Source organism: Rhinichthys klamathensis, unplaced genomic scaffold (genome assembly GCF_029890125.1).
Source record: "Rhinichthys klamathensis goyatoka isolate OS25496 unplaced genomic scaffold, OSU_Roscu_1.1 h1tg000108l_1, whole genome shotgun sequence".
NCBI lineage: Eukaryota > Metazoa > Chordata > Actinopteri > Cypriniformes > Leuciscidae > Rhinichthys > Rhinichthys klamathensis.
Genome location: NW_026606646.1, coordinates 1,305,357 through 1,421,974, shown reverse-complemented (window position 1 = coordinate 1,421,974; position 116,618 = coordinate 1,305,357). Strand labels below are relative to the sequence as shown.

General features: G+C 37.6%; 2 protein-coding genes across 2 annotated transcripts; one reads left to right on the top strand and one right to left on the bottom strand.

The window, feature by feature from the left end:
* Positions 1-19,026: 19,026 nt before the first annotated feature.
* On the top strand, positions 19,027-30,213 carry ppp1r16a (protein phosphatase 1, regulatory subunit 16A). Its single transcript, XM_056253666.1, has 10 exons — positions 19,027-19,503; positions 20,941-21,011; positions 21,603-21,748; positions 21,849-21,952; positions 23,443-23,567; positions 23,645-23,770; positions 25,423-25,498; positions 25,575-25,704; positions 26,092-26,254; positions 29,305-30,213. The coding sequence occupies exons 1-10, from the start codon at positions 19,269-19,271 to the stop codon at positions 29,788-29,790; spliced, it is 1,662 nt and encodes a 553-aa protein (XP_056109641.1). The 5' UTR covers positions 19,027-19,268; the 3' UTR covers positions 29,791-30,213.
* Positions 30,214-49,211: 18,998 nt separating this feature from the next.
* Positions 49,212-116,005, bottom strand: adam11 (ADAM metallopeptidase domain 11). The gene is made up of 27 exons (XM_056253663.1): positions 115,680-116,005; positions 115,224-115,393; positions 103,816-103,892; positions 103,639-103,705; positions 102,250-102,332; positions 100,841-100,904; positions 96,923-96,983; positions 96,345-96,451; positions 84,366-84,440; positions 84,197-84,268; positions 83,922-84,088; positions 83,357-83,441; positions 80,524-80,614; positions 80,363-80,414; positions 79,046-79,145; positions 76,541-76,612; positions 76,249-76,341; positions 73,198-73,278; positions 73,053-73,103; positions 72,327-72,390; positions 66,548-66,653; positions 66,309-66,428; positions 63,292-63,460; positions 61,478-61,592; positions 52,376-52,466; positions 50,290-50,307; positions 49,212-49,514 (listed from the first exon to the last, which is right to left on the bottom strand). The coding sequence occupies exons 1-27, from the start codon at positions 115,738-115,740 to the stop codon at positions 49,499-49,501; spliced, it is 2,328 nt and encodes a 775-aa protein (XP_056109638.1). The 5' UTR covers positions 115,741-116,005; the 3' UTR covers positions 49,212-49,498.
* Between the last annotated feature and the right edge of the window lie 613 nt (positions 116,006-116,618).

Below are 116,618 nucleotides of genomic sequence, written 5' to 3'. Positions count from 1 at the left end.
TTGACATTGCTCTTTGAAATAAAGGTTTTTGATTTTGAAGTTTGTATTGCTTATTTTGCATAATATTCACAATAATGCATATCTTAAGAAACTAACTAAATGTATTAATTTATTCAATATTGATTGCAATGAACTTCATTATTCTCAGACCTATAGACATTGTATTATCTATTGTGCCTGTCTACAGTATACTGTGAGAAGTTAAAGTAACAACCTAAACAATATTATTGTAATTTCCAAATAATCACAGAAATATGCTGCATTTATTTTTTTACTGTATTAGACTGTGAAATCATTTAACAGTGTGACTACAGAAATATACTGTAATTCTGGTTTACAGACTACTACTGTAAAATTACTGTATATTGCTGGCGTCTTTGCTGCCAGCTCTTTACTGTAAATTATAGAAATACAGAAATATACAGTTTTTCTGGTTTACAGACTACTACCGTAAAGTCATTTTACGTGTGAATACCGTAAAAATAACGGTATACTGCTGGCGTCTCTGCTGCCAGCTCTTTACTGTTATTTTACAGGAAAATTTTTTACAGTGCATGCTTAAAATTAGTAGATTATTGTTGACGAAAGATTTATGCTTGAGAGAGATTCACACTAATTCACTTTAATGAAGATGCTTACATGCATGCAATTCTTGCCATGGAAGTGCAATAACATTTGATTGATTGAACTTCCTTAGATGAGAAAAAACAGTTCTCAGATTTTTTTTTTTTCCCCACAGTAAAAATCCATGATGAGCTAACAGCATTAAAAAGACGATTAAAAACTCCTTCACCCTCGACATGGTGCTAATTAAAAGTGAACAGTTAACAGGTGCTATGTGATTTGATGATTTGAACAACAACACGCTCTGCTCCCGCCTAAAGTGGGATGCGGCCGAGCCTAATTTGCATACAGATATCTGCAACTTCATTTCGCCTAGTCAAAACTCTAATTCAAGATATCTGTAATTACATTTTGACTAGGCAGAATGAAAGTTACAGATATCTCAAATTTCAGATATCTCTAATCAAAATTCATTTTAAGATATCTATAACTTGATAATAGATATCTACAATTAAATTATGACTATCCCTAACTCCAGTTTGAGATATCTACAATGCCATTTTGACTAGTTATAATTCCAGTAACAGATATCTACAACATACTTTCGCCTAGTCCAAACTTAATTTAAGATATCTGAAAAGGAACATGTAGATATCTTGAATTGAGGTGAATTAAAGATATCTTGAATTGGAGTTAGTACTAGTCATAATCAAATTGTAGATATCTTAAACTAGAATTACAGATATCTACAATTCAGTTGCAGATATCCGTAATTCACATAGTGGATATCTGCAACTGAATTGTAGATATCTGTAATGACAAACCCCATACAAATGAATGGCAAAAGTGATGTCATTTGTCCTAGGAAGAATGTCTTTGTGGATATCTGAAATGATAATTATGGATAGGAAGAATGTAATTGCGGATATCTGAAATGTTCTTTTTGACTAGGCAAAACTGAATTACAGATATCTGCAACACATATCCAGTCTAGCTGTTAAATGTTAAAATGGCTTGCCATAGGGTAGGGTTAGGATTAGATAGCGTCATCTAACTGACGTTAAAGGTAAAGCGTCAGCAAGATGACGCCCTAGGAACGCGTCATGTAACTGACGCTAAAGGGTGCCTAAAGCGTCGAATATTGAAGCATGGTCAAAATGATTAATGTGCCAATAGTAAGGTATAGGAATAAGAAACAGTCAATTTCTACAATTACAAGTCACCATAATGTATGATAACCTGACTCCGCCAGATGGATTTGCTCCGCATATCCATCTGGAAACCTTCCGTTGAAGTAGTTTTGGTAAGGGGCGAAAATACTGGTTAGCTGATTGGCCTATGTTGGTGATAAACGGGCCAAATCAACCAATCAGATCAACGAAGCATATGACGTACTAACAGAGCGTATCTTTTCCTCTGAGAAAAGCCTCCAGAGCAGTGTTTTGCTCTTCTTTCAGTGAAGAAATACTCTGTAATTCCGATAAAACTTGCTCGATAGCCACGCTGATGCTAGTTTCATCCGCTGAAGCCGACATGTTCTTTAGACTGAACTGACGCGCTTCTCGTTGCGTCACACCTCAACCCGCCTCAAAGCCAACGCTGATTGGACGTTCGTTTGGTGAACTGCTCCCAAATTTTCTTTAACGGAAAGTATCCAGACTGATCTGCGAGTGAAACCTTGAAAGCTCGCGAGATCAGGATGGTCTCACGAGGCTAAATGTATGACACAATCCTTTTGCATGTGATTAACATGGGTCCTATTCCAAATTGCCAGAGTAAATATTAGGTGTGCTGATATTTACAGAGGTAATTAACTTTTCTATGTAAGCTTTCTACAGGTCTTTAAATTGACTAAATATTATATCTTTGAGCATTTTGTTGAATTTGGTTGGTTGCAACTGCTACAGTATACAGACTTCATATTAAGAGTCATGACACTAGATCTCTCTTGCAGAAAATGGTCATTCTTTTCCTCAAAGATCTCAAAATTGGAGAAATATTACAAGATTTTTGAGCATCGTGTTGACAATGGAGGATGCTTGCAACTCCAAGTTGCTACTGTAAAATGTCTTTAGGAAAAGGCTATTTGCAACGACACAACACAAAACGATATTTCTCCCCGTTCTCTGCATAGTCATTTCACGGTAACGCCCCCAGTACACGTTGTAAACAAAGGCCCAAAATGAAAATTCCAATAGTATCTCCAAAATTCTGTATTTTTAACTCACCCTAAGTTGTTCCAACCCTCTATGAGTTTATTTCTTTTGTTGAACACAAAATAATATATTTTAAAGAATGCTGCTAACCAGACAGTTGATGGCTATATGCCTAATTGACTTCCATAGTAAGAAAAAGAATACTATGGGTGGAAAAAAAGAAACTCATTAAGGTTTGGAACAACTGGGTGAGTAGTGATGATGACAAAAGTTTCATTTTTGGGAGAAATGTCCCTTTAATAAACAAGCAGGGGGCGCTTGACTGCTCAGAAGGCATTGTTCCCAATGAGAGGACGTCTTTTGAATAATTAGGAATATTTGTAGGCTACACACAAAAAATATATACACTTGTTAAAACACTGTGAATGGAAAGGATTGCTGTCCGACATGAATAAAATTCTGCCCAGCGATCTCTATAAAATATTTCAACAAAAATCGCCATGATAATCACAACGCATGTGATTGGTTCAACTTGACCTGCGCTGAAAAAAGTAACAGGTATCACGGAATAACGCCGTCTATTGCAACATCGGGGATCTGGACAAGAAGTTACACCTGAACAATATATAATAACACTGGCACAGACATTTAATTAAAAATATACATCGAAGCGATAAAATAGAATAATTATTATTCAGATCAACCCGTCCATTTCTTAAAACCTTAAAGACTTTTGCCAGCTTGAGCACATTCCCTTTCTGTGCAAACTCACAGTGTGTGTGTGTGTATGTGTGTGTTAGTTAGTGTAGCGCCGACTGTCGGGATGCGGTGAGCGAGTAGACTAGTCGGACCGAAGGGCGCAACGGCTGTTATGGAGTGTCATGTTTTATTTTATTTACCCCAAAAGCTGACGAAAAGGACTTAAACGTGATCAGACGGAGATGAATTTACCGATTGAGTTCAGCTGAAGCAACAGGTGAGTCAGAAGCGTTGTGACATGACAAGGTGGTCAAATGACAGGTGTGTGTTCAGGTGCGTTCACAGGCCACTGACACTAACACACACACATTAAAATTAACGCTAAAATGGCTTTATTACTGAATGACTGATTTAATACAATGATATGTTCAAGTATTCTTGTATCGTTTTTATTTTCGTATGAGGGATGAGGTTGGAATGAACTCTGGTCTTCAGACAGGTTAGCATTATGCTAGTAAACAGGAAATAGAACATTTCAAATAATGTTTTTTTTAACACGTTCCTTCGTGTCACCACGTTTTTGACATGGTACGATAGTGTTGCCATGTTTTTTTTTTTTTTTTAACATAGTAGGCCTACCATTCTTGCCCCTTGAAGTAGCATGGTAATGTCGGTACATGAATGTGTGGTTGCCTTCATTACCATGGTATACATCAAAGTACCATGCTTCTGGCATAACCAAGCATTACATTGGCTTGTAATGGTTGGTTATACTCATATTCATAGGTTTTCGATTAAATCCAAAAGCAGTTATTGCAAATTCATAACGATCCACTTCGATTCGTAATGAAATTAGATAAGAATATATATAAAAAATTATCTTTAAATACTTTGTAATGTGTTTTAAGCAAGAAAAAGAAGGAAGGCGAATTACTGCCCCGACAAACAGTCATCTGAAAGGAAACATTCTATGTGGATACTTGGAATAGGCTAAGCCTATCTGTGCACTGTGCCAATCACATTTTTGCAGCTCAGCTTAACCAGAACAAATACCACATTTCACTAGGAAATTCCATGATTTTTTGAAGGATTCATTTCCTTTTTTTGGGTGGTGGGGGTTCTATATGGCATCGCTGTGAAAACCTATATTCGTTTTTAAGAGTGCAGGACTTGGGCCTATATTGTCCATAGGTTTCTGTAAAGTCTATTGATCTTTCAGAAATATACAAAACCGTAATTATTTGAGATTGAGTCCCATTTTTCAAAGGGTAGAATACTTTTTTTTTCATCGGCTATGTAGCTACACTGGAGTGTTGTGTTGCATTTTATTATAGAATTATTTTGTGTCTTCATGTGTGTAACCCGGAAATATGCAAATAGGGGACAGTCCGTCAGTGGTCGTGGGCAGAGCATGGGCAATATGACATCATATTGCTCAGAAAATCCAAACGGCTTGATTATTGAAAGTGTTCAGACTTTTTGAGGATAAAAAAAGAGGAGTGAATGGATTTTTTTTTATTGTATATGGTGGTTGTGTCCACACACTGCAAAGACACATTTATATGCAAACACCATATAAAAGTGAATTTTGCATCCGATGACCCCTTTAAAGAATCCAGAGCAAATCAAATGCCAATATGACATATTTCTTGCACATGCAATTTCCAGCTAATTTACCTAAATACCCATTACAAATAAGAAAATAGATTCTTAGTGAAAAAGTTAACAGATTAAAGATTAGAATGCTTCTCTGGAAGTACAGACCTGACCCTATTATAATTTTGATTTAGATTGAGTTAGCACATGGACAGCCCTCACAGCAGGCAGGTTACACACGGCTTATCTGTTTATTCACTCGCAGGGCTCGTAAAAGGGTCATCATGACCACTAGTCAGCAATAATAGCGGAACATTGGGTCATATAAACCAGAATCAGGCAAAAGTGAAATGATGAAAAAATGTGTTCTAAATATGCTGAACTGTTGAACTGAAAGTGGAAAAACTATTTAAGGAGAAAGATTCAAATGGAGGTTTCTGTAAAGTCTATTGATCTTTCAGAAATATACAAAACCGTAATTATTTGAGATTGAGGTTGTGTCCCGTTTTTCAAAGGGTAGAATACTTTTTTTTTCATCGGCTATGTAGCTACACTGGAGTGTTGTGTTGCATTTTATTATAGCATTATTTTGTGTCTGCATGTGTGTAACCCGGAAATATGCTAATAGGGGACAGTCCGTCAGTGGTCGTGGGCAGAGCATGGGCAATATGACATCATATTGCTCAGAAAATCCAAACGGCTTGATTATTGAGAGTGTTCAGACTTTTTGAGGATAATAAAAGAATTTGTCAATGTAAGGTTTTGTATTAGGTCTCCTACATGACTAGCCTGGTTAAAACCTGACCATTCTCAGTTGTAACTGAGTTATGGTCTGGCAAAGCGTCATAGACAAATCATTTCCAGAGGGGCGTCACCAACGGACATCGCGGACAGACCTAAAACCAATCAGAGCGATGAAGGAGATGACGTATGCAGAGCGGCAGAAACATCTCAGAGTGTTTTGCTCGGTTTTTAACAAAAAGGAAACGTTCAAATCACTTAAAACAGACGCGATAGCTGATTCGAACGAGTGATGTTCGACGGATGCGGCATCCATCTTTGTAATGTAGGCTACAAAATCTGCTTCAAAATCCCAGCGCTGTTGTCATCGTGTAAAGCCCGCCCCAACGTTTCTGATTGGTGCCTCGATTTCGGCGGATTGGAAATGGGCTTGAATGAGCTCTTTGCCAGACTAACTTTCAGAGCAAATCTAAATTTGCCGGAAGTTGTCTGGGTTTTCCCAGGCTACTACATGACAAGAAATCTAAAATGATCTTGCCTTTACACATTTAACAGACATTTTATACAGCAATGTATCATATCCAGCAATATGCGCCTGTCTTAGGCTTAGTGCCATGATACTGAATTTTTAGTTGTTTATCTACCTATTTTGATACCAAAAAGTGCTATTGAACAAATGCCTTTGAACTTTTTAAAGGTAAATATTAATGTAAATAAATTAATATTAGTAAAGAATACATAACTTCGTGGCATGAAAAAAGACAGATGGATGGCAGTAATTGCACAAAGAAACAATTAAAAAGCAATGGAACAAATAGTGCCTGCTAGAGCTGCATAATTCTGAATAAATTGAGAATCACAATTTGTTTCTAAAATATTTAATTAATTTGAATAACTTCTCTTTTTTTTAAAAATTGGTTTGAATGTTTCAGTTCACTCATAAAGACACTTGTTTCATTACTGGATTAATCAATGTTTTTGAACTTATCTTTGAATGAATGATTCAATGACACGTACATTTTTTAACAATCACTTGTCGCCACCTACTGGTGTAACGATGTAATTGATACAGTCTTTATTTGAAGCATCGGGTTACTTTCAAAAGGTGATTTAGTATTTTGATTGCTACTGTAGGCATCAGTGTTTATATCCAAACTATAAAGTTTTATCACAGCACTTAATTAATTTGAAATTTGATAATTTGAATAACTGAAACAGAAATAATGATACTATGTGGTTTAAAAGACTGATTGGGAAGCTGTTAAATACCTATTTGAAACAACTGCTCTCTGGGTCAATGTTGGCTGTGATCGTACTTGTCAAAGGAATTAATAGACAGTCGAATCGTTGTCATGTGAGATCGCGTGGGCGTTTGAATCGAGATTGCGATCTTTTAACGATTAATCGTGCAACTCTAGTGCCCGCCATCTTTCACTATCAGTATTCAGAGATGCAGTGAGAAATTTTCCTTTCCTTGTCAATATTTTCTTACCTTGACGTCTTTATTGTTTACAGACCCTTAAAGGGGCATTCGGTAACTCTAGCCACTTATTCGCTGATTTTCACTTTTCTTGTCGCATGTTTTCTCAACGAGTTCCCCCTACAGCTGTGGTGTGAATATTTCACAACACTGTCGTAAATTCACTTGCGGCGTCCTCCTCCCCTTTCTACCGTAGACGCGCTCATGTGCTTTTGTTATTGTCGGATCCGGTGTGTTGAACAAATGAGTCCCAGACACTCCAACTTCATCGTGTGGAGCTATGTCTACCGAGATGGAGGTGTGTGTGTTTCTAATTGCCGTAAAGCAGTTTGTGTTACTCGCTCTTTCTCGCTCGTTCTCGCTTCTCACGAGACTTCCTATTTCCAACTTACCGGGACGGTAGTCCCTATGTTGCAAGGCTGGTTTTCCGCCTGGGAACGCTGGGGGGAAAGTCGCCATTCTCACCAGAACAGGTTATTTAAACATCCAAATGATTTCTAAATGGATTTATTAAGTTGAAAAAGTTGCCAAGTGCTGCTTTAAGATACATTAACATCTTTCCAAGCCCAAGACAAGCATTTTGAATAAGATTCAAGAGGTTTTTGTCTGCTCACATGCAGCCACCACAGCTGCATATAGGCCTATATTGTAGAAGTTCCCAGAAATATATTGTCCAGTTTGTCCCAAATCAGCCCAGGGGTAAGTCTGGAAACCTTCTCTTCTAAGGCAGTTTGCTGTCTAAACTGTTTTGAGTCATTATCTTGCTGTACAATGAACCGTCGAGCAGCTAGTCTTGGAAAGTGCCTTTGTACCTGGTTGCAAAAGAAACACCAGGTGCTGCTCCCTCTCTGACAGATAGTGGGAGTGGGAGATAATATATGCTTATGAGTGTGTTGAGATAGGGTGCAGATCTAGTGGCAGCATGATGGAAGATCAGACATGCTGCTCTGGTCTGGATCATCTACAGAGGCACCTTGAAGGCTGTCCAACAGAGCATTACAGCAGGTCAGAGTTGAAATGAGAAGCACTTGGACATATTCAGTCAGGAACAGAGGTGGGACATAAAAAAATGGATGTGCAAGATCAATGGGCCATCCTTGCGCCTGTTTCACACATACTCAGTTTGCAGTGCATATTTCACGTGCCCATGTTAACAGAACAGCATTCTGTTATTGCAGTACATTCATCTGTTCAAAAAATATGATCTGTAAAGCTGTTTAAATCAGCATTTTTACAGTCAGAGTTGTTTTGGCTATGTTGTTATGCTGAGAGAGTTGAAAATCAAATACAAGTCCCATTCACTATTTTAAATGCCTTACTATATAATTTTTGCTCTTTTTAAAAATAAGAGAAAATAATGGATATACAAATTTTTGTGGCAATCAACATGATAATATGTCACAAGTTCTGTCGATTGAGCTTGTACTGAACCCAGAATATTTCTTTAGCTGTTGAAAATATATGCTGTATGTGGGCGTTATCATAATGCTGTTCTCAATAAAGTGACAGGCTGTGTTTGACATTGAATTCTTCAAAATATTTACTGTACGTACTATATAATGTATACTACTTCCTGATGTTTTTAAAACGAATAGTAGGTGTCAATGTGATGCAGTATGCAATGATAAATGTTTCAAACAATGTGCTGCATTGTCACTTGATCTCAAATCGTTGGTATTGAGTCATCTCAAAATGTTTTTTAATTCAGTTTTATGTTGAAATTTTTGTATTTGTAGCAGGCAGATCAAACTATTTAAAGCGATCAAGAGATTAAAAATCATGGATGACATAACGCTTTCAGTTGATTAGCAAAAAGAAGTAAAAGCAGTAAAAAAACAACAAAGAATTTGGAATATTTGTTCTATACTAATCTAGAAATATATTTTTTTAATTACAACACCTGTACTATTATGACTTATAGTGCACTTCTGTTATTGTCATTAAACTGATATTCCTGTATCACGCTATCACAGTGAGTGAGATCTGTATGGTCAGATGGCAAGTGTCTGGCATTAAAGCACGTGACATGCTGAATGAGTCTTTATACTGCTGTGCTGATCCTGTCCAGAACATTTGGATTAGGAGACCTTCTCACTCTCGCTGTTCCGCCTCTAAATCTGCTTAGTGCCTATGAATAATGAATCTCTTTTCTTGGCGGTTTACTCTTGTATTAAAACGGGGCTAAAAAGGAGCTGGCTTATCACGTGCATACTTACTGTGCTTTTTTTTTCACTAGTCAACAATACAACCTCTGAAAACTTTTTAAATTAGGGCAACTACACCTGTAAAAATGCTTCTTCTAGAGGAGCCTTCTTTAAGACAAAGTTAAAGAAAAAAATATTTCTGCAGTTATCAGAGATAACTTTTTATAGATGTTAGCATGCTGTTATAAGTTTTAGATTAGTTACTTTTATGATCCTTTTGATTACTTGAAATGACATGCTTTCCACTAGTGTTGTCAAAAAACTCGGTACTTAAATTTACATATATTAAAGTGTTTATCACGGTTACAAATATGGAAACTGTACATCTGTATTAAAAACACTTTACAATAAGATTAGATAAAATGACCTAACAATAAACAATAGTTTATTATGTATAATATAATGTATTTATAATATACTGGAGCAATTATTCTTCTTGGGCTTAATTTTAAAATGTACTAACACATTTTTAAAATCAAAAATGTTAATCCGTTAACATTATTTAATGCACAATGAATGAAGTGAACAACAAACATGAACAATCAAGTGTTTGTATTATATAACATTCACAAACATGAATTAATGTTGTAAAAATATATTGTTCACTCAATGTGTTGATGTTAGATATGTTAATGAATGGTATCTTATTGTAGTGTTACCAAACTATACAGGAGATAAAACGTGTTTTATTTGACTTGACTGTACTTTTATTTAATCCAAAACTGCATTCATATTTAATTTTAAAAGGGCTTTTTAAACCTGCTAAGAGTTATCCAGGCAAGAATAAGCCTAGAACTGGGACTGATATTAATGACATAAAAAAATAGGGATGCACCGATACTGATAACAGTACCTTAATAATAGGTGTTCATGTTTGTTCACTTCATTCATTGTGCATTAAATAATGTTAACGGATTAAAATTTTTGATTTTAAAAATGTGTTAGTACATTTTTAAATTAACCCCAAGGAGAATAATTGCTACAGTATATTATAAATACATTATATTATACATAATAAACTATTGTTTATTGTTAGGTCATTTTATCTAATCTTATTGTGGAAAATAGTAAAAATACAGCAGCCGCACACTCAAACACTGTGCAAGATCAATTTATTAGCAAGCTTTCGGTCTTCCGACCTTAAGGTCGAAAGACCGAAAGCTTGCTAATAAATTGATCTTGCACAGTGTTTGAGTGTGCGGCTGCTGTATTTTTACTATTTTCCATGATGATTTAATGTAGCAGCACCTCTCTACAAGACTTTTTGGACGGATGAGCGGTGGTTCTTTTCTATTTTATCTAATCTTATTGTAAAGTGTTTTTAATACAGATGTACAGTTTCCATATTTGTAACCGTGATAAACACTTTAATATATGTAAATTTAATCTAAATTAAGCTTTGGTACCGAAATTGGTACCGAGAACCGTGAATTTTTACTGGTATTGGTACCGAATACTGAAATTTTGGTACCGTGACAACACTACTTTCCACTATATAAAACACCCAGAGAGCATAATTTGATGGAAAGCAGATGAATTTTAAAGAAAATTCATGTGTAGGCCATACTATAGCCTAGCCGACAAAAAATAATGGAAATATGTGATATGACGTAGATTTAACAGATTATGTTTTGCTTCTGTTGTAGTTTTGTCTGGCTGTTATCAGCACCGACTTGTGCCATCTCAGATTCACACCTTACACACGTAATTATTAGTGCAGAAAAAGCCTTGCTGATTTCAAAGTTCAACATGTTTTTGATAATAATTGACCTATGAATGCCAAAGAATCTTGAACAAATGATCTTTATGTTTGTTATATCGTCACCAAGTGGCCAAGCCTCTCCAGATCCGTTGAGTGTTTAGATTTGAGTGTTGAGTGTTCTCTCCAGATCCGTTGAGTGTTAAGATTGAATATATACCAAAGAATGGGTATCAAATGGGGACAGAATTTCATTGCATTTTCATTTTGACTGTAAATTATTGTATAACTGTAGTTACAGTACATTTTGATAACTTTTAATAACTTTAAGTTTAAAGAATTTTTTTGCACAAGCTTTGATCCAATGGTGTGAACTGGCTATCACTAGTTTGCAAATGTAGGTTTACAAAAACAAAACAAAAATCCATAATGACAAACGAATTTAAGACTAAAGAATTTGATTGATAGTAATTAATGAGGGAAAGTTGTTCAGGTTGTTCAAGTTGTCCGTGTTTCTGAAAAGTCAGAATTGTGAGAGGTAAAGTCACAATTATCTTTTTTAATCTTTAGTGGAATCAGGCTTCCATCCATGCAATGGCCTTTGTTTGCATGAATAATATGATGGATAAAAACCCTGTGGCCTTGTTTTCAACCATTTTTACATACGCCTTTGGGGCTTACCGTCTATGTAGTCACACCAAGTTTAGTCCTGATTATGTTACATCAGTGAATGGATATTTGATTAACAATGAATGCATGCAAAATTTCAATTTCATTGGAAGAGCAGCCACACATTCAGAGACATTTTAATATTTGTTATTGTTTTAGTGCTATCCACTGGCCATACATTTGTTGTGTGTCCTCAGATTGAGACCTTACATAAATGTAATGCAAGGCAAGTTTATACATGGCACAATTGGTAATTCAAAGTGCTTTACATAAAATAATTTAAGAATAATCATACAATAGTCATACCAGATGCTTAAGAAACAAAATGAACAATAAAAAGAAAAAGAAATACTTTTTTTCTAATGTGGCTATTACTTCTAGAAGTTGGTTCCAACTAGGCCTGTGTGGCATAATAGCTAAAAATGGACTCACTTTGTGTTTTAGTGAACCCTTGGTATTTCTAACTGACTTGATCCTATAATGATCTGAGTGGTCTGATAGGTTATATTTAATGAGCATATCTGCAAAGGTCCTATAGCATTGAGTTATTTATAATAGTACTTTTAACTGAAGATAGCATTGTGCTGAAACGTTTGCTCCTGCTCAATTGTTTTTAATTCACTTTCACTTTGCACTTTTTGCACGATGCAATCCATAAAATAAAATAAAATAAAATAAATGTTTTGATAGACTTCTGTAGTCTGTACTGAATCCAGTGTGTGGCCAGTCACCTTCTTTCTCGGTTTCCATATTCCCTTGGCTCTACACACCTGAAGAAAAATGATTTTTTTTGGTCAATTTAGAGTGCAACAATTTCTTCTAGTTTTTATAATAGTAGTCAAGTCACCTTCATTTATATAGCGCTTTTAACAATCTGTTTCAAAGCAGCTTTACAGTGATAATAGGAAATTAAAGTAACAGAGATTGTTTAGGCTTTACAGCATCTCTAGAATAAAGTTATTGTCCAGCTTAAGTTAGTTTTGATCGATTCACTTCCGTTGCAAAGATCACACACACACACACACATATATATATATATATATAATTATTGTTATTATTTATTTATTTATTATTTTATTTTATCTCTGCACAAGGTTTATAAACGCAAACCTGTGAAAACACTGACGGCGTGCACATGCGTATTACGTGTTCAGTCTATAGGTATGTGCGTTTGAATATATATGTGCGCAGGCGTGTAGTCTTTCTTTACAAATTGACCTCAACAAATTACTTGTCTGGCCTTAAAAATGTATAATACAGAATTATTTATCGCTTCCGAGTAGCCATGTGAACTATAACTATTTTGACAATGTTCTATCTGTACAGAGGTAAAGGGAAGGGAAGGAGGCCTTTACAGGGGAGAGATTAGTTGACGCTTCAGGACTGCGTTGTCGTCGTGTCTAGGCGCAGGTCCTTCATCAGATCTGCATAAACTTCGGGATAAACAGAGAGACTAATATTTGCGTAGACGGCATTCTTCTTATGATGTAACGAGTACATCATGATTCATGGGGAGTGTCGCCGGTTCTGGCTGACCTAATCTATGGAGCCTAACATTGAATTATAGAAGTTTATAATGTGTATACTAGATCAAAGAGATGTGTTTTTAGTCTAGATTTGAACTGACAGAGTGTGTCTGCTTCCCGGACAATGTAAGGAAGACTGTTCCAGAGTTTTGCTGCAAAATAGGTAAAGGATCTACCGCCAGTATGTCAGTATGAACTGTGAAGGACTATAATGCGTTAAGAGCTCGCTCAAGTACTGGGGAGCTAAACCATTTAGTGCTTTGTAAGTAATCAGCAATATTTAAAAATGTATACAATGTTTAATAGGGAGCCAATGCAGTGTTCATTGAACCGGGCTGATATGGTCATACTTTCTGGTTCTAGTAAGAACTCTAGCTGCTGAGTTTTGGACCAGCTGTACTTTATTTAAGTGTGCAGGGCAACCACCCATAAGAGCATTACAATAATCTAGCCTTGATGTCATGAACGCATTAAATAATTGTTCCGCATTTGTCATTGAGAGCATATGACGCAATTTAGATATATTTTTAAGATGGAAGAATGCGGTTTTACAGATACTAGAAAAATGACTTTCAAATGAAAGATTGGTATTAAAGAGCACACTCAGATTCCTAACCGACGACGAAGACTTGACAGAGCAGCCATCAAGTGTTAGACTGTTTTTATATCGGCTATGCATTCCATTAATTTTGTGAATTGGTAGGTTTCGTCAGGGCGTGAAGAAATATAGAGCTGAGTATCATCAGCATAACGGTGAAAACTAATGCCATGCTTCCTAATGATAGCTCCCATGGGTAGCATACAGAGTGAACAGCAACGGTCCTAGTACTGAGCCTTGTGGTACTCCATACTGAACTTGTGATCGATAAGACATCCCTTCATTTACTGCTACAAACTGATAACGGTCAGATAAGTATGATTTAAACCATGCTAATGCAATTCCACTAATGCCAACATAATTTTTGAGTCTATTTAAAAGAATGTTGTGGTCAATAGTATCAAATGCAGCACTAAGATCGAGTAACACTAATACAGAGATACAACCACGATCGGATGATAAGAGCAAATCATTTGACTCTAATGAGTGCTGTCTAAGTACTATGATACGGTCTAAATCCTGACTGAAAATCCTTGCAGATATAATTTTTTTCTAAAAAGGAACATGGTTCCTGAGGATACTGGCTTTTCTAGTATCTTTGACAGAAAAGGTAGATTCAAGAGGATCAAGTTGTGGTTTTTTAACAAGCGGTTTAATCGTAATCAAAGTTTAAGGTACTTATCCTAATGACAAAGATGAATTAATGATATTAAGAAGAGGATCTATGACCTCTGGAAGCATCTCTTTTAATAGCTTAGTCGGTATAGGGTCTAACATACATGTTGTCGATTTAGATGATTTAACGAGTTTAGAAAATTCTTCCTCTCCTATAGCAATGAATGAATCGAATTTTTCCTCAGGGAGACTACAATGCACTGCCTGATGCGATACTGTAGTAGACGGTTGCATAGTTATAATTTTCTCGCAGATCTAGCAGTTTTTAAGCCTCTCTGTACTTTCAAATCAATTCTAATTGTAACTGGAAGCCAGTGTAAAGACCTGAGGACTGGTGTGATTTGGTGGTGTTCTGTTCAGAATCCGGGCAGCAGCGTTCTGTATAAGCTGGGCTATAGCTATGGTAATCAGACTGTTATTGCTGTGGGCCCTCCTTAGTTGAAATTACAAAATGTTAGATTTTGGATTTTTGGAATTTGGCATTAACAAGTGCATTACATGGTGCGTGTGTGAGGCAGAGTGAACGCGGGTTATGCAGATGTTTTTGGAGGTTATATGTTTTGGTATTGGCCCTCAACATTTTTGACCTACGCTTCAAAATCATTCTCACTGTTTGGTGCTTGTTTGAAGAGAGTGTATATACCTGACAAATTATTCTATTAAAAATAAATTATCCAACTTATTTTTAATAGAAATGTCTAAAAGACAAGCAAGCATATTTTCATTTTTCATATAGGCGTGTAAAGCTAATGGTGTTTCTGATCAAAAGAGATCCCGAGAAGATGGAACTGCAACACTGGACCGTTCTACTATTCAGGACAGCGGGTGACACGAACAACGGGAGTAAGATCAGTCAGAAATATGATAGAGCTAATCAAGTCGTCTAGTGAAATTGTTTTTATATCGCTATATCGCAGAAAAACTAAATATCGCAATGTCAGTTTTTTTCCAATATCGTGCAGACCTAGTTGTGACTTATTTATATTGTTTTTAAAGTGATTGATGCCCTAAAATATTTGTTTGCCTTATTTATGTTTGGCTGAATTTATTCTGGACTTAGGGACCGTCTTTAAAGTGAATTATGGCCTTAAATCTTCTTTTTTTTATAAAGAGTAACCGGTTCAAAAATAAGATTTAGTTGCAGTCTTAATTGCTTACTGTATACTCTACTCTTGACCCAGTGGCCACCTAAACCAGCAACATTTACATGTGCAAAAATGGATTTGCCAACTAAGTGATGCGCCTCACCACTGGTGATACTTCACCACCACAGTGGGACAGTTGTTACGGTTTCTGGCACATTCCGGTTTTACCATATCATTTCTTCTTGTTGACATTGGAAATACTAGTCATTTACATTATATATTCTTTGCACATGTATCTTTTTCTTTTTTTTTTCTTTTTTTTTACAAAGGCTACGTTCAAATTACTGTCATATTAATTAGTTTTAGATAACTAATTATTTTATTTTATTGTAGACTATATCTGGAGCGGAAAACAAAATGATTTAATTTTACCTCAGAGCTCAGAGTTTGCATGCATTTGTTTTCTCTGTGTCAGTCATGACAGGCTCAGATAAATGTCCACTCACAAGACAAGCAAGGTGAGGGAGTGTTTCGACTCAACATTCTTTTTTTGTCATGTCAAACTGGCATATAATAATTAGGCTTGTTATAATACCGGTTTTGAGGGAAAATAGCCTACTAATATGAATTTTATAACAATTTTAAGAGGAACCATTACAATATAAACTTACTTTACAACAACAGATCCCATATCAATATCCTAACGAATAGAATACTCTTAATTAATGTATAGTTGCCAGTACTATCAAGCTTTTCTTCTATTTGTCCACCTGCCATGTTTAAAGATATTTTTCATACCTGTATTTTCAAGATATTAATCCTGCACTGCATTGATTCAGTGGATTTTATTAAATATGTCTATGTACTTATTTTGCAGTTATTAGAGACTCGGTCTCTTTTCCTCATTTTTTGCTTTGTTGAGGCATCATTGAATGAAATTCCATCCAATAACTTTTCTGTTGCTTGCTTTGATCATTCATTTCACCTAAATTTGATTTCTTTTTATTTGAGCACAGCACAGACCTAAGGTAGTGTTTCTTAACTTTTTTTAAAATATCTTTGGTACACCCACAGCCCCACCAATACTTACCCCTTCATTGACAACAAACCAACAAGAAATGTGTGCCTTTTTAGGGATGCATGATATATCGGCACCTTATCAGTTATCGGTTGGCAATTTGTCATTTGTATGTATTTCATTTCACATGAGAGACTGACATAATGAACAAGTAATCTAATGTATCTGTCATTAACTTTCACCCAAATATATTAAAGACCCCCTGTGGTGAAAATCAAGTTTGTAATGTTGTTTATATGTCTATGTGGTGTTTTAATATGCTAGACAAACCATGGACAAAATCATAAGTCAACACCATTGCTGAGTATTTTCTCCTTAAAACTGCAGTGAACCAAAGACTGTCTCAAAAATGTGGTTGTTGAAATCGTCGAGGGTGTTTCTTACATCACAAACTACCTTGTGCGGGCGGGCGGGCGGGCGGGCGGGCTTTAGCTTATTAAGTAGAAGCCAGGTTATCTCAGTATATTTTTCTGTTGATATGAAACATCATATACATTTAGCAATATAGCCGGTGAATTATGTAGGCTATAACATGCATATCACGATGTTATGATGAACTATATGCCTTTCTCCACTGACGTTCTGAGTTGTTAAGTGTTTCTAAGGATACTGATTTTTAGAAGGCAGCTGTCTGACTCTGAGATAAGATTGTGAATGGGAAAATGGTTTGTGTAATAACATTAGCAACACATTATTAGCTGTTTGATAATGTAGTCAAGCCAAAGGCTAATCATATTAATTACGTTACGTGTCCGACGTTGTAAAGAGCGATACAATGGTGCAGTGTTTACTACAGTAAAGTTGACAGGAGTGTGACTGAGTGGAGGCGGGGCTAATTTGCATAATCATGGTTTGCATGTACTAAATGAAGCAAGGGTGTAGAGTTACATTCACGCTATTTTAAGGCATGAAGAATTTTTTTCACAGGAAAAATGTTTAAATGTATAATTTTGGTGATCAAAGATGAGTTTAAGGGATACAATTATTGATTACATGGGAACTTTAAATATAAGTAAAGATAATTGTATGCTTAAAAGCATGTATTCTCAGTTCCTGGAAGGCCAGCAGAGTCCTGCAGAATTAAGGTTCAACCCTAATTAACCGCACCTGATCCAGCTAATCAAGACCTTTAGGCTTATTTAAAAAACTACAGTTGGATCAGGGTTGGAGCTAAAGGTGCGTTCACATCATGTCATAATTACTGCAATTACGTGTTTAACTTGTAAAAATAAAATGTTCATGTCCTTTTAGAGCTTGTAATTGCAGCTTGTAACATGACCGCTGACCGCTGATTCATTTAGGCGTTGATAGTAGTGCTATAGAAACACATAATGCCCATTCCGAGCATGTGAACAGCTCAGAATACAACATCACGTGTTGTCATCTTGAGACTACTGTAAGTACGACATGGCGTGAACACAGTGTAAACTCTGCAGGGCTGTGGACAGGACAGTGGACAGTAGGCCCTTTTTAGGGGACACTTTAGCCCCTAAATTTCTACCAAACCCCCCTTAAATATGTGTGATTAAATCTGTACATGAACTTGCGATCACCTCAGTCCCATTTAAAACACAGAAAACGGCAGGCTTCAGCTCTTCCCCTTCTTTTAGTCAGCGTTATTCAGCATGAGCGTATTCCTTAATGCGGGAGCAACACAAGCCGGTTTCCCATCGCCTTTAGAAAGTTTTTGCTAAGTTCACCACTCATCACTCTACAGTTGTTTTCCTCCAGTGAATATTGAGAACTTAACACCCATGAAGACATGCTTGGAGAGCAATTCTAAGCTAAAGCCTGTATATAGGAAATATTAAATATTGTTATTTGGGTTTAATAGGAGTTATCGTCCCTTATCTTGAAGATGGCAAACCTTGGGATAGATGATGACAAAGGGAAAGCACTGTTCAGGAGATGGGCTTAATCTCTAAGAACGCATGTTGGCTGAGCAGAGATGTGTTTTTGCATACAAATTTGTTATGTTAAACATGCACTTTATTAATGTTACTTAAAATGTATAGTAAACTCTGTTTCAGATACACAAACCCTTGTATCATTCAGATTCATTGGTTTATATCTCTTAAGATTTGTTCTCGTCCTCTCCTTCCTCTAGTATTATGAGTGGTAAATATGATCTCACTAGTTTTATCTATAACACAGTTCAAAAAGAATATTTAACCATCTTTCATTCTGTAATTTTGGTGTGTAAATTCACTTAAAATGCAAGACATCAGAACTTTTCGCTCTTTCTTTGCAGAACTTGTCCTCGTGGTCCACATTAGGAAAAGTTATCAAGAATATGGTCCGTCTTTGGTTGTCACCTGCTTCTCTTCATTATCCCATTGGATCTCGAGTTTGTATGCAGCTCTCATCAGGCACTTGGACATCAGAACTGCAGGTGTGAGAGAGTCGAATGTCTATTATAGGAGACAGCAGAAGGTCCAAGCAGTCTTCGTGGTGTCAGAAGGGACTGTGAAGACGTAGAGAGTCTTGACTTGGAAGATATGGCAGAGCATGGAGAGCTGCTATCAGAAATGGCAACTATCGGCCGTCTTTCGGCCACTGAGCGCCTGAAGCAGGCGCAGAAGAGACGCGCGCAGCAGCTGAAAGGCTGGGATCAGATGGACAAGGACAGTGCCCGTGGTCACAAGGGAGATGGGGTGAAGAAAAGCAGAAGGGTGACCTTCCACACCAACGTGACGTTACTGGAGGCTTCAGCCAGGAATGACATAGAGGAGGGTAAGAGTAGAGTAGCAATACTGCAAATCTCTTTCCCTTATTACAGTGGCTGTAGAAAGTCTACACACGTCCCTGTTAAAACTGCAGGTTTTTGAATGTATAAACGAATCCAATATAAATATTGCTAGATCTTTTTTCTTTTGCTAGATCTTTTCTGTAATGTGATTATTAAAAGCAGTTATAAATTTAGTTTTTTAATGACCATTAAAAATTACCCTCCTCTTCCTCTCTCACTCAATGAAACGGTTTCATCAGCTGTTAAATTTGGTGTTTTGAACTTGTTAAAATGTATAATCTTATACATTTTAACACAAGTTCAAAACACCAAATCATTAGTAAATAAAATCCTATTATATTTGCAACAGAAGTTGATTGGTATGCTATGAAGGCATTGTCCACACTAATACATTTTCATTTAAAAACGCATCTTTTTCTCTCCATTTTGACCGCACTTGTTCTGCGAAAACTGAGCTTTTTGAAAAGTCTTTCCCAAGTGGATAAATTTGAAAATGCCATTTTTGCTTTGTAGTGTGGACTGTGAAAAGAGAGGTATTTGAAAATGATGACGCATGTTTAGTCATGTGATATCACAGATATCTATGTTTATACCGGTATTGTGCCAGTTATTGTGCTATTCACTTTCACACTGTTACATATGTCTAAACATTATGTTACTTTGTACAATCTTCATATCGCAGTTCTGAAAAGATGACAAAATTTACTCGAAATTGCTGTCCTGCGGCAAAACATGAGAGCAGTTTAGACTAAACATATAAAGAGTGTGACCTTGGACGCATGGTGAGATATTTTGCTAAACAAAATGATTCAGCAGAAGAATAGCATGAGAACTTTAGTATGTCTGTTCTGTCTGTATCATCTCAGTGAGATTTTATAAGGTTTTATGCATGCGGAGTAAGGTGAATTTAGCGTTTTCAGATGTTTCAGTGTGGATGAGAGACTTTTAGAAAACGTTTAAAGATTGGACAGAGAGCGTTTTGAAATGTAAATGCCGTTTTAAAATTTTATCCGGATTAATGTAGACAGCCAAAAATGTGAACATTTTAGTTTAATATTTAATTATTTTTTAGAATGTCAAAATAATTTCACACACTGGGCACATTTTTGAAAATATGTTTTCATGTTTTTTTAATATGTATATTTACAATTTGGTTTATAAACCATATTTACAAATTTGTAAATAGGTCCAAACAACCCTCTTGACTTCCTTTTGTATGGAAAAAAAAAAAAAACTTTTTAAGAAAAGACGGTGCAAGTAAAAATGAAAATTCTGTCATTTACTCACATGAGGGTGAGTCAATTATAACAGAATTTTAATTTTTTTTTGTTGGATGAACTTTCCTTTTTATATCATCATTTGTTCCAAATGTTTAGAGTTTGTAGGTTTGGTGACTTTAGAGCTTTTGTGTCTGTTGGCAGTACGAGAGTTGCTGAATAATGGAGTCAGTCCAGACCTGTACAATGAGGACGGGCTCACTGCTCTACATCAGGTACACCCTCATCGACACAAACAACACACATATACATCATCTGTGTGTATGTGACCATTAAGGAATTGCTGTGACTAAGCATTATTTAAATTTAGGAGCACAAGCAAAAATGTAGAAGTCAGAAACGAAATTTGGTGTAAGTCATCATGACAAAAGAGTTTACCTTCCCAGAAGTAATATTTTCAGTTAATTTGACAGGCTGCAGACTGTTTCATCTTATTTTCAATATAATTTTCACACAGTGCAGTATCTGCATTCAAACTGATGCACTAATACTGCTATTATATTATTAATTAATTAAATTCATTGGCGTGTCTGTGCAAAGAAAGAGATTTCAGTTTTGCTGTTATTTGCGAATTTTTGTCAAAACAAAAGTCTTGGTCGCCATTAAAATTAAAGTCGGCTTCGGAATGACCAAACAGAAAATCAATGATTAAAAAATGCCAAATGTCTGCCGGTATATCAGCCTTGGCAACCACTACACAAATCAACTAGTTGGTTGTTGGAGGACTTAGCCGACTGTCTTGGCACATCCCTACTATTGAATCATGTTTTCTACAGCCAAGAATTCAGATAACTGTTTCTCCGCAGAGCTGCATAGATGATTTTTTGGATGTAGCTCGCTGTCTTCTGGACGCGGGCGCAAACGTGAATGCGTGTGACAGTGAGCTGTGGACCCCTTTACATGCAGCGGCCACCTGCGGGCACACTGACCTCGTCCAGATGCTGATAGAAGCGTAAGTCAGTTTATTTGTCATGCAGATCTTACTGCGTTTTGTCATACACAACTTTTATTCTTTAAAACTGTGATACAGACTGTCTTGTTCATGTGTTTAGGGGTGCAGATCTGTTGGCGGTGAATGCAGATGGAAACATGCCGTATGATCTGTGTGAGGACGAGGCTACGCTAGAGCTCATAGAGATGATCATGGCAGAGCAGGGTGAGGGTTGCCTATAATTTACCTAATATTGAGCTAAATCAAACCTCTCATGTGCAGTGTTGATGAACATTACCTTTAAAAGATAAAAGCTCATAAACTAGTTATGTTTTTCAATGTTACTTGGACAGGAATGCATTTAGAGTTGTCAAAAAGTACTGACTTTGGTACCAAGTCTGTACTGAAATTTAAAAATGTGACGATAGCAGCATTTTCCTCTAGCATTTTCAGCGCTGTTAAACGGATTCTTAAACACCTCTGATTGGCCATTGTGTTGACGCGCTCAATTATGTCTGTGATTGGCTACAATGATCAACAATGACATCTTTGACGCTTTTCATCGAATGTTTACAGAGATACACACGGGACCGTTTGAAAGCGGCGTCTATAAGTGGATCCGTCTATCAGCGGATATATTAGGGATCCGCTGATAGACGCCTGCTTTAAAACGCTCCCGTGTGTATCTGTGTAAGCGCTCAATGAAGAACGTCAAAGATGTCATTGTTGATCATTGTAGCCAATCATAGACACATGTTGAGCGCGTCAACACAATGGCCAATCAGAGGTGTTTAAGAATCCATTCAACAGCACTTAAAATGCTAGAGGGAATTTCAGTACCGACTTGGTACCGAAGTCAGTAGGCCTACTTTTGACAACTCTAAATGCATTAGATACTTTTGTGTTGCATTTGCTTTTAAAGAACATGTGAGTACAGCAGGCAGTTTCTCTGAAGCAGGGGTTCTCAAAATCTTTCATGCTGTTACACACTCTCTAAACCTATTTAGTGAAATACGAGAAAAAAACTGCATTTGTTTTCTTTAAATAAACTTTTTTTGTTTCTTTTCATAACATTCAACCCTCTATGCCCACGTTGGCAATAGAATGCCTAGTCAATTTTTTTTTGCTTACTCACCAGACCCTGTATATGTTTCTTGGAGTGTGTTGCAGCCATCAAAATCAAAATGTACTAATACAATTAATTTGGCCAGTGAAAACATTGGATAACTTACATAAAGTCAGTTAAATAAAGGTTAAAGAGAATGAACAAATGACAGATTTTTCATTTTATTGCATTTTACAAAAGGTCCCTTTTTTTCTGGAATTGGGGTTGTATTAAAACTAAAGATACGTCTGTGTTGAGTGCACAGGTGGCAGAAAACAAGACAGACTCATGACACAAGCTAAATTTAATACCAATCTACACTGAGAACGAGAGGTTTGACACAGCAAAACTAGATTTAGCAACAGGTTACTTATTTGAAAAAGTAACTCTTTACGGTATGTTACAGATTTACAGCAAAATTCGATTGTATAACACTTGCTACCTACTTATAACTATAAGAGCACAGACCCAACTAAATCATAATGGCTGTAACTGTTTAGTAGCTGATTTAGAAACTGATTCTGTAGATTAGTTATTGCAGTCCAACACATTTAAACAGTGATTTCCTAAACATCTCGCATAAGTCTATTATCCATATGTTTGTAATTAGGGATTACTCAGGAGAGAATTGACGAATGTCGCGGAGCCAAGGAGAAAGCGATGCTGTCTGACCTACGAGAGCTGGTGGCGAGCGGAGCTGATCTGAATGTGAAGGACGAGCAGGGGGCCGCTCTGGTGAGAGACCGCAGTACATACAGACAGGACGATAATTTATAATATTACAAAAACTAAAGATCCAGTTCTCTGTGTAGCTGCATATAGCCGCTGCTAATGGATACATGTCAGTGGGGGAGCTGTTGCTGGAGCACAGGATGTCTCCTGACGACCGGGACGCTGACGGGTGGACGCCGCTCCATGCTGCCGCCTGCTGGGGACAGGTGAATACTGACACTCATGAGGGTTTATAGGCTGCAGCCTCTATAAAATCAAAAATGTACAGCATTTATTTTCTTTATGCATGTTACTGGTCTTATTGTACTTTTAAAATATTTTTTTGTACAGACCTTTATGCAAATTCTAAATATCGAGTCCATTTCATGCCGACTTTAATATACACCAATAGAAAGCAACGTTTCATAGGGAATAGTAAAGAGTTTTTGTGTTAACAGATACAGTTGTTACCGTGATGTAGAGGAATTACACAGTTATAACATCACATCTGAAATGTAAGAGAGGTATAAACTAAAAAAGGACTACTGTGAAGTCATGCTTGCGAAGGTGGTTTGGGTCGATCAGCTTTTTCTCTTGTTCTCTGACTGTCATTATCAGACTAGGGCTTGAATTGATACTGCAAAACTGATGGCATAGTTAGCGTAGTTACAGTAGTATTTACAGTGCCTCAGCCTCCAGTGCTGAAACGAGCCGATTATGGTAAGGGGCTTTACATTTCTGATATGCTCTCTAAGCAGTTGATGAATTACAACAGACTGGGACCCGGCTGGCCAATCAGAACAGACTACGTTTTTTTTTTTTGGAAGGCGGGTTAAAAAAAAACTGGTAAACACTCTCTGCTCCAACACACCTCTCTGTAATTTATGAAATGTTCCTTAATTTGCTGATACAGATGTGTTTGATTAGGGTAAGAGCTAAAATTTGTTGTAAGGTAGATACCCAGGAACAGGATTGAGCGCCCCTGCCTTAATACAACCTGCCATTAAAGGAAGGGTAGGCAATTTCAAACAGGCTAGCAATAGCAAGCTAGCTAGCTTTGAAAGCATAAGATCCCACCGTCCCTTCAGAGCGCTCTCCAAAGCCACGCTTCCTTTAAAACACAGCATCCGTAAAGTCTCATGAAATGAGAGACGGCGTTAAATTACCTCATGTCTCAAAGCACATAACATTACAATAATAATGAACGTAAACTACTTACAGAGCTCTAGTTGTACCACCTGACTGCTGTAGATTAATTTTGCCATTGATAGTGTTGACATAGAAACGCATAAGTCTGAGGACGTGAACCACTGTGAGTAGAACGTCACGGGTTGCCGTCATGTAACGATTACGACAGAGTGAACGCAGCATTAGCTCGTTGTTTTGGTTCAGGAAGAACAGTAAAAGGCGGCTGCTGTTTGTGGCGCTCAGTCTGCATAGCCTTTCTGAACGCGCTGATGATGTGTGATGTCTGGGCGAGGTATAGAAATACAAATGTTGACAGACAGGAAGGTAGGTTTTTGTTCCTGTGACTTCCACAGAAGATATATGTACATGTTTTAGCATTTCGACCACTTCTATTATTGATTGCTATCAGGATGTGAAGAGAGTTTCAACCAGTATAAAAAAAATTGTCTACCTTTTAATTGGCAATAACAACTAACCAATACTAGTTCATGACTGAGAAATTAAGGAAAGTTAAAAATGTTTAAATGTCCTGCCCCACCTTCTGTTTAGTAAGTAATAAATGGTAAACTTAGCAATTTCAAACATGTAATGGACTTTTAAATCATAAAGCTGTTAGTTGGAATGATTATACTGACTTTAATGGCAAAATTGATGTTTATTCTTTCGTGATTGTGTCTTTCTGCTCTTATAGATCCATATGGTGGAGTTGCTGGTGGCTAATGGTGCGAGTTTAAACGCCAAGTCTGAGCTGGACGAGACTCCTCTGGGTATACGACATCCCACATGTTTGATCAGGACCGACTTGGCAGGAGGCTTCACGATACTACTTGTGTTGTTTTGCAGATGTGTGCACTGATGAGGAGGTCCGGGCCAAAATGATGGAGTTGAAACACAAGCATGATGCCATCATGAAGGGTCAGGACAAACACAAGAACACATTGCAGAGACGAGTGTCCAGCACGGGCAGCAGAGGGTGAGAACTAACAGCAAAACAAAAGCCCGGCAAAGCTGCACTCGACAGCTTGTGACCGTGACAGTTGTATTAAAAATCGAATTGATTCCCCCTTTATATTTAAGAAGAAACTGTTACTACAGTATACAAATGATCATTTGCACCAAAGCATGCATAAAAACCATGGAAACAGCCTCGCTGACTGTGATTGGAATGCTGTATTTTTTTTTTTGCAACGCTCAGTTGCTGTATCGTTTACACTGGAATGCTGTAGTTGGCATTTTTCATGATTAGATAATAGTGTTATCATGACAATTGTGATCTTAAAATACGATTAATAATGATAATATAAAGAACCCCTCTGAAACAGTGCGTGTGAGCTCTACTTTGTGTGGATTGTGTTTACAGTAAAGTAGTGAGGCGCAGCAGTGTGAATGAGCGCAGCAGTCTTTACCGCAGAGAACATCAGAAGGAAGCCATGGTGTGGAAAGAGAGAGGAAGACAGACAGATGCCCTGGATGATGATGAAGACAGACAGACAGATGCAGAACTGAACCTGCACGCTGCACTGGTGAGAAACGGGCTTATTCAGTGTTTAAAACCTTCTGAAATATGAAATATGACAGTTTGGGAACACGCTAAGCTTCCAGTGATGAAGATCATGCTTATTAAAAAAATAAGACATTATCCTTTTTGGTTATTTTGGTCTTATTACTATTAAGACAAAATTTCAAAATACAGCTTAAAAGAAAGCAAGATTTTGACCAGATTTCAAAATGATATAAATCTGTTTGTCGTCTACATAAAAATGTTGATTGGGGCCAAGTGATGAAATTGAAGACAAACGAAAAGAGCTTTATCAAAATATTACAGAGGGGTACAATGAAAGAAGCATATACAGATGTACAGATGTTTTAAATATTTATCTCTTAGGTCCCCTTTAGTCCTAATCTAATAATAATAAAATGTATTATGTTTATTCTAATAACTCCTACACCTTCTATGGACCGTTTTCACAGTTGCCAACTTTGCAAATCTAGTAAAGTTTTTTTTATATATATATATTTTTTAAATGTTGACATCTTTCTCTCTTATGACCAACGTAATCAAATTATAAATTGTAATAATATTTCACAATATTACTTTTGCTTCACTTGCCTCGATTCTTCACAATCCACACGATTCGATTACGATTCAGAGGGTAACGATTTGATTACGAAACAATTCTCAATTCATCTTTTCTTTCAATTCTTTTATTAATAATAATTACTAATAATTCAGAATACTATTAATAATCACAATGTAATTATATATTTCTTATTAAAAATAAGAAAAAAGATGCAGGATTAAAGAAGGATAAAAGAACAGGATTATGAATTATGTTTGCAGATATTTAGGAAATATGATTTGCTAAATTCACATACTCTTTCCTCTGAAAAACAATGCTACAGCCAGTTATTCTACTTTGAAATGTGCGTTCGGTGTTGGAATGTCTGTTTTTGTTTGGGTCTGTGTGATCCCGCCCACTGCCAATTTACCCAGTAGTATTTCGACACACCGATAATAAGACCTAATGCACGAATCTAATATAATGTTGAAATGTGCGTTCGGTGTTGGAATGTCTGTTTTTGTTTGGGTCTGTGTGATCCCGCCCACTGCCAATTTACCCAGTAGTATTTCGACACACCGATAATAAGACCTAATGCACGAATCTAATATAATGTTAGACATCTTTTTTCCCCCAATTGGTTACGTTCACTTTAGACATTTACATTTAATCATTTAGCAGACGCTTTTATCCAAAGCGACTTCCAAATATGGAGAGCAATAGAAGCAATTAAACTAACAGTAGGACAACAATATGCAAGTGCTGTGACCCTTCTCACTTTAGTCTAACGCAGTATACGTAATTTTTATAAATAGATATAGATTTGAAGAGAAAAGAAAAGAAAGTGTTAGTATTAATGGATCAAGTGTTTCTGAAAAATGTGCATCTTCAGCCGTTTCTTGAAAATGGCTACGGACTCAGCAGCTCGGGTTGAGTCGGGCAGGTTATTCCACCAGCAGGGAACAGTCCAGGTGAAGGTCCTTGAAAGTGATTTTTAGATGGCACCCCAAGGCGACGCTCACTTGCAGAACGCAAGTTTCTGGATCGAAATTCCAAATTTCATTAACTTCCATTGCTAGAAGGTGCTATAATAACTAAAAAAAAAAAAAACTATGTGAACTGTTTCTCCATTCACCAGCAATATATACAACTACACTCACCTAAAGGATTATTAGGAACACCTGTTCAATTTCTCATTAATGCAATTATCTAATCAACCAATCACATGGCAGTTGCTTCAATGCATTTAGGGGTGTGGTCCTGGTCAAGACAATCTCCTGAACTCCAAACTGAATGTCAGAATGGGAAAGAAAGGTGATTTAAACAATTTTGAGCGTGGCATGGTTTTTGGTGCCAGACGGGCCGGTCTGAGTATTTCACAATCTGCTCAGTTACTGGGATTTTCACGCACAACCATTTCTAGGGTTTACAAAGAATGGTGTGAAAAGGGAAAAACATCCAGTATGCGGCAGTCCTGTGGGCGAAAATGCCTTGTTGATGCTAGAGGTCAGAGGAGAATGGGCCGACTGATTCAAGCTGATAGAAGAGCAACCACTCGTTACAACCGAGGTATGCAGCAAAGCAATTTGCAAGAGCTCACCAAAATTGGACAGTTGAAGACTGGAAAAATGTTGCCTGGTCTGATGAATCTCGATTTCTGTTGAGACATTCAGATGGTAGAGTCAGAATTTGGCGTAAACAGAATGAGAACATGGATCCATCATGCCTTTGTTACCACTGTGCAGCCTGGTGGTGGTGGTGTAATGGTGTGGGGGATGTTTTCTTGGCACACTTTAGGCCCCTTAGTGCCAATTGGGCATCGTTTAAATGCCACGGCCTACCTGAGCATTTTTACTGACCATGTCCATCCCTTTATGGCCACCATGTACCATGTCCTCTGATGGCTACTTCCAGCAGGATAATGCACCATGTCACAAAGCTCGAATCATTTCAAATTGGTTTCTTGAACATGACAATGAGTTCACTGTACTAAAATGGCCCCCACAGTCACCAGATCTCAACCCAATAGAGCATCTTTGGGATGTGGTGGAACGGGAGCTTCATACCCTGGATGTGCATCCCACAAATCTCCATCAACTGCAAGATGCTATCCTATCAATATGGGCCAACATTTCTAAAGAATGCTTTCAGCACCTTGTTAAATCAATGCCATATAGAATTAAGGCAGTTCTGAAGGCGAAAGGGGGTCAAACACAGTATTAGTATGGTGGTCCTAATAATCCTTTAGGTGAGTGTATGTACACAGTAATATAAGCATCTGTCCTTTTAAATTAGTCAGTTCTGATAATATTTTCCATGTTTTCCAACTGCTTTGGCAATGACTGTTTATGGCTATTTTGAATTTAATGATTGCATGAAAAATAGAATGATTGTGTAAATAGCGAACTGATCTTGTGTTTGAGAGCCTCTATTGAGCTCAGTGATGTGTTTGTGTCTTACATATAGATATATAGATTTGACCAATCCTTGTACTTTCCCCTCCTTCACTTTAGGTGTCCGGCACTAATGCCACCCCTGTTCCTCCATTAGAGGTTGTCGAGGTGGAAAACGGAGCTCAGGTTTTGGGAAACGGCAGCACAGTGTCCTTTTCCTCCTCACTTCCTGGAGAACTCCAGGGCGGGGGCCGCAGGGATCGCAGCGCCTCCTATCAGCTCACTCCGGATTCGGATGCTACCGGCGGGGACAGCATGAGCAGAGAGAGATCTCACCACACGCTCGCAGATCTCAAGCGGCAGAGAGCCGCAGCTAAACTACAGAAACACCCAGCACCTCCTTTACCCCTGTCTGCAGGCCCTCAGGATGAGCTCGTCCCTGAAGGACCCCAAGGGCCACTGGAACCCACTGAATCGGTACAGCAGGATGCGGCCCCCAGTGCAGTGTACTTTACCCAAGCTAGTGGAGATCCACCTCTACTGAAGCTGAGAGCACCAGAAGAGGACACGACTAACACAAAAGAGCCATGCTGTGGACTCATGTAGAAGCAGCAAATGAACACGTTTGGCTTCATATGATCGCGCAGTTCTTATGTGCTACATGGACGAACGTAAAATATCAGGCAGGTATGTGGAAATGAGTTTTTATGTCCAAGTCAAGCTTTCTCTCATTGACTGAGTGAACTCACATTTTCAACACTAATATAAATAATAGCACCGGATAATGACGGACTACACAGCTTCTGGATTGAATAACACATGAAGAAATAAGAAGAAAAAAAGAGCCCACGTTTTCAAAACTTCCATTATTTGCAGTATTTTACACTATTATGCTAATCCTTTTCTTTTATTTAGTTGTTATGGTCATTAAAGTTTCAAAGGCTCTGTTCAATACAGAAAAAAACCCGACACAGCACTTTACTTGACCAAACTTTCAGCAATCTTCATAACTTCAATGGATATATGTACTATGTAAAAGTAAATTGTATAAATAAGCTCATTTGAATTGCACTGATCAAAGTAAAATCGCATTTCATTAACAGTTCTTGCATTTTTAAGGGCTGCAATCTAACAACTTGTACGCTTGCACTCCAACACCTGGTTGCACCATTTCACACTGCTTACTGCTCCAAAAGCCTCGTATCCAAGCTTCTTGATGTTTATTGCCTTTGAGACTGAAGTTCTTAAGCTAATTTTATATTAATGTAAAAAAAAAAATTGAAATAAAAAGATGCACTAAGGTCAGTGTACCTTCAAGGTCACTGTTTACTTCAAACCTTCTCATGAACCATCTCATCTTTTTTTCTCTCTTTGTTTTAATGCATCAAATGAAAAAAAAAAAAAAAAAAAATCCAATTATGAAGTTAAGACTTTTTGGTCTGAATATCTTCTAGCCATTTAATTTTCCATGTAAAAAAAATACAATTATAATTCGGCTCGATTTTGAGTTTTTTGTTTGTTCATCAGTGAATGCATGAGTTTACAGCTTGAATATTTTTGTTCACACATGTGGACGGCACTGAAACACTGCTTTCTTCTCAATGGTCGCCCGCTTCATCTCGCTTTACAAAGATCATTTTAACAAACTTAAAAATGGTTGTAAACAGCCTAGCTGAATCGTGTAGTTAGAACTTGGATCTGGCGCTTTCATGTTTTTTGTCTCATATGTCATGTTCAAGGGGTCATAAAAACACTGGCAGAAAAAAAATCAAAACCATTATGACTGTTTGTGAATAGCCGGTGTTAAATTTAACACATGCCTGAACATAACCAAGCACAACTATGAAAAGCTCCCAAAATGGCAGGAAGCTCTCATTCTGTATTTTTCCATGTGTCATAAACGCATATATTCCCATGTGAATTTATGACCCATGTTTCATTTATATTTTAACCCTAAACATGGAAATTTATATTTAAAATGATTATTGCTTATATATTATATATTATTATATTGCTTATATTTACATATATATTTAATATATATTACATATATAAAAAAAAATTGTTTATAATTTCTATGATTTTGAATAAAGAAAGAATTTTGTATAAGGAAAATGAGCGTATCTGCATATTCTATTCATCATTGTTTTAAACCAGAAATGAAATATTAATAATCTTTATGGTGTAAGTGACTGGTTTAAGTTGTTTAGTTAGTTTTTATTTTTTCATCACAGTGCAGGTTTAATTAGTTTGTACTCAAATGTTTAGTGAGATTTGAATAGAATGAGTGAGAGAAACACTAAGTTTGTTATGACTGGCAGAAATGGATGGATGATTTTCAAAATATCTTTAGCTTTTGCACTTTGAGGCTTATGACTGTATTTCACATGAAACAGTTCTATAGTACTGCTTTATTTACAAGCAGATTTAACATCTAATAGTTTTGTGTAAATGACAGCCAGTCTTTTCTTCAGGAACACACCTCCAAAGTCTCGCACCTTTTTGCACTTTGTTTACCTGTTCTGATCACACCAAGTGCTCTTGTTCTTTGCTGATGCTCCAGTCTTAAAATGTAAAGAATATGTGTCCGTGTCCTAAATGCAACTACAGAAGAGTTTTGTTTTATGCAGTTTGGCTTTCCAATGTGTTTTACTAAAAAATAATGCAACAATTTAACAATTTTCTCTTTGTCTTACATGCACATGCATTACTTGTAAATCTCTGTTTTTCAAATTATGAACTGTAAAAATGGTTTCATGGATTTAATTGATTTTTGATTTATTTTTATTTAATGAACTTTGAACCGTTTGTGTGATATGTTTTAGATGTGTTAGGATATAGAGACTCAATGAAGAGCAGATGCTTCATGACATTATTGAAAGATTACATGAACTCCATGAATGTCAAACATTTCACATTTATCAAATATCTCGAAGCTTATCATGATAATTGGGGAATTACCTGAGCTTTATATTCTAGAAAACTGTATAAAATTGATATTCTAGAATGTGACGTTAACGTGGCACTAACTGGGTAACAAGTAACTGTAGGTCTCTGAGGTGCAATGATCAATTTGGATGCAGAGGTCTGTATTTAAACTCATAAACACTTTTTCAGGGATATTTTATTTGGCAATTTTTATATATTTGAAATTGAAATATCTCTGGACTACGTAATCTGAACTCTACCACGAAACACGTGCAAACATTTAATCTTGACATGCAGTGTTTACTACTGGACAGCACTTTTCACATTGTGAAATGCCTTAAATGTAAAATGTCATAAAATTCCATGGGGTTTTTTTGGCATCCGTTTTATACATGTTCCTTTTCTATGTCATCTACTTGCTCTGTTAAATTTAACACTGGTGTCTGTAAATATATTCAGAGACATAAAGTTTGAATAAATTATACATGCATATTGAAAGTTTATGAATAATTCAGTTCTTGAGAATTGTTGGCTTTGTGTCCTGAACTGGATAAAAGTTTGTTAGGAAAGTATTACTGAATTTCTTGCCAATTTCTGCATATTTGTGGCTTTAAAAGGGGTGGAAGTCATATAAACCCTAGAGTAGCAGAATATAGTAGTAGTAGTAGTAATAGAATATAAAAACAGAGATACCAACCACCATAGTCAAATGTCAAATCAAAAGTCAAACAAATTGAAATAACCAGTTAAACATGAAAGTATTATGCAGTCATTTAAAGGGATACTCCACTTTTTTGGAAATAGGCTCATTTTACAACTCCCCCAGAGTTAAACTGTTGAGTTTGACCGTTTTTGAATCCATTCAGCCGATCTCCGGTTCTGGCGGTACCACTTTTAGCATAGCTTAGCATACATCATTGAAGTGTACAAGACCATTAGCATTTCTAAAAAAAAAAATGACCAAAGAGTTTAAATATTTTTCCTATTTAAATCTTCTGTAGTTACATCGTGCACTAAGACCGACGGAAAATGTAAAGTTGCGATTTTCTAGGCTGATATGGCTAGGAACTATACTCTCATTCCTGCGTAAGAAACTTTACTGCCGTACCATGAGTGCAGCAGGCGTAATGATATGACGCAGCGCCTGAAAATAGGCCACCTTCCATCAACACAACGGAACTATTTATCCATGTCGACACTAATGATGTCAAACTACGTCAGTTAGATATCACTCGAATTAACATTAAAGTGGTGTGTGAACTTGCAAGTATGAACAGACTGAGGGGAAATATAATACAAATTAACAATTTATAAAGCTTAGCTTGATTAATTTTAGATCTATTTCTACTAAAGCACTTATCGTTAATGACATGATCATCACCGATCACAACCTAGATGTGCTCTGTTGACAAACCTGGCTAACCAGACGATTGCAATTTAAATGTCTCTACACCCCAAAGAAAGGTCTAGATTTCAAGTATAGTTCTTTTGAGGTGATGATGCTTTATATAACATTGAGTAGTGTAAATGATTTTGGCGTATTTGTACTGGTTGGGTAACTGTACATTGATGACATTGAAATTCTCAACAAAAGTGCTCTGGGTTCGAGCCAAATTCCGAGCTCCGAGTCCTCTCCTTGGACAGCACGTCAAATATGCATATTTTACACTATATCTGATTATATGCAAGTGTGAACTCGTGAAATGGTCTCTGTGCTGAATTCCAGTTGGGATTTAGACCATTTAATCTCTCTATTGGTTTTACTGGACTGTGCAGCCTTTGATACTATCGAACCACAACAGACTCTAGTGGAACTTAAGCAGGGGCGATTCTAGGATTTTTTCAACTGGGGGGCACAAGAGGGGCCACAATTATTACAGAGGGGCCATTCTTATGTTGTGTATTTATGTAGAACTGTAGATATCCAAATCATTTCAAGTTCAGTAAGCTTTAAAATCAGCAATAAACAGTGATACCCTATTATCTTTTAATAGCAGTTATTCACTGCTCAAAATCAAAACAATAAAATACAATTTATATTAACTTTTCACTTTACAAAAGTGAAAGAAAAACTGTAATAAATAAAATAATCCAATGTATTAGTGTACAACTCACAAATAATAATAGAACAGCCTTATTTATATAAATGCATAATTATATTAATCATTCATATAATAAATACACAATTAATGAATTCATATAACTGTAATAAACAAAATTTAACCAAATATCAACGTCTTATGACGTTGTGTGCCTGCTGGGAATAATCTGTTATGTCTCATTTAACAGACGCTTTTATCCAAAGCAACAAGTAGGAGAGCATTTAACACACACTCGGCACAATCCGGCGCGACGAGGTCCATACGGGTTCTGTTGTCTTACACGTCTTACAGCGTTACAGTAGGTTAAATCATAACAAGGAAACTTTACGTGTGATTCATGTCATCGCGACATACTGTAACACATTATACTTACAGTGTGTGTAAAAAAAATGATGTAATCGTCCTCTGCTTTTTTTCTGGGGTGCATGCATGGAATACATTAGACGGCCAAACTGCAACTAAACGAACACGAAAATTCGCAAGAGCAACAAGAGATTTGAAGCACATGGCAGACGCGCCCAATAGATGCTGCGCGCTGTGATTGGCTGAATGTTAGTTCACTCAAGTCTAAGTAACAAATCAGAGAACACGGGCGGAAATATTGGCGCTGGGTCAAAAAAAATGAAAAAGAAATAGAAAAAACTCTAGCTCGCTATTCTTGCTCCTCGTTGAGAAGCATCGCGACGCGGAATCATTAATTATTCTACTTAGTTAGGGGCCTTAAGCACATAAAAAGGGTGATTTCGCGCAAATTCATCTAAAAGCGCCTAATTTGGCACAGATGTAGCTCAGGTCATACCGAGATGATTTAGCTAGGGCGCCGGTGTGGTGAATAATCCGGTCACTCGGTGTGAATAGTCCGGGCGTAGGACCCAAGCAATCCGATTGGTTCAAAGCATGTTTTCTAGGTAATCGCTTTGGTGCCTGGTTACAAATCATACAAAATCACTTTATTATAGAAGACGTTTGTACTACGGTATAACGAGTCATTAATGTATTTAATGTATTTTAAATTATACGTTTCATATACTAGTATTTAACCGAAGCTATAGATTGTGAAATTAAACATTTCTCGTTGTTAGTGTGTTTTTTAGTTAGCTTAGATAGTAGCATAGCATACAGCTAACGTTATCCGATGATCGTGCTATGAGCTTTACCTGAGCTTATACTACTGCCCTACCGTATTCACAGCAGTTAGTAGTGCAATTATAATTATGTCATCATTTTTTATCGCAATAATCGGCACAATATGTTACAGGTACACTTTTATTTATTAAAAGAGCCATAACATAATGTTTATTTGTGTATATTACTATTTTCTTAATAACAGTTTAGACATTTAAATAAATTACAGAATGCAAGCTATGTTTTGTGGGTATAAATATTTAATTGGTTGTCAAGCCTTGACTAAAGAACAGTATAATAACATTATGGAATCACAAATCTTAATGTAATCAAACCCCTTAATTCATATAATAATCTTTTATTTTAAAGAAATACCATTTTTAAGTGTGTTTTGTGACAAAGTTATTTTTTATTAAGCAATAGGGCATAATATGCTTTTTTTTATTTCAAGCATGTCATTTGTGTACTAATGCATTATGATTTATGGCATAATTTAATCTTAATACAGAACATCATACAATACAATACCATTTAATGTAATAAAATTAGTGAACCAAAACTTGTATAAAAATGTAATTAAATTTCACAATACATAATGAATTCAACTGAATTATGAGATGTAATATATTACCCTATATAGACCATAAGCAATCATCGAACATAATAAACATCACTCTATATATGGATAGCACAGCATATCAGATTGCAATCGCTCGTTTGGTATAAACAGCTCAAAACATCAAATCCACATCCCAAAAGAATCGTCAAAAAACCCAAATAGTGATATACATCTCAATAAAGAAGAAATAATCACAAATGGAACTACGTTATTAAACTAAACTAACAGAAACAATAGCTGAGGGCATGTCTGGACATGCCTGCATGACGCAATTATAAATAACTAAATACCAGTCCCTATAAACACAAACATAAGGCAAACATGCTTACTTGTAGGTCAATGACTAACACCTCAGGGTAACTTCTGCAGCAAATATCACAGATAACAAACAATAAGGCCCTGTCCCAAATGGCACACTCCGGAGTTGTGGACTTCCTCAGAGTCCACACTTCGGTGACGTCATGTAGTGCAGACCTATAGGGCCCTTAGCGCGAGTCTGCGAGGGCGCATTGATTGGTATTTTTGGGACAGACTCGATCGTCACGCCGGAAACAGGAAGACGGTCTGATTGTTGTTATGGACAGGAGCTGCAGGTTCAGGGAAATATCCTGCCTATTGTTGTTGTGTTTACATATGACTCAGTAAAGCCCTGACATTCTGTTCTATTTATTTAATGAATCATAATGCGATCGTATTATTCAGCTCGCTATTATTAGCCTATGTTTGAGACATCATCAACCACTGGTCGATGAACAATGTTTGTATAAACTTGTCATAAAAACCGTAATCATAATTACACTTAAATATTTTCTTCCCAGCCATGTTAATAATTGTCCATGAGCAAAATCTCCTCCCATCCGTTGTCTGATTGGCCTTTGGCAAGGATTCCTGGGTAGTTAAAGTGCGTGGAGCCTGCATCTATACGGGCTTCGCGGAAGACCGGTTCAAGGGTACACACTAGGGGGCGCTGCTGAGCACACTTCAGAGCGTTACAATGCTAAATGGGACGGCCTACGGACTCGTAGACTCGGCGAGCACGCGCAATTTAAGTCCACGAGACCGAAAGTCCGCATGAAGTGCGCCATTTGGGACAGGGCCTAAATGTCCTTTCAGCAATCGTCGCACCATAGCAGTTCAGCAGACAACAGCAGTTTCACTCACGAGCGCGCGCGGTCCGAAAACGATGCACTATGTCAGAATAAAAGTCCTCTCTTAAAGGAGCCTTTACAACAGTATGAAAAGTCAAATCAATTAGTTTTGATTAATTAGTTTTGAAAAATTAGTTTGAAGTAAATTCATGTTGTATATGCAGTCAATTCTTTGTGGAACCATCCTAAGGCCTAGATGATGCAGTCAGTCAATTTCCCCTTTAGATGGTGGGGTCGTGACCTGGTAGGCGAGGAGGTGTCATGGACTGGCTTGAGGGAACTCTGCAAAAAACCACGTTAAAAACTGGTGTCAATGTTTTTACTTGGATCTGCAAGCCCAAAGGTGCAACGCAGCAGAACGTAGTTGGCTCGTTGAACCTGGGGTGTCATGGATGGACAGGCTTGAGGGAACAGCATATGCTGCCATTGATGATGCGTGATATCTTCTCAGATGCCACAGATCGTCTCCCTGTATCACCTCGTTTTTCATAGAGGTCCATTTGTCCCTCACCTCCATTTCTGCCATCTAATGCAATAAACACAGTTGTTAAAGTAATGTAGATAAAAATAAAATAAATAAATAAAAGCATTTGTTTAACTTACTGTACAAACCAAAACCCCACAGTTGTTAGAGTCAGCCAGCCTCCACTGTTCTGGGTACTCAACAGTCCATTTTCCCAAGTATTTCGGAAGGCATTGCTTTTGTACAAAAGAAAAAAGAAATTAATAAATGTACATTAGTAAATAAAGATAACAATTTTGACATTTACAAAGCACATAATACCATAGTATAGCCAGGTCCATCGCAGAAATTGACTTGTAGTTGCCAGTGGGGTTGTAAACGCGAATACGATTCAGCAAACCATCCAAGACCTTTACAACATAAACAGAAACCGCTGTAACCAGAGTAACAACTGTTGAGCAAAAATGTAATTGTTTTTTTATCCATACATACCCACAAAATGAAGTGGTTTCCCTTTTTGGGGCTCTGTCCACCAACAATTCTTGGAATAAGGACCGTCTCATTCTCATCAAGGTCCTTTAAAATATTTTTAAGTAAATAAGTAAGTAAATGTGTCCCCTGCCCCTGAAATGTATTTGATAGATTTTAATTTACCTTCAGACAAGAAATGTGACTGTCATCCACATGTTTCTTGATAGTGAAGGATCGCCACCAGAGAACGAACGTGTGCACCTGTAAACCAGTTCCACCATGTGCTTTACAGAGCTGTGAAATCCTTGTGTCAAGAATCTAAAAGAAATAGTAGATATCAATAAAAATTTTGTTGAATAATATAAGAAGTACAAATAGGAGGTTTGAATCCACGGTTTCGAGAATATCCAAGAAACTTTATTTTTCTACCCAAAAAAACTATAAGGTGTACGTACGTTATAGATATTTTGGGTCTAAAAAAAAAGTTTCTTGGATATTCTCGAAATCTTGTATTCTGTTAGAAGGTGCCGAGACATGAATGCATGTCTATGCCTTCCAGAGCTGAGATGGAGATCCCACAAAGCATTTATTCCATTGGGGCAAATAGAGACTCGCATACTTGTGAAATTTTGGGATGAAATTTGGCCCTTTTGCAGCTTTTTGTTAGGTAATCATTTACTAATCACGTGTAATGGAAATTGCAAAAAACATACATAAAATGTTAGTATATCACTTGTTAATCATTTATGCATGTTTTGTAAATGATTAGTTCATCATTAACTAACCACTTATTAATGGCCTATAACTGAACATTATTATTAAGTGTTACCCAAGTCTCTATACATTTTTACTATATTTTATCATTTAATCACTTCACATTTAATCTCCAGATTAATGTAGAAAAACATAAAATAACTAAATATATTTATTTTATATAGAGACAATATATTTTAACTACTTGTTTAATGACATATTTTTTGAAGGCCAGTATCACTGATACTAATAAGGCTACTGATGTCTTGATAAATATGGGAAATAAAAAGAAATTGAATAAAGCGTACAACACTCTGCACTGCATAATGTATAAATTAGATATAAATGAATCCTTTTTAAAGCTACAAAAGTTCTTTAGTTAGGAGCAGTGAGTAATGTTCTCTGTTCCAACGTTACATTCTAATAATACAAATACATTTATTTACATAATATAATACTTACATAAATGTCACTGCAGATTAAGTATTTTCAAAAACAATATTCACAGTATAAGTATGAACTGTAGCTGAAATATAGCCATGGCATTGATGCATGAGGTCCACTACAGTGGACAGATGATTAATCAGATTTTTCTCCCAATCTAAAATCAAAACTTGGAAAATTGAACTGTGATATGATTAATTAGATATTGCTTGATGCTGCAATATGTTTTTATCTTCAAGAGTCTCCTAGGAAAGAAGGAATGGTTGGACTAGCCGAGGTGGGCTGGTCCAGGCGGTGTACTTCAGCGCTGATCCCTTAGATCTCACATCTCCGAAAACGTCAGATCATAATTTTAAATAGGCGCTATCTGTATAAACAAACAACATATTTGAGATTGAAAACAACTTCATTGTCGACTGAAAAACTCTTAAAACTACATTTCATACACAATAACAGTAGTATTTTTAAATTTCGCGGTGTTTCTCCTCTGCTATTGACGCAACTTGAGATTTTAAATATTAGATATAGAATATACACAATTTACATATACAATATGCAATTTAAATTAATCTTACCTTGCATATAGCAACGGGAGTTAGCATTATACATAAAGCTACCACATAATAACACTAAAACAGCTCACGTTAGCTACAAGTTATCGCGAGAACAGATTCAGATCAGGCATACTACTGGCATACTAATGGGGTCCTACGCCCGGACTATTCACACCGAGTAACCCGATTATTCACCACACCGGAGCCAGCGACCCTTGGGGCCAAGATGGCAGCCAAATCCAATATGGCCGCTGCCCGAAAAGGGTTCCCGGCTATAACTTTTGAACCACATGAGTTACAAATACAAACTTGATATGTTTTTCAGCTTAATTGATCATGGGAAACGCATAGGAATGTTTATATTTATGACCCAGTATATCTGGACTCCTTGATCCTCCAATTCCAATATGGCTGCTGTCCAAAGCAGCAGTTTGGGCTGTAGTATGGGGCCTTACAACCCATTGTTCGCACAAATTCATCTTCAAGCACCAAATTTGGCACAGATGTAGCTGAGGGCATACTGAAATGATTCAGCCAGGGCGCCCGAGCCAATGGTTCCTGAAACCAAGATGGCGGCCAAATCCAATATGGCCGCCGCCTGAAAGGGATTCGGCTATAGCTTTTGAGCCAGATAAGATACAAATACAAACTTGATGTCTATTTTACCTTTTCTGACCATGGGAAACCCATAGGAATACTTATATTTATGATTGGGTATATCAAGACCCCCCAAATTCCCTAAATCCAATATGGCCGCCGCCTGAAAAGGGATTTGGCTATAGCTTTTGAGCCAGATGAGATAAATACAAACTTGATGTCTATTTTACCTTTTTTGACCATGGGAAACCCATAGGAATACTAACATTTATGATTGGGTATATCAAGACCCCCCAATTTCCCTAAATTCAATATGGCCGCTTTTCCGAAAAAGGGTTTTGACAACTTTTGAACCAAATGGAAACTTAATGTATATATATTTTTTTTACCATGACAATGACTATGTTTATACCCCACATTTGCATTTACAAGAAAGCATCTACCTGATCATTCATCCTTTCCAAATATTCCCACCAATTTTCTAATTGATAATGTAGGAAAGGCATATATGAGGGAGAGTCAGAATTTTTTATTTTTTGTTTGTTTTTGTATTATGTTTTCTGTTATTACTTGTGTATTGTTTTAAGCAAGGATTATGTTTAGAATAAGATGTCTGTCAACGAGAGCTGCATGTTTTGTTCATCGAATTTAAGAGTTCAAGGAACAATTCTAAATTCTAAATGTATATTTGACACTAAGGACAGTGATGTATTCAGTCAACTGTCGAAGCTGGGGGTAATCATTAACAATACGCCGCTGCAGTCGTTTCGGATCTGCCGCAAATGCTGTACAGTGATCATCGTGCACGCCGAGCTGCCCAGCACCAACTCCTAACCTTTCTGCCTCCCTCACTTGGTCCTCCATTAGTGCAACAAGAGGAGACGACAACAACTATCGGCTTTGCATCCTATCGTTCGCCTTAGCTAACTCATTCACCACTAGCGGAGTGAGCTGGAAAATTAAACTTTTCCCGAACCCCGTGGGGAGGAGGGCCACAACATCATGGCCACCAACAACACTTAGCAAACATTGATCTTGCTCCGGCTTTAACTTCTGGATATTCGGCAGTTTTGCAACAACGGACCGAATAGATTTTCTCACGTCTTTCTCCGCTGCCATTACTGAACTCCAACTCAAACTGACGCGCTACATCAACGTCATCGTTCTCAGCCACTCCCTCTGTTCGCTGATTGAACCGGTAAAAAAATTATTTCTGGAAACCAAAGTCTACAGCACAATCCCAGACGTAGTACTGAAGGAAAATAAAATTGAGCGGAAGTGCGTAGGAGGGCGGAGCCAGGCTACCATACTACAGCCCAAACTGCTGTTTTGGACAGCGGCCATATTGGAATTGGAGGATCAAGGGGTCCAGATATACTGGGTCATAAATATAAACATTCCTATGTGTTTCCCATGATCAATTAAACTGAAAAACATATCAAGTTTGTATTTGTAACTCATGTGGTTCAAAAGTTATAGCCGGAACCCTTTTCGGGCAGCGGCCATATTGGATTTGGCCGCCATCTTGGCCCCAAGGGTCGCTGGCTCCGGCGCCCTAGCTAAATCATTTCAGTATGACGTGAGCTACATCTGTGCCAAATTTGGCGCTTTTTAGATGAATTTGCGCGAAAATGTGCTTAAGGCCCCTAACTAACTACAAACTGAAAGATTATGATTTGAATTTTTGAGTGACAGACAAGTAGAAGGGTGGGGGCACACTGGGGGGCCAATCAGTTTTCAGGAGGGGCCAGTGCCCCCATGGCCCCTCCCCTGTCTACGCCACTGAGTGGAAGTCTAGTGGAATTGCATTTAGGATGGTTCAAGTCGTTTTTATTTGACCATTATCAATTTGTGGCAGTAAACAAAGAGGTATCATATCAATCAAAAGTTCAGTCAAGTCACCTTTATATATATAGCGCTTGTTACAATACAGATTGTTTCAAATCAGCTTTACAGTGATAACAGGAAAATAATACAACAGAGTTTGTTTCTGCTGTACAGCAGATTTAGAAAATATGTCATAGTCCAACTTAAGTAAGTTCAGTTATGGTTCATTTTTGTTGTAAAAAAGTTCTTCATTTAGTTCATTTATATATATAGCCACTCTGGAGAAAACCGTGATGTCATCGTCCAGCTCAGTTCAGTTCTCATATAATGGTGTCAATGCAGGCAGATCAATATTAGTGTTGAATATTTAGTGTCCCCAACTAAGCAAGACAAAAGCCAAAGGTGACAGTGGCAAGGAACCAAAACTCCATCAGGTGACAGAATAAAAAAACTAAAAAAAAACTTGGTAGAAAACAGGCTCAGTCGGTGGGCCAGTTCTCCTCTGGCCAATGAATGAACAGTGTATGATTATGATTCAGGCAGCATTATAGGTCAGAAGTCAGATTGGATCAGAATATTGATCCAGTTCCATCTCGTTGAAGATCGGAGTTCAGTGTGGAGTACCACAAGGCTCAGTACTAGAACTGTTGCTTTTCACCCTGTACATGCTACAGACTACATGCTACTCGTCCCATCAAATGCCAGCGTGATGTATCCCGATCTTCAAGCAAAAGGAGCTGGATGACCATTTGAATGTTATTAATCCACAGTCTGACTTGTGATGCAGCCAGGAATCATAATTCACACCGTGTTCGTTCTTTTGTCAAGAGGAGAACTGGCCTCCTTACTGAGTCTGATTTCTCTCAAGGTTTTTTTTCTCTCCACCTGATGGAGTTTGGGTTCCTTGCCACTGTCGCCTTTGGCTTGCTTAATTGGGGTTTCAAAGACACTTAATTCAGTAATACTGCATTATCACTTGTCTGCACTGACACTATTAAATAAGAACAAAAACTTGAACTGAAACGAGTTTATGACACCACTGTCTCCCACAGAGCTGCTTAATATCTAAATCGAATTTGTTTCATAATTGATGAATCCTGCAACATCAACACTGTTATTAAACTGAATTACATCAACATTGAACTGACTTATGAACTATTGTCTTCTGTAGAGCTTCTTAGCTGAATTGAACTCATCTGATAATTGATTAACTGAATCAACACTGAACTGACTTGAGCTGAATAATAATACAATTGTCTTCTGCACAGCTGCTTTATAGCAGAATTTGAATTAGTTTCATTTTATACAGTATGGCAATGACAGATTTATTGTGTCTCCATATACAATACCTGGAAGTTCCCAAAACATATTTTTCCCACTGGCATTTTCTTTATAGTAGAAAATAAGCTCTGTGACCAACAATACACATTTTGTTTATCATGGTGATCGTCAAAATTGAACACAATTCTTATGTTTTGAAGGCTAAATGCAGTCTCTATATATATTTTGTCCTCTTTAGGAAAGTTAAGGGAATGGAATACTGGATTTGTTTTAATTTGCTTTTTCAGTTACAGCAAATGGAATGTAAAAATATTTGCTTTGGTCTCCCATGTGCCTCTATACAGTAGAATATTTCCTTGCTTAAATTCTACTTTTTTTCTAAAACTGAAACTGTAAAAAGGTATTTATGTAAATTTACATAGACTATATGAGTTCTTTCTCCCAAAATTGAACAAAAAAAATCACCCAGTTCAGTTAAACACACAAGTTATAGGCTAATAATACCACATAGATCATATCTGTAAAGCTGCCTTGGAATATGTATGTATTGTTACGCCTGTGGATTATATTTATATTTATTATATTTTTTTCCTCTCTCGCATCATCATTATCTCTCAGGTGCCTGGCTAACCGAATTTTTCCTTCTCTAATTCAGGAGATCCTCCCACTAATTATCATAAGTCTTCTGTGATTGGCTCGCACAGGAACGTTGGATAAAGGAGAGACTAAAGAAAGGTGGCGTTTTCATACACTTGAGATAGTTTATTAAAAACAATGCAAGAAATGTTCAAGTCTTTATTTATTTTAGCTTCGTAACTTGCAAGTCTTGTCAACATTGCCAGTGTTTTTTGAAGATTGAAAAAAAAAATAATTACATTGCATCTCCTCTGAGAAAAAGAACAGAAATGAGTTGTTTTCAACATTTCACTCACAGGCATGCTGAGTAGATTCTTTTGTTTCTTTTTACAAAATGTACACACAGACTCACACCCCGGAAGACATTTCTCCAGGAATTCTTGTTTTTTATGGCAGTTGTTATACACAAATATACAATAAAACATTGCTACTCTTGAATGCTTTCGAAGTTTTTTTTTTTTAACTACATATTGATACACAGTAGATACTTGTATTTGTGAAATTTGACAAATCATGACAAAAAATTGTCTAGTACATTTGTGTTTTCTGTGTTACAAATACATTTAGACCTTTGCATACAGACAATAATAATATACATAAAAGAAACATTGTTCTGCTCTCTTGCTGTTGGCATTAATGTCGTCATTTATACATTCTGAAAAAAATGATCTTCCGAAACATCAGTGACAGAAACAATTAAAAAAAAAACAAGCATTAATTTGCTGGCAGCCTATTCTTGGCAATACAACAAATCATCAAGTCGTGGAAAGAAGAACATTTTTCTGGGATGTTTTTTTTTTCTCTACCACAGTGCTAATCGATGTTGAGATGTTTATTACAAACCGCTTGAAACGAGATAGTGTCGCATCATTGAGGAAAATTCTTATTTGCAGTGAGCTTTAGCTGAACCTGATATTACCTAGATGTCATTCAATCTATCAATCAAATTGTCTAAAATGTATTACAAAGTATAATATTTCCATAATAACCCTAGACATAGAAATCTATAAGAAGTTTTAAAAAAATCACACTCAAAGAGAAAACTTCTAAAACACTGGAAATCAGTGAATGAAAGACACAGTGATTTTAATGAAATGTTGGAATGTGACTGAAGGCAATATATTAAAAACACGTTATTGGCTACGTTAATAGATTGTCCTTAAAAATTCCTCTCAGCATCTATCAAGTTGATGTATTTGTCACAGATGTTCTTTAGTGGTCCAACAACATGCAACCTAAACTATCAGTTGGATGAAAACGTGGCTCAAGATGTAGGGTGGACTGCACTAGAACTTTTAACCCCAAAATCAATCAATCAATAAATTAAAAAAAAAAAAAAAAAAAAACATTCTTTGGAATCTTGCACATGCTCTATATTTGGTGTAGATGTGTGATTGTGTTTTTAAAGGACCCAATATATTTACATTATCAGATCATTAAAGACATATATAAATGTATACATGTCTTTAATTTAATACTGTATGTTCAGATCTGATTTTTGGCTGTACTGTATTTGATAACATTACACATGACCACATGTACCTCTATAGTAACTTTTGGAACAGGCTGATCATTGGCGAATGTAACTTTGATTATGAAGTATTTTTGAAGGCACAGGAAAATACGACCAAACATTTAGTCTGAAGAAATAAATATTGCTAATTAATCGTTACTTGATTCTACTAAAACAAAAGGCTGCATGGATACTTTTTAAGGCGAGACACGGCAGGCAAAAACATAGTTTTTTTTTCACTGGTCAATTTTGAGATTTCGGGATATTTGTCTTCAAAAACATGTCTTGTTTCATACTTGTGGTGAAAAAAAGTCAGAAATACACATTTAGGTCTCTATTTTACTACACTTTGTCTTTGCATCTGTAGATTTCTCATAAATTCATCAAAAGTTGGCGTTGTAAATCATCCGTTGCTCCACGATCGCGATCTGCACCGTCATCACACACACCGTTAGAAACATAGACATAATAAATGTATTTATTATGTCTATGGTTAGAAAGCTCTCTCTCTCCTGTACAATGTTGTTGGATCCAAATATGGTCATTTCCTTTTTATCAGCAACCAATCGTGAAAGTAAAAGGGCGCAAATGCGCAATCTCATTGGCCGATGCTAAATCTTTAAAGCCCGTTTTCTTAAAAATGAATTTTCTCTCATACTCCAAGTTCACAATCTCGACTTCAGTAGCACCTACGTATACACACCAAACTTTCCAGTCTTGTACCTAGTTATATTATGAAGACATTTACAGAGGGATTTGTAAATATATTATTGCTAGCCCGATTTATATAACATTTCATTCAAAAAAACATGGCAAAAATCATTTTCAAGGCTATTGACAGTATATTCTGATTTATAGGATAACAAAAGTAGAGATCCATAATTTTTTTCCCATCTAATATGTGAACACAACGGAAAAATAATTTTGAACCTGGCTTTATCCAATACTCAGATTTCATTTTTTGAAATATATGCAAATTAGCGCATATTTAATTAGATAATGCATAATTTGCATATTTAAACATTAAATTACAGAAAACTTGTAATACATTTTTTTCTCATCTTAATGTAGGTAATCAATTGGGAAAGTTTCATGGTGATATCTGCTAGTTAAAAAAATTACCCTATTCACCTGTAGTGTCTCGCCTTAAATGATTAAGATGAGACGGTATTTGCAAGCATGTTTCTATGGAAAAGCACCCACATTCCTGTGATCACTATAAAGTATCCACTGTGTATTATTCAGTAACTGGCTCATACCTCTTCTACAGTACTTTTATTCATTTTTAAAACTTGAAAAGGTTAAAAATGCTTAAGTTGTCATTTAAGGAAGTAGTTCTATAATAAAGTATATTAGACTCTTCTACAAATATGTTCTGATCCGTCTCAGTCTCTTAAACATTATTCAGCACAGCTTGATTATTTACACAATGAACAGGTCTCCATGATGCCTAACAAGTTAGAAATAAAGTTAAAGTTAAAGTTCTTGACAAAGCTGAGAGACACTGTGGGTTAGCTTATAAGAGGGTTTTAAAAAGTTAGTTATACTGCATATACTAAATTGTTATATTATCATACAGATTTTCAGAATGAAACTGTGAGTTACAGTAACACACTCTTAGAAGAAAGGGTTCTGTCAGTCGCTTCATTTATAGACCCGTCATGGGATCATTTTATGGATTTAGTTTTAATTTAGTTTTAATTCACTTTCATGAATTAAGCAGCTTGTAAACCCTTTTAATGAAAAATGAAAAAGATGAAATAACTTGTTAAACATGAAAGTATTAAGACATTTGTCCTTGTATAGAACCTTTTTGGCATAAAGCGTTCGGTAACACTTTATTTGACAGTGTCCCTGTTACACATCTTGTAATAACATAGTAATAACATTATATTATATATAATTACGAGCAACTAACCCTAATTACATAGTAAGTACATGTTAATTACTATTACTCAGTACTTATTTGTAATTACACTAAGGGCACCTTAAAATAAAGTGTAACCGAGCATTCTTTAAAATTCTAGAACCCCACGGAACCTTTTTTCTAAGAGTGCAGAGCATCGCATCATCGAATCCATTGCTAATACGTACTGAAGGATGATGTCATTTAAGAACTGGATTTTGATATTATAAAGTCTAACAGGATGGAAAATGATCAAGAAAACTAATGTAATGTCCATCAGTACAATTTGTGAGTTTGATATTTCATTACGTACACAATGGCGACATGAAAACGTACAAGAGAGTTGAAATGACCCAGTCTGACTCTGCACCTTTAGTGTGTAAACGCACTGCCGCCCTTCTGCTTTTCTGCTGGCTCTGCACGAGAATCAATAAGCAGCATGGAGCTGATATGTTGTTTTGTATGATTTATTGTAAATACATATGTTTCTTTCCTCTAAAGTCTCGCTTGTTTCTGAATGTTTGAAACAGAAGTACTGTATGTCCTAAAATAAAAATACAATTATCTATTATCTATCAAAACTACAAGTAACTAAAAGAACTAAAAAAATAAAAAAATAAAGTTAATAATTTGAACATGTAAAGTGATGATAACCTTGATCCACACTGACAGCTGTCAATATAAAGCCTAAGAGCTCTGTGACATCAGCCAGAAAAACAAAGTCACTTAGTGCACCTTTATACTATATAGTGGACACGATTGTAACATAAAAATGATTGGAAATATGACTTTGACTATTGTGGTTTTGCCCACCGGTGTCAACGTGGTCTTCATTCTCGACCCCTATAAATTTGTTTGTGCTTTTATCTGACAGTGTTATTTTTACAGTCGAAGGGCAACATAGTGCTGTCATATACATTATATACATACATATGTATCCTCAGCTCAGTGTTCCTCTTATAAGATTTACAAATTTTACATAATACATATTTTACTAAAATGACCTGGCCTTGCCTCACTCAGCTATGTGCTTATGAAAAGTATATAGCCTACTACATTAAACTCACGTTAAACTCATACAAGCAATGCCTTATTTTTTGTTACATAAAAGTACATTCATATGGTTATGCATGTTTTTTAACTATTATGGATGATATAAAAAGCAGCAAGAGTATAGATATCAGACTCGTATGAGGGTAAACATGGAATGCAAGCAGACATTCCATTGCACGAGATACATTTTTTTTAGGTAGATTTCTACTGGGAAATCCATATATATTTTGAGAGATTTTCTCCAAAATGTTTGGGGAAGAATCTGTCTATCTGCATGGAACAACTTGAAAAGTCACGGCTTCTCAGTGTCGGTTTCGATTCATGTGGCAGCTCGCTGATTAGGACCAGTATAATACATAAAAATGTCTAATGATTTTAATAACATTTTGTTTTTGTACTGATAATTCTGACTATTGACCTGAAGTGATGCGTCACGAGGCGCCATGTTTGAATATGCAGTGATATATATCTGCATATAGCGCACAAGCAATCTCTATGGTGCTTTTTGGTCCGTTTCCGGAACTCAACAATGTGACATTTCTGCTCAACATCTCATTTTGTGCTCCGCGAAAGAAAGAAAGAAAGAAAGAAAGAAAGAAAGAAAGAAAGAAAGAAAGTCATATGTGTTCAAAACAACATAAGGGTGAGCAAATTATGCCTTAAAAGACCAAAACTGATTACTAACAACTAACATCTTCAAAACTGAAATCAGTTTAAGAATGTTACCATGGGATGTACTGGAGTGTTTCGAGGCAACAGGTGACAGGCAGTAACAGGAAGTGGAAGAGACAGAAGGGAGTTTGGTGAGAGAGTGGAAGACATGGGTAGTTTCTTCTGTTTCCCTCAAAGTTTAAAGAACACAGTGCAGAAGCACAGGAGAGCAGATGACATGCTTTATCCCCCTCCAGATCTGGAGAATAGACACAGAAAAGAAGGAAAACACAGGAAGAGAAAGAATATGTTAAATGATACAATTCACTATGTATTGTAGTTTATATTCTTTATTTGCCTAAATGAAGACCACACGAGTAACTTCAAAAGTTACTGAAGCAATTATATGATAAAAATGGCAAGGGTAGTTTATTGTTCATAGCTCAAATATATATGTTTTATGAGGTTACGGGGTTGTTTCTGTATTGGTAATCCAATGAGGTCTGCATTATATCTACTAACTGGAATTTGTGAATAAATGTGGCGTGTATTTATTGGTATATTGATATGAATATGTAAAAAAGCATTGCAAACATTTTTGGTCACACTTTTGCATTAGGTGTCTTTAATTGCTATGTATTTACATAAAACATTTTATGTTAAGAACAACGACTTACAGTGTTCAAAACACTTTCACTGATACGGGTAAGGTTAGAGACAGGTTTGGTGGTATGGTTAGAGGTGTAATGGAAGGGTTAACATTGTAATTGCAGAAATAATGACAGTTGTAATTATATGCAGGTCATTTAAAAATATAAGTACAACGTAAAATCGTATGTACACGATAAGCAATTTAAATGGGAAAGACACTTAATATAAAGTGGGACCACGTTTCTTTCTATCTTTCTTTTTAAAAAATGAAATAAAAACAGAAACTAAATGGAGAAACTAAGATGTGAAAAAACAGCTGGTGTGATATATGCTAGGTGGACATGGGTGTATGATATCACATGTCTTGTTGGGCGGGTTCATACCTTCCTCTTCTGATATTTCTGTAGTCAAGAAACAAAACAGAGAGAGAATAGGACTGTATTTGTGTATATGTATTTGTCACATTAAAACACTGTGCTGCATTTACCATAAAAATAAGACAAGCAGTCAAGATAATTAAAGGGGTCATAAGATGCTATTAATAGAATATGGTTACATGTTTTAATGTTCAAAAAACACATTATTTGCACATACTGTACATTATTGCAGTACCTATTATGCACATACAAAGCCCCTCCTTCTGAAAACTCCACAGTGCTCTGATTGGCCAGCTGACCCATTGCACTGTGATTGGCCAAAAAAACTTGAATGTGTGTCAGAAATGTAACGTCCCTTACCATCCATAATCGTGAGCTTCAGGTTCCAAGGCTTTAAGCAATTGTAAACACACAGTTAATAATGTCGACGGTATTACCATACGAGTTCAATCCCGAGTGAGATTCTGAAAGCATCGAGCAGATAGACCGGAACCAATCTTGCAAGAGCAGAGCGTTTCACAGTGGTGAGTTTTTATCTCTTACCTTTCAGATACGATATTACATGGTTTCATTGTCTTCTTCACCCTAACAACTTTATGTCCTGAAGTGACAACATGAAATACTGTTTAAGAAAAATACTGAAGTGTATTTTTCTAGTTTATTTAGGTGTGTGCAGCCAGCATTGTACGAGCTGGATTCTGTATTCTGTAAAAAAGCGCTGTACACAAGCTAACTTTTGGGTTGTACTGCTCAGGAACAGCATTATAAATAAATCTTAACCACTGGTTTTGCTTTTGCATCCTAAAACCCCAGCGTTTATATCTGGATTTTCATCAAGGCAGGTCTGGATCAGTGTTAAAGCTGCAGTAGGGAGTTTTGAGAAAACGTTGACTTAGCCTGCAAATTTGAACAAGCACAACTTACAGGTCCCACCCCCTTGCTCTCTGCCTCGCTACAGCCCTCCCTCCACAGCTCGTCCTCCACAGCGGAGCCTGCCGTGAACGCGCAGGCTAGTAAACAGGGCCACCGATAACAGCGGATAAAAAGTTATATGGCACATTCACTAATAGGGACGAAACAGTAACAATATGCTTTACATTGACTATGGCCTGCCCATACTTTGACAACAAACTTGGTCCTCAAATCATTACGTATTTTGCAATGCATGTAATGTAACTTTATTATGTTGCACCCTTTCTATAAGTAATAAATAGCTAGTAAGATAATATAACGGTAACTAACGTAACAGTATGTAAGTAACTATTCTAGCGATATATAATGCTAGATAAGGTGTGCTAGTACATTATTACAGCAACATGACAAGCCAGTGAATTAGCAGGTTTCAATTGTTGCTTTGCACAGTGCGTGACATTTTATCTATGTTACGCGGCTAGAGTTTTGACACCGAGTCAATGGGCTCTGTGTAATTCTTTCTTTTTCGCTTGTTTATCGTCATCAGTCTTTTTCCTTTTGCCTCTTTGTTTTATGAGCAGGTGTCACTCGAGAATTGGCAGTTTAGGTTGTTTCTCTGCCATTAGCACAGCTGCAGCACGCCGGCAATCTTGAGTTTGAACGACGGCTCGCGCTGTGCAAGAGAGGGGTGTGATCAGCGCGTACACGAGCGTGATTGACACTGCTAAGACATTCCTCCTGGCTCTGATTGGTTGTTTCTGACCGGGAGCGTGTATTTCTGCAAATGGCAATAGGACCACTGGGGGTAGCCAGAGGAGCTTGATTTTTACACAGATTATCTGTCTCATATTCTACTGTCAGGACATAATGACAGTTTTAACAAATAGCCTATGTAAAAAATATTTTTTTACAAAAGTTACCTCCAGCAGCTTTAAATCTTCTGTGGGAGACTACGAGCTTTGTAAGATCTTATAAATGCACAAACGTATACATTACACAAGCATCCTATGACCCCTTTAAAATTATTTATTGAAGTCTATTTTCAGTGATAGGACAATACAGTAAACCACAAAAAAAAAACCTTCAATTTCTTAAAAGCCATATATTAATAAAGCATAAATAATTTATACTGAATGAGGAAAATGCTACTTGAACATGCAGTTTGTTGTGGATGCCTTACTTGAAGCCCCAGCCTGTTCCTCCCAGTACTATAGCTGCCAGCAGTATCGCTCCTGCTATGGAGCCAATGATGATGTTTGTACCGCTCGGACCTGTGGACAGACAGGTAAAGGCATATCTGTCACGTGGGTTTCAGTTATATTCCTGTTTTATGTTTTTATTCATGACTGAAATCTTTCATTTTAAAATCCCATCTTCCTGTAACCTGATTAGTTTTAGCTTCATGCACCCTGTGACAGGCGGCAGTGATATCTTGTGGTAACATTTGGTTGTGTTATTTGTTCATTTAAGATATGAAGAAACTACCTCTCAAAGGCAATCAATGTTTCTAAATATCTGCTTTCATTTTGAAGGGTTGGTCAAAATCCCTTGCCTCTTCAAATACATATATAATCATATATCATTTTGAATGGTTATATACTTCCTTTATAAAAATCAATAATCAAATATATTCATTATCACATAATAATTTTTATATTCTTTGTGCCTGTGAAATTATATTTTCTTGAATGCATGGATGCAAGTAACCAGTTTCTTTTAGGTGCATCCCAATCTTACTTTGAGATTGCACGTAGTACACGCAGGACACGAAGGCCACGTAACCCACAAGGCCGTTTGTCTCTTTCTCTGGGATCAGTAGAAAGGTTAGAGGGTCCTAAAGGCAGCGTGGACACATATGATCCTTCGTTGGACATATGGTCAAGCTATATTGAGCGTTACTATCAAACTTTAATTGTTGTATTAAAATGTATTCTTTCCAGTATATTTCCTTCCTTGGGAGTAAATACCAGTGATCTGTTTTTCTCCCAAACGAGTGAATGTTTTAGCAGTATGTTTTGGTATACTTAACTGATAATAAGGAGCTCAGACTCTCTTCAGCCTTGATGGGAGCTGTTATTTGCTAGTGTCTGTTATTTGTGTGTGTGTGCGTATGACATTCTATGTAGGTTCTGGACGGTCGGACCAGACACCCCGGCGCCCTTCTCTAACCTGCGAGGCCACCACAGACCTAAATCCAATGAGTGGACGACAACTATCTTACTAATGGCGATAGGCACCCCTATCTCCTCACATGTGTTAAATTGTTTAGGCTCTTAATGTTTCTTAGCCAATGAGAATCATTCAGCCTGTAAGCAATGACGTAGCTTAGACCTTGGAAATGGTATAACTGCTGTGATCTTTGTAACTGTAAGCGGGGCGGCCTACGAACTCCTGTGTGAGTCTTGAAGCTGACTTCTGCTGATGAAAATGCAAACTATCTTCAGTAAAACTTTTCTTTAATTTTTTTATAATTCTGACTCCGGGTCTTCATTCTTCATATCTGGTTCTGGGTCTTTGACTGTACACCCCTTACAGTTATGGTGGAGGATGCGCTGGCAATTATTCTCGGTGACACCCCTGGCAAATCAACAAACAAGGTAGTAAGCTTTTGTTAATTGTTAGGGCTGTCTGACTGGAAGAGATTTTGAAGGAGAGCGGGAGAGCTTCACTCCGATGAGGCGAGTGAAGCTTCACTCCGATGAGGCGAGTGAAGGAGTAAGTTAATTATACTGCTGACAGTATAAGAAGTCGCTGAGAGCGTCGTTAAGGGTAACGGCAGCAGACAGCGCAAGCGAAGCGTGCTCTGTGGGGGCCCCGCTGGGCATTACTGGTGTAGCACCACCCCAGCAGAGCACATCCCTGGGCTAGAGGTCCAGTGGCACCGTAAACCTGCTCAATCTCTTCCATCTCAGATAGGGGATCCCCGAACTTAGTGAAGTGAATCAGGCAGTTAGGGATACTAACAATAACAGGGTTGTTTGCCAGGGATGCATCAGGAACGATTCCGAGAGAAAATGTAAAAAGTTGTGACCCAAATTGGCATGGACCAGTATATGTAACTGTGATTTTGGAGTATACTTTGCAGTTTCATCACGCAGAAGCCAAGCTGTGTTGTTCAAAGATCGCCGCCTCCATTTCTGCAATAACTTCAGGTGAGTATGAACCATGATTAAGATATGGCAGAAAAATGTAATAACTTAATCAGTAACCTGAAGAGTCCTGAAACAAATAGTGAGTCAGGAAAAGCAAACGCTGTAAGCAGCTGTGCTCTAAAGCCCTCACTTTAAATAAATTTGCAGAAATGATTAAGTAAATGGTAGTCAGGATTTTGATTCTGATTGGAAATTTAAACAACTTGACTGGCTACAACCAAACAAAGAAACAGAAAAATTTAAATGTTTAGCCTCGTATTGCTTACGATGATTACAAGAAGCAAGTGAAAGAAATTCTGGGTCAGGGATAATTTCCCTGGACAAGCGACTAAAGTTAAACAGACACTTTGTGAAAACAACTTAGAATATTTTGCAGCTTATGAAAATTAATGTTCTGCCAATAATAATGATGAAGATTATGATTGGGTTATTATGATTAAATCCGCCACTGGTGGACTGTAAAAGAATACAGAGAACTGCTTAATCAGTGGCTCTGTTTACATTCCTGAATGGGACACACACTGCTTCAAGGGCGTGTAGTAAGTTGGAGCCGTTGAGGCTGACACATGAACCCTTTTGAAGAAAAGATCTATAATACTAATTTTTATAAGTGAATTGATGAATACAGGTTGATGTAAAATGAATGACTCCAACAAATGTGAGTTGCAGAATATATCAAAGTAACTTAAAGGATGATTGTGTTGTAATTAAACATTTTAAAAAGGTTTTAGATGATATAGAGAGACTAATCTCACAGATGATTTACAATAACTGCAAAAGTATCACAAGCAGAGAGTGCTTGCCTCGTCAAACTTAGTGTGTGAATCCTAATTGGAGATTGATAAACTCCAAGAGAAATCTTAAGTCAAATATTAAACTATGGTTGAGAACTTGACAATTAAAATTGAGATTGAGAAATGTGAAACGTTATTGAGAACTAGAATAATTATTTTTATGTAAGAACAAATAAGCAGAAGCAGTACTGGATTAACAGTTGCTAAATGCTGATTAAACAAACAGCTTGAAAAGTTGACCATGAAAGAACTAGAAGCTGATGTTTTGCTTTCAAAAGATAAGTTTGTTATTGGCTGTAAGGAAACAGTTTGCTTATCTGAATCTGATGTGTGCTGTGGCTGAAACTGCCAGTGCAACAGACTCAATCTGAGTGGAAATTTGTAATGCCTAAATTTCCTGATGTGTGGGCAAAAGACAAATATAAATAATATGTTTATTTGAAACCGTATGTAATATCTGGCAAAGATGCCTTAAGCTGGGATAGAGTTAAAAGATGGTAGATAAAGTTAGACGTTCAGAGTGCAGTGTACCAGTCCCTCTCTCATTCAATGTCTCTCTCTCAGTCAATGTCAGCTAAAAGCTGTTACCTGAGTCGGTGTCATAAGTGATAATAAGCTATTTGTAGTGACATTTTTGATTAGGTTAATTTAGGACCAGTAACTTCTTTGTCTGATCTTAGTCCCCACCATGAAACGGGGGAGGGGCCGACGGAAATGTACACTGAATGTACGGTTGTGATCTAAATTCACTGAGTATAATCCAAGTAGCTAGGTTGCTGCTTTTAAGATAGTTAATGGATTTAAGTGATTAAATACTGTTGTTCTGACCTGTCTCCCTATGTGAACACTATTAGGCAATCCGAATGGCTCTGGTGACTCTTGAACGTGCCTTTCCTAAGCTCTAGAAAACAGCTGAGTTCTGTTGAAGCAAACAGCCTGTGATGGGAAAGAGCGGTCACCAGTGGGCACGAGTGGCTACTCAATGACGGGTAAGACCTTCTAATGGCCAGACAGGGGGCAACCTAAGCCAGAGTGGATCACGTAAAGTCACTGGGCATCTCAAGATGGAGGTGTTTATGTGAGAAAGGTATGAGAGTGGAGCGGATGACTGTGAGGCCAGCAGCATCCTTTATCGTTAGGGCGGATGAGCTGTGAGGAGTTACAGACAGTCTGACCCAGAAACGTGATGTTCCTCTAATACCAATCACCAGAAACCGCATTCATTGTATGGCTTGTTTTTTTTATTGTGACAAGCGTCTGCAAATATGCCAGGGGAAAACACCCTGATGGAGATTATAGATAAAGGGCTAACAGGAGTGGGCTTTCAAGAGCCAGCTGAGGCCATGAAGTGATTCCCATTAGTTGTTGTGGAGACAGTAGCAAAACTTTTTATGTACTGGTTTGCCTTATGGGCAAGGAAAATCATAGTGATGATTTTGAACTAATAGGTCTATGACATAGTTTTAACTCCTGAAGGTCGTTAGACATGGTGGTGGCTAAAGATGAAGACAGCTTTTGTAGATTTGAGAAAAGTCTGGATAACAAGGTGAATGGTCAAAGGTTATTGTAATTAATTTAATATTACATTATGTCTAAGTTACAGCCTTAGAAGGCTGTTGAAAAAGATTATTTATTTATAGTGAGAGAGACTGCTTGAGCAGAGGAAGGGATGGTAACTGTGTCTGTCTTTCCATTATTGGCCTGCTAGAGCAAGCTGAAGCAAAATAATGATAATGAAACAAAACAACCCAGCTGACCTTGTTAAATTCTAATGAATAATGAACAGGCATGCTTTGAAACTGGTTGGGAGACCATGTAAAATTAGGTAGAAGCTACCGGAAAATGGGAAGTTTAAAATCTTATTTAAAATTTAAATCTTTTAGCAATAATATAAAGAAAAATGAACATTGAAAATGAACAGTTAACATATGTGTGTCTAGTATGAGTGCGTATGATGGTGACAGCACTTTATGTCTTGTATGTATTAGTTTGGGGTACTATTATTTCCTGATTTTGAGGATATTGTGTCATTAACCTCTGGAATTAGTGTTTTATCATTACAGATGGGTTAAGTGAAATGACCAACTTTAAAAAAGTTGATAATTCTAAGACAATCTGATGAAAAGACAATGCAGAACATGGGACGAGCTTTAATTGGAGTGGTTTTCCAGCTCTGTCTGCTATTGGTAATTATGAATGCTTTTGTCATTTATGATATTGAACTGAATTACTCTCTGGATTAGTATTTTATATAAATTGGAATTGTAAAGAAGATTGCCGTCCATTATGGGGTAAAACTCTTGTCTAAATTCAACTGAGGGTCTAAATTTAAATAGACAACTAGGTGGGATCATAAGGATAAACGTAGGAAAAAAAAAATATATATATATAGACTTGACGGCAGAGAGACAAAGTGACACATTGGCTAAGTCACTATCCAAATTATCCAGAGTGAGCTCCCTCATTTTTATTGAAAGGCCGGAGGGCGAACAAAGAAGGAGTGAATATAACTTCTAAAAAGAAAAGGTTTTATTTCTCAATCCCTTAAATGTATGTATGACATTAGATGTCTAAGAAAACTACAATTTAATAAAGGTAAAAAGAGAAAGCAGCTATATGGCTGTGGGCTGGGATCTGAGTAACATAATATTTTGGTTTCTGTAAAACTGTAAAGATAAGTGGAACTGAGACAAATACTGTGAGAAGTAGTTATAATGAAAAATAAAGTTGAAGTTAATGATAAGAAAACAAGAGTATTGAAGAATTAATAAAATACCATGATTCCCCTAACGAGGGAACTTTAAGTGTCACTAGGCTGACAGTGGTGAGAGACTCGGATGCAGAAGGAACTGGCATGTAGGGCAAGATGGAAGAAATATAGTAGAAGAAAATGTATGTTATGAAAATACAATTTCTGATAGGATTTATGGAAGTCAAATTAAGTTTAAATGGTATGAAAAAGGTTAGGGTTAGACATTGTATGATTGACAGGGATTCAAGTGATATAAGGATAAGGAATGAACAAAAGCTTTATTAAGCAGAATGGGGAACGATCCTATATTTTAGTGGTAAAGTAATGACTGAAATGATGATGTGAATTTGTTTTATTTTATTTCTATTTTTGAAACAAACAAAAAAGGGTATAAGATGTTATACAATTAAAATGGTACATGCTATGTGACTGTAAACTGAAGGATGATTTCAGTAAAGACTTAAAGTGCTTACATCGATTATTATGGGTCTTAATTATTAATATTTTATTGTTTGTTGTTTATTTTTAGTTAGACAACCATTGTGTTTTAAACCTAAAGGGTCTATAAAAGGGGTAGTGAAAATAATGGATTAACCATCCAACTTTGTTTATAATAAAAGGATTTGGAACTCATAGTTTTATAAAATAAAATAAAAAAACCTAGTGCATATATTCTGGTATTCATGATTATAGACAATGTCTTTATTTAGGATCTGAGTAGTGACTGTGGATCTAGCCCATGCTAGGAATACAGCAATAGTGCTTGCTTATTTAGCCTGGCTTCCAAATGTACTTGTTTCGTAATCAGTTATGTGTTTTATAAAAATTTTAACCTGACTGATAAACTGAGGAAGAATGACATTGATGTCCTGTTGTGAGTGGAAGGTGGGAGAGCCTCTTAATGGGGACTGGAATTTTTAGTATCCAGCATGTCCATGACGAGGTGAAGAGACAAGTGTGACCCATCAGGGGAGCATGCGTCACCACTCCTCCCTTCCGTAGTGACCTCACTGGTTAGACCAGACGTGGCGGTATTGGACCCCACATTGGTCTAAAACGGGGGACTGAAGGGTTGGTCAAAATCCCTTGCCTCTTCAAATACATATATAATCATATATCATTTTGAATGGTTATATACTTCCTTTATAAAAATCAATAATCAAATATATTCATTATCACATAATAATTTTTATATTCTTTGTGCCTGTGAAATTATATTTTCTTGAATGCATGGATGCAAGTAACCAGTTTCTTTTAGGTGCATCCCAATCTTACTTTGAGATTGCACGTAGTACACGCAGGACACGAAGGCCACGTAACCCACAAGGCCGTTTGTCTCTTTCTCTGGGATCAGTAGAAAGGTTAGAGGGTCCTAAAGGCAGCGTGGACACATATGATCCTTCGTTGGACATATGGTCAAGCTATATTGAGCGTTACTATCAAACTTTAATTGTTGTATTAAAATGTATTCTTTCCAGTATATTTCCTTCCTTGGGAGTAAATACCAGTGATCTGTTTTTCTCCCAAACGAGTGAATGTTTTAGCAGTATGTTTTGGTATACTTAACTGATAATAAGGAGCTCAGACTCTCTTCAGCCTTGATGGGAGCTGTTATTTGCTAGTGTCTGTTATTTGTGTGTGTGTGCGTATGACATTCTATGTAGGTTCTGGACGGTCGGACCAGACACCCCGGCGCCCTTCTCTAACCTGCGAGGCCACCACAGACCTAAATCCAATGAGTGGACGACAACTATCTTACTAATGGCGATAGGCACCCCTATCTCCTCACATGTGTTAAATTGTTTAGGCTCTTAATGTTTCTTAGCCAATGAGAATCATTCAGCCTGTAAGCAATGACGTAGCTTAGACCTTGGAAATGGTATAACTGCTGTGATCTTTGTAACTGTAAGCGGGGCGGCCTACGAACTCCTGTGTGAGTCTTGAAGCTGACTTCTGCTGATGAAAATGCAAACTATCTTCAGTAAAACTTTTCTTTAATTTTTTTATAATTCTGACTCCGGGTCTTCATTCTTCATATCTGGTTCTGGGTCTTTGACTGTACACCCCTTACAATTTAATGGAACAGGACTCATTTTTTTCCAAACTATGGAAGTCAATGGGGTCCATCAACTGTTTTGTTACCCATATTCTTCAAAATATCATCTTTCGTGTTCATACAGGTTTGGAACAACTTGAGGGTGAGTAAATGTTGACAGAATTGACATTTTTGGGTGAACTATACTTTTAAGTGGGTTAGAGCTCTTAAAGGAATAGTTCACTTTAAAATGAACATTCTGTCATCATTTACTCACCCTCAAGTTGTTCCAAACCTGTACGAATTTCTTTCTTCTGCTGAGCACAAAGGAAGATATTTTGAAGAATGTTGGTAATCAAACAGTTGCCGGACCCCATTGACTTCTATAGTTTGAAAAAAAAAACACGACATTCTTCAAAATATCTTCTTTTGAGTTCAGCACAAGAAAGAAATTCATACAGGTTTGAAACAACTTAAGATTGAGAAAATGATGACAGAATTTTCATTTTGAAGTTACTGCGTTTAATATAAATGTATATTCATGAGTTCACTTGATCATATAATCCGAGAGCATGCTGTCCATTACTGGAGATTCTATGTTGAATTGAGATCAGATCTGGAGAAGTCATCATTGGAGGTTGATAGGCTGAGTTACTGTTTATATACCCTTGAAGCGTGATTGGCTGGATTAGATGAACAAGCACCTCCCAAACATATGTCATGATGTTTATCTATAATACGTTTCATTTAATTGTAAATAATTTGTGTAAAATAGGGTTGTAACCGTATGAGATTTTCACGGTATGATAACGTTTTCAGAAAATATCCTGTTTCAGCAGAAATATATAGGCCTATTTATCTGTATATATGTATATATACACACACAATATACAAATATATGTATATATTCCATCCATTTATTCTCCAAACTCCTTATCCTCTGTAGGGTTATGGTATATATTTATAATAATATTTATAATAGTTATTACTGTTATACTTACATTAAATATTTTATATTAGGGCAATATACATCACTTTTATGGAGATTCTAGTTTCCAAATGTGTTTGGTACATTTTTGAATAAAAATTCTACAGTTTTCCATTCGCTATCAATCCTACTCTGCGATTAGGGGAATAAAGAAAAAGTCCAAATTTTTCATACAATAATGTATGCAATGTATTTACACCTGTGTCCCACCCCAAGCATTTTTTTGTTTGTTTCTGCATATTAAGATTTTTCGTTATATGGTGCTGAGCGCTACACGTCCACCTGAATAAAAAATTAAGTTAGTGCCTCTCACAATTGTTTAAAATGTCCACCGGACCCCGTCCTCACCTGAACCAAACTCCCCTCAGCATTCACAACAAGGACAACGAATCCCCCCTTTTCTTCTGACACTTTTCCCATGGAAACGATTTATCCCCATTTTGAACATACAATTTATGTTTATTTTAAGTTTAAAAGACACCTGGGGCCCTTACGATCCCAGTTACACCCCTAAACATGCTAGTATTACATTCCGAACACTGAATGTGTGGTGTTGTGAACCTTTGTATTTCTCAGGACCGTCTAGAGGCTGGGGGTCTGGAATGGGGTCATACACACTGCAGTCCTTCCCAGTGTAGTCGGAGTCACAGATACACTTCACCTCATTACTGCACGTCTGGAAAGGAGAGGCAGAAAATATCTAGATAAGCCAAAACCTGGGGGAAAACACCTTGGCTCACATTATTACAGTATAACAAAACTATCTGGAATAGCAGTCAAAGTTACAATGAGAATTAAGGATGAATGACAATTTTGTTACTTTATGTCACATGGTTTACAGGGTCAACATTGTCACTTAACCTGTTAAAAACGGACGCCCCCGGTACCGGTACAGTATTAAATGACTGCTAATTAAATTTGGAAAATGTTAAATTCAATTTTTCACTTACAACAAAACCAACCGTTTCTCTAAATCGCTTAATTACCATGTCCCTGCGTGAATATAGTTATTTCTAAAATCCAGAGTATCACCCGTATCATAGTGTTATATCGTCATATCACCCAGACCTAAAACTTGCTCTATGGTAAAGCAATAAGACATTGCAGACATATCAGTATGAATTTCTGTAAAGCTGCTTTGAAACGATGTGTATTGTGGAAAGTGCTATACAAATAAATTTGACTTGACTTGACATGGCGTAAACTAAGTAAAAAGACATGCTTTTCTTACATCCTTATATTTTCCATGTGTGTGGACATGGTAATAATCATCATTAAAAAAATCGAACTTTTTTTTACATAAAAGTATTTAAGTCACTTCTGACAATCTGAACTGACCATAGCATGTCAGAACAAGGTTGAATTAGCTTATTTTTTCATGAGAGGCTTTATAACATTTACACACAGCCATAAGGGTCTACAAGGATGATCATTTCCTATTTTGTGGTTTTCTTGAGAATACTTTTTGTGCGAAAAAACAACAAAAATAACGACTTTATTCAACTATTCGTTTTCTTCTATGTGGGCCTCTGAGTGAGTTCACGCAGTGTAACAGCGCAGCGCTACGTCAGAACGTAGGCTCACTATTGGCCGACGCTGGTCATGAGTGTGATGCTGGCCAATAGTGAGCCTACGTTCTGACGTTCTTTATTGTTTTTTTTGCAAACAAAAAGTATTCTCGTCACTTGATAAACTTAAGGTTGAGCCACTGTAGTCACTTGGACTATTTTAACGATGTTTTTACTAACTTGCGGGGCCGGCAGGTTTCAATTACAATAGAAGCCTATGGAGGAGTGAGACAGCTCTCAGATTTAATCAAAAATATCTTAATTTGTGTTCCGAAGATGAACGAAAGTCTTAAGGGGTTGGAACAACATGAGGGTGAGTAATTACTGACAGAATTTTCATTTTTGGGTGAACTAACCCTTTAAGGAGAGCCCCTGATATGATTGCAAAGCGCTTTGGGTGTACAGTAGTACACTAAAGCACTATATAAATCCTCATTTCATTTCACGTAAAAGATTAGGGGTAGAAGATATTCAGTGAGTTTGACTGAAAAGCAGCTCTGTAGGCAAGGAACGTCATACTTCATACAGACTTTCAATGGATGGAAAAAAGGATAAGAGAATATTAAAAAATTATGTTTTTGTGTTTTGAAGATGAACGACAATCTTGTGGGTTTGGGATGACATGAGGGTGAGTAAACAATCCCTTTAAGAATGAGTCTACCCTTTTGTCAAATGTACCAGCATATGGCAAATGTAACGTGGCATATTTGATCCGTGTCACTGCATCTCATTTAAAAAAACAGCACTGACCTCAAAACAGACAGTATGTGACTGTGATATTAGATTTACCAAAGATGAGCAGCTCACCCCGTGATCAGAGCACACTTGAGAGAAGGTCGAACCGGGACAGGATGACAGGTTGAAGGTGGTTACTGGCAGACAACGATGGTCCAGGCACATCATATTAGGACCACACGGCGTGCCGTCCTCTACGTACCCGAGATCAGTGCCGTCCTCTAGCACTGCATGACCCCCACTGAACACACACAAACAACAGCTCAGTTTTACACACACTGCAAACGTGATTTTGTCAGGTGAGACAGTTCTGGGAGGTCCTTATACCAAATCATTCTAACAGACTTTGGTTCAGGCATTTCAGAATCATCAAACCAACATTTGAGATGCTGTTGTAGGATTACAAATTTATTTAAATGTTTTAATTTAGATTCCAATACAATAGTATTTTCATAAATGATGAGATCAGGAAATCTCTGCAAACGGTAGGGGTTCCCAGCGGGATATTCCTGACTGTCCTGATATCTCTGACACCATTTGTGACCTGATCCAGCAAAATGAGTCACAGTGACCCAAATAAAAAAAATTGAGATTTTGGTATTAATGGAAAGAGGAGACCATACGCTTTCAATTGATATCCTAGTCAAAGTCATACCTTGAATGGTTGTAAAGATATACACATTTGAATTATGGTCGTCTGCCCTCTTTTTCCAATTGAAAACCTGAGAAAATCGCTTTTAAAGTTTTTTGCCCGTTTTTTGTTGATATCTTTCAAAATCCATTACATTTAAAGGGATAAACTATATTTTACAGCTTAATTTGACCAAAGACATTAATATATAAATGCTATTAAACCAGGCTGAAGCTCAAATTATTTTAAAAGTTTTTATTTGAATAAATAATTTAACAGTAGGCCTACCTTTTACAAAAATGTACTAAAATCAGAAAGATTGAACAGAGGTGCTACATTTTTGCTTGAGAGAGAGGGTGTGTGTCTGTGTGTGTGTGTGTGTGTGTGTGTGTGTGTGTGTGTGTGTGTGTGTGTGTGTGTGTGTGTGTGTGTGTGTGTGTGTGTGTGTGTGAGAGAGAGAGAGAGAGAGAGAGAGAGAGAGAGAGAGAGAGAGAGAGAGAGAGAGAGAGAGAGAGAGAGAGAGAGAGAGAGAGAGAGAGAGAGAGAGAGAGAGAGAGAGAGAGAGAGAGAGAGAGAGAGAGAGAGAGAGAGAGAGAGAGAGAGAGAGAGAGAGTGAGAGGCAGAGAGACAAGGAAACAGAGATCAAATAATGCTAGTCTATGCAATCATATCTTAGTGTAGGCTAGTTGACAATAACAGCGTAACAAATTCATAACGGAGATACCAACAGTTAAATATTGGGTTAATCAAACACATTGTAATGGATTCTGCTTGCAGATAAATAGCTACACTCATTCACATTTGTCAATCACGTTATGTCAATCACGCTTGCACACTACGAAACTTTCATCCGTTATATAAAAACAATCGTAAGTTTTTCGCATCCGTAGCAAGCAGTTTGAATGGTGTTTTGACAATTCGGAGCCACCGAATCATACGAAAAAACGCATACGAAAAAAACGCGGACTCAGTGTGCAATGGCCAGGGGGCTTGATGACGCTTTGGCAACTTTGCTCACTTTTGACAGCGACATTTCTCAAATTAATAATATTTAATGTTTCTGAGGAGATCTGCTAGCTTGTTTATTACACAGAGCGCTCGCTGCGAGTCTGACAGGAGGGTGGCTGGACCAATCGCGTGCCGGTCAGTCGAAATGGCTTCCCATCGACAAATGATCAGCATTTGTGTACATTTCTAAGCTTTTTGATTGGTTCTATACATACAACGTGTAACACCATTTAAAGAGCAGAGATAGTGACGTTTCAGGGGATACCCGGGAAATCCTCAGAGGTGACGCGAGGAGTTGAGAAAAGCAATGTTCATTTCCAGCGAATTTAGTAAAACATTGTACACTTTAATAGTAATTTAAATACCTTTACTCAATTATCTGGACTACGAAACTTTGGGAGATTATTTTTGAATGTCTGTTCTTTGAAATTAGCACACAAAAAAAATAAATCTATTATTTCATTGTTTTTCTACATAATCGGCCCATATCTTAAAATAGAACGTTGCGACTTCCGACTCATTTCGCCAGATCGGGTCACATTTGTCTTGGAGTTCTTGTCTCAGTACGAGAAGTCCTGCCCCGTCCTGTTCTCGTGTCTCATGCTGAGCAGGTTCCAAAACCTGTATACCTCATTTACATGCTTTGTTTCAGAGTGTCTCCACCTCTATGTAACCCCTCCCCCTTGAAAGGTATATCAACTACGATGTATACTGCCTAAGTTAGACTTGGCTAAGATTTTTGGACGAAGCAGACTACAGCGATGCAACAGCAATAAAGAACCCTGCTTAAAAAGATACACCCGAGTCTCCTGGTCTTCGCTTCTGAGTTTTCCAACACTTTAGAAGAGAAAAAGTTCACAACACTGAGCAATAAAATTAGTCTGCCGGTTAGTCCAGATATCCAATCGCATCCACTGTTTGGGCAAAGTCACGCAAGTTTTTTGTTGCGCATCAAGGGATTTATTTGGTAAATGTGTTTTCATCGTAGTTTATGCACATCTTCTTATTGGATAATAAATGTATTGCTTTGGAAATTCTTACAATCTCATCCATACATATATATATATATTTTTTTTTTTACAATTTGCTTATGCCTCACTTATGGTTAATTTTAGGTGTGGACCTTTCTAAAAAAATCAGAATTTTCATACAAATCACGTCATAAGAATTCATAATTTTGTCACATTTTTACATTTTCTAATGGTATTAGGTTATTTACTTAAACTAAAAGAACTTTTTATTTTTTATTTGACTGTGCCTTAAAAATGTGAAAGATTCTGAAAAAGCAGAGACTCCATAGACAAGCGAGAAAACCTCCATCTGACCCAAAACCCCAGAGTATTCGGGTAGTCCTAAATTCACCTTAACCAGTATTCTGTTTTCCAGTAAAAATATCTGAGCATGCTTAAAATAAATTAATTATACCGAAGAAAAAAATATATGCATTTACCGACAATCCAGGTACTTGTTCTGATGGTAGATGGTGAGACTTGTGATTTCTCCATGTGAGTCTCCATACCGTGGTTTCACCGTGATATTAGTGCACAATAAAAATCCGCACAACACATCCCTGTAAAAGAAAACACGACAGTGAAAGACAGATAAAGAGGAGAGAGAAGGATTGTTCCAGCAAAGAGAGAAACGATGCCACTGAAAAGGTTATGAAGCTGTGTTCTGGTTGTTACTCACTGTTTATTGCACTGAATCCAGTTCCGCGAGCTGCTGTCCTGACCGCAGTTTCCACGCTCCGTACCCTCGATGTTCAGCTTCTCATAACACATGCGATCTGCTGCATCTAATGGCACACACGGTCAAATAACTGAGCATTGTGCATGTGCAATTTCAGTATTAGAATTAAAAAAGTGATGTGTACATGATTCACATAGGCACTGATTCCTTATATGACACTGTTTGTATTCACTAATAACTTTGATGTGTGGTTAAAATATAGACTTTTTCTGTAGTTTGGAAGAAAAGTTTCCATTTTTATCTAAATGACTTCGTATGGATTTGTATGAGGTTGATTTTTCGTAGATCTTTCTATCATTGTTACAATTTGGTGTTTTTATTTTATTTATTAAACATTACTATTCACTTGAAAAAAATATGGTAAATGTGCAGTAAAAATACATGGTGAATTTACAGTAAAAACAAAATGCCCACTTTGGTTGCCAGAATTTCACTTTAAAAAAATTTTTTATCCAGAATTATGGGATGGCATAGTGTATATTTGACAAATAACCAAGCCACAATAGTATCTTTTTACCTTAAAATTTACTGAAAACTATCATTATAATACAGATAGTACAACAGAACAGGCACATGATGAATTAGAGAATGGCCTGTCCATAAAACATGGCCTAATCGCTGCACAGTGTCATGCACACAAAGACAAAATACCATTAGTAACATACATGAGATGAAAATAATGCAATAAACATTAACTAAATAACAGAAACTGTAATACAAAACACCCTAATGTACATTACTAATAACAAAAATAAGAAGAAACTAAATTATTTATATAAAATATACTGTAAACATGTCATGTGCCACACACAAACTTCTAGGAAAGGTTTCTACAGTAGCCTTTTTAGTTTTTTTGGTTACAATTCCATTTAAAATTTAAATGAATCTTTTACAGTGAATCTTTTAACGGTCTTATCCAAGATAAAAAGATGAAATGCGACCAAAATATGTCTGAGAAATGTGAATGTCCAGGGCAAAAATATCCCTATAGTGAATTTGTCTTATTTTATTTAACCTTTCATAGGTTTCATATTTTATTCTAGTGATGGGTTTAGTAGTTTAATGTTTCTGCAGACAGAGTAGTGACCTGTAGCTATTAGGTTTGTTATGCATAGCCTATTCTGTTTCAGAGACATACATTTCTTAGTTATTTGCAGCTACTGCATTTGACGGATGATTATGGCTATTGTCTATAAAATCAAATCATTATGTACAAAATGTATGTTAACTAAATGGATGCATTACCCTTTTTAAGTACTGGGCATAACATGATACTTATTAAATTGACATAAAATTACTTCAAGTAACACTTTCCATGACAAATATAGCTGAAAAATTATCCTTTCCCATTCTGGGTAAAACCCTAGGTATTTATTTGAAACAGAGGCTAAATTAACAAGAAATAAAGCTTCAACTTCAAACGTTTCCAAACAGCACAACAGTAAAGACTTTATGAATTTCTTTACTTGCAAGATTGATACTATTAGAGAAAGGATTATTACCATGCAACGTCTAAGTATCAGATGACGTGCTATAGACTCCTTGAGGAAAAATTCCATTCTTCCTCTCCTATAGCAAAGAATCAATTGTCTAAACTTGTTAAATCATCAAAATCAACAACATTAATGTTAGACCCTATACCGACTAAGCTAAAACCTTAAAGTTGGCTGTTATTAAACCTCTTATTAAAAAAACTTGATCCTAGAACTAGTTAATTACAGACCGATCTTGAATCTCCCTTTTCTGTCAAAAGTACTAGAAAAGTCAGTATCCTCACAACTGTGTTCCTTTTTTAAAAAGAAATGGTATCTGCAAAGATTTCCAGTCAGGATTTAGACCGTACCATAGTACTGAGACAGCACTCATTAGAGTCACAAATGATTTGCTCTTATCATCCGATCGTGGTTGTATCTCTGTATTAGTGTTACTCGATCTTAGTGATGCATTTGATACTATTGACCACAACATTCTTTTAAATAGACTCAAAAATTATGTTGGCATTAGTGGTGGAATTGCACAGGCATGGTTCAAAGCATACTTATCTGACCAGTAGGGATGGCCCGATACCGATACTGGCATCGGGCCGATACTGTCCTAATATACTCGTACTCGAACTCATAAAAATTCGCCGATACCACGCACCGATACCACGTACATTTTGCAAAACGAAACTGGCCGCCGCGAGTGCTTTGTCGAGGTGAACTGAGGCATAGGAAAGTATAATGTCGGCGGTTTGGGCTCATTTCAAGATAAGGGGTGATGACAACAGCAAGGCAGACTGTGAGTTATGTTCAGCTAAGGTGTCGAGAGGAGGGAAAGAAAGTACATCGTTTAACACCAGCAATCTAATTAAACATCTGAAGACGCATCATCATAGATCTGATGGCCGAGCGCGCGCGCGGGCGGTAATGCACTCACTCTGTGTGTGCGGGTTACGGGAGAATAAAACGATTCGCGGGACTCCCGCAAACTAGAAATATCTATGAATAAAACATAAAAACTAAAAGATTTTTATTCATCTCTTGCAGAAAAGCAACAAGAACAACTGCAACAAAATAGAAACGATTTACAGGCCAGAGTTTCTATTCATAACATGGTTACAGCGTTGAGCGATGTAGCCAATCACAGACATATGTGTTGATTTCTTGAACGCAATGGCCAATCAGAAGCATTTAAGATAGACTCCCCTCACCGCTCAAAACGGACTTTTTTGTTCAGTGCTGAATTCTGTATGCTGGCAAATCCTCTAATTATAACAAACAAAGTGTGGATATTATGAAAGATTGATTGTGGAGTCAGCTTCATTGATAATAACAGAGATGTGTGAGATCGCGATGAACTGTCAGCTTTTAGGATTTATTAAGGGAGCGCACTTTGCGCGCATTCAGTCATGCCAGACCATGCACGCAGTAGCCTGCTTGCTTTTATGTTAAATTAACAGTGGTTTGTGTGTTAATACATTTATTATTTTACTAATTTTTATTTATTTTTAGACTTGTTAAAACAAGCCGAGAAGAAAATAAAAACAGTCTTCTAACCTGTGTTCTAAAATAGTCGTCTTCTTTTCTGGGAGCCTATTACTTTTGCGGTAGAAATATCGGTATCGGTACTCGGTATCGGCAAGTACACAAATGTAAATACTCGCACTCGTATCGGTTTGAAAAAAAATGGTATCGGGCCATCCCTACTGACCAGTATTAATTTGTAGCAGTAAATGAAGAGATGTCATATTGATCACAAGTTCAGTATGGAGTACAGCAAGGCTCAGTACTAGGACTGTTGCTTTTCACTCTGTACATGGTACTCTTGTATGATATCATTAGGAAGCATAGCGTTACTTTTCACTGTTATGCTGATGATACTCAGCTCTATATTTCTTTGCCCTGACAAAACATACCAATTCACAAAATTAACAGAATGCATAGTTGGTATAAAAAAAAATTGGATGACTAGTAATTTCCTAATACTTAATTAAAAAACAAACAAACAAGGTTTTAATTATTGGACCAAAAACCTCTGCACGTAATAACCTAGAATACTGTCTAACACTTGATGGCTGCTCTGTCAAGTCTTCATCGTCGGTTAGGAACCTAGGTGTGCTCTTTGATACCAATCTCTCATTTGAAGGCCACATTTCTAGCATCTGTAAACTGCATTTTTCCATCTTAAAAATATATCTAAATTACGACATATACTTTCAATGAAAAATGCCTAACAGTTAGTTCATGCGTTCATGACATCAGGGCTAGATTATTGTAATGCTCTTATGGGTGGTTGCCCTGCACGCTTAATAAACAAATTCCAGCTGGTCCAAAACGCAGCAGCTCGAGTTCTTAGGAAGTATGACCATTTTAGCACGGTTCTATCAACACCACATTGGCTTCCTATTAAACATTGCATACATTTTTTTAAATCTTGCTAATTTACTTACACAGCACTAAATGGTTTAGCTCCCCAGTACTTGAGCGAGCTCTTAACGCATTATAGTCATTCACGTCTATTGCGATCTCATAATTCTGGCCAATTGATAATGGTAGCGGTAGATCCTTCTCCTATTCAGTGCTAGTCTTTCTAGCTTTGTTTGGGAAGCAGACACTCTCAGTGAGTTTAAATCTAGTTTTGTTTTTGATTAGTTTGTTTAAAATTTTTTAGCACTGCAATATAGATCCACCTCTCCATCTTCCTTCCCTACCCGCTGTAACACTTCTGCTTCTTCACACTTCTGCTTCCTCGATGGCGTCAGTTTTACCAAATCAATTAGAGCCAGAGCATGCAAAGTGGATTTGCTTTCGCAGTGCAGAAAAGTTATTTTCAGGTCAAAGTAGACATTGTTCGTGGGCAGCACATTAGCCGTGTTTCCACTGCCGAGCCAAAATCAAGGGTGCTAATGTGTTCTCAGATCGCAGACTTTTGTGGAAAATAGAAAAGCTCATTCTTTCTAAAGAAATGTGATGTAAACATTTTATATTTTGTCAGTATCTTTTTTTCTAAATGTGTAAGCCTTTGGACTTAAAAGCCTTCATGGAGTTGTTTTGTGCATTCCTGTGATCACAATTCTAATTTTATTTGAGCTAATAAATACCAGTTTGACTCAGAATTATTGATGTGCACTCCTGACACAAATGAATAAATTACTGTCACAATTTTTTTTTATTGTAAATCATTGGTCAAATATCGATGCTAGAGTCTCAAGTCTTTAAGTAAAGACAAAAAGTTCGCTTCTATAATGCTCTAGCTAGTTTTCAGTCAGCTAGCCCGATGCTGGAGAAATGGTGTAACGTCATATATGACGTTGTTCTATACGGGTGTGTTGAAGGTGGGTTTTAGTGTAGTGCTGCAGGGCTATTGAAGACCATTGACAAGCATTATGTAAATTTGTTACAAACATATTTAGGTCTATGCAGGAAGTCAGACTGGAATTACTGATGTCTCGTTTCAGGATCAGTTCAGAATCTCAGTTCAGAATCGGTTCTTTCTTTTGGAAGACAGTAACTCCTTTTGAAGTGCATCTTTGAAACTTCGCAGACCTTTTAGATTCACAGCTCAATTACTACATGAAAGGTAATATCCAAAAAAGCATAATAGGGGCACTTTAAAAAATATATTTTTTAAATGATTCATTGGACTAGTTTAAAATTAACAAGGCAATCACAGCCATCATTCAATGTCACACAGACCAATATCTGATTAGCAAGAAACCAGGAGACAGTCATCTGACAAATTCAGACAATTTTGCTAATATCCTGTCTGATGCAGGTTATGAATATTGGCAGCCCAGTTGCTTCTGCTCGTCTGTGCCTCTATCATCACACTTTCTACAACAACAACAGCTCGAATCTTCAAGTTATCCGAGTGCTGCAGGGATCATACAAAGCATCATCAACTGTAGTGTTGTGTGGAAAGTCACCAGATAAGTGCAGGAAAAGTCTTCATTAAAAAGTTAGGTGTAAGAACTACTGTCAGAAGTGCACAAAATTATGAAACAGTTGTCATTTTTTCCATTATTATTTTTTAATTCCTGATGAAGCATTACTTGAAGCATGTCAAATTCAAAACTGGAGATTTAATTACGAACACTATTCTACTTTTTTTGTAGAAAAAACAAAAGCAAAACAAAATACTAACAAAAACCAAAACCAACCATAATATCTACATCTGTAATTAATATTCATTATTTGTTTTGAGGTTCTTAAACACAATACTGTACAATATTACTCACTGTGGCCCCAGAGCGCCTGACACTGGGCATCTCTGGTCTTACAGCGGCCCCCATAGCAGCGGCCCTGAGAGAGCCAGAAGAGAGTATATCAGCTTATAGTATGCATACAGTACACACACACACACACACACACTCTAAGCCTGACAAAAAAAGACACTTGGCTGATGTCCTCTGTGACTACAGTCACATAAAAGAATAAAGGTGAATGAAATGAATACGTAAAAATACCTTACATAACAAATAATGAATAAAATAATAATAAAATACCTTTAAAAGCATATGCATTTATTGCAGTTATATCAGTAGCCTAATAACAGTAGCCTCATTTGTGCAGACATGCTGAGATCACACAACCAGTCAGAAACAACTTTGTTATTGGAGAGATTTGCTTGTGGGATAAATGAATATTAAGAAATGTATAGTGTAAACACCACATATCTACAATTAATGACATTGGGAACTGAACACTTATGTATCTACACACAACTAAGTGTAATTATAAGGCCAAAATCAGCCAGCACAATCAAAAAACAAAAAATAATTAAATAAAATTGCAGAGTGCCTTTTTAATCATTGAAAAATTTTCATTCAATTTAAACCATAGTTCATGTACAGTAATAGTTTTAAAAAATAAGTCTGCCAGTGTTATGCAGTAATGACAATGGTTAGTACTGTACTATTCTAGTAAGAAATGTTCATATTAGATAGAAATACAGAATATTTTACCAGTCCAGCATCGCACATGTAACCATCCAGTTTGTGGACATTATGTGGACACTGTTTGAGAAATGAATGAGAAGCACATGTAAATCTCTTACTTTATTAGGACTATTATGATGGTAATGATGATTTTATATAAATGTATTATTACTTTACTCGCATCACCAGTGCACGTTTCTGGCACATCACAGTCATTCACTGCATCCCTGCAGACCACTCCTCTCTGCTCATACTGAAACACACAATCTTTCAGTGGAGTTAAATACACAACAAAAATATACACAATTAATAACCAAAAAAAAAAAAATAGTTTTGACTGTCGACTTGGGATTTGTCCCTTTGAAAATAAAAAGTCACGCTCATGCTGTTTCAAACCTGTATGACTTTCTTTCTTCTGTGGAAGATAAATTCTAAACAAAATTTTACAAATGTGAAATAAATTTCACAGATAATCCTTTTCTAGTGAGCGCACAGCTTAAGAACCACTGTGACTGGATAATGGAGTCACCTGACTGAATAGAGTCTGATAAGAATCATTCAGGCTGTTTTGTAAACTGATACAGTGGCAAAAAAAAAAAGTGTTTCCCAATCTATAAAATATAAATGTAAGTAGTTTCTTGGACCGATTTACAGCAGTGGAGCTCCAGTGATGAGATGAAAAGACATTGAGTTGGGAAATAACAACAACAACAAAAAAAATTCTCAATGGCTCATGCAGTTCACCCAATCTAGTCCAAACAAATGACTCTAATGAACCAGTTATTTTTAGTAAAATATAAAACATACAATGCAACCAGTGTAGCCCAGTGTAGGTAACATCTCAAATAAATCACTCTGGTTCTTTTAAAGAATCGAAGCATTTGTGTAAATATACATGTCAGTTTATTATTGATAGGGCTGTCAAAAATAACGTGTTCATTTGAACGATTAATATTTAGTTTAACATGCTAAAAAGATGCATTCATTTTTTTCCTTCCTGGCATAGTTACACTATATGATTACACTATCTGGATTCCGCTCACCAGCTTTAAAAAGCGAGAGAGAGCAGCCAACTGAGGACAACTATACTGACAGCTATCATTAAACAGAGAGAGCTGATATTGACCGAGACAGAAACATCACTTTATTACCATTTACACCAGGGGCAGATCTAGTAAATTATTTATAGGGTGGCAAAGGGGTGGCATCCGGACTATGAGGGGTGGCAACACCAAAGCAAACATGGCCTGACATACACAATTGTGTTCACGAATATGCAAAAAGGTTGCATTACCACAGAGTAATCATCTATACTGTTAAAAACGAATTAAAAATAAATAACAAAATGTCAATATCCAGGGCATCAAATCAAGACACTGTATTATCAAAAACATCAACAGATTCTAAATGTCTCTGAGCTTGTATCACTAAACTTCCATTTTAGTGTGAAATTACAGTATATTCCATATTAATAACCGCATTACTTTCACAGTTATTTCACTGTAGTACTCTTGTATCTAACTACACTCTCTGTCTTTGTCGCCTTTGGCTTTTGTCTTGCTTAGTCGGGGACACATTCAACAATATTATTGATCTGCCTGCATTGACAACATTATATGAGAACTGGACTGAGCTGAACGATGACATCACTGTTTTCTCCAGAGCGGCTGTAAATATAAATTAAATAAATTAATAACTTTTCTACAACAGAAATGAACCATCACTTAAGCTGGACTATGACACTATTTTCTAAATCTGCTGAACAGCAGAAACAAACTTTGTTGCATTATTTTCCTGTTATCACTGTAAAGCTGCTTTGAAACAATCTGTATTGTAAAAAGCGCTATATATATAAACGTGACTTGACTTGACTCTCTGACATTTCTTGTAAAATCTACAGTATTTAAATTTTAAAAAATTGTCAAGTTTTTACAATTGTACTGTAAAAAAGCATGGTTTTACTGTGAGTTTACATTATTAGGAAACACAAACATTACTATAAACAAACAATATCATACTGTATTTCTACAGTGCATATGTAGGCTACTATAAAGGTGCATGCAATGCAGCATGAATAGATTATTACGGTGGCCGAGAAAGCTCAATGCGCTGCAACTGAAGAAAACAAGCAAATACAAAAAAAAACAGCAAATTATGAAAACATGATAGGAAACCATGTGCTGCAAATACTCACTATGCAACCAAATATAGAGATGCGCTACAAATACTAACAACGCACATATGCACATTATCAGGATGTTAAAATAAACAAAAACAATCACCTTTCAGGTCATCGACAACACCACTGACGAGCAGACATTGAACAAAAAGCATGTGCCAGCCAGTTTCGTCACTTGTTATGGTCCCCTTGAAATATTTTCTTGCTATTTGCTGGGCATTTCCTTATGTGGTTGCGTTGTGAGTATTTGCAGCACATGTGTTGTCAAACTGAAGATGTTTGCTGGTGTTTTTTTATGTTGCAAGATGATATAACATCTTTTTAAGATGCATCTCAGCAGGTGCTTCACTATTGTGAAAGATCCACGGAACAAACAGTTATGAATTTAAAATAAGATATTGGTAAATCTTCATGCTAAAATAAAATCTTCATATTCATGCTAAGAATAGTTTGACTTAAAATTATAGTGTGAATTCACAGTAAGAGCAGCAAATTATTGTGCTGTTAGCATCATTCTGCTGTGGATTCACAGTAATTCGTAAGAAAATGACCCAGCAAGCATTAATTTCACAGTAAATGTCTGACCAATTCACGAACAAATAGAAAAACAGTCAATTTGTAACTGGGCAGCACTGTGTTTTTGAGTCAGAAAGAACTGGTTGATGAGAGTCATTTGTTAATGAAGCTGACTACACTGTGCGCGCTGCATCCACATGCAACCCGCTAGGACAATTTCTAGAAAGACGTGTTTTATTTGCCATTATTTTGCGATATGCTTGAATTGAAGCGATATGCTTGAATTAAGGACAACTTTTATGATGCCTAATGACTAAGGACCAAGATCTAAAACAGAACAAAAACAACCATTATGAAGGTACTTTGCTCGTTTTTGGAGCTTGAAAGCCCTACTCTCACTTCCTTATATGACCTCTGAAGGGTCCTAGGGCTGGAGCCTATCCCAGTATCCTAGGCTGAAGACAGGGGAAAGAACTAAAGTAAATTATGGCAGAAAAGTTTTGGGTGAACAATTCTAACACAACTTACCTTGCAACGGCTACAACAGAGTCCATTGCTACACATTGCATCATGGGTCAAAGTGCATTTTTTACAGCATGCACCCCCAGCACGAGAGCAATCCTACAAGAGTGCACAACCAATAAAAAACAACCTGTTAGCTTAAAAAAAGCATTGCAACCGTCACCTTCCTGTTCTCTTGTACTAACACACTTCAAGGCAGGTATCACTTCAAGGATTTAATTAATTAATACTCAGAGAATTATTTCTGTTTCTGTTGGATTCTCAAAGGAAATTTGTGTTAAGTTATCTTGTCACCCACCACTTGAGAGCCACAGTCGCATTCTTCTCCCTGTTCCACAAAACCATTGCCACATTCAGGAGGATCCAACAACTGTAGTGACAGAAATTATCATGTCACTGCCAGATATTTGTAATAGATATGCAGTGTTAAGCAAGCTACTCAAAAATGCATCAAGCTCTCTATCAATTAACATAAAATCTATCCTTTAGAGCATTGGTCTCAAACTCAGTTCCTGGAGGGCCACAGCTCTCCACAGTTTTGCTCCAACCCTAATCAAACACACCTGATCCAGCTAATCAAGGTCTTCAGGATTACTAGAAACTTCCAAGCAGGTGTGAGTTGGAGCTGGTTGGAGCTAAACTCTGCAGGGCTGTGGCCCTTCAGGAACTGAGTTTGAAACCACTGCTTTAGAGTAAGGAGCTAATTTCACAATAAGCTACACAGTAAAAGTAGCTAAATACAAGCTACTTCATATATGTATTGTTATGTCTGTGTTTTTGGAGGCGAGGTTCCTTTTCCGAGAATGCAATGCGGCATAAGTGGCCAATTTGTTTTTTTGCATACTTTGCACTGGCCATTACAAGGTTCAAGACTTGTCAAGAGTGTCCGAGATTCTGTGGCACCCCTCTGGACATTTTTACTGACTATGGTGCCTTCAGGATACAGAACAATTTGTCTACTGCTGTGACCTCCACACATCCCAAAAGGGACCAAGTGCAGTGGGTCACCACTGGGGCATGTACTGTAGGGGTGGACATCCTGGCCCCCTTCCGGGTAACACTCAAGTACACGAGTAGCTGCACAGTGTCCAGAGGAGGAACTTTGAAGCACAGGTGTTCATGAAAGGTCTGTCAAGAGCTTGAGGCCAAGGAGATCTACACTACACCCCTGAACCCCCAAAGTGATGGACTGGTAGAGCATTTCAACTGTACCCTAACCACATAGCTTGGCATCTTGGTTGAACAACATCAGCGTGACTGGGCCCACTATCCTCCCTGGTCCTGTGGGCATATCGTTTTGTTTGACGGTGCAGGAGTCCAGAAAATACACCCAAACATCCCTCATGTTTGGACAAGACATTCAGACACTTAAGATTTGGTGTTTGGGTTACCACTACAGCCAGATGTACCACTGGAAGCAAAGGAGGAGTACTTCGTCCAACTCTGAAAGCAGTTCAGAGTGGTCCATGGCTTATGCCGGCAAGCGAAAAGGTTTTCACTAAAGTGAAAGACTTTGTCCTTGGAAACATGGGATTGGTGTACTGCCCAGAGAGAATTTCCAGTGCAGGAGCCTTGAGAAGTTGTAGAATGGATCTCAGGCATGGCTTACCATGTCCAACTAACATGTTAAGGGCAGCCAGAAAGTTACTACTACATGCCCATGGCTGCGTTTCCCAGAAGCATTGTTAGCTTAAGTAGATTGTGGATGCTTCTGGGAAAAGCAGCCCCTGATAGAGGTCCATCTAAGACTGTGGACTCACCTTGTGAGCCTACAGCAGTGGAAACCATGTACCAAGTATATGTATGGGAGTATGGGATTGCTAAGCTCGCAGTGGTGTCAAACTCAATTCCTGGAGGGCCAGAGCTCTGCACAGTTTTGCTCCAACCCTAATCAAACACACCTAATCCAGCTAATCAAGGTCTTCAGGATTGCTAGAAACTTCCTTGCAGGTGTGAGTTTGAGCTGGTTGGAGCTAAACTGTGCAGAGCTCTGGCCCTCCAGGAATTGAGTTTGACACCACTGGAAGTATACTTCCCTTGTCCGCGTTCTGCTCTGGCTTGCAGACAGTCCACGTGACGTAATTTCGTCACGTGGACACAGTTCGCTGATGTCTGTCCACACGTCCGCATGCAGCCAGATTTTTGTATCCGCACAGACTTGTGAGCAGACAACAGAGCATGTGCAAGTGATTTGAGCACTTAAAAAGGACGGTCCACTAGAATGTGTCTCTACACGCTCACGGTCAAAGGAGTATACATTGAAAGGCTTGTGTGCTCAGCTGTGCAGAAACAAGCGATATCATACGTAAGCAGATGCATATGTAAAATAACGTCAAAATTAAACAGCATATGAATAAAAACTGCCAAATGTTACAGAATGAAATGTCAACCCAGGAGGAACTATAGGACTGTGCAAGCTTTGGGGGTGTTGATGGACTTGATCTACTGCATCTACTGTATGTTTTGATCATCGTTCTGAATCTGGATCTCTATCTGGATGTAGTCTTTGACAAAAACGTGATTTTCTCAGCTTTTTGCTCAAAATGTTGCATTTTTATTAAACTTTCCCACATGCAAGTGTTGATAAAAAAGGAACGCATGAAGCTAGAATAAAACATTTTTGTTGTTGTTGTTTAAAAGCAGATAGTCTGTTCTTTCTTTTGATAAATTGCATATTCAGATATTCATACCACAAAATATTCTGGGGGCCATGAAACTTTTGTGAAAATGATCAAAAATGCTGGCAGAGTCTGGCAACTTTTTTTTTTTTTTTTTTACATTTAAGTGGATGTTCCAGACAAACCTTGTTAGGTTTATTGAAGAGGCAGCTCCCTCCTCCTTGCTGGAGGAACTGAATGTACTCCTCTATACTGCACCGTGAAAACTTTCTGGGCAGATAGTATCTGTCAGGATCACATAATAGAGTTAATACTGTTCAGTTACCCTTACATGGAAACTGTGTGTAAAACTAATAGAGAAGGAACAGCAAAATGTAATTTATATTTGACAGACACTTTTATCCAAAGCAACTTGAGGCCAATTCACACTGCGCCAACATGAGCCACATTCGTCAGGTTTTGTCGGATCAGTGAGTCACACCTTTCGGCATTGGTTGGCTCTTAATTTTGCAGAAACATGCTGAATCTACATTTGTCAGGTCTTGAAAATGTGACACTGTAATCTGGTGACTGTCGCCATTGGTCGGTGTCTGTCGGTGCAGTGTGTGAATTGGCCTTTACAGTGCATTCAAGGTATACATTATGAGTGATCATGGGAATCGAATCTATCACTAGTATTGCTAGTGCCATGATCTACCAGTTGTGCTGGTAAAGCTAAACTATTTAGCTGACTTGAAAAGACTTGAAAAATACCCTCCATGGTGAAGCAAGTTTAAAAAGAATTTTACAGAGCAAGTTAGCTAGCAATCTTAATAGTAACTTAGTAAAAGTAAAGACAATTGATGTCCATCACTAATTTGAGTACTGAGATCACAGTAAAGCAAGAAGAAAGGTTGTATGCAATTCAGAAATTAATTGAGAATGCTTTTAAAATTTCAATTCAATTTCTAAATTTGAAGTAAATTTAAATTAAGATGAAGCTTGAATACATGATTCTATTCAAATTTCAATGTAAGGAAGTAGAATGAACTGAAATTCAAAGAAATTCACATACTGCAACTGTAACTAATTAACTGTAACTAAATAAGATAAGATTTGTTGACTTGATAAAGCATTGTTTGCAAAATAATTTGAAGTTTCAAGGTAGGATTATAGGTCTTATGGCCAAAATAAATAATTATACAAATATAATTTCATTGTATTACATTATTTAGCTTTAGTGGACCATGGTGGGAGAACGCTTATAGAATGCTTTACCTGTGTTGAATTTCTTTGAATTGCAATTAATGAATTCCTCTTCAAGTTATCCTGTGGGTCATGGTCAATAAAAAAATCCTCAATTCTGAATTTTGCTTACTCTGGCCATATACAATAGGGCCTCATGCTTGCAATCCATTTGCCAAACATTTGTGACTGAGCTTGTGCACTTGCATAGTGTATGTTTCCAGCATGAATGTTGCAATAAAAATATACTTACACAAAGACCCAAAAACTTGACTCACCCAGTATCCTCCATGATGCAGCCTAACCACGGATCTGGACATCTGCAGTCTCCTACCACACACACACACACACACACACACACACACACACACACACACACACACACATTAAAACAACAGCCCCCCTTTTAATATTTTGTCAGGAGTGGAAGGATGGTTACCTGCAGTAGCACGGTCTTTGTTCCACATCATTCCAAGGTTCTGTCCTAAACTCTGACATAATGTGATAGCCATGGGTCCCACATTTCCATACTGACATTAACACAGAGATGGTAGATGGTATGTTAGCACTCATTTAGCAGATGCTTTAATACAAAGGAACTTACAGTACGTTTATTATATATATATTTAAAAGTGAGTTTGCTGTCTGTTATTTGATTAAGATTATGAAGAAACTTTTTTTCTTTGGAATAACTTGCACTGATAAATCAGGCACAGTAACACCAGTAATGTGTAATAGTAGGGTTCCCTATACGTCAATCACTTCGGCGTTGTGTCGATGTAGTGACACTAGGGGTCGCACTTGGGAGCCCCAAACACCTCTGATATTTCAGAAAATGCCAATGAGAAATGGCAAGTGGAATTTGCTTGCCACTCCATTCACCTCTGCCTAGAAGCTTCACTGGTTTCCTACTGCACATTTCAACAGTTATTTCTATTATACACACAGATAAGAACTCAGAGAGTTCCCATGGGCACTTCAATGAGCAAGTAGAAAAAGAAAATTTCCAAAAGAGAAAATTCTCTAACAAGAGAGTTTCTTTATAAAAGAGAGATTTCCTCTAAAAGAGCAAACACGGACGAAGAACGTATTTTTAAAGATGCTTTTTCACCCGTGTATTTCTGGATAAGGTCAAGGCCTGTCTCCATTAGACGGCCACGATTGCTACTGCAGTTTGGGCCATGCCCATGCTGGAGCAGCTTTTGTGAATGGTGCATTCTCTCATTGCGAGAGTGTGGCTATGGGAACGTTGCGGTCAAAACTTCCCTGCTTTTTTAAAGCAGGAAGTCACCTCGGTTGCTCCAAGTCCTGGTCCTTCTGCAATCATGCACAAGGCCGCGACGCTGAGGGCGATCTAAGGGTACGAATGGAAGGTCTTCTGATGGGCGCGACTAGCGCTTCCAACCCCTTGTGCTGGCTCAATAGACCAATCAGACTAAACTACGCGATTCAGTTCAGAAACCAGTTTCACAAAAGTTGCGGCTGTGGAGCCTGTTTTCACCAACCAAGATAAGGAGAGGGTCACCTCCCTCGATCATAATGGAGATAAGTGGTGGGTTGCAACCAATTTTAAAGCAGAAACGCAGTTGTTGGCGTGTGTTCGCCATCAAGTTTGGTTCATGGCAATAGACCTGAAAAATGCATACTCTCATGTCTCATTTCCCCGGTATTGTATCCTTGATCACGGAAGGCATGGAGGATGCCCTTGCCCCACTCAGGGAAGTGGGTATTCACATTCTCAAATCTGGCTAATACTAGCACACTCTTACGATCTATTGCGTGTATACAGGGGCCTGGTGCTTAGGTGGGGGGGGGGGGGGGGGTCAACTGGGAAGAAGCAAGCACAGAACTATCTGAAGTTATTCAGACAGAAAACAGACAAACTCAATAATGCAGTGAATGCACTGTCGTGATTGGATAGGCTTCAAAGAGAGTAGAGAATCCATCCCTGTGTAGTCCAGCTGATTTGGAGTCGATTACTCGAAGCTCAGGTAGACTTGTTTGCCTCCTGCCACAACACTGAACCACCCTCTAAAATGGCCAGGACACTGTTTCGGCTCCTCAGCACAAACCTGAATGAGTGGATGCATGCCATCTCATTTTATACCAGTATGTCTGGGGGACTAACATGCAAATTCCACTCGCCAATTCTCATTAGCCTTTTCTAAAGTGTCAGAGGTATTTGTGGCTCTCAAGTGCGAACCCTAGTGTCACTACATCAACACAATGTCTTGTTCCCTCTATCAGAGAACGGAGGTTACGTCAGTAACCAAGACGTTACACTCTATTTTGATAGTCCACTTTAGACATTCTATTAACTATAAGTAACTTTGCAACTACATGTCAACTAACTCTCAATAGAATATTAGTAGACTGTTTGCTTAGGGTTCAGGTTAGTAGAATTAGCTGGCATGTACTTGCAAAGTTACCTATAGTCAGTAGAATGTGTTGGGGGACCATCAAAATAAAGTGTTAACAGATATTAAAGGTAGGGTAGGCAATTTCATAGAGGCTAGCAATAGCAAGCTAGTTTTGAAAATATAAGATCCCTCACTCCTTTCAGAGCGCTCTCCAAGGCCACGCCTCCTCCAAAACACATGAACACGCACAGCCAGCGCAGAGTAAGCAAAGCGTCACGAGAGACAGCCTTAAATTAAGTCCTGTTTCAAAGCACATAACATCACTTGTACCAACTGACTGCTGCAGATTCATTTTGCCGTTGATAGTGTTGCCATAGAAACGAATAGCTCCAAGTAGAATGTCACAATATAATTACGATATGGGTGAATGCAGCATTAGCTCGTTGTTTTGGTTCAGAAGGAACTGTAAAAGGTGGCTGCTGTTTGTTTCCGGTGCTTGTTGACTGTCTGTCTACAACTCTGCATAGCTTAATGGAACGTGCTGCGCAAGCAGAGTGCGCAGAGGTATGGGAATACATAGTTTGACAGGCAGGTAGGACATCCTATCATTGCATTTGGACCGAATGCAATGATTGGACACATTTTTTTTGGTCCTGAGACTTGAGACTGTTTTTTTTATTTAGACCACTTCTATTATTCTACTTGGATGTGAAGAGAGTTTCAACCAGTATAATGAAAAGTGTTTATTAAAAAACCTACCCTACCTTTAAGCAGACAGTCTACTAATACTCTAATGGCTGGTAGCTGACATGTAGTTGCAAAGTCACTTATAGTTAGTAGAATGTCTAAAGTGGACGATCGAAATAAAGTTTTAGCAAAAGTAGCTCTGAGCTTTAGCCATTGAGCTCTCACCTCATTGACTCCTCCACCTCGTGTTGATGAGCAGATCCCCTCGATGTATGCAGTGCCACTGCGACTGCTCTGAAACGTGCGTCCCCTGCGGGTCAGATAATTCACAGAATATTTACCTTACAAAGGTTTTGAACTTCTTACAGAGTTGGTTATCATGCAAGTCATATGCAATCTTAAATTGCAATGCCACTGGTGTGATGCAAATGTGTTGCGATAAGGCCCCATGAAATGATTTGACCAAGTAAATGTTCTTTCCTCTGTTGACGCATTTCCGATTGAAACCAAAAGTTTTTAGGGGGAAGGATATTCTCATTCTCAGGAGCAAAAAATTGTAGATGCCACTAAACTGGAGACAATTACATATTTTCAGTCCATTTCTTAGGAAGAGAAAGGTTTTAAATAAATTAAGTAGTTTACTAGCATATAACAAAAACACAAACAAAGTTGATTTCATGGGGCATTAATTATATTGAATGGATATTTACATTCAATATATATTGCATGTGTCAAATGCAATGACCGAGCGTGCAAAAAATATGTCGTCTAAGAAGGAAGCATAACATACGAGAGCAGGTGAGCTGCATCACTCTTCTCTTTGATATTCTCCTTCCTGTATTTCATAAAGTCACGCAGGGTCACCAAAGGGTCGTCGCCAACAGAAACCATGTTCTGAGTTGACCATGTCTCCATGGCGACAAGCACTATTCTAGTGTTCAGCTGCTCCTTGTAAATCTGGAATTGAATAGGATGTTTTAAGTATAAAAATTGCTACAGTACTTACTCAAGGAAACACATCATGAGAAAAAATCGTGAATATGTCTGTCAAACTTCAGGACGTACAGCATCAGCCATGTTCACTACAGCTTTAGCAAAGTTTCTCGTCTGAGAGGCCGATCTTCGCATCTGTACAAACTACAGAGAGAAACATCAAGACAAATATTACACACCACATGCAAAAAGAAATACAGAAAAGAATAACTATTAAAAAAAATCTATTTTCGGATCTTACCAGTTCGTAATCATTGACCACTAGCAACTCTACATACTTTGTTTCACTCTGAACTGTGCGCGGACCCCTCCGAACCTGCAGGGGGACACATAACAGAATGTGACATGACATGACATGTTAGTGTACAATGATACAGCAAGTGTGAAGTACACAACATATTGTGATGGAAATGTTTTGATGGAGAATCAAATTTTTGTTTGTTTTTTAAAGAGTGTTTAAGGAATATGGATATCAATCAATATGATTAATTCCTATTGTAATGTTTTTTTTTTATTGCATCTTTTTTATCAACATTTCAATCATTAACAACCTAAGCAAAAACCAAAGAAACAACCAAACAATGAAAGCCCAGCAATTACAGTGCAAAAAAAGAAGGAAATAAAATAAAAAGGAAACAGGAGCATTATAATATACCAAACCTCAAAATATTACTTAAAGAAACATCAATACAATCAAGATATGGGGTCCAGACCGGATGGAAATCTTCAGTTGACAAGTGAGTAACGCATGTTAGAAATTCTAAAGGAATCATTTCTCAAATAATCTTATGCCATCCTTTTAAAGTAATACTTTAAACTAACCTGATCGTTTCCTTTTTATATCTTTCTGCCAGACTTAACAGTTGATAAGACTTTACAGTTTTATTTACATCACCATCTTAGTCACTTTAGTCTATTACTTTAGTCACTGTCTCTATGGTTACAGTCATAGATTTGAAAGAAATCTACACACCCCTGTTAAAACAGCTGTTTTTTTTGTAATGTAAAAAATGAATGCCGCTGAAAACCAGTGACACATTTCAAAAAGATAAAAATAAACCTTTTTATAATTGAGTATGTGCCTGTTCAGAATGAACTAATCATCAAGTTCATGTGAAATAGTTCACAACTGTCTTCAGGGCTGCATTAACAATAGGACTAGGTGGAGCTGAAGCCCCAGGGCCCGAGCAAGGAGGGGGCCCGTGATTGGCTGTGGAGTGGATTGACTGGCCATCGGGAGCACCTGAACTTTTCCCGGTGGGCCGATCGCCAATACCCCACCACGGCCCCACATATAAAGCGCTGTTATTTAGTGGAGCAACTGGGATGAAACGGCACTACCTGATTAAACCGCACGTGCATCCAGCAGTCGCAGCTTGTGCATCTGACAAACATTAACGGGGACACATGTGGGCCGGATGGGCCAAATTTTAGCACCAGTCCAGCCCCGATGATTCTCTTCTTCTAGGTATAAAAAGAAGACCTTAATGTTTTAAACTATTTCATGTAAACTCCTTAAGGCAGTCGTATGCGCAAAAGTTGTGGCTTTTTCTGGAAACCTGTTTGCTTTGACCTCATATTTGGTGTTAAAGGGGTCATATAATGGTACATGCACTTTTACAAGTTGATTGTACTGAAATGTGTGTTGGCAGTGTCTGTACACAGCCATCATATAATGATAAAAATCCATCCAGTGGTTTTGTTTTAATCTCCTTATATGTTTTCCCCTGCCTCAAATCGAGCCGTTCGAGCCTGTGACGTCACAAGCTCGCACGCCCCTCCCGCGATTGTTGAATGACAGCCGCGTTTCAACACAGACCCGCCCTCGCTCGTGAGCCAGCTGTCAATCATAGTCTGCGCGGACCGGCGCGGTCATTGTTGATATGCTGGAGCACTGTCTATGAGCAGAATGGCGTCAAAGCGATTGTGGTGTTCTCTTCTTGGGTGCAATAAGGAACACAGCAGTCATTTTAATGTTCCTAAATCCGAACCGCCGAAGACGCAGTGGCTGAGTTTGTTTTCTAAGGGAATATTCCCCACGAGCAACGTCAATGCTCTCATGTTTGCGCGAATCATTTCACACACCAGACTGCTTTATAAACGAGGAGGTATAAAGCTGGTTTTGCTAAGAAGCTGCTCCTGAAAGGATCGGTACCATCTATTCGTGTTCCTGCAGCTGCTCTAGAAGAACTGAAGTGAGTGTAACGTTTTATTAAACTTTATATTAATATTTATATTAATCCTTGTAAATTGCTAGCTGCACGCTTCACAATGAATGCGTCTAAGGTTTACACTCAGGGTACATTACGGCATGTTTTCTATGTATGACGTTCTCAATATAATGCATAATCCCACGTTTGTTTATATATTACAAACTTTTAATTTAGACCCTAAAGAATCATATTAGCTTGTACAAAAATGGCATTATATGACCCCTTTAACGCATTTATGCTTTTAATGTGTTTTAGCCTGGAATATTTTTATATTTTATATAGATACAATACATTGTATCTCTGTGATAAAAATATGACTTTTTAAAATAGGCTACTAATTATTTCTGCAATAGAAAACGTACTCTAGTATGAAAGGGGCCCTCGGGTTTTCTATAGCCCTAGGGTCCTATGTGTTCTTAATGCGGCCCTGCCTGTCTTCGCTTGAAGTGACTCCAAATAAATCTCAGCTGTTCTAGTAAGATTTTTCTGACACCTTCTTGGTTGCATGCTACGGGGTTATTTACACCTGGTCACTTCATGCATTTTCTTTGATCGGATAGTTTCCGATTGTTAAACGAACAGGTGTAAATGGAACTGCAACTGGACCAGTGCAAATGCATCTGGTAGTTGAAGCCATATATGTAAAAGCCAAGTCACACCGCACAGACAAACAGCAACAGACACCAACAAACAAGTTGGCAGTTGAATTTAGAATTGTATGAAAAATAACTGTCATATTCACACTGCCCCAGCAGACACTGACAAACGCTGATTGAACATGTTCAGTCGGGTGAAAACAAATCCAGACCAACGCCGACAGGGGTAACACACTGATCTGACAATACCCAACAAACGTGTATGCTGGCATTTGCATTTGTCTGTGCAGTGTGAATTGGACTTTAATTTTACTCCACCCAAAACGGTAAAAAACAAAAGTGTGAGAGCATGTTATACCAGCTCCAGGTAGTCTACCACAGTGCTACTGCAACATACATCACCACAGATATGGGCCGCCACAGGCGAGTAGCCTATCTCTGTAGAAAGTCCTGAGAGTGTACCTGTGCTGATGTCACTTTAATAATAATTATTAATAATTTGTTACATTTATATAGCGCTTTTCTCTGCACTCAAAGCGCTTTACATTTGGAAGGGGGGAATCTCTTCAAACACCACCAATGTGCAGCCATACTGCACCAGAACACCCACCACACACCAGCTTACTGGTGGAGAGGAGACAGAGTGGTGAAGCCAATTAGTATGTATGGGGATGATTAGGAGGCCATGATGGACAGAAGCCAGTGGGAAAATTTGGCCAGGATGCCAGGATTACACCCCTACTCTTTTTCGAAGGACATCCTGGGATTTTTTTTTATGACCACAGAGAGTCAAGGACCTCGGTTTAGTATAAGAGTCCCCATCATACTGGAGCATTAGGACTCACACAGACCACAGGGTGAGCACCCCCTGCTAGCCTCACTAAAACTTCTTTCACCAGCAACCTAATTTTCCTAGGAGGTCTCCCATCCAGGTACTCCCTGCTTAGCTTCAGTGGGCAACCAGTCTTGGGCTACAGGGTGATATGGCTGCTGATAGCTTTCTCTCCTATTGTAGCCTTTGATCTTGAAATTAGCTGATGATAAATATAATGCAGTTCATTTCTGTTGCTTTTGTTTGTTTAAAATCAGCTATCTGATCAGTAAAAATGCATAAAGTGACAAGGCCCAGAGCCATGGACCACAAAGAGCTTAAGAAAGGGTCTCAGTGTAAGGTACTGCTCAGATGAGGGCTACAAAAAAAACAGAAAAAACAGAAAAAAAAACATTGAAAACAGAAGTCATTAACAAGTGGAGAAAGTATAGCACAACAGCGACATTGCAAAATAAAGTGCTACCCTGTTCTTGATAGTCATGTTCCGCATGTACATACTACTTATTATAGCAATTACAATAACTGGGCTATAACTAGGTACTAACCCTGAACCTACCCCTAAACCTAACCTTGACCCATGTGGTTACCTTATATTACCAGTACTTTTATGGGTAAGTGCACTGTACATGTACTGTAAAATAAAGTGTAACCAAGAACAGGGTCTCCCTCCAAAATTGATGAGAAGACAAAGAAAACTAGTGAGGGAGGCTGTTTAAGAGTCCTAGAAACATTAAAATAGTTGCAGCTCTTTCTGCCAATTACTGGTTGCTCCCTACATGTGACAACTATCTCCAATATTCTCAGTCTGTCTGGGCTATGGGCCAGGGTAGCAAGACGCAAGCTTTTTCTGACCAAAAAACAAAAACAAAAAACATCCAAGCCTGGCTTAACCTTGCAACAACATACATCCAATCTCCATAAACCATGTGGAAAAATGTGTTATGGCCTGATGAGACCAAGTGTGAATTGTTTGGCCAAACTTATAAAAGGTATATGTTTGGCACAAAAACATCACAGGACATCAGCAAAAGAACACCAAACCCCCGATGAAGCAGGTGGCAGCATCATTCTTTGGGGCTGCTTTTCTTCAGCTGGAACTCCAGCTTTAGTAAAGGTTGAGGGAATCATGAATAGCTACAAGTTCCAGTCGATTTTCCTTCTGGTGTCTGCTAAAAAGCTGAAAATGAAGAGAACTTTCAACTTGACAATGATCCAAAACACACATCTAAATCAACAAAAGAATGGCTTCAGCAAAGAAATATGAATATTTTGGAATGGCCTAGCCAGAGTTTAGACCTGAATCTTATAGTAAATTTGAGGGGTGACCTGAAGATGCCCTCACAATTTAACAGATCTGGAATGTTTTTACAAAGAAGAGTGAGAAAATAATCCCTAATCAAGAATGCCGAGCTAAAAGACTCCAATCCAATCATATCAAGTGTTGTAATAAAATCAAAGGGTGCTTCATCTAAGTATTAGCACACCAATCCAATTATTCCAACTTTTTTATTTATATATATTTTTTTTATCCATTTTTTAAACACAGTCACTTGCTTCTTACCTTAATGAACCAGCTGTTTGAACAAACTGCTGGAATAAATAACTCAATGACTCATCAAGTGTCTTGCAGACACCTTGCGGGTTTGTTTTCATATTAAACTTTCTAAAATAATTTAATATTTCAATATTCATAACATTATTTTTAAAACATTAATCTCATAGCATTATTATGTGTAAATTAATGCTGATTTAGATGCAGTTTCTGTGCCAATTCTGCAGTGTACAAATGGAAGTTGGATACTGATTTAATTTGACTGGTAACAGCCTATAGTGTTTTATTATTCTAATTGAATTTATTGATTAAATGTAAGAATGTTACATAAAATATATACATCCAATAAGGTTATAAGAAATTGCCCTTAATAGGTAGAAATGCCATTGGAAATCAATTTAAGGTGGCATCTATTGCCCCTAAATGAAAAAAGTTAATTTCTGCCCCAGCGGGAGTCAGCTGACCATAACAGAACCAACACAAAAACATTATTGTTATTGATAGTTTTTGTCATACTACACACCCCTAGCAATATGGTAATATTTGTAAAATACAGCAAAGTGCCCTCAAATGTTGTTTTTGTCTCCATTTACATTTTAATATTCATTCATCTGTATATTGAGTTCTATAGTTCTGTGTTATATTGATTCTTGTGTGACTCCCTCTCCTCTTCCCACCTTTCCACAGCCTTAGCACTAATTTGAGCCTTTTTCAAATCTTAGACATAAATGATCTGTGCTAAAATAGGCCGGGTGATTCCATGACCCTTTAACAGGATAGTCTCAGCTTCAGACGTCACACCCACTGATCGCCCACAGTCTGTTCGCGGAGTGTCTGGTACATGTTGTACACAGAACTGGTGTTTCGAACTGAACAATTCTAAGCTGTTTGGCTGTATTTACCAAGTTTCTCTCTTTCTCTGTTTCATTGCCAGATTGTGCCCTGTGTCTGCTTACTCGCCTGCCCTTTGTTTGAGTCAACTTTCGAGTGGTTTGTCTTGTCTGGTGCTTATTCGTGGCTGCTCTCGCTCTCCAGCACTGTCCGGCTATCAGACTGCTCTGGTTATGACATGCTGCTGGTCTCTCGGCGTGATATTCATGTAGCTCTTTGGATTGGTTGTCTAACACATGGGGTTTTCAAACCTGTCCTTGAGGACCTCCAGCGCTGTACATTCTGTATGTCTCCCTCATCTAACACACCTGATTCAACTCATCAGCTCATTAGTAGAGACTGCAAGACCCAAATTGGGTGTATCAGATAAGGGAGACACAAAACATGCAGTGCTGGGGGTCCTCCAGGACAGGATTAAAAAGGCTCTCGTCCCTCGCCTGTTCTTGGACACCCGTTCCTCTGCATCCAGTTTTAATTCTATCCCAATGACATCAGTAATTATCAATGTTACATCAGTAATTCACGTTAGTGCTCGGCTAATTTATGCGCTGTTATGATACAGTTAAAAAGATGCAGTTCCCACATGTGCATCGCAATAAATTAGAAATATTCACATCAGTTTGTTGATGGACATGTATACACTTGTTAATACTGATGGAGAGGAAATACAGTTGCAACATCTCATAATGTAAGTCAAATGAGTAGTTCATCACTGAGAAATATCCTGCTCAGTTGTCCTTACAATGGGGTTGAATCACTAGTTCTTTCAATGTTTCATCATCGGTCTCAAGCTCGAATTGATATATGGTAAAATCATTTGCATCATTACTGTCTTTACAGTGTGTACAATCGCTAAGCTTTAGGAAGCCTCCGGACGGAGCTGAAGTTTATGGTAATGGTCGTTTCGTTTCCGACACGCACTGTAAGCGGAAGACCAATCACAACAGACTGGGCCATCTGACCAATCAGAGCAGGGAAAGAGTCCTTAGAGAATTATTGAAAAATGTGGTGATGTGCAATGTATATTATGAGAAATTGAAAGTGTTTTTTGACCTTTGATGTGTGTAAACATGTTGTTGGAGACCCCCAAAACAAAATTAAGAACTTTAAAATAGCATAACTGATGTTTTTTCTCCATTTGCTCTTGGATCCGCAGATTATTCTTAACATTCTCTGGGAATTGAAACCATTACAATCTTTCCTGTAGCTCAAACAGTAGAGCGTTAGCACTTACAACGCCAAGGTCATGGGTTCAATTCCCAGGGAAGGCAAGAACTGATAAGAATATAAATGTGTACCTTGAAATGCAATGTAAGTCGCTTTGGATAAAAGCGTCTGCCAAATGCATAAATGTAATTTACCCACATTTACGTTTTTAGAACTCTTCTGATTTAAGAAAATGTTATTTCATATAATAGTTGTACAATATGTTTTATTTGTTATTAAGGAAACATTTCTTTCCCTCCTTCAAGTTCTCTGTATAAGAATGCTGATAGTATCAGCATCTCACTCATCTCGGTTCATGCAGACATGTCCGAATCTGAGACTGTTGCAACCATTGGCTGGAACCAGCTCTTAACCCGAGAACTGCTGTTACCAGGATTTGAAATGAACACCGGCCAACTGTCAAACTGCAGGTGAAAATCAACCGTGGTGAGTAACGAAATAAACTCACTAGCCAAATTTTAAGGTTATGATTATGTTCTATTACTTTGCATGCTACCGGCCTCTAATATTAGCAAAACAAAGTGTCTGTATTCCGATGCTTCTGGTAAACCCATTGCTTTCAATGAGACAAGTTTTCCATTAACATATACTAACACGATATATGAGCGCTTTGTCATTTGGACAAATTTTATGGTGTACTACAACTTTAGTGATATTAAACTGTACCTGGATGGAAAAGAGCCGTGTAAAAATTCTCCAAAATTCTATTTGTCGTACACCACAGACTAGACAAATCTTAATACATACAAATACATTAATGCATTTAATGTTGTTTCACTCACATATTTTTAAATACTACTTGTTTCTGTGCCACAAAGTCTAGGGCCACATTTTAGTCCTAGTCCAGCCCTGGAAACAGCTGAATGCTTTTTGAATTGACAGCTTGCATGTTAATCTTCAATGTGTTTACTATTAAACATTCATTTACAAACCCTGCCTGTCATAGTATCAGTGTACTTTTGACTTGACAGCTACTGCCACCAGACCACTGTTACATCAGCCAGATCAAATACTGATGTAATCATGCAATAAATATATTTACAGTACATTATATTTGTTACACTTTCTGCTGTTCAGCAAAAGACATCACAAGACTGCTAGTTGCGAGTTGGCAAAATCTGTCATCATTGGGCATCATATGATAATATACTCCAGGATACTGGATAATTTTGAGTCGGAGTGACTGTAATGCATGTTTGAAGAGTAACTTGTGGATCGGTGCACTGGTTCAACCAGTTGTGCTGGGAAGACAATTTCCAAATGTACACTGTCTAAAAAAAGTCCAAAAGCAGTCCAACCATTACTAATCGTTTCTTTTCACATTATATGTTAATGTATTTTCAATCAGTTATGTAAAATTACCATAATTAACAATCCAAAATAATTAACTCCACAGCAAAAATACAAAGACTAGTAGATAAGTCGACTAGTCGACTTAAATGCTCTGCCATGATGTTTTAAGCTTGATGTCGACTAGTCGCTAGTCATGGCCTATAGAGGGCGCAACAGGATAAGAAATCTTCAAAGTCAAACAGTTAAAATGACAAATAAATGCATACTCAGAGAGCACTCCACAAGACAGGTTTGATTATACCATCTAGATCCTCAAAATTGATCAGGGAATGCATGTTATAAAAAGCTTATTGTACAAGTAAGTTAATCGCCGTTCTAAACTAATGCGTGATGCATTGCAAGGCACACACATACAGACAGTAGCGCGCACATCCCACTCACAGAATCATTCAGTAGCGCAGAAACATATTGCCAACACTGTGATGTATCAATAAAAAAAGAAGAAAAAAAAAAAGAAAAAAAAACTTTCCTTTGACAGTAAAACTTTATATTTTGGATATATACCTCAACAATGTTTAAAAAGAGATACATATTTAATGAAAATTATTTAATGAATGAAGAGCTTTAACAAAAAAAATGGTTGTCAGAGGAGAGCCCTAGCCTCTAAATGCATGGATGTACATCACAATGGACATCTATAAAATGGAGCATTTGTAAATCTGGAGCAATTTGCTTTGTACTGGGAAAAATGGACCAACTATGCAACATTTAAAGCTAGGGTATACGATTTCAAAGATTGTTCATTATTAATATCCTCGTTTAAATGCTGGTTATGGTTATATAGTACAATCCTAACAATATGAATAGAAAAAAGAATGAAAAAAATCCATTCACTCTATTGGCTGTACAGCCGCAGAGAAGTTGACCAATGTAAGCTGTCCGGCCGGACAGCTTACATTGGTCAACTGCTCTCATCCAATCACCAGCTCCACTGAAAACTCCGCCTGGCGCTCGCGTCTCCACCCCACCGCACCCCTCCTGCGTCATGAAATTGCGCGAGCAAGCAGCTGACAGTCTATGGTAGCTAGCTAAGTAGCATATCAGCAAAGGATAAAAAAAAAAAGACAGCAGCAAGCGTCCCCTGCTTGCCCCTACAGTAAAGTAAGGACGAAAGAGAAAGTCATTAGAGGAACGAGCAGAGATTAAAAAAAAATGTGAAGAACGCCGAACTTTGAGTAGGATAAATATAGGGTCCACCATTGACCGTTGGAGGAAGCTTCAGGAAGATCTGGGACTGAAGACCGACGCTGACACGGCTGACTTTTTGTTGAGCAGGTAAACATTTATTTATACTTTTATGGACGTGTTACAAAAATAGCTTTTTATCAGTTTGACAACTTGCTCATGCTGCCGGTCGGCATTGGAATGTTAGCCGTTTAGCATCACCTATCACGGGTCAAAGTAATTATATTTCTTGAAGTCCTTGAATATATTTCAGTAGGCCTAGCGGGTTTCTGTTCGAGCCGATCGAAATTTGAACAAGATGCGCTGTGTGCTGCAATAACAATTACTGAAAACCTTAGCAATACTAGTAGTATTATACTAATGGTGGTGGGGAGTTTAGAACATTTCATGTGTTGCTAATCTTGCGTTGACGTGAACTCAAACGTGACATTGAATTGTTGATGAAGCAACTAAGTTCAAGTGTCTAAAGGCAATTTTACATATGATGTGTCATTAGTGAGGTCATTAGATTGAACATTACATTACATCTCAGTTCCGATGTTTACTACCGGTGATCACAGCTTGACTGAGTGACGTAGTTCAGTTCGTTTCCCGGTGGGAGGGATCAGGTAGCACAGAGGGGAGGGGTGTGTGTGTGGAGGGGCGGGATGAGTTTTTTAAAAATTCAGGCTTTCTCGACCGATTTTCAAAATCGTATACCATAGCTTTAAAGGCACACTGTGGAATTTTTGGCCAATAGGGTGCACTCGACCTGTAATTTTCACGTCTAGTGCCCCTAGAGGCCACAAGCGCCGCAGCATTGTCGCAAAAGTCAACAAACAGTCAACCGGTCAACCTCCCGTGTCTTTATGTATGTGCAGACGGCATTTGATTTGTATGTTGGAGAAAGTTAATCGATTCACTACTGACCAAAATTAAATAATAATATAAATATAAGATTAATAATATAAATCCTATAAAGAAAACAAATTGAATAAAAGTAGCATACGCAGAAAACAATGTCTGATCAGGTAAGTCGCATTGACAAGGGTTGCCCAATCCTGCTCCTGCCGATCGTCTGTCCTGCACAGTTCATCTCCAACCCTAATCAAACACACCTGAAGCAAACAATTAACGTCTTCAGGATCTCTTTGCAATGGGTTGGAGATGAAATCGAGTAGTCGGGAAATCGTGTAACAAAACTGATATAACTCACTACATATTTCCGTTATTTGTAGTCTTCAGTTTGTTTTTCCTTTTACACAAATACAAACATATTTGAGCTGAAAGGGAAAAAAAACATTTACATTTGTATACGGCAGTATGTTGTGACTTATATCAGTTTTGTTACACGAATTCGCAGTAAATATTACATTATATATACACTTTTATGCCGATGTTTATTTTAAACTCTCCCTTTTTCTTTTTTTGGTCTCCCCTGACAAAATCTTTGCTTTCTTCGCTTTCTTCCGAGTAGCTGTTGATTCAGCCATGACGACAACATACAGACGCCGGCAATCAAACGCGAGTTGAGCTCTCACGTTAGAATTTGAGGAAGTTGGGGTGGTGGGGGAAGTGACGTATGCCGTAAAGCGGTCGAATTTTGTAGTTCTTTTTGTGCTCGGGTTCCTACCCGAAACCCGAAGTTACATAGTGCTAGTAAAAGCGATACAGACACCTTCAGGCTTCGGCAGACGTGTCATTCAACCTATTGTAAGTCGATGTACCATCTCAATGGGTTTTGGTAATATATTATAAAGGTTGAAAAGTTCCACAGTGTGCCTTTAATAGACCCGATTTTATTTTTTAGTTAATGTTTATGATGTACAAAAAGATTACTCCCTATATGTACATAGTTATTTCTCTTCTTTCTTTTTTCTCTCTTTTTTTTAAGATACAAAACACTTATTCTAAAATTTTTTATCAAATAAATGCAGCCTTAGTGAGCAGAAGGCAGAAAAAACACTTAAAAAATCTTAATTCCACACTTTTGACCGGTAGTTTTAGTGCATTAGTAGTGAAAGACACCTAATCAAGGGCGTAGATTTGGTTTGAACATTGGGGGGGTTGAAGTTTGGGTATGCCTCCTGATATTGTGATCATGGTATAAATAATGGGGGGGGTTGTAATGCATAGATTTAAATATTGGGGGGGTTATATCCCCCCCATCCCCCCCACAAATTACGCCCCTGCACCTAATATAACGTGAGACCAGCACTCCTAATCTGATACGTCTATGCAGGGCCACAGTTAGGAATTCTTGGGCCGGGTACAAAACCATCACCACAGCCCTCCCTCGGTTGAAACCGTTTCCTGGATGCCCTTTTTACGCTTGTTACGCATGACGAATCTTCAAGAAAAATCAACTGATGTCAAAAATAAAAACTCTCACCTGTCTTTTTGCCCGTCTCAGCCCATCTGTGAGCTCCGGTTCATTCGTCTCCATAGAAACGGGATAGTCACTGTTAATGTCAGAGTCACTGCCGTTCCTGGTGCTTCCTGAAAGAGAAGAAGCCATAGGTTATACGGACTAAAACCATCCCGAACAAAAAGTTTCCACTCGTCAGCTTTCAGTGGATCGATAAAGATGTCTATTACTGAAAAATGATCCATGCAAAAAATCAATATGCAGCAGACGGAGAAAGAGAGAAAGCAGGAAGGATACAGTCTGAATGCTCAAAAAAAAAAAAAAACACTTGAGTATAGGTCATATAAGACAGCGACTATGTCTAACTGTATTAAAGGAATAGTCATTTTGTCAAGGTGATCTTTTCCATACATCAAATGTGAATGGTGATTTTTGCTATTATTAGTCTGTTCATTAGAGACGATGTGATGCATGGTGACTTTTTGCCTTTTCCCTTTTACTCTTCAAAACATCTTCAGCTCCACTAAAGAAAGAAAGTCATACAATTTTAAAATGACATGAAGGTCATTTTATGTGCATGTGAGAGGGAATGTATGTCTTACCTGTGTTTTGTGGCATCAGCAGGATGTCTGCCATTCTGTATACAACATGAGTATTTGCATCCTGTGTGACAGAATCATGGAAGTCACCTACTATATGAAACCTTCATAAATACTGCATGCAGCATGTTTCCCTTGACATTAGTCACATGACGGGTTATTCCTGTAAGGTTCCACATAGCCGCAATCGACAATTACCAACTCTAAGCAGTTCAGTAGAGTGGAGATAATAGATAAATTGAAAGAAAACAAGCTGCTGATGCTGTTGAACCAGTGGAATTATGATAAATGTCAACACACAGTTTAAAGGTTTAGAGGTTCTGTAATGTTCATTGTGGAAATTTGTATTTTGTTTTGTGTGACCGTATTGTGGATTCTATTGTGGATTTTTAGGGTTTGCGGATCTATGCGTAATGATAATTGTGAATGAACATACTGTCACTCAAGAAAAATGAGACTTTGTCTGACAATATAGTTATATCCAGGGGTGCACATAACTGGTGCGCATGCGTGGTATAAAAATAAACGAGGCGCAGCAGAACGTGGAGGGAAGTGCTTTTGAGTACAACAAATATTTGGGGACAGGGACATGTTTACTTACTGGAGTAGGATTTTTCTCCATCTCTGGTAAGATAGCAATCATGATGATAAGCGTGTTCATTAATTATTAGGGTTGCATTGGATCGCAGCTTATCCATGATCCGTACGGACCAGGCCCCACGTTTCGGCACAATGTGATTCGCGGATTAACTGCTAAGTTTAACCATCATAGAGTGAAAAATTATTATTTGGACGTGTTTTTCTTGCCAATTTACACATTCAAACGATTTTAAACATGGAACAAGAGGCGAAAATTGGGACTTGCGAGCTGTTATCTGTGCGCACAGCCGCACACACTCTAAGCGCGTGCGCACAGAGAGAGAGAGGCACGTTTCAGACAGCGCACGAACACTGAATTGATTCCTCTTTCGCGTTTACTTGCGCTTGAACGGACACGTACACAAAAAATTACGTCAAAATACCCGTTTTGGCAAGTATTCTCAGTTGAGAAAGAAACCGGATGTGTGTCAGTAGTTCGTGCATTCGGCCTTAAAGTGACAGCAGCCTAATATCCCTGGTGTTTTCGGTGTCATTTAATGTTAATAATAAATAAATGGTAATATTCTTGCTGGCACAGTCCAAAGATACTAGCTAAAATGTAAAATTGCTTTTTATAGCGTCCAAATTTGGTACCTAATCTACATACATATTTATTAGCTGCTGAGTTAGAATGTAAGCACATCCCCAAACATAGTTTACAAATTATTGCTTGTATCCTCATAATGTCCTTGTGTTTGATTTCCAAATTTAGGCAGATGCAGCATTTTTCACGTTTACCACATTGTTTTATCAGCATTCATTTTTTTTACATGGATTCTCAAAATCACAACTTACACTTCATAACCATTTTTGTAGCCTTTTGAGAAAAGTAAGCCACACCCTTATCTAGACCTACTGAAAAGTCATGTTGTAATTGAACTCCCAATATTAGGTACACATACTGTATATTTTGGTACCAAATTGTATGAAAATGTTGTTGATAAATGTGCTCATTTCTGGCTGAATTGTTTCCTGCCGTTGGGTAACGTTTCCTCTCAGATGAAAGGCTCACTGATGTACTGAGCTCTGCCACGTAAGGCTATTACACAACTATTCATTATTAATCTCCCATCTACCCAGACAGAGAGAGACACTTTACATGTGGCTTTGAATACTTTATGAAAATGACCCATTTAAGAGAAGTGAAAGAGGAGTGGAGAGAGAGTGAAAGAGAGATAAATAACAAATACAGATGAAAGGACCAAGAAAAACAGCAAAACAAAAAGGTGAAATGAAAGAAGAGAGAATCGCTCAAACACCTTTGACATGCTATTTCAATGCAACAAGAATTGCAATTGTAATTCTAAGTTAATTTAATTCACACAATAAGGATTCATCTTCATCTATGCTTAAAATAAGCTTGGTTACTTTTGAGGCTTCTCTATTTGTCTTGGAACAAACTCCTTCCACAGAAATGACATTACTGGATGTCAAAACTTACTGGTTACTGATTACTGGAGTGCTGCAAGGATAATGTATTTTTTCCTAGGCCAAAAATCAGCATTTAGGACTTCCGGTTTCATCGTCCCAAAGTCATTGGGTTTTTGGAATGGATTTTTGGTTAAAATGCCTGAAAAAATATTTGCGCATTTTATTCTACGACATAATACACCAGTAATACTGCCTTGTGAGTTGTTTTAAAGCTTTTACTTGTCTTGAAAAAAGCAGTTGCTAACAAGTGTCTACATAGGACAACAAAGGTTGGTCATTTCCACTGAAACAGGAAGACAGGGCGGGACATATCGAACAGCTCCTCCCCCTTTTTAAAATAGCCCAAAACATTTTGTTTATATCACAGCTCGGCCAGAGCCGTTGAGCTCGGTAAAGCCGCAGTTTCCTCCTAATCTCTAAAACTAATCGCTTTAAAAAATAGCATTCTGTGCAGAATTGAAATGGGTCCGATACGTTTTCTGCACTGCCCCGCATATGATCCGCTCTGTGCTATTGTGATCTGGACCGGAGCAGACTGTGTGTGTGCACTGCAGCGCGCAGCGGTTCGTGTGACACTAACGTCAATCAGAGGTCATTCACCCCAATGGAAAGCATATTTACACCGCCTGAATCGTTCCCTATCCCCTATATATTACACTGTGTGACCGATTCCCTCTAAAAAATGCAGGGTTGTTTTAACCCAAAGTTGGTTCAAATATGGACTAACCCAATTGTTGGGCTAAAATTTTTCATTAAAAAATGTTACCCAATGGCTGGGTTTGTCCTTATTTGACCCAAATTTTGGTTGAAACAACCCAGCATTTTTTAGAGTAATGTAGGGGGCGGGACGCTTTAGATTCAAGAGATAACAGTAAGGCTAACATATTCATACTAAAAGCCAATTTTGATCTCATGGGGACTTTACCATCAAACCGAACAGGTAAACTCATCTACTCACTAGTCTGCTTTCACAGCCTCATAGTGTTTATAATCACAAACTATTCTTTGTGATGTTCATGTCATGCAACCGTGATGTAGTTCGTTTTTAGCCTTTTAACTTCTTGTTTAGGCTTCACAATTCATAAAATTAATATTTTTTTGCAATAATCCAAAATGGGAAAATCCTTTTGAATCACTGCAGAGATCTATTCCTCCATCTTGAAAAAGTAGCCCTGCCTCAAATCCACCATGCTAACAGCATCAGAGCCAAAAGGACAATTGAAAATCGAATGAGGCTGTTTTAACCTAAATACAAACGTCACATTACTGCTCTTACACCCTCCACCTGCCGTGCCTGTTATGCCGTGCCTGTAAATGTATTTGAACTGCAGACTGGTAATCAACTGCAGACCACAGATGCTGTCGACAGAGTTTAACCTGTAGTTAACCAGTTAGAGTATTGTCATGTTGAACTCAGAAATAAGTTCTTTGTACTTTGAATGTCTAAATTAAAAAGTAGCCTACAAATTAATTACTTGACAGAAAAATAATGTCAAATAGGCATTCTTATTATTAAATCGAATTTCTTCATTCATTTTAAAGTGACAGATTTCGATATGATAATGCAGTGCTGCTAATATCACGCATAAGCTGCTCTGTCTCATATTTTCTCACTCGACACCCTCCTTCTGCTCTTCACCTCCGTCCCACATACAGGCGTCTGCTGATTCACCTGTCAGTCAACCGCAGTAATGCACATTTCTGAGCATGTGGCTTATATTCAGTCCTTCGCTGTCTCTTCGCTGTCTCTTCTGTCTCTCATGAGCAGGACTATGTATCTATTTGTTTTTCCAGGCTGCAACATGCAGATGAGAAAGATGAGAGAGATAAATATTTCAGCTGCGTACTGACCTGATCGCTGCTGTTGTGCACGGGCTCGATGCTGTAGGAAAAGTTGCCATCTGAGAACATCCCTCTGTAGACACACCAACGTCACAAATGTGAGACACTCCAACGACAACAACCCTAATAAAGCCTAAACATGCAGACTCTTTCAATAAGAAGGATTTATTGGGTAACACTTTACAATAAGGTTCCATTTGCTAAAATTAGTTGATGAGCTAACAATGAAAAATACTTTTGGTAATCTCAGATAATGTTAATTTTAACATTTACTAATACATAATTAACGTATTTTTTTCTGTTATGATTATGTTCTGCCTGAGTTCCTAGTTTCCCTGGCTGTTAATTGTTTCCACACACCTGTTCTGTTTCTCTTTTATTACGTTTCCCATGTATTTAAGCCCTGAGTTTCGTTAGTTAGATATCCTTACTTAGTATCACTTAGATGATAGTGTCCGGTATCATCTATGTTATACGTGGATGTGTTTAGGGTTTCTTCTACGATCTCCTGTGTGTGCATTTAATAAAAACTGTTTCCGTTTTCTACTCCGTCATGCACTTCTCTACAACCCACCATGACAGATATAGGCCTATCTGTTATATTATTTAATGGACCAGAGTTAACATGAACTAACAATGAACAGTTGTGTTTTTATTAACTAACATTAACAAAGATGAATAAATACTGTAAAAAATTGCATTAGTAAAGTTAACTGATGGGACCTTATTGCAAAGTGTTACCATTTATTGTTATAAAACATATCTGCATACGTACAGTACAGTACACTAAACTGTACATACAGTGTGTATAGCCATTTATACTATAGTATATAGAAAACTACTGCTTGACATTTTTTTGCTAAATTAATTTCTTTTAGATTAGATTAGATTCGACTTTATTGTCATTGCAGATTGCAGCACTTCAAATCCCTGGATGATGCACCAATTTAACAAAAAAAAAAAAAAAAGTGTGGAATAGTGCTTTGTATAAGTGCATAAGTGTCCAAAAATGCCCAAACAGACATTTTGATATTAATGGCATTAAAGTGTACGTGTGAAAACAACAATAAAAAATTATGGAAGCTTGTTTTCACCATGAAAAAAAAGTGGAAGTTTATATATCACAGTTTATATATAAAAAAGCCAGAATTGTGAGTTATAAAGTAGGAATTGTAAGAAATAAAGGCAGAACTGCCAGAAATAAAGTCAGAACTGTGAGATATAAACTCCCAATTGTAAGGAGAGAAAGTCAGAATTGTGAGATATAAAAAAAATAAAAAGTCTGAATTGTGAGATTTTTGTATAGCCCCTGTTGGAAACAAGCTTCCATAAAAAGCAACTGAGGTAATGGAGTGTTTCTTTAAGGGTAATAAACACACTGATTGTATTGTTAAAACAGTTAAAGGGTTGGATCTCACTGTAGGCCGTGACAGGTGGAGAGAGCTGCCCATGACCTCTGAACTCCTCTCACGTGACCGTGATAGTAACAGTGCTCTCCTCCCTGAAATCTCACACACATCAAACCATCACACATTGCACCGAAGTAAACTGATTACACAGTGAACGCTGAACAGCCCTCAAATATGACAGTAACCAAGGCAACATTCCCCCATTAAAATTCATCAGATCACTTTTCCTACGTCCATCAAAAGCTTTTAGAATGAGCCCCCCCCCACCCCACCCCTCGCTCAAGTCTCGATGATTTCTGGTCCATTGTCTCTATGCCTCTATAGTGAAAATGTTGCATCTAATCGCATAGTAAAGTAACAGCACACCTCTACTCGACAAGACCAAGGATTTGAAGAATCATTCATCATTTCCGCAGCAACACTCTCAATCAAATTTAAGAGCCGTGGGGTCTGTAAGCGGGCACCCACACACACTGAACGCGTGGGAGACGTTCATGGCAGTGGTGTGATTGGCGTATCTGAGGTATATTTGCAACTGTTGCTGGGATTTCATTTTACCAGTCTGGATGTAGTTTTCTGCACTGCAGTTCTGGTTCCTCTGTGTCTCTGCTGCAGTGTAGTTGCTTAATGACTTCAGCTTCTCCACTCAATGCTTCATTCTTCCTGCGTGTGTCTCTCTCTCTCTCTCTGACTCAGTTGGCCAAAGTGGACTAGAACTGTCTATAAGCAGTTGTCATGGCAACAGCATTGCGATTGGTCAAACGTGTCTGACACTGAACAGGAGGGGCGGATGCTTTCCCAGGCTACTTTGCCTTGCTGCATCAAAGTCAAGCACTAAGAAAGGGAGTGGACCATATTCCCAGACCCACAGATGATACCGCAGAAGTTTACATTAAGAGTGCCAGTGAAATAGAAATATTAAGGAATCTGTTAATTACATGTCTCATATTACTCAAAAAGCATTGTTATTCAATTACATTTAAATGTATGCATTTATCAGAGACTTATCCAAAGCGACATACAAAAGAGGAGCAATAGCAATTGTCAAAGAGCCAACAATATTCGTAATAAACAACGCCTGGTTTGTTAGACAAATAGACTAGGAATCAAGCAAGAGAAGAGGTGAAATGCAGAGAAGACATATAAGTGTTTTGTGTGTGTGTGTGTCTGTACAGTATGTGTGTGTGCAACAAATACTGATAAAGCCATATTACCACGGTATTATGGTACACAATCCTGGGTGTATTAGGGGTTAACTACAATTACAAACAGACACAAAGATATTCTTTGTAACAGGAGATCTAATATCAATAAACATGTTTGGTCATTATGATATTAATCCCTAACAAAATCAATATAAAGGGATAAAAATAGAAAAAGAGTGATTGTTTTCCTTACCGGACTCTGAAAAGGTCGCCCGTCCTTCTCGAAGTGGCGTTCAACATAGTTAGACGACAAGAGATCGCGTGTAGGTGCACACACACACACACACACACACACAATCAGTATCATCAATATACAGTTTAGAGAGAATAATAACATGTGTCTCTGCTAGTGTGTGGTTTTTGCACATACTGATTGAGCTCCAGGTCAAGAACAAACTGGATTCCAAAGGCCTTCATCAGAAATGAGATCTGAGCCAAATGAATGGGCTGAGAGAAAGAAAAACAGATAAAAAAACATGTTGGTTACATACTAAAGGAGCCATTCCTCATTAACACGGAATCAGGGGACAGGACATCATCATAAAAAAGTCTTATTAAAGTATGTAACAGGGTTGCCAAGTCTGTGAAACAAACTAACCCAATGGCCAATCAAAAAAAAAAAAAAAAAAATAGAAAGTTCTAAAACTAGCCCAATAACCCTCTCCCAAATATCAAAACTCAAAATATGCCACTCCATATATAACTACCGTAAAACATCAAATAATAGCCGAGTCCCAAAAAGACGCCTGTCTCTTTTACACGCCTGATGTGGCTGTATGTTTGGGTAAATAAAGGCCGGGTCTGTTTGTTAGTTCGGGTTGTATTTAATCCTCTAAAACCGTCAGATCGTCCCGCTTTTTGGCGGCCGCCAAAGCAAATTTTTGTCCCGCAAAGCCTTTTTTGATCGGTGAGTGATGTAGAATAGAATGACAGGGCGCATAACGAGCAGAGAGAGAGAGAGAGAGAGAGAGAGAGAGAGAGAGAGAGAGAGAGAGAGAGAGAGAGAGAGAGAGAGAGAGAGAGAGAGAGAGAGAGAGAGAGAGAGAGAGAGAGAGAGAGAGAGAGAGAGAGAGAGAGAGAGAGAGAGAGAGAGAGAGAGAGAGAGAGAGAGAGAGAGAGAGAGAGAGAGAGAGAGAGAGAGAGACTTTTGACTTTAAGGGTCTCTTTAATACAAAATTAAAAAAATTACATGAACATTATAAAAGAAAAAAAGAAAAAAATTAAGTGAAAACTCTCACAATTATTTGTATTGTTTTACAAGAAAAACATTGCTCAAATATAAATTAGCAAACTTCATCAGAGTCAACTTCACAAATACACCGATTAACTTCCCATCTATATTTGAACATCTCCAGATCATTTATCAACTTATAATAACTACTCTATATTGATACGGGATTTTATTAATCCCTTTAATACTGAAATAACATCAATTGAACCCTTGTCACTCAATTTATTTTTTCTTGTCAACCAAATAGCCATCTTTGCTTGTCCAAATAAGTAATTTAATAAAACATGATTCTCCCTTTTGTTTCTGCTATATTTAGGCCCATAAACAAACCGTTCAGGTGAAAAATCTTCCCCCAGGGTTTGACACCACTCTTCCATTTTAAGAAATAAAAGTTGTAATCTCTCACAATTAAAAAAATAAATGGAAGACTGTTTCTTGTACTCCACAAAAAGGACATCCCTCCCCAACCTGTGGGTCAAGGTGTGCTCTGTGTCTGTTCGTAGCTATTATACCATGCACAACCCTCCATTGCAGGTCCCCAGTTCTTTTCTCAATGGGGGGTTTGTACAGGGTCCTCCAGCAGCCTTTAGGGGAAGCTCCTGGCCCAAAGATCTCTTGCCATTTAGTCTCTCTCACACTCTGCAACTGCATGAGATGTATCACCTTTACGCACAGCCCGTACATAATTTTCTTTCCAGCATTACTAAAAAGTCCAAATTCATGTGTTTTAAAGGAGAGCAGACCATTCTCCATTTCTTGCCAAGTTCTGATGTCAGGTGAGAAAAGCAACTCTGGGAAGACAGGAGTCTCCTCTTCTCCAACAGGTGTCTCTAAAGAGTCTCTATATAATCTTTGGGTAAAAACTCATAGATTTGAGTCAACAGTCTCTCTGCCACACGAACTGACCGTAAGCCCATTTTTGAAGCCAGGTTATCAGCAGTAATCCATCCTTCTTCAGAAACAAGGTGTCCAATTTTGGTGAAACTTGCATTCCACATCGCTTTAATGAGGGAAACAGATTTAAAACCATCCAAATCCAGTGCAGGATTTAAAAACAGTGGCTCTTCTCTCACCCACAGGCCTTTCACACCATTTTGTTGCCGAGAGAAACTGAAAAGTGTCCATGTTTTTAACACTGATCTATAAAAAGAAGTCAATCCGCTCAAATCTGTTTTCTCAATGTCCATAAGAAATAAGTGGCGGTCAAATCCCATGTTGCTCGCTCTCTTCAGGAGGGTGCAGGCTATTCCGGCCCAGCTTACATCTTCTCCATATAACAGTCTCTGAGCCGTCTGGAGTCTAAAGGCTCTAACTCTGGCTCCAATGTCGACCAGCCCCTGTCCTCCTTCCTGTAATGGCAGATAGAGCACTGGTGCCTTCAGCCAGTGCTGTCCTGACCAGAAAAAGTCCACTAGACACCGTTGAATTCGTCTTACCAGCTCTTCTGGAGGCTCTAGGATCATCATTTTGTGCCACAGAGATGATGCAACCAGGTTGTTACAGACCAGGACTCTCCCCCTGTAGGACAGCTGGGGCAGCAACCATTTCCAGTGAGACAACCGAGCACACACTTTCTCCACTAGGCCCTCCCAATTTTTATTCCTATATTCCTGTGTCCCTAAAAAAACTCCTAAATATTTGAACCCTGCCTTCCCCCACAACAAACCACCAGGAAGTGATGGACTACTCGAGTCCTGTCCACACCACACAGCATTACTTTTTTGCCAATTAACTTTAGCTGAAGATGCTTTTCCATAACATTCTAAAGCCATTTTTAAACATTGAACATCACTATGATTTTTAATTAAAACAGTGACATCGTCTGCATATGCAGAAAGTTGAATAAGACTCTTAAACTCCAGTGTATTGACTTGTAGACCTGTAAGATGTTCTCGTAATTTACATAGTAAGGGCTCAATGGCTATACTATAAAGTTGACCTGAAATAGGACAACCTTGTCTAATGCCTCTGTTAACTTTTACAGGAATACTGAGGCCACCAGCTATTTTAATCATGCATTGTGCTCCAGCATACAGCAGTCTTATTTTGGAAATAAAACTCTCCCCAAATCCAAAAGCTTTTAAAGTATCAAAAAGAAAAGTGTGATCAACTCTGTCAAAGGCCTTTTCTTGATCCAATGACAGAAAACCCAAATTGGCATTATTGTGAGAAGCAAAATCAAAAATGTCACGTACCAAATGCACATTATCTATTATAGATCTATTTTTTACACAGTAAGATTGATCTTTATGTATAATCTTATATAGTATACTATTTACCCTGCTGGCCAGACATTTTGAAAAAAATTTGTAATCAGAGCCGAGAATTGCTATAGGTCTCCAGTTCTTTAAAAGGGTTAGGTCACCTTTTTTTGGGAGTAGCGTTAAGACTGCCCTCTGAGAACTCAAAGGAAGAATTCCTTCATTGATGCATTTTTGGATCACCTCAAAATAATCATAACCAATAATATTCCAAAAAAACGTATAAAATTCAGCGGGTAACCCATCTAGTCCTGGGGTCCGTCCTGAGGAAAGTCCCATAACAGCAGCAGTGACCTCTTCAAAGGTGAGTTCAGTCTCTAAAAAGTCCTTGTGTTCTGATGTTAGGACAGGAAGATCTTGTAGTAGTTGGTTTCTGCACAGTTCATCTGAATTTTCAGCAGCATATAAATTAGAATAAAAATCCACAGCAAGTTTACGCATCACTACCGGGTCTGAAGTGTTGTGTCCATTATTGTCCTTTAAAACGTGCATCAGTTTTTCTTGCCCTTTTTTCCTCTCCAAGTTAAAGAAATAAGAAGAAGGTCCATCCATGTCTCTTTTTGTTAAAAAACGACTTCTTACAAGAGCTCCTTTCACTTTTTCATTTAAAACGAAGCTCAACTGATTTTTCCTTTCAGTCCACAGTGCTTGTAGATCTCTATCATCATTATCATGCATACTCTTTTCAATATCCATGATCTCTTTTTCCAACAGTACTAGTGTCTTTTTCAAAATTAAAGAGGTATGAGATGCATACTGCTGACAAAACCCTCTTATGTGCGCTTTACCAACTTCCCACCACTGAAAAACATTTTCATAAAGACATTTTTCATTTTTCCAGTTTTCCCAAAAAAAATTAAAATTCTCACAAAAAAGTTTATCTTCCAAAAGTTTAACATTGAAGTGCCAGTAATAACTAGTATGCTTCCTTTCGGTCAGAATACACTCAAATGTAATAAGTTTATGATCAGAAAGAGCCGTAGGGATGATATTTGTGTTAACAATCTTATTTCTCATGTTTTGTGATGTATAAAAACGGTCCAAACGTGCTCCAGAAACGCTGCCATTGCCAACTTTCATCCATGTATACTGCCGTACTAATAAATTATGCTCTCTCCATACATCTGAGTATTTTAGATTTTTAATTATATTGGCTAAACAGGTAGCTGACCGTGAATGGGGTTCTTCCCCATTCCGGTCTCGTACAAAGTCTAGAGTGCAATTCCAATCTCCCCCCAACACAATAAGATCACCATCCTGCTTTTGTTTTAAGATCTGTTCTAATTTAGTAAAAAGCTGTACTCTGTCTGCTCCTATATTAGGGCCATAGATGTTTACAAACAGGAAATTAAAATTCATAATTTCAGCCCTTACAGTCAAAAATCTCCCTGGTACCACTTCATCTTTAGATAAAATATTAATTTTGAGAGCAGGGGAAAAAAGTACAGCTACTCCAGCACTTACATTAGTCCCATGACTAAGAATGCTATCTCCTTCCCACCACAAGCCCAAATCGATCTCATTGTCTTCACTGCTATGGGTTTCTTGCAAAAAAACAACACTCAAATCTTTCAATCGAATAATTTCTGATAGTAACCCTCTTTTTCTCCTGTCCCTCAACCCATTTATGTTAATTGATCCCACCCGCAAGATCTCCATGAACAAAGGGAAAAGAAAGAGAGAAAAGCAGAACGAAAAAGTATACGCCATTAAAATTATTTAGTTTTCCCCTTCACTTTCTCCAACCTTTTGCCTCGTCTGAGAACAGTAATATGCTTCTTAAGACGAAACCGCTTCTGTTGCGAAAGGTCATCGTAGTTGCTCATTTTTCTAGCCCGTAAAACAGAAGCAATAAACTTGTCAATATCAGGGAAATAGTTGGTTACTTCAACACCAGCTTTTCCTTTTGTATTATCAAGAAATGCATTAATTTGTTCAACAGTATACAGATCTTTATCAGTTCTTTCTACACTCTCTGACCACTGATCATCATCTCCATCATCAGTACACTGGGAATAACTATCCATCTCATCTGCCATATTGTCCTCTGCGTCTTCAGCCTGTACTACATCATCAACTTCACCCACATAGTCCACACTACTCTGAGCCTCGCTCTTATCAACAGTGTCTAATACATTTCTAGATTTACCAGAAACATAACTGCACCCAGGTTGCTCCACACTCTTAGCATTGACATTAATCTCACTCACCTCCTCCATCTTGTCCTGCTCTGTGGCTCCTTCTCCCTGCTCCTCGTTCCTCTGTTCATCACTTTCACTCGTTTGCTGGTCGGTAGGCCTAATCTCACTGTTGTTTACATCACCACTTATCACATCAGATGTGGACGCGCGCTGATCATCTTTATGTGGACAAGCGAAGCGTTTGTGCCCCAACTCACCACATTCGAAACACTTTAGGCTTTCGGTACTGGCGTAAACCATGTACGAATTCTCCATATGATTAACGCGGAAAGAGACTTCTAAGTTACGATCCTGTGAACTCAAAAACATTAAAACTTGGCGCCTGAAAGAAAGAACATGTTTTAGCGCGTTGTTACGACATCCAAGGGGAATCATTCTAACAGGACTTGCAATCTTTCCGAACCTCTGCAGTTCTTTCGTTAAAATCTCGTTAGGTAAAAAAGGTGGGACGTTCGAGATTATGATTTTCGTTGCTGGAGCGGACAGTGGTGTTATCGAAACTAACTTTTCTTTCACCCACACTCCGCTCACAGTCAGCTGATTGACCTGGGAGTCTGATTTCAAAAATATAACGACAGCTTTATTCATCCGTGAGGCTGAAATGATATTCTCGAAACCAACCTGCTCTCCTATAACCACCAGCAGCTCTTCCACTGTCACTCCGGGTTCTGTTACACACTTGCAACCATTACGGAGCAACAAGGTTGGCATTCCTTGCACGGAAACAGACGCCATACCGGCGTCTGAAAACCGCGCAAGCTAATTTACAAGGAAACAATAAGGCTTTTGGGCGAAGGGGAAAAAAGGAAAAGTAAAGGAAAAGAAAAGAAAAGGGAAAAGAAAAAGGGAAAGTGGAAACAAGAACGAGGAATCCGCAATCGCTCTCACAAACGCGCGCTCAACTCCCACACACTCCCAACACTCGCACCGAGAGAGAGAGAGAGAGAGAGAGAGAGAGAGAGAGAGAGAGAGAGAGAGAGAGAGAGAGAGAGAGAGCCCCGGCCGCGCGCGCGCACTCTCACGTCTTCAAACAACACGAGAGCTGTCTCTCCCTCGCTCATATTAATCAAAATCAATTGACGCAATAGTAAAAGGTCGGAAGACCGCAGTTTCACGTGGAGCATTTGGAGATTTTTAGAGATTAGAGACAGCCTATACACTCAATGAACAACATCTCAACACTAAATTTAATTATAAAGGCCTGTCTCATTGACGCCTGTCTCAAATACAAGCCGGTGCAGTTCGACGATTTGGAAAAAATAAAAGCCCGGGCTACTATTTGAAGTTTTACGGTATATATACTGTATATTTTACTGTCCCTGTTATGCATTATATGTAATTTTAACTAACTTGCTTGTTTTAAGGGTTTTCAGTGAAATCAATCCCAGAATACATTTTAATGGGCTCAGTGAAAAGAAAAACAAATCCAAGATGGCGAACAAGTCAAGAGAAACAGTGATTACTGGACTTTAATAATACAAAAATATTAAATCTACTTTAAAATGTAATATTTTACCCAATGTTTGTGTGCTATGTATCTTTATGCTTATTAGTTTTGAAGGAAGTAAAAAAATAATTGCTTGTATTCATCATTTGTTAGTCGCTTTAAACGCTTTAAATAAAAGCGTCTGCTAAATGAATAAATGTAAAAATGCAAATGGAAACTCTGTCCCACTTAAGTATCTTCAACTACTATGTACTAACATTTAAATTAATCATTGATTTTATACAATGCAGTTGTGTATGGCTACATGCATTTTTACATTTGTACTTATTTTAAAAATACCTGCATCCAATTACAGCTGTAAATAATTTCTATAATTACACCGTTGACCCTTCTCTTACTCCTTAACCCTCCCTTTTAACCCATTTTTTTTTTCAAACTCAGTTCCTGGAGCTCTACAGTCCAACAGTGTTTAGTTCCAACCCTGCCCCAACACACATACCTGGAATTTCAAATAAGCATGAAGGACTTTATTGGCTGGATCAGGTGAATTTAAACTCTGCAAGGATGTGGCCCTCTAGGAACTGAGTTTCAAACCATTGCTTTACCACACCACCAAACCTGTCCCTAATCTTACCCGTATCCCACCTCAATAGCAGCAAAAGAGTTTTGCAATACAACATAAACACAAGTACATTGTACCTAACAATTTTTCAAAATGTAACCTAGTTAAGGACACTCATTTGGATCATAGAGCTGTGTATAGTGTTCCAAATCAGCAACTTCTTAGGATTAAATTCAGTTCAGATGCTTCATAAGAGTTTAGCGATTTGCAGCGAGTGTCCGATTTCTATAGTGACAGAGATCATTCTGCTGGTGTGTAGCCCTGCGATACAACTGGATACTACAGCAAAACAAGAATGCCTCCTAGAAACCAACAGAGTATACACTCGGCGACCTCCAGCAAGTTAACCGGCTTTCGACCAACAAAAGTGCTCTCCCTCTGAAACAGCTTTTCTGTTTCAAACAGACATCATAAACCCCTTCCGCTTCAAATACTTGTCATATAGAGGACACATTTCACCATCCATTCAAATTCCTGATTAAAAATCAAGTCTACATTTAGACTTTTTTGCCTTTATGAGAATGAGAAAGGTCAATGGAGATTAGGTGTCACAGGACAGATTCAGACAGAAGTCATCGGGTCCAGCGCCTGAAGGACGGTCACGTAGGGTTGCCGTGTGCTCTGCACCAGTGTCAGGTGAGACAGCTCAAGGTTATGAGGATATAAAATGGCCTTTGACAGACAGGTGGTATATATTGCACCCATGGTTACAGGAGACGAATTGGTGTGGGTGTGAAATGTGATCACCTTGCAATACTTGCAGTCGAAGGCATGAAAACGAATACCTATCTGAATGCTAGAAAGCGGGGAGTGCATCCACACTCCACACACATTTTACTAAATAAATCATTCAAAAACTTAGTCTCACACTGTACACTAGGTCAGATCAAATACAGCCAGGGAAGGTAAAACAAAACCATATTTTAAACCATTATTGTAAAGCGATAGCACAGCTATTTGGGCACAAAAAATATTGATTTGTGCTTTATATATTTTATAAGCTCACTTCCAATAAACTCTTTGTTTCCACAGAGAAAAACTATTTCCAGCAAGTTCCTAGCAGTTCCCTTTGATAAATAAGTTGTACAATTTTTTTTTAGTTAAAGAATTATCAATGGTACAAACTCATTGCTTTTTGTCAAAATTAGCTATTTATTTATTTGTTTTTGCGAGCAAGTGGTTGGGCACATCTCTCCAAAATTTTACAAAAGATTAATTTGTCAATATAAGACCACTGAAGAGTTTTAGCATTTAACAAGATATTTATTATTTATCCATATGTGAAAATGCCCTTTGCTTGGCAGATTGTTTCTGATTCACAAAACACGCTTCCAAACACAGAGATAAGGTACAGAGCTGATGGTTTAAATCCATTCTTCACAGTATATAATACACAGGATCCATGCAGTTGAAATTTTGCTAGGTTTATAATTAAAATATATAAATATAGCTGCAAGCACCAATTAACGGGGTTCAGATGCTTTAAGCACATGAAAAAAAAATTATTATGTTTTTGCTAAATAAAACATAATACATTTTTTTGCATGTGCTTAAAGCATCTGAACCCCGTTAATTGGTGAACCCCGAACTTGCCTACCCCTGACCTAGATCATAGATGGAAAAGACCATTTACAGCCAAAATGTAATACTGTATTTCAGCGCTACGTGCTTGAACCCCTAATTAAATATGTTAAACAAGGATTTGAACCCGGGTCCCGTTGCACACTAAATTGGCATAGTAAGTCTGTTATAGATGCATAATACAAATAATCAATAATATCAGCAATATTAAATAAGTAATATCAGTACAAACAACAGCAAAAATCATAACAGCAATAATCAATAACAGGAAAAAAAACTATGAATCTCCCTCAATCATGAATCAACCTCCAAAAATCAAGATGGCTATTCTTGATATATTATTGAAAAATATTATTGGTTTCACAGAAAATTTCATCCAAACAGTAAAAATAAACTTAATGAACATCTTTACCCCTAAAAAGGTTCATATAAGTATAGTAGGTTATATATTACTCATCTAAGGAACTAATTTGAACCTTTTAGGGGCTTTATGTATAGAGTTGTCCCTTTAAGGGTACAAAACAGTATTTCTTTGAATGCTGAAAGGTTCGAATAATAAGGTTAAATCTTAGTTTCAGTCCTCTAATTTGATTGGCCAAGCAGCGTGTACTGATATGACCAGTCCAACAGCACTGGGACTTCACACTGTTTCACTGTTTGTACCACTGCATTTCATTGTGTTTGTGTCATTCTGGACCAGAGTATGTGAGTGTTTTTACCAGTGAGTGAGGAGCAGGGAATTGAGAATGAGGAGCAGAGCTGGAAAACAACGGTAGAACTCTTCAAACAATCGTTGCTTAGTGGTCTAATCAATAAAATGGGTTTATTGAAGTTTAAACAAGTCTGGCGTCAGCATTCAGTGTCATGTTTTTGGTGGTTGCCTCTTTTGTACTGTTTTGTATGATATCCATAAGCTGATGCTCTGCCTTCTTTTGGAACTATTTTTTTGTTGGTGGATGAAACAAACTGCATGTAATGCACTGATATTAACACGATCACTTTATATGATGAACAGATTTAATTTAGGCTTTTATTCACATAACCATTGATTGACTCACAAACATAGATGACAGCAAATAAGGTAAACGGAAGCTCCAAACTTGCTTGCTTGACGCCTAACAAGAACCAATAAGGCGGTATTCACGTGTCAAGCAAGTACGCTTCCTTCAGAAGACTATTGATTCATATGGATTATGTTAAGAGTGTTTTTACAAATGTTTTGAATCTGCAAAGTTTTGGTTACATGATTTTCAATAGAGGGACAGAAATCTCTCAGGGTTCATTAAATTATCTTCATTTGTGTTTCAAAGATGAGGTAAATGATACAATTTTTGGGTGAACTAACCCTTCATTATTCAGTCACACAGATTCAGTCTATACCTGCACTGAGACAGGCCCGTTTACTCTTCCCCCAGCTGTTTACATTCCTCTCTCCTCGACAGCAAAAGTCAATATTACATTAAAGTATACATTTACAAGTATAACCTTTAATGTGCACTTTACCTCTCTGAAAATGGCTTGATGCCAATTCTCTCTCTGCTCTATAGTCTTCATAACAGATGGAGTTTGCAAAGAAGGTTTTTTTTTTTTTTTTTATCAAGGCCATAAGTGCATATTCATGATATTGGGAGTCAAATTCATTGATTTAGGGATCAATCGCTTAAAAAAAAACATATCAGTCAATCATTAATATGAGTATTAGAGATTAGATGCCATGGTATTTGGAAGATTCAGACATTTTTGTACATGTGGAACTTTGGATTGCATCTGGTGCAGCAGAGGCCCAGAATGGAGAGATGAGCAAAGAGCTGAGAATACTACTCACCCAGACGCATAATCAAACTGAGCAAAATATTTTTCATTGACACGCACACACAAAAGACACAAAACTAGAATTTTCAATTCATGGCCTCTTTAAAAAAAAATATTTAAAACAGGGAGGGAGGGATGTCAAATGAGCAGAACAATGGCACTTTTCTATCACCAGAGGCCAAGAAAGTGTATATAATCGTAAAAGCCAAACATATAGTCACATGGTCACAGATTGATGGCATTGCCAACACGGTAAATGTACTAGCCTTCATTGCATCGCAACTTTTTATGCCGGCTTTGAAAAAAATATACTATATTATTCACACTCGAGAAGTTCTTCATCAAAAGCTGTACACTCAGATGATACGCAAATTAGGACGCGGCAGGTGGATGGAAGGGAGGGGATGGAAAATAAGAGGGTTTGGTGAAATCACCCAAAGAGTAAAGTAATTGCAGAAACAAGTTATTAGGCTATATTTTGGTTAAAGTTTAGGAGGAAAATAGATGCTTGTTTGGAATATCGAGCCACGTGGACCGTAAACAATACGACAACATGAGCATTAAGAACGTAAATGGGGTCGGTTTTTATTTTTTTATGTATCGGTGGAGACGGAGTTACTTACATGCGCTCCATCAGCATCACTCTTCACTAGGGTACCCAAGTGCCCGTGCGGCAGCTCCTCCTCCGCGTCAGTTCGCTGCAGCAGGCGCTGAGGCTTCGTGCGCTCCTCCGCAAACGCGTTCTGCTCGCGTCCCCGTTCCGCTCCGTCCCGTTTGATGCTGCTGCCCCAGCCTTTCAATACAGGACACATTCATAAAAAAAACTGCACGACAACCGTCAAAGCCATGATTCGATGTAATTCTAATGCGTTTACAGCCACTACACTTTATCTAGCCTGCGGCATCACTTGCGTATTCTGACGCGACACTGAAAATTCACAGCCATGCCCGTGATAGAAAACGGGGCCATCCGTGAAATGAAGAATTCGTTTCACCTGTTGGCGCACATTATATACATAAATAGCTACAGCTTATACTCATATCACGAATCCGCTCCCAACGCGGCATCCGTCGCTCACCTGTCACGGCGAGACGCGCGGTAACCGCAGCCCACAGGAGGAGGCAGCGCGTCGCCAACATGATCACATACTCCTGCGGCTTCAACCGGAGCGAAAAGATTCGAAACGCGACATTTACCACCTCATCCCGTTCTGCACAAGAAGTCACGAGGAAGACGTTAAGGGCATCCGTGGAAAACAAGACGACGCTGACGGGACAGAGTTTAGAAAGTGTCCGTGATGTCCGCTTTTGTCGGTCAGAGATTGCGGGCGGAATTCATGTTGGGATTGAAACGCTCCTTCTGCGGGACTCCCATCCGCACCTCCTCCCACTCTCCTCTCTTCTCCTCCCCTTCACTTCACACCGCACTCAAATGCAACATCAGATTCTTTAACCTGCTGTCATGTTAAAAAATATAACATATTACCATGCAAAATAAACATAAAACTCAGCAATAAATGCATATCACATATAATTATATAAAACGAAATATTTTATTGTTATATACACTGTATATATATATATATATATATAGACTAACTATAGATACTAATACAAAGGCTATGCTATAGCATATAGGCCTATATTAGAGTTCTGTCAAGCGCAAGTACTTCGTTGTGAGTGAGAGATCACGTCATCTAAAAGAGATAAAAGCATATCAAATATTCTCGTCCTCAGCAATATCTCTCATGCCTGAGGTTTAAATCGATCTGTACTAACCCTTAGTTACTTTAAAAACCTTTCCCATTTCCCACTCTAAATCATTCAGACTATATAGTAAACAGCACATGGCACACTATTTAGGGAACATGGGAAAGACAGATCTGATGGGCAAGGAATTTACTATTGTAGCATACACATTTTTTATCAAGAACTATGACCGAATGGAACAATTGCATGCTGCTAACTGCACACAATACACTGCATGTTGCCTATACTCACTTTTTTATTATTAAATA

Coding starts and splice junctions, on each gene's coding strand:
- adam11 (XM_056253663.1), bottom strand. CDS start 115,740: ATGTTGGCGACGCGCTGCCTCCTCCTGTGGGCTGCGGTTACCGCGCGT. Junction 76,613..79,045: donor TCTTCAATAAACCTAACAAG/GTTTGTCTGGAA, acceptor CTGTCACTACAG/TTGTTGGATCCTCCTGAATG. Junction 61,593..63,291: donor AAGTGTGCTCTGATCACGGG/GTGAGCTGCTCA, acceptor TCTCCTTTCCAG/ACGTGCAGTAATGAGGTGAA.
- ppp1r16a (XM_056253666.1), top strand. CDS start 19,269: ATGGCAGAGCATGGAGAGCTGCTATCAGAAATGGCAACTATCGGCCGT. Junction 21,953..23,442: donor GATGATCATGGCAGAGCAGG/GTGAGGGTTGCC, acceptor GTTTGTAATTAG/GGATTACTCAGGAGAGAATT. Junction 23,771..25,422: donor CTGCCGCCTGCTGGGGACAG/GTGAATACTGAC, acceptor CTGCTCTTATAG/ATCCATATGGTGGAGTTGCT.